Here is a 144,179-nt window from a genome sequence, read left to right as displayed (position 1 = left end):
TTATAGTCTCTGCTGGCGCGTTGAGTCCTTTTGCAGTTACCAGGGACTGCGAGGAGGATTCCGCTCCTGCAGCCGTGGAACTGGCAGGCCATGCTGGTGCGACGGGGTCTGTGTCCACAGGAGGTTGGAGTGCTTTCACTGCCCTGTCTTTCAGAATGGCAAAGTCCACGTCAGGGTGTTCCAGGGATCACAGCTTCATCTGCTTCCCATCCTCAGGAGAGCGCAGGCCCCGCAAGAATTGTTCCTTCATCATCCGGTTTCCTTCCTGATCACTGACAGGGTCCACCAGCTTGAGAGCCCGTAGTGCAGCCTGCAGCCTGAGGGCATAGTCTCTTATACTATCTTGGGGCTTCTGACGGCAGTTATAGAAGTCCGTCCTCAGCTCTCCCTCTGTGCGGTGTTCAAAAGCAGCTGCTAGTTTGGCAAAGATGGTCTCAACAGAGCCCCGGTCATCATTGGTCCAGGACTCAGCTTCCAATTCTGCTGCTCCAGTCAATTGTCCCAGCACCACAGCGGCCCTCTGCTTACCAGTCATCGCGTGCATGTCTAGCAGGGTGTTGATCTTCTTCTTAAACCCGGTCAGCGTGTCTATTTTACCGGCGTATTGGGGCAGCCATTGCGCTCCTGGGACATACAGTAAGGAAACTGGCATTATGGGGGAGACTTCGGCCGGCGCGGCTGCGACCGCGGCACCGGCACCGGGCGCTGCTGCGTCCAGCGCGACGGGGGCTGGCATCGCTTGGGCTGCGTCGCCCTGACCAGGGGCATTACCTCCTGCAGCGTCCATTTTTCTTCAAAAATCTGCGCGCTCCCTTTCCACTTCCTGGGTCAGTACGCTCTCCGAATTGTGAGGATTCTGGGGCGGCCACACCTCTTCGTGGGCGGTGCTCTTCTCCCTCGCGCGGGCTGCAGCGCGCGCTTTTGAAGATGGCAATATGGCGGCGGTTCAATTTTTGCGGTCGGACCTCTGAGGCACACGGTCACCTGTCTGAACAGGTCTAGTCCTAATCCTGTTCGTGACGCCAGATCTGTGAAGCCCTACAGGTGCGGTGCAGCAGTGTATTACCCTTAGGGACTCCACGGGATGGGACGGTCTGGTCACAGGTAGGGAACCTTCGTTTTGGGATTTGCCGTGACGCCACTCTCAGAATTGCGGTCAGTGGGGACCGCCACTGCAGGTTAAGGGATGCCTGGGGCTGATGGTGGGTGCAGTCAGTTGTAGTAGCCTCCTGAGAGTGAGGCAAGCCCCAGGGCCCTGTGTAGGTGTGTAGAACCACAAGGCGCAGAATAACTCCACACAATCAGGATGTCTTTCAGGGGTTTTACTCACAATTGATGGCAGGGTGAGTAACCCGGGCGTAGCTGGGATGAACCAGGCTGGAACCAGGTGTCCTTCAGGCTGACTGATGAGGGTGACTACCGACTCGCCTTCCTTAGCCCTTGGTGGTTTGGGGTAACCCCGACTTTTAGTCCCTATGGGGGTCGCCCAGGGAAGTAACTGCTCCCCTCGTTTGGTTGCCGTTTGCTTGTCGCCTGGACCAGATCACTCCAGCTGCTTGCCTCCTGTGAACTATGGGCTCTAACTGTGGCTACGTGGCTGCGGCTTTTGGGTGTTGTGGTGTGGGCTTTGAGGGCCCCACACCGGCAGGTTTAGCAAGGAAAGGTGGATCTATCCCCGCTCCGGGATCTGCCGCCCGTTTGGGCCTGGTACTCCCTAGCAGTCTCCTTACTTCCCACTCCGTGCTCTCTCTTTAGCTGAAGATGGATTTCGGGTAGCACTCCTAGGTGACCGTTCTCCCCCGTCGGTAGCCACTGCGCGGGCGCTGTTAGACTGCAACAGCCCCAGGGGTCTGCTCTTCTCTGAGCTCCCTGGACTCTGCACTAAACCGGCTCACTGCTCCTCCTCTCCTGTTCTTGCCTACGCCACCTAGCAACCAGGCTCTCCACCACACCCCTTGAGTGGAGATGGAGGCGTTTTACCCCCTCCACTATTCCAGTGGAGGTGAAGGCTTTGCCCCCTCCTGGGATCCCCAGGGGTCCTCTCAAAGGTACATGTGTGAGACCTGATCACTATGCGCCTGTGTAGTCACACCTCGGTCAGCCTTCTGGATTACCTGTATTGTACTGTCCCCAGCAGGGGTGCAGTACTCAGTGGTGCCTGACCAGGTCAGGGGCGCCACAGTAGATTTGATGTGTTCTTATGCCTGATGGTCCTGAGGAAGGGAGCTGAGACTCCAGAAACGCGTAGACCTGTGCAAAATAAAGATCCATTAATCTGAATACCTGAGAAGTGATCATTGGCGCGGCTCAAATAAACCCTATTTTCCTCTATTGTTCTCTGTTATGGACAAGCCCATGAACTTGCAGGGCAACCACAAACATTAGTGGCTTGTAAATAAAAATGTGTTGTTGCAGCTACCGTAACCGCCTCCGGAGAGGCAGGTTAGAGGGAGGGCCCGCAGTGGAGCAGGCTGGGGCCCAGCCACCACAGGAACCGGTGGCTACCCTCTGGAGGGGAAGGACAGATCCCGCTCGGGTAACTTGGTGCAGGACTGGGGTCAAGGGGTGCTGCCTGGGTTTTAGGGGCAGCATCAGGGCCAGGTTACTTGGGTGGGAGAGAGTGGCAGTAGCAACCGTTTTAATGTTACCGTTTTGCAACGTTTAAGTACTGTACCTCCCGCTGTGGGATGATGTTCTTTTGCTTGTATGTGTGTTACCGTTTTTTATTATCTTTTCAGAAAAATAAAACCGGTGTTGGACGGGCAGCCCGCGGACGGTCTGCATTTTGCTAAGGGGGAATGTGACGCCCTGGGCAAGCCAGGGGTCACAGGTCAAGACACCACCACACCCTACACCCCAGATAGGTACACCAAAGCTACACAAAAATCCTTGTTGCCTTCCTCCAGGGGCTGATGTCCACACCAGGAGGCGGACCAGGTGTTTGGCTCCACCCACCGAGGAGTTCACAGCCCTGGAGGCGGGAAAACCAGGCAGTTAAGCTAGGGAAGTGAAGGAGTGAAGAGATGAGTTAGGGAAGGAGAAGGAAGTGGTAGAGGAGCAAGTAAGAGAGTAGAAAGTGACAGAGAAAGTGACAGCTGAGAAAGCCTGAAGTCGGTCCGGGTGTGTGCCCCGGACTGAGACAGCAAGGTCAGTAGACGGCGGTGACTGTTTGCAGGAGCGGCTACTCGGAGGTTGCCGAAAGGACCGTGGACGGGTGGTGGCCCGGCGGTACCGGAGCGGTATATGAAGAGAAGCCAGCACTATTGGCAGGGGCCTTTCGGATCCCGGCAAGGCTAGGAGTCGCCGTGAATTTGCCAAATCCGTCAGTGAAGGGGACCTCCTGGGTCTCCCAACACATAAGTCCCAATTGAAGGCAACAGTCCAACCGTAGTGGAGAGACACCGCCACCGCCAAGGCACCAGTTTCTCAGGGCCAGCGCCTGCGGGCAGAGAGGGGCTCCTCCTGCCCATATCCAAGCCGGGGAGCGGGTTACCGGTGGGAACCCATCGCTACCAACATCATCTTAGGTGCAGGAAAAGGGACCGTCACCGTCAACTACTGGGGAAAAGCAACAGCAGCCGTCCATGGGAACCGTCTTTCCAGCCGTGTGTTTTACCGAGAACTGTGTCACCGTCTCAGGCTGAGTGAGTACCACAGTGCCGTGAGGCACAGCGCTGCCCCTGCGTCCCTGCACCCCACCAAGCCCTGCACCGGCCCTGCCATCCAGCATCCCCCACCTCATCACTGGGCCCCGGGACAACCACCCCCTACCCACGGAGGGGAGAACTAACAACTTTGCTGCTCCCTGTCACCGCTCCCGGGATCCCCATACAGAGCAGCGGTGGTGTCCACACAATCACCACAACCGTGGGTGGCGTCACGGACAATAAACTATCCCAAAAACCAATCCCCTTTCACTCACGGGCGAGGAGCGCCGCTCGAGTCCCCGAGATCCGGCCCATCGCTCGAGCCACCGAGCAGCAGCAGGCCGCAGCAGCATCGGCAGCCGGACCCGAGCAGTGGGAGAGCGCGGCGTCCCCTCCTCCGCCCGCCACATAAGGCTATGTGCGCACGTTGCGTAATTGCATGCAGTTACGCTGTGATCTGCACCGCATCGTAACTGCATGAGTCCTGCGTCCCCTGCACAATCTATGGAGATTGTGCAGGAGACGTGCGCACGTGGCGTATTAGAGCGCAGTGCTTCGGCTGCTGCCTGAAGCACGCGTTCTAAGAAGTGACATGTCACTTCTTTCGTGCACTCTGCATGATGTCCCTGCTCTGTCTATGGGAGGGGCTGGGAGGGGCTACATGCAGAGCGCATGGAATCGGCTTTTGTTTCTGCAGTGATTTGAAGCGCACGTGTGCTGTTCAAATTGCTGCAGACGTTTTTGCAGGGCCAGTACGCAACGTGCGCACATAGCCTTAAGATGGAGCAGGATGTTGTCCGCTCTCTCCTCCATCATTACCCCATGCATTTCTAAGAGGGTGCTGGGCCTGTGTTCCCTTACTCCAATGACACCAATTATCATTTTTTTTATAATTTACAAATTGTATTAATGTAGGCAACGTGTTTCTGCATAGAGTGTAAGTGTGGCCATTTAGTCGCCAGTTTGTAGTACTGGTGAAGAGGTCAGGTTCTGCCTAGCGACAGGGAGAGCATAGACAGTGAATAGTTAAACTCTGTGGGAAACCCACAGGAGGAGGAACCAGCTGCAGTGTACAGCCTGACTCCATCCCAGTTTAGTCAGTACTAGTGAGAGAGCTGAAAGCTGAACTTGTGGGCAGTATAGCAAGAAGGAGAAGTATACAAGACAAATAGCTTAAGCAGAAGAAAGAGGGTGTCTGTGGCATACTTAAATCGACCAGAACCTCAGTGTCACCCCATGGAACGGAGCATGCGGGAAGGACTCTAGCTGTGAGTACTAGGCCCCAACTCAAGAGGGGATTCCCGAGTATTTATTAACTCCTGTGGTACTAGTCCTAATTTGGGGTTTGGCATAAAACTGGGTGAGTAAGTGGACACAGAATCACCGGTAGATAAGCCTTGGGTGGGACAAAACTATGGCCTTGTAGGAGTTTATGACTTTACTAAATGAAACTGGGGTACCAGACAGTGAGAAGGAGGACATGCAAACAGCATCAGTAAACCAGGAACTATGAAGCAGTGTCAGCTTCCTTCTCCCCGCCTTCAGACGTTTGAGCAGCAAGTCAGCGCATCGCTCACATTCTGCTCAAATGTATGAAGGCGAGGAGACAGACACTTGGCGCTGATTGGTCGGTGGAGGTGAGTATAGGCTTATTTTTTTATGGGGAAGTAACATGGGGAATGAGAAGAAGTTGTCCATTTAGTGGGAAAACCCATTTAACTGCCCTAATCGAACTGAGGAAAAAAATCATAGCATTCTGCGATTGTCTGCGACTGTGAGTCTCGGATTACTCGCACCCATACAAGTCTATGGGTACAAGTGAAACATTGAACTGCACTCGGATGTCATCAGTGTGCAGTTCGATATACACACAGGCTGACAATGGAGGAGATGGAGAGATCAGTCTCCCCCTCTCTTCTACAGCTGTGATCCGATCATAAGATTGTATCACAGTCGCATGATACTCGGCTCACTCTCACAGCAGAGTGGGAGCCGAGGGTCATTAGCATATCGCATACAATGCTCTCACATTAGATGCCATACGCTAGTGTGACTCCAGCCTTAATTTGAGAGTATTCACATCATCTTTGGAGTAAGGATTTAAGAATTACAGCTCTTTACTAAGTAACTACCTCTTCTTCAAGAGACCAAAAAAATTTGGGCCATTTATCACAAAAAGCTTTTTAAAGGGCTGCATGAGCTAATGCTGCATGGGTTTGGGAACTCAAATAGGCCTGGACATCCACGGAATATAACAGGGGTGGATGATTTCAGATCCTTTCCATGGTGAAGAAAAACCACTTCACAACATCCACCTGTGGCGACTCAGCATCTGACCACTTGTGTGGGGGGTGAACTGTTCTTATTTAGGCCAGACGTATTGATCCTTTGTTTGGTAAATCAAGAGAAGTTAGCAATTGTTTCATGCCAGACTGAGTGGAGACCTATTGTCTGTTAAGTGTGGATTGCCTCAGCCCATTTGACTACAACAATCAGAGGAAAATTATACAGTCGGATTGTAGCAACCAATGAGAAAACAGTCATCTCCCACTAATTCTATAAGACACAATACCCTGAAATGAGATCTAAAGGGTATAATAAGAACCTTGCTCATGTCACCATAGTCATTCATTTATTCTACAACATTTCAGCCTAGGATTTACAGTTCCAGCTGAAGGATCACAGAACTGCTTCACTGCTTAATGGTGAGCCCACAAATTTGCTTGGAGAACCCAGTTTGTGACAATTTGGTCACCTCATTACATATCTTGTTGTGCTCGGTCAGCTTCCTAAACTTGCTGTTATTTCCTTTCAGTTGGTGCTCACAAAAAATTGGGTGCTGCTGGCTGGGATAGTTGTCCCTGGAAGCCCTGAGGTCACAAGATTCTAATCACTGGTGAGCCAGTTGAAGGGTGAGACTCCGCCACATGTACCATTTTGTGCTCTTGCTGAGAATGTACGTTATTTTTTGCCTCTGGGTGAACCAATAAAGTCTTACTTTCCTGTATTGTCTGTTTAGTCTTCTGAAGATGGGGAAGGAGTAGGGGTGTTCACTGGGATGAGCCCTTGTCCGTGCGGTCTTTTGGAAGACAGCTAGGCCAGTAGATGAAAGCACCCACTTATCCTTGTGTCTCCACAGCATCCAATTGAAGAACACTCTCCAGGAACTAAATATTTTAGTATCTAAAGCCTGCTTTACACGGGATGACTGATTGTGCGATTTCACAATCGATTGTACCCGCCCCCGTCGTTTGTGCATCACGGGCAATTGATTGCCCTGGCGCACATACTCGTTAACCCCGCGCCACACGTACTTACCTCTCGGGCGACGTCGCTGAGGGTGGTGAACATCCACTTCCTGAAGTGGGAGGGATGTTCGGCGTCACAGCGACGTCACGCGGCGGCCGGCCAATAGAAGCGGAGGGGCGGAGATGAGCGGGACGTAAACATCCCGCCCACCTCCTTCCTTCCACATAGCCGGCGGGAGCCACAGGACGCAGGTAACCGATGTTCATCGTTCCCGTGGTGTCACACGGAGCGACGTGTGCTGCCACGGGAACGATGAACAACCGGCGCCATGTTTCATAAACGATTTTATGAAACCTAGCGACGAGTACACGACTCACGATTTGTGAGCGATACTGCGTCGCTAGGAGGTGTCACACAGGCCGATGTCGCAAGCGACGCCGGATGTGCGTCACAAAAGCCGTGACCCCGACGATCTATCACACGATAGATCGTCTCGTGTAAAGCGCCCTTAAGTCTACCATAAAGAGACACTTTCATGAGAGCAATACAGAGGATTCACCACAAGATGCAAACCATTAATCTATCTTAAAATACAAAGGCCAGCTTAAACTTTGCCAAAAATCATCTAAAGAAACCAGCCCAGTTCTGGAAAAGCATTCTTTGGACATATAAGGGTGCCAAGGATCTCTGAAGATTAAATAAGTAAACATTGCAATCTGGTGGCCAGAAATTGTAAGAATAGCTGGAACTACAAAGTAAATTGTCAGTTTCCTAGAAGAAAGGGTTAAGAAGAGACACCAGGTCAGGTGACAGTTGTGCCGCAATTACTAAATATAAAATACCTGGCCAGAATCCTGTTCCAGGAGTGTCGTGTGACAGTGAAGTGTACCTACAGTCCCATTGCCAAAAAAGGGTCTAAGGGGTGCTTCACACACAGCAAGATCGCTGCCGAGATCGCTGCTGAGTCACGCTTTTTGTGACGCAGCAGTGACCTCATTAGCGATCTCGCTGTGTGTGACACTGAGCAGCGATCTGGCCCCTGCTGCGAGATCGCTGCTCGTTACACACAGCCCTGGTTCGTTTTCTTCAAAGGCGCTCTCCCGCTGTGACACACAGATCGCTGTGTGTGACAGCGAGAGAGCGACAAATGAAGCGAGCAGGGAGCAGGAGCCGGCGTCTGGCAGCTGCGGAGGCTGGTAACTAAGATAAACATCGGGTAACCAAGGTGGTTACCCGATATTTACCTTAGTTACCAGCCTCCGCAGCTCTCACGCTGCCTGTGCTGCCGGCTCCGGCTCTCTGCACATGTAGCTGCTGTACACATTGGGTTAATTAACCCGATGTGTACTGTAGCAAGTAGAGCAAGGAGCCAGCGCTCAGTGTGCGCGGCTCGCGGCTCCCTGCACACACAGCTAAGCGGTGTGCGCTGGTAACTAATGTAAACATCGGGTAACCATACCCGATGTTTACCTTAGTTACCAGTGTCCGCAGCTTCCAGACGCCGGCACCGTGCAAGCGCAGCGTCGCTTGCACGTCGCTGCTGGCTGGGGGCTGTTCACTGGTCGCTGGTGAGATCTGCCTGTTTGACAGCTCCCCAGCGACCATGTAGCGATGCAGCAGCGATCCTGACCAGGTCAGATCGCTGGTCGGATCGCTGCTGCATCGCTAAGTGTGAAGGTACCGTTAGAGCGGTCAGATCCTAGAGAAGGCCTGAGCTATTCCTAAGTTAAGAAGAAGATCATTGACCTGAGCCGAAAGGAAGGTTGGTGAACCAAGCTGAGAGATCTGTGAGCAGCTCTTGGATAAAGTTCTGATAGACCAACTTGTTGCAGGCTTGAGGGATCCTTACTTGTGACAGACCCTGAAAGAACGTTTATGCTACAATCCTATTTTGAGCTTCCTCAAAGTCAGAGCTGAAGCTAGGTAGTGAGAGAAAGAGGCTTTAATTACAGTGGTATGGTCTGAGGTCAGGAAGTAGCTATCTCAGCTGTCAGACCCCAAATAAGGCCTGAGCTATACCTGAGTTGAGAAGAAATTTGGTGACATGAGCTAAGAAGAAGATCTGTGACCTTAGGAGACAGAAAGATTGGTGACTCAAGCTGAAAGGAAGATCTGTGACGAGTGCCAGTAGACTGTGACCGACACCAGTGGAAGATCATGATCATCCCAGAAGAAGCCCATGACCCATGCCAGTAGAAGACTGGGATCACTGCCAGTAGAATACTGTGACCTGCACCAGTTGACCATGACCTGCGCCAATGGAAGACCCTTTATCAGCTCCAGTAGATGACTTTGAACCAATTCAAACTAGGCTCAAGAGATGCCTCGGCTGTAACAGAGGACTGTTTCCATAGGCTGTTGCTTCCTGCTCAGTAATACAATATTGAGTGGAGATTAGGCTGCGCTTCAGAGCATGAAGGTGGATAACTCACCCCAGGGCTATGGGATACTCGCTCCCGGACAGTATATTTAATGGGACAGTTCACTGGGTGGCAGTTGCCCGGTTCTGTGACCCTGGGGTCGCTTGAAAGGGGTTATGTACAGGGGAATAATAATACAGGTTTTGTCGTGACGCCACTTGCAGGTTGCAGCTGTGGAGATGGAGCCGCCATTCCACAGTCTCTCACTGCTGGGGCTGATATTAATGGCAGCCTTGATGTTGGGCCCTCCGCAAGTAGGGCCAGGATCCAGGGGGTAGGTGATAGAGTTAAGTGCGGAAAAAAGGTAGGCAACACAAGGGATTGCAGTGTAAGTGGTTTCTTTACTCACAGCGTTGTTATGGCTTGCAACCCGGAGGCTCGCATTTAAAGTGCTACTCATTGATTTGCATATAGTTAATAAATCATTGTTGGTTCAGTCACTACTGCCTTCTCATTGTATGCGTTGTTGTATTTGACCACCAGCTCACAGATAAGATCAACCTGTACCAGAAAGATGGCAAGGAAAAGGTATGGAGAAGGCATGATCCAAAACTTTTCAGCAGCTGTGCTGTTCTTATCCAGTCTATTTCACTATTGATGTGTGATAATACATTCATATTTTGTGATTTTGGCCACCTTGACACACGCTTTTTTCCTTTGTTTGCATGTCTTACTAGTGGAAGTTGCTGCACCTTAAGGCTGCTTTACACCTTACAATTTCTCGTGCGATCGCATTTGCGATCGCACCCGCCCCCATCGTTTGTGCGGCACGGGCAATTCCTTGCCCGTGTCGCACAATGTTGTAACCCCCCGTTACATGTACTTACCTTCCAAACGACCTCGCTGTGGGCAGCGAACACCCACTTTCTGAAGAGGGAGGGACGTTTGGCGTCACAGCGACGTCACACAGCGGCCGGCCAATAGAAGCGGATAGGCGGAGATGAGTGGGACGTAAACATCCCGCCCACCCCCTTCCTTCAGCATTGCCGGCGGCCGCAGGTAAGCTGCAGTTCATCGTTCCTGGGGTGTCACATGGAGCGATGTGTGCTGCCCCGGGTACAATGAACAACAGGACATGCGATTTTTAGAAAATGAATGACATGTCAGAGATGAACGAGAAGATGAGTATTTCTGCTCGTTCATAGCTGTCACACGCTATGATATCACTAACGAGGCCGGATGTGCCTCACTTACGACGTGACCCCGCCGAAATCTCATTAGTTATATCATAGCGTGTAAAGCCCGCTTAATGCAGTAGATAAATGCTTTTTCTTAGATGGTATTTGGTTCTTTGATCTTTCTTATGGATTATGTTTTCATATAAAGAATAAGGGAGATTGTTGTCACATTCAGGACACAACCAGTACTTAACCAGAAATTCCTGCAGCTCTTTTAAGGATGCAGTAGGCCTCTTATCAGTCTCAATTTTTTCAATTCTGACCAGATTAAAACTAGAGATGAGCAAACCTCCCATGGTTCGGTTCGCCAAACCAAACCGACATGAGGTGCGTTCACGAGCTCTTATCGAACCGATCCCAAACCGAACTTCGAACCTTTATCAAACCGCATTGGATTCAATGGGAGGCCAAACCTAAAGCCCGCTTTACACGCTGCAATGTATCTTACAATGTCTCGGCGGGGTCACATCGTAAGTGACGCACATAGTTACATAGTTACATAGTTACATAGTTACTTAGGTTGAAAAAAGACCTAGGTCCATCTAGTTCAACCTTCCTCCACCAGTTCTACATTTAGTCACTAAGTCATTTATAACCAACAATGTTTTGTGTACTGAGGAAATCATCCAGCCCTTTTTTAAAAGCTGTTATAGTATCTGCCATTACTACCTCTTGTGGTAGGGCATTCCACAGTCTGACCGCTCTAACTGTAAAGAACCCTTTCCTATTTAGGTTTCGGAATCGCTTTTCTTCCACTCGCAGTGAGTGCCCCCTAGTCCTTAGTACTGTCTTTGGAAGGAATAAGTCATGTGCCAGTCCTTTATATTGACCACACATGTATTTATACATATAAATGAGATCTCCTCTGAGACGTCTTTTTTCTAAGCTAAACATATCTAACTTTTTCAACCTGTCATCATATGGGAGGCCTTCCATTCCTTGTAATAGTCTAGTTGCCCGCCTTTGAACTGACTCTAACTTCTGAATGTCCTTTTTAAAATGTGGAGCCCAAAACTGGATCCCGTATTCCAGATGTGGCCTTACAAGTGATTTATAGAGGGGTAACAATACGTTGGGATCACGGGATCTAATCTCTCTTTTTATACACCCTAAAATCTTGTTTGCTTTAGCAGCTGCTGCTTGACATTGAGTGCTGCTGCTCAGCTTATTTGTAATGAGAATACCCAAGTCCTTCTCCTGTTCTGTAGTCCCGAGTTTACTTCCATTTAACGTATATGCAGCTATAGGATTACTCCGTCCTAGGTGCATTACTTTACATTTATCAACATTAAATCTCATTTGCCAAGTATCTGCCCATTCTGACATCTTATCCAGATCTTTTTGTAATATTGTACTATCCAGGTCAGTTTTTAATATCCTACATAGTTTGGTGTCATCGGCAAAGACTGACACTGTACTATCAATCCCATCCACAAGGTCATTAATAAAGAGAGTAAAAAGAATCGGTCCAAGCACAGATCCCTGCGGCACCCCACTGCTGACTACAGCCCATTTAGAGAATGTACCATTTATGACTACTCTTTGTTTCCTATCTTTTAGCCAATTCCTTACCCAGTTGCATATTGTGTCCCCTAGTCCTTGCTTCTGGAGCTTTAGTATAAGGCTATTGTGTGGTACAGTATCAAATGCCTTTGCAAAGTCCAAATAAATCACATCAGCTGCATTACCAATATCCAGGTTTGAACTTACCCCCTCATAGAACCCCAACAGGTTGGTTAGACACGACTTATCTTTCATGAATCCATGCTGTTTGTCAGTTATCATATTATTTTCTGCAATATATTTTTGCATGTCATCCCTTAAAATGCCCTCAAAAACTTTGCATACTACTGATGTCAGGCTTACTGGACGGTAGTTGCCTGGATCTACCCTCTTACCTTTCTTAAATATCGGTACCACATCAGCAATCCTCCAATCCTGAGGCACCAACCCTGTTACAAGTGAGTCTAAAAAGATGAGATACAGCGGTCTGTCGATTACGGAGCTCAATTCCCTCAATATTCGTGGATGAATGCCATCTGGCCCTGGGGATTTGTCAATGTTTAATTTACTCAGACGTAGGCGTACTTCATCTTGTGTTAAATTAATTATATCGGGTGGTGGACTTTGATTTTTCACTTGTTGAGTGATCCCTGGTACAGTCAGTTCCTTGGTGAATACAGATGAGAAATGCCTATTTAATATCTCAGTCTTTTGTTTGTCCTCTATAACTAACTTGTTATTATATTTTAAGGGGCCGATACTATCCTTTGTTTTCCTTTTGGCATTAATGTATTTATAAAAGATTTTGGGATTTATTTTAATGTCATTGGCGACTTTTGTTTCAGTAGCTAATTTTGCTCGTTTGATTTCTTTTTTACATTTCCTATTGATATCTTTATACTCCTGCAATGCTATTTCTGTATTCTCAGCCTTTAAGATTTTAAATGCCCTTTGTTTTTGTTTTATTATACTTTGTACAGTCTTATTTATCCATAGTGGTTTCTTTTTATTCCTGGACATTTTATTACCACTGGGTATACGTTTTTTACAGGACTCTAGTAGTATATCCTTAAACTTACCCCATTTATGTTCGGTATCCCCAGTTACCATGACTTTGTCCCAATCTACACATTTAAGCTCTTCCCTTAATTTGTTGAAATCAGCTTTCCTAAAATTCCAGGTTTTAGCATTCCCCCTTTGAAATGTTCTATTGAATATTATGTTGAAGCTTACCATATTATGATCGCTGGTGCCCAAGTGCTCCCGGACCTGTAGATCTGAAATTGTATCCGGTCTAGGAGGCCAAACCTAAAGCCCGCTTTACACGCTTTACACGCTTTACACGCTGCAATGTATCTTACAATGTCTCGGCGGGGTCACATCGTAAGTGACGCACATCTGACATCGTAAGGTACATTGCAGTGTGTAACAGCTACGTGCGATTGCGATTGAACGGTAAAACGTTCATCACACGCACGTCATTCATTTCTCTACAATTGAACGTCAGATTGTTCATCGTACCCGGGGTAGCGCACATCGCAGTGTGTGACACCCCGGGAACGATGAACAGACCTTACCTGCGTCCTGCGGCTCCCAGCCAGCAATGCAGAAGGAATAAGGTGGGCCGGGATGTTTACGTCTCGCTAAGCTCCGCCCCTCTGCTTCTATTGGCCAGCTGCCGCGTGACGTCGCTGTGACGACGAACGTCCCTCCCACTCCAGGAAGGAGGTCGTATGGACGGGTAAGTACGTGTGACGGGGGTTAATCATTTATGTGGCACATTCAACAAATTGAACGTGTCGTACATACGATGGGGGCGGTTACGATCGCATACGATATCGTATGCTGGATGATTGTAAGGTGTAAAGCAGGCCTTAGGCACAGAAAACACCTTTAGGGGGAGCCGAAAGGCTTCCAAAACAAAATACATTTTACAGTGCAGCACCACTGTTTTGGCCTAGTCATTAGCTTCGTAGGCTATAGACAAAAGTAATATAGAGGTGGATGGCTGGTGCGTAGGCCTCTGTTTCCATTAACACTGGCAGTAACCTCTTCACAACATTTGGAAAAACATTTTGAAGTATCTGCCTTTAAAAACAGCAGTCCAGTACCATCAAATGCACCAGCCCCATAGGGAATTGCCCCTAACCCAAAGGGCTATAATACATCAGGGAGTTAAAGTCCACCAAACACATAGGCTGTGGGCCATTTTTTTATTTTTTGTGTTGGCTTTTTTTGTTTTTTTGTTTTTCTTTTTAAAATCAAGACGTGCATTATTGGGCCTGTGGCAGGCCTGAACACTGGCAGCAACCTCTCTACAACATTTGGAGACACATCTTTTTAGTGTCTGCCTACCCAAACAAAAAATGTTGAATATCATGAACTGCCCCCTATCCATAGCGAATTGCCCCCTCCCCATAGGGCTTTAAAACAGCAGGGAGTTACAGTCCATATAACAAAGGCTGCGGGACGGGATTTTAATTTGAAAAAGTGATCCCATACCGAATGTGCCTTCTGCAGCAGTGCATCTAACACATAATCATGTTCTAGAAATTGCTGTATTACCAGGTTGATCCTTGCAGTGCATATGTAATGTTGCCCAGTTGCTGTGTCATTCGGCCCTAGTGCCGCCACTAGTTTTTCAACCTGATCACACTTGGCTTTCCCTAGCTCCAAGTTGAGTGGAGCCAGCCATTTATCAAACTTGGTTACCAAAGTACCGAGAGAGGAGCAGCTAGATATACCAGATGACATATTAACTTCCAAATAGATTTGGAAAGGGAGGAGAAGGAGATGGAAGAACAAGGGCTGCCACCTATGGGGCAGCAGATCACTGTGGGAGAAGTGGGAATGCCACAGCTGATGAATATTCTGTGTTTTTTGTCAAATTTCAGGCTCCGCCATCTTTTACTCTCTGCCTTCCCAAACATAAAGCTGTTTAATATCATCAACCTCCCCCTACCCATATGGCTTTAAAACACCAAGGACTTATGGTCCACCAAACACATAGCCTGTGTTTTCTTTGTTTTTGTTTTTTTTGTTTTTTTAGTTTTAAATCAAGTTATGGATTTGTGGGCCTGTGGCATCCTGAACACTGGCAGTAACCTCTCCACAACATTTGTAGACCCATTTTCTAGTGTCTGCCTTTATGAACAGTGAATACATGCATTACGCTATTGTCGACTTAAGCGGGCTTTACACGCTGTGACATCGCTAGCTGATGTTAGCGATGTCGAGCGTGATAGCACCCGCCCCATCGTATGGCCGTGGTGATCGCTGCCACAGCAAACATTATCGCTACGGCAGCGTCACACACACATACCTGCTCTGCGACGTCGCTGTGACCGGCGAACCGCCTCCTTTCTAAGAGGGCGGTTCGTTCAGCGTCACAGCGACGTCACAGCAGCGTCACTGAACCGCCGTCCAATAGAAAAGGAGGGGCGGAGATGAGCGGCCGGAACATGCTGCCCACCTCCTTCCTTCCTCCTTTTCCGGTGGACGCAGGTAAGGAGATGTTTGTCGTACCAGTGGCATCACACATAGCGATGTGTGCTGCCACAGGAACGACAAGCAACATCGTTACTGCAGTAGCAACGATAATTGGGAAAAGGGGGGCATGTCACCGATGAGCGATTTTGAATGTTTTTGCGACAATTCAAAATCGCTCATAGGTGTCACACACAACGACATCGCTAAAGCGGCCGGATGTGCGTTACAAATTCCGTGACCCCAACGAGATCGCTTTAGCGACTTTCTTTCTCTTTCTTTCTTGCTCTTTCTTTCTTTCTTTTCTCTTTCTTTCTTGCTCTTTCTTTCTTTCTTGCTCTTTTTTTCTTGCTCTTTCTTTCTTGCTCTTTCTTTCTTGCTCTTTCTTTCTTTCTTGCTCTTTCTTTCTTTCTTGCTCTTTCTTGCTCTTTCTTTCTTGCTCTTTCTTTCTTTCTTGCTCTTTCTTTCTAGCTCTTTCTTTCTTGCTCTTTCTTTCTTGCTCTTTCTTTCTTTCTTGCTCTTTCTTTCTTGCTCTTTCATTCTTGCTCTTTCTTTCTTCCTTGCTCTTTCTTTCTTGCTCTCTCTTTCCTACTTGCTCTCTCTTTCCTTCTTGCTCTCTCTTTCCTTCTTGCTCTTTCTTTCTTGCTCTCTCTTTCTTTCTTTCTCTTTCTTTCTTATTTCTTGAAATAATTAAAAAACAAATGACGTGGGCTTCGCCATGTTTTTGTATGCTAGTCAGGTACAGCAGGCAGGAACGGCTGCCCCCAACCCCCTGCTGCCTATTTGTACCCGGCTGGGAACCAAAAATATAGGGAAGCCCGTTTTTTTTAATTATTTCACTTATTTCATGAAATAATTAAAAAACAAGCGACGTGGGCTTTGCCCCATTTTTGTGTCCAGCCAGGTACAGTTAGGCAGCTGGGGATTGGAATCCGCAGCACAGGTTAGCCCGAGCTTTCTGGGCCCCTCTGCTGAGAATTGCAATCCACAGCCGCCCCAGAAAATGGCACTTTCATAGAAGCGCCATCATCTGGCGCTGTATTCAACTCTTCCAACGGCCCTGGAGCCAGGTGGCTTGATGGGTAATTATGAGTTAATACTAGCTTTGTTTTACTAGCTAGTATTAAGCCAGAGATTCTTAATGTCAGGCAAGATTGACCCAGCCATTAAGAATCTCCAATAAAGGGTTAAAAAAAAGACACCACACAGAGAAAAAATACTTTAATAGAAATAAATACACAGACACACTTAGAGACTCCATGTTTATTACTCCCTCTTATCTCTCCATGATCCTGCTCTTCTGTCTTCTTTCTCCTTCAACCCATGCAGCGCTGCTACATCAGCAGCGCTGCATGGGAGGAAGACGCTGCTGTTCCCATGCAGTCTTTTCACTGAGTTTGTGACCAGAAGCTGCTGCCTGTAAGCGGTGACGTCACCGCTGACAGGCGTGTTGCTATAGCAACGGTGATCTCCGATATTGACCAGCTGTGGCAGCCGGTGAATAACGGAACGGGGAAGCAGAACGGGGAGTCGACCGTGTGCCAGAGCATGTCGCCGGTACACGGAGATACACAAACGATCACCGCGTACTGGAGAGATGCACTGACAGGCCCTAGCATGACGTCAAAGCCATGTGACCAGTCTGTAGCCAATGAGATAATAGACACGTGACTGGTCACATGGCTATTTTGACGTCACGATAGGTCCTATGCTGGTGCTGGTTACCGGGAGGATGCAGCGATTATCGGAAGGAAAAGCGGCGGGAGACAGAGTGCAGGACGCATTGCGGAAACAGGTAAGTGTTACGGCAATGTTTATTAACTGTATGTGTACATTTATAATGTGTTTTTATGTGTTTGTGTTTGCCTCCCATTGGTTTCAATGGGGTTCGAGAGGTTCGTCGAACGGTTCGCCAAACCGAACTCAAACGCGGCCTCCATTCGACGAACCGATTCGAACTCGAGCCTCTAGAGGTTCGCTCATCTCTAACATTTATTCAATTTTTTACTCTACTGAGTAGTTTTTCACAATGTTAGCAGATAAGGAAGGTAATATTAAGGTGGATGACAGCAAGGCGTAAGGCTGGTTCTCCCATACCAATGACACTGCAGACAAGAACCAATTTGGACACCCATCTTGGAGCCTCGAGATTCAAAAACTTTTCAGGCACACAGCAGAGTAGTATAGTAGCATCAAATGCCCCCGCCTTTATGACCCAGAGGCATGAAGATGAGCATGTGCCCCACGTGACGTCTTCTCATTCGCTCACTGATATCACATGGCCCGATGACGAGGCTGGTGATGTGCTGAATCCTGACTGGCCGGGCCAGGATGTCACAAATCCTGATTGCGTCACGTCCGTCTCGCGCCCGCCCTTGGGTGGAGCTACGCCTCCTTAAAAGCTCCCCCTGCCTTCATGGCAGCGCGTGGCCATCCTTCTATATTTGGATGTCTGGCAGTGTGCTGCCACGCCACTGTACAGACGTCATTGTCTTTTGTGGGCTTTGCCCTTGCTGCTTAGGCAGCACCTGGTTTGCAGGTCTTGCCCCTGCCTTGCTGCTCTGGCAGTATTCTGTTTAGCAGGCTGTGTTCTTGTCCCAGGTGAGCTCCTAGAGTCTCTGTCGGACTCACCTATTACTGAAGCACACGTGCGTGGGCACCTCTGTGCTACCCTTGTGCCATATTCCTGTGACTCCCGCTGGCACACATGCGTAGGCACCTCTGTGCGTCTCCGTGCAACAAGTACACCGAACGAGGAGCCCCAAGCCATACAAATCTCACGGGTTAGGGCGGACCGGTGTACATAGATCGTCTGTGACATTCCAGACGATCACTAGTAGCAACCCGCTCACTCTTTCCTGACCATAGCATCGGTCCCTTACACTGCACAGTGGACCTTGACCGGCGAAAGCTGTCCATTTCCCATCTTGGCACGCTTCCCCGGGTCCCCCTCGTAACATTACGGTCGCGCCAAAGGTCTGGCTATGGCGGAAGAGCAGCAGCAGTTGCTGTGTTATGTGCAGCAGTTGGAGTCACGATTGGCAGCAGTGGAGCGGTCTTCCCCCGATAAGGCTGCTCTAGCGACAGTCACCACCCAGGCGGCTAGTCAGGCTGTGGAATTGTGTGGAAGGTCGCCTCGCCTTGCGTTCCCAGAGCGCTTCAGCGGGGACAGCTCCGAGTGCCGTGGTTTCATAAACCAGGTTACCACCTACTTGGAGTTGTCCGCGACTCATTATTCTACTGAGAAGGCGAAGGTAGCCTTCGTCCAGTCCCTGCTCACAGGGAAAGCGCTAAAATGGTCCACGCCGTTGTGGGAGCGTGGAGATCGGGTGGTGAATCACCTTCCAGCTTATCTTGAGGCCATGAGAAAGGTGTTCCTCGGGCCTCAAGTCACCCACGACTCCGCGCTGCGGCTCCTACGCCTTCGGCAAAGGTCCACTTCAGTCGGGGACTTTGCGGTGCAATTCAGGACACTCGCCGCAGAGCTGGACTGGCCAGATAAAGTGCTGGTCCCTGTGTTCTGGGATGGTCTGGCAGGGTTCGTCAAAGACGCGCTGGCCACGCGTGACGTGCCGAACACCTTAGACTCCTTGATTCGGCTTGCCTCTCGCATAGACATCCGCCACGCGGAGCGGAGGCTCGAGGCCTCTTCGGCACCCACGTCTACCTGGCCTACAGAGCCTCTGACTCCTCTCCCCCACCAGACAGGTCTCCCAGCCAGCCCTGTTGACAACCCCGTGGAGTCAATGGAAGTGTCCAAAGTGGTCTCCTCTACCACAGGTTCTCGGCCTTCGGTCGTTTGCTTTGCCTGTGGGCAGAGGGGACATATAGCTACCCGATGTTCGAAACCATTGGAAAAAAGACAGCGTCTAGTTTCCATCAGATAGGGATCCTAGATGCTGCCTCTCCTTCTAGGTTAACCATCAGCGCCCAGTTGCAGTTCGGCACCACTGTCTTCTCTGCCCAGGCTTGCTTGGACTCCGGCGCTGACGGCAATTTCATTTTGGCATCCCTGGCAACTAGGTACTCTGTCCCCCTGGTCCTGTTGCCTAAACCAATCAGTATCCGGGTAGTCAACGGGTCCCTACTTGTCGATCCCATTACCCAGATCACCATCCCTCTCAGGATGGATGTACCACCAGGCCACCATGAGCAGGTGTCCTTTCTGGTGCTTCCAGAAGGGACGGATGAAATCCTACTGGGACTCCCCTGGTTTAAACTGCATGCTCCGATACTCAACTGGGCAACAGGGGAGATCTCGTCCTCGGAAGGGTCATGTAGGGAGCACCTCGGGACCACCGGGCCACCCACTACCCTAGACCAGGTGCCACCTGGCCAGACCCTCGTTCCCCCTGGGCTACGGAACGATGTGCTGTCCTGGGACCATACCTCCAAGGTCGGGAGCCCCTTCTGGGCCAAAAGGACCAGAGTCCTAGAGGCCAGGCAGGATTGGTGGCCGACGGCCGACTCCTTGTCCGACGACCCTGAAGTAGCGAGGCTGGTAAAAACAAAAGTCGTACAGGGCAAGAGGTACTTCCTCGTGGAGTGGGTCGGTCGTGGACCGAAGCATAGGTCCTGGGAATTGGAGGGTCATGTCCATGCCCTGGGTTTGGTGGTGGCCTTCGAGCGCAGGCGGGAGGGGGGCCCTAGACAGGGTGGTATTGTTACACCTCGTGGCTCTCCGGTTGCAAGGAATGAGGTAGTCTCCCATGAGCCCTTCTGTTCAGCAGCGCCAAAGGTCTAGGAGACTGTGCAGTCTGCAGGAGATGCCTGCTCACAGACACAGCAGAAGAGTGACACCTAGTGGTTCTCCCTTTGCAAGGAATGAAGCGGTCTCCCATCCCTTGCCTGCCACATGCCCTCCTGCTCAGCATCACAGAGGGTCTGAGAGGTTGCGCAGTGTGCAAAGGATGGATGCTCAGGGAAGCAGCAGGACTTCCCTTATCTCTGCACATTGTGAAACCGAGGATCCCGCCTTTATGACCCAGAGGCAGGAAGATGAGCATGTGCCCCACGTGACGTCTTCTGATTCGCTCACTGATATCACACGGCCCGATGATGAGGCTGGTGATGTGCTGAATCCTGACTGGCCGGGCCAGGACGTCACAAATCCTGATTGCGTCACGTCCGTCTCGCGCCCGTCCTTGGGTGGAGCTACGCCTCCTTAAAAGCTCCCCCTACCTTCATGGTGGCGTGCGACCGTCCTTCTACGTCTGGATGTCTGGCAGCGTGCTGCCATGCCACTGTACAGACGTCATTGTCTTTTGTGGGCTTTGCCTTTGCTGCTTAGGCAGCACCTGGTTTGCAGGTCTTGCCCCTGCCTTGCTGCTCTGGCAGTATTCTGTTTAGCAGGCTGTGTTCCTGTCCCAGGTGAGCTCCTAGAGTCTCTGTCGGACTCACCTATTACTGAAGCACATGTGCGTGGGCACCTCTGTGCTACCCTCGTGCCATATTCCTGTGACTCCCGCTGGCACACGTGCTTAGGCACCTCTGTGCGTCTCCGTGCAACAAGTACACCGATCGAGGAGCCCCGAGCCATACAACCCTCATGGGTTAGGGCGGACCGGTGTACATAGATCGTCTGTGACATTCCAGACGATCACTAGTAGCAACCCGCTCACTCTTTCCTGACCATAGCAGCGGTCCCTTACACCGCACAGTGGACCTTGACTGGCGGAAGCTGTCCATTTCCCATCTTGTCACGCTTCCCCGGGTCCTCCTCGTAACGCCCCCCCCCCCCCACACCCTTAGAGCCTTAAAACACCAGGGATTTATGGTCCACCAAAGGCTGTGAGCCATTTTTTATTTTTATTTTTTTGTTAAAATCAAGATATGCATTAGTGGGGCTGTGGCAGGCCGGAACACTGGCAGTAACCTCTTCCCAATCTTTGGAGACTTATTTTGTAGTCTCTGCCTTTACAAACCTCAGTACACTACAATCAATTGCTCCATTTCCATATGGATCTGCCCCCTCCCCATACGGCTTTCAAACAACAGGGAGTTATGGTCCACCAAACACCTAGGTCATGGGCCAGTATTTTGTTTTTTAAATCTAGGTATGCATTAGTGGGTCAGTGGCATGCCAGAACACTACCAGACAGTAAACTCTAAACAACATTTGCATACCCATTTTGTCGTCTCTGTCTTTAAAAACAACAGTCCAGTACCATTAAATGCCCCATCACCGTATTGAACTGCCCCCTCCCCATAGGGCTTTCAAACAGTAGGGAGTTACGGTCCACCAAACACATAGGCCGTGGGCCAGTATTTTTTTTCACTATTCAAAACATGTGTTAGTGGGCCAGTGGAAGGCCAAAACACAGGCAGTAACCTCTACACAACATTTGGAGACCCATTTTTCATTCTCTGACTTTATAAACAGTAGTAAAATACCATCAATTGCCCCCTCTCCATATGACTTTGAAACACCAGCGAGTTACGGTCCACAAAACACATAGGCTGTGGGCCAGCATTTCAATTTAAAAAAAGAAGACATGCTTGAGTGCCATGTGTAGGCCTCTTGCTCACAAAAGCCTGCCAACAAATACCAAATCAAACTTGGAGACCCTATTTGGAGTCTCCTTATTTCCAAAAATTATGGTCAGACAACAGGAAATGTAGCAATAATTGGCACAGATACAAATAATCCAACGCCGCAAGATGGATGCATGCGTCCGGCCCCGGCACAAGGCCTGAAACAGCATTTTTTTTGTCACTAGAGCAAGCAAGATGAAAGACAGGAGTATGCCTGTTGCTCACAGAAGCATGGCACTACACCATCGCCTAATCTGTACAGTCTGGTACTGGGGTGGCAAAGTCAATGGAAATCTATGACTTGTTCATCTTTATGAACGTTGGGTGGTCTACACTTTTAGGGGACAGCCGGCTTCACTATTCTGTCAATACACCACCAGCAGCGCTGAAGACACATTCGGGGAGAACACTTGATGCTGGGCAGGCCAAATCTTCCAAAGTGTGGCTGGCGAGCTAAGGTCACTCGTTCATTTTTAAACAACAAAATGTAAAAGGGTCAAATCCCCCACTTATTGCATCGATGTTGATCTCTAGATAATCCTGCACCATCCTCTCTAGTCGTTGACTATGTCTCAGATGTCTACCTTGTTCTGCTGGTGCATGCGATGGTATAAAAAATGTGTTCCAACAAGCATATAAATGGTTCTGCCACTTGAACTGCTGCTAATGTTTCTGCATTGACGATGCAACGTTCCTGTGGTGGTAATTATAGAACTGCCATCCACGCTGTATGCTTCCCTGATGTCTTGTGGAAAAGTAGTGTTAAGATGGTCAACAAGCTTGTTTCGATACTCCAGCATCTGCGCGTCCCTTTCCAGGGGTGGAAGCAACTTGCTAAATTGACTCTTGCACTGTGGATCTAACAGAGTGGCAGCCCCGTAGTCAGGACTATTTCTAATATTAATGATACAGACATCATGTTGCAAATAGTGCAGCAAGAAAGTGCTCATGTGTCGGACACTTCCATGCGATTCAAGTCCATGTTGGGTTGGTGGCTGGTTAACCTTCAAGTTTTCCTCTTCCGGCGCCTCAGACCAACCACAGACAAAAGACACAGGTTCAATATCTTCTTCATCTCCAGAGTATTTTGCACCCATAACCTCCATTTGTTCCTCGGCTCCTGCATTGTTACGACCACTTTGTCTGTTACCTTCAGCCTGCCTCGGTCCATGGAATCTACCCTCCCGTGACACCCGCCTGGGTGATGACTGTACAGACCTTCCAGAAAAGTTTATCCTTTCCTCATCCTCCTCTGCTTCCTCTTCCTCCTCTGGGACCTTCTCAACCCCCTCCCACAGACTATTCAAAATGTGCTCCAACATGTACACTACAGTTCAAAAGGTTAGGGTCACTTAGATATTTCCTTATTTTTGAAAGGAAAGCACATATTTTTTTCAATGAAGCTAACATTAAGTTAAACAGAAATACACTCTATACATTGTTAATGTGGTAAATGACTATTCTAGCTTCAAACGTCTGATTTTTAATGCAATATCTGTTACATCTCGTGGCTCTCCTGAGGCAAGGACTGAGGCAGTCTCCCATTCCTTGCCTGCCACGAGCACTCCTGCTCAGCAGCGCCGAAGGTCTGCCAGACTGCGCAGTGTGCAGGAGATACCTTCTCAGAGAGGCAGCAGAAGGGTGACACCTAGTGGTTCTCCTGTTACAAGGAGTGAAGCGGTCTCCCATTCCTGGCCTGCCGCAGACTCTCCTGCTCAGCTGCCCCGAAGGTCTGCGAGGCTGCGCAATGTGCAGAGGTTTACTGCTCAGGGAAGCAGTGAGATTCCCGTTATCTCTCCACATTGTGAGACCGAGGATCCCGCCTCTATTTCCCAGAGGCAGGAGGGTGAGCATGTGCAATGCGTGGTGGGTCCTGATTCGCTCACTGACGTCACACGGCTTGATGACAAGGCTGGTGACGTGGTGAATCCTGACTGGCCAGGCTGGGACGTCGTGGACCCTGATTGGGTCAAGTCCGTCATCTCCGCCTCGCGCCCGCCCTCGGGTGGAGCTGCACCTCCTTAAAAGCTCCCCCTGCCATCATGGCGGTGCGCGACCGTCCTTCTATGTTTGGATGTCTGGCAGCGTGCTGCCACGCCACTGCTCAGGCATTACTGTCTCTTGTGGGCTTGGCCCTTGCTGCTCCGGCAGTACCTCGTTTGCAGGCCGTGTTCCTGCCTTGCTGCTCCGGCAGTACCCCCGTCAACAGGCCGTGTTCCTGTCCCAGGTGAGCTCCTCAAGTCTCCATTGGACTCACCTGGTTATTGAAAGCACACGTGCGTGGGCACCTCTGTGCTACCCTCGTGCCATATTCTCGTGACTTCCACTGGCACACGTGCGTGGGCACCTCTGTGCTTCCCCGTGCAACAGGTACACCGAGCCATGAGATCTGTGCCATACAACCCTCACGGGTTAGGGCAGATCGGTGTACATAGATCGTCTGTGACATTCCAGACGATCGCTAGCAGCAACCCGCTCACTCTTCACCCACCATAGCGGCGGTCCCTTACACCGCACAGTGGACCTTGACCGGCGGAAGCAGTCCATTTCCCATCTTGGCACGCTTCCCCGGGTCCCCCTCGTAACAAATATCTACATAGGTGTATAGAGGCCCATTTCCAACAACCATCACTCCAGCGTTCTAATGGTAGATTGTGTTTGATAACTGTGTTAGAAGGCTAATGGATGTTTAGAAATCCCTTGAAAACCCTTGTGCAAGTATGTTAGCACAGCTGAAAACAGTTTTGCTGATTAGAGAAGCTATAAAACTGACGTTCCTTTTAGCTAGTTGAGAATCTGGAGTATTACATTTGTTGGTTTCATTAAACTCTCAAAATGTCCAAAAAAAGAGAAATTCATGTGAAATACGACAGTCTATTCTTTTCTTAGAAATTAAGGATATTTCATTCGAGAAATTGCCAAGAAACTAAAGATTTCATACAACAGTTTGTACTACTCCTTTCAGAGGAGAGTACAAACAGGTTCTAACCAGTGTAGAAAGAGAAGTGGGAGACCCCACTGCACAACTGAGCCACAAGACAAGTACATTAGAGTCTATAGTTTGAGAAATTGACGCCTCACAGGTCCTCAGCTGGCAGCTTCATTAAATAGTACCCGCAAAACGCCAGTGTCAAGGTCTACAGTGAAGAGGCGACTTCAGGATGCTGGCCTTCAGGGCAGAGTGGCAAAGAAAAAGCCATATCTTAGACTGGCTAATAAAAGGAAAAGATTAATATGGGCAAAAGAACACAGACATTGGACAGAGGAAGAATGTAAAAAAAAGTGTTATGAACAGATGAATCTAAGTTTGAGGTGTTTGGATCACACAGAAGAACATTTGTGAGGCGTAGAACAACTGAAAAGATGCTGGAAGAGTGACTGACGCCATCTGTCAAGCATGGTGGAGGGAATGTCATGCTCTGGGGTTGTTTTGGTTCTGGTAAAGTGGGAGATTTGTACAAGGTAAAAGGGATTTTGAATAAGGAAGGCTATCACTACATTTTGCAACGCCATGCCATACCCTGTGGACAGCGCTTGATTGGAGCCAATTTCATCCTACAACAGGATAATGACCCAAAGCACACCTCCAAATTATGCATGAACTATTTTGGAAATCGCAGGCAGCTGGTATTCTATCTGTAATGGAGTAGCCAGACCAGTCACCAGACCTCAACCCTATTGAGCTGTTGTGGGAGCAGCTTTACCGTATGGTACGCAAAAAGTGCCCATCAAGCCAATCCAACTTGTGGGAGTGGCTTCTGGAAGTATGGGGTGAAATATCTCCAGATTACGTCAGCAAATTAACAGCTAGAATTCCAAAGGTCTGCGAAGTTGTAATTGCTGCAAAGGAGCATTCTATGACGAAAGCAAAGTTTGAAGGATAAAATTATTATTTCAAGTAAAAATCATTATTTCTAACTTAGTCAATGTCTGGACTATATTTTTTATTCATTATGCAACTTATTTAATAAATAAAAGTATGATTTTGGAAAAGACAAAATTGTCTGGGTGACCACAAACTTTTGAACTGTAGTGTAGATGAGCGGAATAGTGATGCTGATGACGGCATCATCAGTGGTAACCGTCTTTGTACCCATTTCAAAACTGTCAAGGAGAGTTCAGCGGGACTTGATCTGTGTCCACTCCGCAAATGTGATTTGCCTCACATCCGTACAGCGTTGGCTAAGGTTATGCCTCAAGGCGTAGTGCAGCATGTGCCGAGTAGAATTCCACCGTGTCGGCACATCACATATCAACCAGTTAACCAGTAGGCCAAAACTACATTGTATCATTACCAGTCAATTAGCCAAGGGCTGCAAACGGTGGAAATGAGCACACAGCGCCCATGCCTTGTGCAGCAGCGCATCCATCCTGGGATACTAGGCTAGAAAATTCTGGACAACTAGGTTCAGAATGTGAGCCATGCAAGGCACATGTTTGATGTTTCCTAGGCATAGGGCCGCTACCAGGTTTGCACCATTGTCCCACACGGCCTTCCCTGGCTCTAGGTTCGGTGGAGACAGCCATTGATCAAACTCTCCCCAGATAGCATTCCACAACCCTGCAGCTGTGTGACTGCGTTCTCCAATGCATATTAATTTGAGCACTTCCTGATTGCGTTGTGCCCTGGCCAAGCTGTACAAAGGTGGGGGGATTCTCTCTGCACTCTCTCAATTACTGTAACATTAAGGGAGAGGTTAAGGGTGTATTTGGAAGACCTAGAGGAAGTGGAGGACCTAGAGGAAGTAGAAGAGGAAGCAGTAGATACAGAAGTTGGTCCCAAAAGCCTTAGGGATTTCAACAATTGGGAAACAGCCCCTTCCCCGCCTGCCCCTGAAGACACCAGAGAAATCCAGTGCCCAGTCTGTGAGATGTAATGCCCCTGCCCATGCTTGCTTGTCAAGGTATCAGTGGTTAAAGGCACCCTGGGAAACAGAGCTTTTCAAGGACAAAGTAATCTTGCCTGCGACATGTTATTATAGCTCAGGCACAGCTTTCTTAAGGCCACTTCACACATAACGAGATCGTGAACGAGATCGTTACTACGTTACAGTTTCTGTGACGCAAGAACAACTTTAATAGCGATCTCGTCACGTTTGACACATACCAACGATTCACCCCCTGCGAAATCGCTGATCGATGCCGAACAGCTTGGGCCAATTTTTGGCTCATTGGAGTCCTGCTGGGCTGGATGGATCTGTATGTTTGACACCTAACTAACGATTTCGTTGACGACCTAGATGACATGCACGCAGGCATGTAGTTGCGTCCCCGTTTCCACGCCCCTTCTGCACCGATTGGTTGGCGCTGAGAACAATAGCGGGTAGTTGCGTCACCGTTTCCGCGCCCCTCTCTGCACCGATTGGTTGGCGCTGAGAACACTACTACGTTCTGATTGGGTATCGCTTCATGCTTTGTTCCCTTTTGAGTCTTGGGAACCTGTGACTACACCCAGATTAATTCATTCGTGCTTTGTTCCCGATTGCTTGCTTGGTTTTCGGATCGAACCTGTGACTACACCCAGATTCATTCGTGCTTTGTTCCCGATTGCTTGCTTGGTTTTCGGATCAAAGCTGCATCTGCACTTGGATTAATCCCTCCTTCGTTCCCGAGTGTGTCGCTGTGAGGATCGAATCTGCGATTAATAATAGATAGCATAAGAGATAATAGACGGCTGTATTCTCTGGACACGGTAAGTCATTTTTGAAAAGTCTTATTTGTTTCATGTTCTTGTTACAGTATTGATAGTATTTGTATTTATAGATAGTAATTATTATTGCAGATAATGAAAGTGGTTGGCTGTTATCTGTATACATATTACCTTTTGTGCATACATCCATAGTGCCGTTCTTTTATGTGTCCTTATTGCTGGCTATTTTGTCTCTCTGCTACAGCCGCCATTTTGTGTCTGACACAGCCACAAATAGAACAGGTGCACTTCTATGGGGGCGGCCATTTTAGTGTCTCTGCCACACCCCAAAAAAAATTGTGATTGCTTTATTGCAACTTCTCTCATCTTTACATATGTTTTTTGCAGTGTGGACATCATGAACGATACGCAGCGTGCTGTGCTGGGTGTTGCATTGATATTTGAGGCCGGTCGGCTACGTGAAGGGGAACAGAGGCATTCCAAATGAAAGCGTGGCATGTGGACCAGAGAGTGGCTGCAGAAGAGGTACAAATACTCCCACATGCAACTTGTAAGAGAGCTGCAGGAGAACGATCCTCAGAATTTCCACAACTTTCTGCGGATGTCAGACAAAATCATTCAAACTTTTACTCGAAAGAGTTATGCCTCTTATTCAGCGCAAGAATACAGCGATGCGTGCTGCCATCCCGGCAGATAAAAGATTGGCAGTCACGCTGCGATTCCTGGCCACCGGACGCTCCCTGCAAGACTTGCATTTTTCTTCTGCAATTTCAAGGTCCCTGCTCAGCGTTCTAATTCCGGAGACATGTAGAGCAATTTTCCACAGTCCAAGTAACTACATTGAGTTCCCCAAAACTGTGGAGGAATGGCAAAAGATTGCCTCCAATTTTGAGCACCTTTGGCAGTTCCCAAACTGTGGTGGGGCTTTGGACGGGAAACATGTGCGGATCACTCAACCACTGAACAGCGGATCCAATTTTTATAACTATAAGGGCTATTTCAGCATCATCCTAATGGCCCTTGTGAATGCCAATTATGAATTTATTGCTGTTGATGTTGGCATGAATGGCAGGGTTTCTGATGGTGGGGTTTTAGAGCACACAGGCTTTGGTGAACGTTTGCAAAATGGTAAACTGCACTTGCCCCCCAACACTGACACTACCGCAAACCACCTTAATTTTGTATTTGTGGGCGATGAAGCATTCCCACTTCATCCCAGTCTCATGAAACCATTCCCCCAGAAAAGTCTAATGGTGGAAAGACAAATGTTCAATTACAGATTATCAAGGGCACGCAGGGTTGTGGAAAATGCCTTAGGGATCATGGTAAATCGCTTCCGAGTTTTCCACACACTGATTAACCTGAGTCTACCATCGATAGACGCAGTTGTTTTGGCCTGTTGCGCCCTTTACAACTTTCTTCGCCGGCGAGATGCAATTGCGTACTGTCCAACAGACTTTGTAGACTCTGTTGACTTAAACGGGGAAGTGGTGCTTGGCGAATGGCATTCTGACGCTCCCGCAATCGCAGGACTTCAACCATTGGTGCCCGGCAGAAATACTGATGATGCGAAGGCCTGCCAATATTTTAATGGTCCTGGTGCAATTACGTGGCAGCATTAGATAGACTATTTTATTGATCACATTTATGCAGAGCTATAATTTCTTGTATTGATTTGTTTAATAAACTTTCCTTCTTAATTTTAAAATATTTGTTACATGTAGTGTTATATTCATCACATTTATACTAAAATGTCATTTTTTTTATTGATTACTTTAATAAACAGTTATTTTTACTTTTCACAAGATTTGTTTGTCATTCATTCACTATTAAGGGCTACTTTACATCAGTTCAATTTTTGACATTTTTTTGGTGTTTTTAGGACATTAGAAGGGTTCAAAGTTCATCATCAATTTTGCATTTTTATAAGAAAATGTAAAATGGAATCCATCCCTTTTGAAATGAGTTGGAGAGGCCTACAGGCCACTTTACAGCAATGTTGCTGGCGATCGTACCTGCCCATTAAAGGGGTTATCCGGCTTATTTTGACTTTTTTTTATTATTTCTCTATGGGACTACATTGGGGCAGGTAAGTAGATGGAGACCACTTACCTGCCCTGCTTTCAGCCCCTCTCCACCGGCTCTCAGCGGCCATGTGACCGCTCCTGCCGCAATTTATCTGCTTACTGTCATTTCATGTATACATGGGCAGGACCATGTTGACATGCAAATCTGGGAACAGCATGTTGCCGCACTGCTGAGCATGTACAGTGCATGAGTCCCCGCCCCCTTCCCTGCACCCTCCCACACATTCCCCCGTACTCTCCCCCGGCAGTGCTGAGGGACCAGTGAGCAGAGGGGAGGGGCCTTGCGGCGGCTGCCCATGGTGTCACCGCCAGCTTCGGGCCCCCTACTCCGGATCGCACATTGAGAGTGAGCGCAGCGCTTCTTCTCATCACTGTACCGCTGTCAGTTCAGGACAGCGGTGGGTGACGTCACTACTGTGCTATGTCTAGACCACACAGCGGACGAACATGATGAATAAGTGGTGTCAAGGGTCGTTTTCGCAACAACTGCGTTCCAATATATGTGCCCAACCACTTGATTTCCACCACATATAACATATCAGTGTACTAAGAAGAAATTGCACAATAAATTTTATGGTGCATTTTTTCATGATACCCTAGTAAAAATGCTCAATGGTATGACTAAAGTTAGATTTTTGTGTTAAAAAGAAAAATGTTCACTTTTAACTTCAACATTGCTTTACTTCGTGTGAAACCCTGAAAAGGTTAATTTACTTCTTCAATTTGGCGTTCAGCTGTGTGAGGGATGCATCATTTAGGGCTCTTCTACATTTATGATTTCCATGTGCAAGCGCGATTCAAAAAAAAAAAAAAAAAACAGATCGCACTCTCAATACTTGTTTTTTAACGGGGCCGTATGTGCGTCGCCGAAACCGTCATCGAACGACATCTCATTAGTGAATTTCTACAATTGTATGTGTGCACGCAGTTGGTGCTAAAACGACCCTTGCCGCACCGTATGCGTCATGGCGCGATTTCATTCCTGCAGCTACGATCATTATGATTTGTTGTTGAAAGTGAGTTTCACTTTCACCTTCAATCATAGCAATTGTAATATTTCACCAATCAACCTTGGAAAAGTATTACAATCCAGCCATTGCCGAAGATGCAATATCATCAGCCTTTGGCTGGAGCAGGGTCACCGCCCCACCCCCAATCTGATTGGAGCTAGCGTTCACGTGACGCTATCCATCGAATCAGATGTGGAGAGGCGTCACCAGCCGCAACTGCGACCGATCAGAAAAATGGCGGCACGCAGAAGAGCAACTGCTTGGGGAGAGGCGGAGGTCCGCTACTTAATAAGGGAAGTGGATGCTCGCGACTACGATTGTCGTGGGTCGCAAGAGCATCAACTTCTCCATAAAAAGGATGTCTTACGAAGGATCCAACATGGTCTTAGGAGGAGGTTCCGTTTGGAGAGGACCTGTGCCCAGATCCGCAAAAAGCTTGCAGATCTGCGGTATCGCTCCAGCGCCCGGATCTCTGCCATACAGGCAGAGAGGCAGCATAACCAAGGTGGGTGCAGATGATTGTGCCTAGGCAACTTATAATGTGTATATATATATATATATATACAGTGGCGTAACTACCGCGGTCGCAGCGGTCGCGATCGCGACCGGGAGGTTAGGGGCCCGGCGGCCGCCAGGCAGATCAGCAGCCAGCTCCTGTCAGTGTGAGAGGAGCTGCGCTGATCAGTCACAGACCTCGCGGCCGCTATTTGACCCGCTGCCGCCGCCGACACCGGGCCCCCCTGCCTGAAGTCAGCGGCGGCACCGGGGCCCCCTACCTGGTGTCAGCGGCTGCGGCGTCTCCCCCGTCACAGCGCACAGTAATGATGAAGCATAGCGCGGCCGGTGCCGCGCTATGCATCTCCATGCTCCCCCTGTGCAATGACGTCACTCCCGAGCGACTGCTGTGCTAAGTGCACAGAGTGCAGGACAGGAGGACGCCGACCGCAGCACCGGGAAAACGAGCAGCGGGGAGGACAGCAGCGGTGGAAGGAAGAGAGAAGGTGAGTACTTGGTTTTTTTTTTTAATATAAGTGAGTAAACGGTGGCCAGAGGCTTGGGAAGGCAGTTCTAGGGAAGCTGCATTATTGTACATGGAAGCCTGGAGAGGCTGCTTTATACATGGAGGTCTGAGGAGGCTGCATTATATGTGGAGGTCTGGGGTAGCTGCATTATTATACATGGAGGCCTGGAGAGGCTGCTTTATACATGGAGGTCTGAGGAGGCTGCATTATATATGGAGGCCTGGAGAGGCTGCTTTATACATGGAGGTCTGAGGAGGCTGCATTATATATGGAGGCCTGGAGAGGCTGCTTTATACATGGAGGCCTGTAGAGGCTGCTTTATACATGGAGGTCTGGGGAGGCTGCATTATATATGGAGGTCTGGGGTGGCTGCATTATTATACATGGAGGCCTGGAGATACTGCATTATAGATGGAGGCCTGGAGATACTGCATTATACATGGAGGCCTGAGGAGGCTGGGTGCATTGTTATACATGGAGGCCTGAAGAGGCTGGCTGCTATATTATATATGGAGGCCTGAGGAGGCTGGGTGCATTGTTATACATGGAGGTGGTCTGGAGACACTTGGTGCTATATTATACATGGAGGCCTGAGGAGGCTAGCTGCATTATTATATATGGAGGTCTGGGAGGGCTGCATAATACAAAATGAAGGACACCTTATACATGGAATATAGGGGTGCCTTATGCATGGAGGAGTATGGGGCTGCATAATGCAATATGACATTTTATGGGGTTGCGTTATAATACATATAGGACTATGGGGGCTATATTATAATATATGGAGGACTATGGAGGCTACCTTATACATGGACTATGGGGGTGCATTATAAAACATTGGGGACTATGTGGTGCAGTGTAATATATGGAGAACTATGGGGTGAATTATAATATATGGAGAACTATGAGAAATTCATTATAATAATTGGAGGGCTACTTTATACAAGGAGGACTATAGGGCTGCATTATCTATATATATAATTGCCTTATTCTGTCTGTCTGTCTGTCTGTCTGTCTGTCTGTCTGTCTGTCTGTCTGTCTGTCTGTCTATCTGTCTGTCTGTCATGCTCCGAAATTGTGTCCTTACGGTGACACAAAGCTGATTGGCCGCTGGGCTCGCCATGGCCCCGCCCCCCACATGGATTGGCCTCTCGCCCCGGCTCTCTGCAGGCCCCGCCCCCCTCACGCAATGCACGCTCGCTTTGGCCCAACTGACACGGAGCCCCGATTCCCAGGTGAGTACACACACACACACACACATCAGATCACACTCACTCTCACACTCACTCTCACACACACCTCACACATCACAACATGCTGGGATATCTCTTGCTTCTACACCGGCTCCGTCAGGATCCCAGCAGCGCCACACATAACCTTGCGATGCTGGGATCTTCACGGAGGCCGTGAAAGCTGGTAACCATTATACACATCGGGTAACTAAGGTCCCTTAGTTACCCGATGTGTATCATAGTTACCAGTGTACACCGGCTCACACTCACTCTCACACACACCTCACACACACATCACATCGCATCCACACATCAAGGTCCTGCAGCGGCGGAAAATACAGACACATAACAGCACACACATAACAGCACACACATAACAGCACACACATAACAGCACACACATAACAGCACACACATACACACACACAAATCAGATCACACTCACTCACACACACACATCACATCGCATCCACATACTCACAACATCCTGGGATATCGCTTGCTTCTCGGCGGCGATACTGTGCTGTTGTGATCTTCCAGGACCTGCCGGAGGATCACATGGCCAGAAGCATGTGATATCCCCGGATGTTGTGAGTATAAGCGCGTATGTGCGATATCGTCAGTGTCTGTGTGTGTGAGTGTATGCGATCGGGTGTGTGTGAGTGGATGCGATCGGGTGTGTGTGAGTGGATGCGATCGGGTGTGTGTGAGTGGATGCGATCGGGTGTGTGTGAGTGGATGCGATCGGGTGTGTGTGAGTGGATGCGATCGGGTGTGCGTGAGTGGATGCGATCGGGTGTGTGTGAGTGGATGCGATCGGGTGTGTGAGTGTCGGCAGAGGAGCACGGCGTGCTGGAGGAGGCTGGGAGCAGAGAGGCTGATCATGGGGAAGGCTGGGAGGAGAGAGGCTGATGCTGGGGGAGGCTGGGAGGGGGAGGCTGGGACGAGGGAGGCTGATGCTGGTGGAGGCTGATGCTTGGGGAGGCTGATGCTGGGGGAGGCTGGAAGGAGAGAGGCTAATGCTGGTGGAGGCTGATGCTTGGGGAGGCTGATGCTGGGGGAGACTGGGAGGGGAAGGCTGATGCTGAGGGAGGCTGGGAGGAAGGAGGCTGGGAGGAGAGAGGCTGATCCTGGGGAAGGCTGGGAACGGGAGGCTGATGCTGAGGGAGGCTGGAAGGAGAGAGGCTGATGCTGGGGGAGGCTGGAAGGAGAGAGGCTGATGCTGGTGGAGGCTGATGCTTGGGGAGGCTGATGCTGGGGGAGACTGGGAGCGGAAGGCTGATGCTGAGGGAGGCTGGGAGGAAGGAGGCTGGGAGGAGAGAGGCTGATCCTGGGGAAGGCTGGGAAGGGGAGGCTGATGCTGGGGGAGGCTGGAAGGAGAGAGGCTGGAAGGAGAGAGGCTGATGCTGGTGGAGGCTGATGCATGGGGAGGCTGATGCTGGGGGAGACTGGGAGCAGAAGGCTGATGCTGAGGGAGGCTGGGAGGAAGGAGGTTGGGAGGAAGGAGGCTGGGAGGAGAGAGGCTGATCCTGGGGAAGGCTGGGAAGGGGAGGCTGATGCTGAGGGAAGCTGGAAGGAGAGAGGCTGATGCTGGGGGAGGCTGGAAGGAGAGAGGCTGAGGCTGGGAGGAGAGAGGCTGATGCTGGGGAAGGCTGATGCTGAGGGAGGCTGGGAGGGGAAAGCTGATGCTGGGGAAGGCTGGGAGGACGGAGGCTGGGAGGAGAGAGGCTGATCCTGGGGAAGGCTGGGAGAGGGAGGCTGATGCTGGAGGAGGCTGGAAGGAGAGAGGCTGATGCTGGCGGAGGCTGATGCTGGGGAGGCTGGGAGAGGGAGGCTGATGCTGAAGGAGGCTGGGAGGAGGGAGGCTGGGAGAGGTAGGCTGAGAGAAGAGAGGCTGATGCACACACACACACACACACACACACGCTCGCGCACTGCACAACACACCACACACACACACACACACTGGGAACCACAAACAACTGCCCTACACAGACACCCACACACACAGACAACGCTGCACACACACAACACCCAACACACAAACACCGCGGCACACACAAATATACGCACATACCACACAACACACACATTGCACAAAACATACCTCCCCCCAAAACACACCACACACACACAAACCGCGCAACACACACACAACGCTACAGACACACAGCGCACCACAAACAACGCAACACACGCAACACACATACAACACCGTTCTCACCCCCCGTCACACCCAGACAACACCCAGAACATGTACAGCGCCTACACAAACACTTGGTAACTACAGACAACAACATCTCTCTATATATATATATATAACAAAAATCATACATGAACTACACAATACGTAAATTCTAGAATACCCGATGCGTAGAATCGGGCCACCTTCTAGTAATATATAAAGGCTTATGTGGTGCAGTATAATACATGGAGAACTATGGGGTGAAATATAATACATAGAGAACTATGAGAAATTCAAGATAATAATTGAAGGGCTACTTTATACATGGAGGATTATGGGGGTGCATTATAATATATGGAGGACTATGTGGTGCAGTATTATATATTGAGTACTATGGGGTGAATTATAATGCATGGAGAACTATGGGAAATGCATTATAATACATGGAGGACTATGGAAGTGTATTCTAATATATGAAGGGTTATGTGGGACCCTTTATACTATTTGGAAGGCTATGTGGGTGCCATTATTGTATTTGGAGAACTATATACAAGGGAAGACAAAGATACAAGCAGGGGATGGGAACGTTTTGTGCTGAGGGAAAAAGGCTCTTTTCCCTCAGCACCCAGCTTTCCCATGCTCTGCTATACATCTTCTCTCAGCACCCAGCTTTCCCATGCTCTGCTATACATCATGTCTCAGCACCCAGCTTTCCCATGCTCTGATATGGGAAAGCTGGGTGCTGAGGGAAAGATGTATAGCAGAGCATGGGGAAGCAGTGTGCCGAGGACAAGATGGATATCAGAAAATAGGAAAGCTGGGTGCTGATAGAGGGATTTCAGATCATGGGAAATCTGGGTGCTGTGGGTAAGAGCCAAGTGTCAGCATCATTATCCTGTACCCCGAGTGTCAGTGTCATTATCCTGTACCCTAAATGTCGATGTACGTGGAGGGGGGGCCCAGGTCTGAACTTTGCACCGGGGCCCATCAAACTCTAGTTACGCCCCTGTATATATATATATATATATATATATATATATATATATATATGTGTGTGTTTTTATATATAAATATATATATATATTTATATATACATATATATTTATATATATATATATATATATATAAAAATATATACATATATATATATATATTTACATATTTAAATATATATATAGTGAGAAAGAGAGAGAGAAACATCTATATACATCGATATATATATATATATATATATAGATAGATATTTATATGTATATATCTATATATATATATATCTATAGATAGATATTTTTATATATATATATATATTTATACAGTGCCTGCAAGTAGTATTCAACCCCCTGCAGATTTAGCAGGTTTACACATTCGGAATTAACTTGGCATTGTGACATTTGGACTGTAGATCAGCCTGGAAGTGAGTGTGAAATGCACTGCAGCAAAAAAGAATGTTATTTCTTTTTTTTTTTTAAATTGTGAAAAGTTTATTCAGAGGGTCATTTATTATTCAACCCCTCAATCCACCAGAATTCTGTTTGGTTCCCCTAAAGTATTAAGAAGTATTTCAGGCAAAAAGAACAATGAGCTTCACATGTTTGGATTAATTATCTCTTTTTCCAGCCTTTTCTGACTAATTAAGACGCTCCCCAAACTTGTGAACAGCACTCATACTTGGTCAACATGGGAAAGACAAAGGAGCATTCCAAGGCCATCAGAGACAAGATCGTGGAGGGTCACAAGGCTGGCAAGGGGTACAAAACCCTTTCCAAGGAGTTGGGCCTACCTGTCTCCACTGTTGGGAGCATCATCCGGAAGTGGAAGGCTTATGGAACTACTGTTAGCCTTCCACGGCCTGGACAGCCTTTGAAAGTTTCCACCCGTGCCGAGGCCAGGCTTGTCCGAAGAGTCAAGGCTAACCCAAGGACAACAAGGAAGGAGCTCTGGGAAGATCTCATGGCAGTGGGGACATTGGTTTCAGTCAATACCATAAGTAACGTACTCCACCGCAATGGTCTCCGTTCCAGACGAGCCCGTAAGGTACCTTTACTTTCAAAGCGTCATGTAAAGGCTCGTCTACAGTTTGCTCATGATCACTTGGAGGACTCTGAGACAGACTGGTTCAAGGTTCTCTGGTCTGATGAGACCAAGATCGAGATCTATGGTGCCAACCACACACGTGACGTTTGGAGACTGGATGGCACTGCATACGACCCCAAGAATACCATCCCTACAGTGAAGCATGGTGGTGGCAGCATCATGCTGTGGGGCTGTTTCTCAGCCAAGGGGCCTGGCCATCTGGTCCGCATCCATGGGAAGATGGATAGCACGGCCTACCTGGAGATTTTGGCCAAGAACCTCCGCTCCTCCATCAAGGATCTTAAGATGGGTCGTCATTTCATCTTCCAACAAGACAACGACCCAAAGCACACAGCCAAGAAAACCAAGGCATGGTTTAAGAGGGAAAAAATCAAGGTGTTGCAGTGGCCTAGTCAGTCTCCTGACTGTAACCCAATTGAAAACTTGTGGAAGGAGCTCAAGATTAAAGTCCACATGAGACACCCAAATAACCTAGATAACTTTGAGAAGATCTGCATGGAGGAGTGGGCCAGAGACTCCAGAGACCTGTGCCGGCCTGATCAGGTCTTATAAAAGACGATTATTAGCTGTAATTGCAAACAAGGGTTATTCTACAAAATATTAACCCCTTCACGACCGCGGGCAGTAAAATTACGTCCTATTTTAACGTGACTTAACAACCAGGGACGTAATTTTCTTTCCCTAAAGTTCATTTGATTGCCGTGGCCATAGCAACGGCTTTCAAATGATGTCCCCTGCTGTTTATTACAGCAGGGGACCTTTGCTTCACCATAGGGGGGGTGGCATCGCCACCCCCCATCGACGATCGATGTGATTGGCTGTTCAAATCTGAACCGCCAACCACATCTTTCGCACTGATTTCGGTAAAAATAATGCCGGAAATAGTGTGATACTGTGAGATCCGGCTATGAGATGCCGTAGCAGGTACAGTAGATCATAGGTGGATCTCAAACATGCCGCCCCCAGCCCCTGCAGCACTGATTGGAGCGATGACGCACAATCGCTCCAATCAGTGTGCAGTGGGGCGGTTTGATTTGCTGGTGGCCGCCCTCCCCAGGCCTGTGCTGGTCTGAGGACCTTCCCCCAACATGTCTGCAGCGTGCAGCACTGGCTGGTACTAGTGGTACCACGCCACCGCTGCTGCTGCCGCTGCTGTCACGTCACGGAGCAGGAGCAGGAGCGGTTAGTATTGTGCTCACCTTGCAGCCCCTGCTCGCTCATGTGATTGCTCCTGCGTGCTCCCGTAATGGCCCCTGCCCGTGCCCCCCTGCGATCTGCCCCCCGACATCCCGATCTGCCCCCCCGACATCCCGATCTGCCCCCCGCCATCCCGATCTGCCCTCCAACATCCCAATCTGCCCCCGGACATCCCAATCTGCCGGCCTCCCCCGTGATCTCTATTCTGCAGCATCTCCGGTATCTCCCTCCTCCTCTGCTCTCCCCCTCTGCTGTCCCCCTCCCCCTCTGCTGTCCCCCTCCCCCTCTGCTGTCCCCCCGACGTCCTCTTACCTGTCTTCACCGACCGATCACATCTGCCTCCATCGCTGGGTCCTTCTTCCTGGGTCTTCTGCTGAGCTGTACAACTTCCTGCCTGCTGCTCCTGTAAAGCTGTTCCTCCTGCTAATCCTCTGGGTACTGTGAGTATAACTTTTTTTTTTTTTTCTTCTTTTTTTTCCTTTATCCCCTGTCCATTTTTACACCTCATGCGTCCGTGCATCCCACCGAGCGCTGATCAGGGATGCAGATAACGTATCTGCATCCGTGGTCGGTTTTCGGCGGGACTTTTTTTCCCGTATCCCCGACGCTTTTTGTATCGCATCAGTCCGTGCGTCCCGCCGAGCGCTGATCAGGGATGCACATAACGGATCGGCATCCCTGCTCAATTTTTGGCGTGACAAAAAGCATCGGGGATACGGAAAAAAAAGTCACGCCAAAAATTGAGCAGGGATGCCGATCCGTTATGTGCATCCCTGATCAGCGCTCGGCGGGACGCACGTAAGGATGCGATACAAAAAGCGTCGGGGATACGGAGAAAAAAGTATCGCATCTGTCCATGCGTCCCACTGAGCGCGGATCAGCATCCCTGCTCAATTTTTGGTGTGACTTTTTTTTTCCCGTATCCCCAGCGCTTTTTGTATCTCATCCGACCGTGCCTCCTGCAGCGGTTGATCAGTGCACTGCGTCTGTGCGTTTGAAAAGTCAAATGGCGTTCCTTGTCTTCTGAGCCCCGCCATGCGCCCAAACAATTGATTTCCACCACATATGAGGTATCTGCATACTCGGGAAAAATTGCACAATACGTTTTATGGTGCATTTTTTCCTGATACCGTTGTAAAAAGAAAAAAAAAAAGCTACCTTGTTGCTGCAAAAATTAAAAAAATAAATAAATAAATAAATAATTTTCACGGTTATTATTTATTATTTATTTATTATTATTTATTTATAGAGCACCATTAATTCCATGGTGCTGTACATGAGAAGGGGGTTACATACAAAATACGTATACAAGTTACAGTAGACAGACTAGTACAGAGGGAAGAGGGCCCTACCCTTGCGGGCTTACATTCTATAGGATTATGGGGAGGAGACAATAGGTGGGGTGTAGGTCAGGCGGCGGCTCCGCACGGTGGTCGGGCGGCAGCTCCGCACGGTGGTCGGGCGGCAGCTCCGCACGGTGGTCGGGCGGCAGCTCCGCACGGTGGTCGGGCGGCAGCGAGTTCATTGTAGATTGTAGGCATTTCTGAACAGATGAGTTTTCAGGTTCCGTTTGAAGTTTGCAAGGGTAGGGGATAGTCTGACGTGTTGAGGCAGCGAGTTCCAGGAGACTGGGGATGCTCGGGAGAAGTCTTGGAGTCGGTTGCGTGAGGAGCGAATGAGAGAGGAGGAGAGGAGGAGATCTTGGGAGGACCGGAGGTGACGTGTTGGAGTGTAGTGGGAGAGTAGTTCGGAGATGTACGGAGGGGAAAGATTATGCACAGCTTTGTAGGTCAGTGTTAGAAGTTTGAATTGGATACGGTGGAAGATTGGAAGCCAGTGGAGGGACATGCAGAGGGGAGAAGCGGGGTGGTATTGAGGAGAGAGGTGGATAAGTCGGGCAGCAGAGTTAAGGATGGACTGGAGAGGGGCGAGCGTGTTGGCAGGGAGGCCACAGAGGAGGATGTTACAGTAGTCGAGGCGGGAGATTATGAGGGCATGCACTAGCATTTTAGTAGATTGCAAATTGAGGAAAGGGCGGTTCAACGTTATCAACTTTCAGTGGAGCCCCTGGGGGTACAAGGGGCTCACTAAACATCTAGATAAATTCCTTGAGGGGTCTAGTTCCAAAATGGGGTAATTTGTGGGGGAGCTCCACTGTTTAGGCACCATAGGGGGGGTCTAAAAACGTGACATGGCGTCCGCTAATGATTCCAACCAATTTTGCTGTCAAATGGTGCCCTTCTCTTCTGAGCCACGCCATGCGCCCAACAATTACTTTCCACCACATGTGAGGTATCTGCGTACTCAGGAGAAATTGCACAATACGTTTTATGGTGCATTTTTTCCTGATACCCTTGTGAAAAAAAAAGCTACCTGGTTCAAGTAACAGTTCTGTGGTAAAACAAAAGAAAATTGTATTCATGGCTCAACATTATCAACTTCTGTGGAGCCCCTTGGGGCTCACTAAACATCTAGATAAACTCCTTGAGGGGTCTAGTTTCCAAAATGGGGTCACTTGTGGGGGAGCTCCACTGTTTAGGCACCTCAGGGGGTCTCCAAACGTGACATGGTATCCGCTAATGATTCAAACAAATTTTGCTGTCAAATGGTGCTCCTTCTCTTCTGAGCGCCGCCATGAGCCCAAACAATTACTTTCCACCACATATGAGGTATCGTCGTACTCAGGAAAAAAATGCACTATAAATTTCATGGTGTATTTTTTCCTGATACCCTTGTGGAAAAAAAAAGCTACTTAGTTGAAGCAACAGTTTTGTGGTAAAAAAAAAAAACATTCTTTTCACAGCTCAACTTTATAAACTTCTGTGAAGCCCCCAGGTGTTCAAAGTGCTCACCAAACATCTAGAAAAATTATTTGAGGGCTCTAGTTTCCAAAATGGGGTCACTTGTGGGGGAGCTCCATTGTTTAGGCACCTCAGGGGGTTTTCAAACCTGACATGGCGTCCGCTAATGAGTGCAGCTAATTTTGCGTTCAAAAATTCAAATGGCGCTCCTTCCCTTTCGAGATCTGCCGTGTGCCCAAACATTTGATTTCTACCACATATGAGGTATCTGCGTACTCAGGAGAAAATGGACAATACATTTTATGTTGCATTTTTTCCCGATACCCTTGTGAAAATAAAGCTACCTAGTTGAAGCAACAGTTTTGTGGTAAAAAATGTTTTTTTTCTTTTCACAGCTCAACATTATAAACTTCTGTGAAGCCCCCAGGTGTTCAAAGTGCTCACCAAACATCTAGAAAAAATATTTGAGGGCTCTAGTTTCCAAAAGGGGGTCAATTGTGGGGGAGCTCCATTGTTTAGGCACCTCAGGGGGTCTTCAAACCCGACATGGCGTCCGCTAATGAGTGCAGCTAATTTTGCATTCAAAAATTCAAATGGCGCTCCTTCCCTTTCGAGATCTGCCGTGTGCCCAAACATTTGATTTACACCACATATGAGGTATCTGCGTACTCAGGAGAAAATGGACAATACATTTTATGTTGCATTTTTTCCCGATACCCTTGTGAAAAAAAGCTACCTAGTTGAAGCAACAGTTTTGTGGTAAAAAAGTTTTTTTTTCTTTTCACGGCTATACGTTATAAACTTTTGTGAAGCCCCCAGGTGTTCAAAGTGCTCACCAAACATCTAGAAAAATTATTTAAGGGCTCTAGTTTCCAAAATAGGGTCACTTGTGGAGGAGCACCATTGTTTGGGCACCTCAGGGGGTCTTCAAACCCGACATGGCGTCCGCTAATGAGTGCAGCTAATTTTGCATTCAAAAATTCAAATGGCGCTCCTTGCCTTTCGACCTCTGCCGTGCACCCAAACAATTGATTTTTACCCCATATGGGGTATCAGCGTACTCAGATGAAAATGCACAATAAATTGTAGGGTGCACTTTCTCTTTTCTCCCTTGTAAAAATGAAAATTTTATGGCTAAAGTAACATTTTTTTGTTAAAAAGTAAAATTTTCATTTTTTCCTTCCACATTGCTTTGGTTCCTGTGAAGCACCTAAAGGGTTAATAAACTTCTTGGATGTGGTTTTGAGCAGTGTGAGAGGTGCAGTTTTTAGAATGGGGTCACTTTTGGGTATTTTCTGTCACCTAGGCCTCTCAAAGTCACTTCAAATGTGATGTGGTCCCTAAAAAAAATTATTTTGTAAATTTTGTTGGAAAAATTAGAAATTGTTGATGAACTTTGACCCCTTCTAACTTCCTAATGAAAAAAAAATTTCTTCGAAAATTGCGCTATTGTAAATTAGACAAGTGGGAAATGTTATTTAGTAACTATTTTGTGTGACATATCTCTCAGATTTATGGGCATAAATTTTCAAAGTTTGAAAATTGCAAAATTTTCAAAATTTTCGCACACTTTCCTAAATTTTCACAAATAAACGCAAAAAGTATCGGCCTAAATTTACAACTGACATGAAGTACAATATGTCACGAAAAAACAATGTCAGAATCGCCAGGATCCGTTGAAGCGTTCCAGAGTTATAACCTGTCAAAGTGACACTGGTCAGAATTGCAAAAAATGGCCCGGTCATTAGGGTGTTTTAGTGGCCGGGGGTGAAGGGGTTAAACCTAGGGGTTGAATAATAATTGACCCACACTTTTATGTTGAAAATTTATTAAAATTTAACTGAGCAACATAACTTGTTGGTTTGTAAGATTTTTGCATCTGTTAATAAATCCTGCTCTTGTTTGAAGTTTGCAGGCTCTAACTTATTTGCATCTTATCAAACCTGCTAAATCTGCAGGGGGTTGAATACTACTTGTAGGCACTGTATATATATATATATATATATATATATATATATATATATATATATATATATATATATAGATAGATAGATAGATATGTTTATATATATATATATACATATATATACGGTGGTGTAACTAGAGTTTGATGGGCCCGGTGCAAAGTTCAGATCTGGGACCCCCTCCACATACACCGACACTTGTGGTACGGGATAATGACACTGACACTCGGGGCACAGGATAATGATTCTGACACTTGGCTCTTACCCACAGCACCCAGATTTCCCCTGATCTGAAATCCCTCTATCAGCACCCAGCTTTCCTATGTTCTGATATACGTCTTGTCCTCGGCACCCAGCTTCCCCATGCTTGGCTAAACATCATTCCCTCAGCATCCAACTTTCCCATATCAGAGCATGGGAAAGCTGGGTGCTGTGGGTAGGAGCCTTTTTCCCTCAGCATAAAACGTTTCCATCTCCTGCTTGTATCTTTGTCCCCCTCGTATATATAGTTCTCCAAATACAATAATGGCCCCCACATAGCCTTCCATATAGCATAAAGGGTCCCACATAACCCTTCATATATTGGAATGCACCCCATAGTCCTCCATGTACTATAATGCATTTCCTAGAGTTCTCCATGTATTATAATTCACCCCATAGTTCTCCATATATTATACTGCACCACATAGTCCTCCATATATTATACTGCACCACATAGTCCCCAATGTTTTATAATGCACCCACATAGTCCATGTATAAGGTAGGCTACATAGTCCGCCATATATTATAATGTAGTCCCCACAGTCCTATATGTATCATAACGCAACCCCATAATACTTCATATCTTATTATGAACACGCAGAGGAGCAAGGGGCCCCAGAGGAGCATAGGCCCCTGGAGGGTCCAGAGCTCCCAGTGCAGCTACAGCCCCCAGAGGAGGAGGAGCACCCGGAGGAGCAACAACATGAGGCATCGGCTGGATCGGCTCCCGGTAATTGTTTCATATAAAATAAACTCCATTTAAATTGCAAAACATAAAGCTCTTGAGTACTATAAAGTGTTTTTTGTTTTCATAGATGGTATTCCAACGGGCTCCATCAGTCCCTCTATATCGGACGAGGGGAAAAGTCGTAAGTCTTAAACATGAATCTCCTACCTCGTAATAATAAGCAGAAATAAAAATTTATGATTTTAAACTTTTACCATTCCCTCCATAGGCATCCCGACTTTGGCAGACCTCGTCTCCTCTCAAGCTACCATCATGGCATCACAGAGAAGAATCATCTCAGCCCAGAGGAGACTGATGGCCAAAGTGGAGCATCATGCAGCGATGCTGGCCTGTTATGTGGCTGGCCAAGCGGAGGGCAGCAGCCAATAATCCATCTGTAAAGTGAAACTGGAGGAACATACAGTCATATGGTAAATTTTTGGCACCCCTATTAATGTTAACCTTTTATTTCTTTCTAAACATTTTGGTTTCTGCCACAGCTAATTCAGATTCATATATGTAGTAACTGATGGACTGAGTAAGATTTTTGGATTGAAATGAGGTTTATTGTACAAATAGAAAATGTGCAATCCGCATTGAAAGAAAATTTGACCGATGCATAAGTATGGGCACCTCAACATAAAAGTGACCTTAATATATTGTAGATCCTCCTTTTGCATAAATAACAGCCTCTTCTTTCTTTTTGTAGCTTTTAATGGGGTACACCTGTCTATGAATTTCAAAGCTCAATGAGGTTGCCCAACCAATTTAGTGCTTTAGTAAAAAGTAGTTAGGAGGGTTCAATTCAAGAAATTGTTAAGGTTGCCCATATTATTGCACCGGTCAAATTTTTTGGAAATACGGGTTGCACATTTTATGTTACTACAATAAACCTCATTTCAATCCAGAAATATTACTCAGTCCATCAGTTATTACATATATGAAACTGAAATAGCTGTTGCAAAAACCCAATTTTTTATAAATGAAAATGTTAACATTAATAGGGGTGGCCACATTTTTCAATATAACTGTATATGTTTTTGTAATCCCTCATTGTATGCCATACTCATTTTTCAATGTCCCAAGTTTAGAATCGGTTATGTTACGCTTGGCTTTGTATGGCTGTCTTCAATGGCTTCTTTCGGGCCTTGAACCCTCTCAAGTACATGTTGTTTTATAAAGACTTTAAAATTGATATCTGCTGTTTGGTACGTGTCAATTCAAAAAGCAAGTTAACATCTATCACCACTCACAAACATTATATTACATGTATGCATCTGTATAGATGCACCAACCCCATTATTCCGCCTTTGGCAGAGCAGGATGTCGAGTCAGGGGACAACTGTGGTGCAGTGGGCAATATATAAGAGGCTGGGCCGGTAGCGAGAAGGTGGAGTTGATGCCAAGATTACCAAGGAAGAAGACGTGTGTGCAGTAGGTCAGGCTCATGTTGCCTGCAGTGGAATGTTCTGGAAGTGTGCTGATCCCCAGACGAACACAAAGACTGCATACGATTACCAGTGGAACCTGAAATCTGAATACCATCGTCGGAGAAACCCCAAGACCAAATACCATTGCCTGAGGAATCCAATGACCGAATACCATCGCCAGAGGAATTTGAAGACGGAACATTGAACATTAGTGAACCGCGAGCTTAAACTGATAGTGAAGGTATAAGGGTACCGTCACACTTTAGCGACGCAGCAGCGATCCCACCAGCGATCTGACATGGTCAGGATCGCTGGTGCGTCGCTACATGGTCGCTGGTGAGCTGTCAATCAGGCAGATCTCAACAGCGACCAGTCCCCAGCCAGCAGCGACTTGGAAGCGATGCTGCGCTTGAAGGGAGCCGGCGTCTGGAAGCTGCGGACACTGGTAACCACGGTAAACATCGGGTAGCCAAGCGCTTGTTACCCAATATTTACCTTGGTCACCAGCGCACACCACTTAGCGCTGGCTCCCTGTCCTCCTAGCCAGAGTACACATCGGGTTAATTACCACTCACAAACATTATATTACATGTATGAATCTGTATAGATGCACCAACCCCATTATCCCGCCTTTGGCCTGGTAGTAACAAGTGGTGGCCGGACCCGGGCTCGTGTGGCCGTCCGTCCAGTATACCGTAGAAAGGAATTATTTACTTGGGAGTGAGTTGTTGGTGAGGCCAACCGGGTGCTGCGGTGACTGATGGTAGGACGGTTAGGGGAGGTGTAGTCCCTGGGCACGGGTGTATGGGCTAAATGGCTGAGGAAGGTGACATGCAGGGTTGTACTGGTGTACTCACCCGTGCCCGGATCTACGTCGCCTGTGAGCCTGCTTGCCGTCTGCCACCTAGTCCAGTAGTCCATGGGCCCCAACCCCTGACTCCGCTATGCTTCAGACTACTCCACTTCAACTGTCAGTACTTGACTACAGTGGTCCCGCCCCTGACATCTCAGGACCCCTAGGTGGGCGCTCCCATCTGCCTGGTCCCGCCCACTGCTATGTCCTTATTGTCACGAGGGGGTGACTAGGCTTTACTGGTTGTTTGGTTTACATGGGTGTGGGTTGTGTGGTGGTATGCCAATGAGGGTGGAGTATGGTACAACCTCTGTAACTACCGTGTTTTGCCAGGGCATCACAACCATATGCTGAATTAAGTAAAGCAGGCTGCAAGATTGAACCATCATAAATTTATTATTACAATCAAAATGAAACAATCAATTAAAATTACACAAAATTACAAACTATAGTTGCCCTCTTCATATCGGGTGGCATATCCTGGCCAGGTGGGAGACGACAGTTGGGATAAAAATGATTGATTTGAATACATGGGATACTGTGAGGGGGGATACTGTGGGGGGAAGTCAAGGTGCAAGCTTGGTGGAGGCATCCTCTTCGGTGTACTTCGGAGGGGCTTTGGATGAATCCATGAAGTAGAATGATCGGGCTGGATCATCCTACATATAGTATCAGTTTCATCAAGTTCTCCTCATGCTGCCTTTCTTAGGACTTCGAACATTAGTCTCTCTGCTTGCTCCCTCTGTGTGGAATCCAGTTTGCTGAGTCTGTCTGCCGCAAATGTCGCAAAGGTATCAACTGGTGTGCTTTTTGGCTGGGATAGAAGGTTGTTCGCTAAAGAGTAAAAGTCGGCGGATGTCACTGGGGCGGCCTTCCTTTGGCGGAAATTTGTTCGCCGCATTTCACCAGAGGGCGCAGGTGCTTCATTATCCTCCACAATCGCCTCGGTAGACGTGGTGGGGTCCTCGACCAATTGGGGCTTCACCATATCTGTCTGAGGGTTCTGCGGGAACAGAAAAATAAATGTTAAGTAAAAGCCATACATTTTAATTGGTATTATATTTAATTTAAGTGTGACAAAATTGTATTGGAGTGTACTTATCTGAACTGGAAGGGATAACTTTTCAAAACTGCACAATAAATCATGGTAACAAGAAGTTACTATTTTGTATTCATCTATGGCATGTACATACAAAGTTTTAATGCTATGTACCGTGAAGCAAATAAGGTACTTACATCTACAACAGCGGAGGTGTTGTCATCGATCAGATGTCATCGATCGGGATGTCTGTTTGCAGATCCTGGTTTGGTATGTATGAGCTTTCCATCCTTCTGGGTAGCTCCTGGTCCCTCGTGAATTCTAGGAGATTATAGGACCACAAAGGTGAAAGATAGACCTGGTCGGTGCCGGCCCCAGACTTTTTGGATTTCTCCACCTTGTTAACTTCTTTCTTGTAAACAGTCCGCAATCCCTGTATTTTCTTTTTAACAAGTTTGGCATCCACCGCCTCGCCTGCACTGTGTTTTTTAAATAGTTCCACCAATTGGGCATAGCCCTCTTGTTTTTTTATTCTGTCCGAATAATCTGCTGATTTGATTTTCCACAGGCAGGGCAGTGATTGATACAACTCCAAAAGCTTGCGCACGAACTCTTGGTTGTTGTAATAAGACATCTGAAATAAAGAATGCAAAAATTATATGTAAACATAAGAGAAGTTACAATAAAACAATCACAATTTTTGGTTAGGGTGTGGCAGAGACTAAAATGGCCGCCCCCTGTTCTATGTGTGGCTGAGAGACAAAAGAGAGAAAGTAGAGAAAAAAAGTTATGTTTGATAAATCATGTTATCTGTATGAAGTGTAAAAGTACGAGTAATTCATAGCGGGATAAAATGCATTTTTTAATGTACTCGATTAGTAGGTATAAAGTTATGATAATCATCATGTACATGTTTTTGAGAGTGATTTATCGTATCATATTATGATCATTTCTGTTTCCAGTCTAAAGAATCTGTAAAAAATCCGTAAAAAATCCATAAAAAATTGGTAAAAAATCTGTATAAATCTGCAATAAATCTGTAAGAATTTGCAAAAAATCTGTATAAATCTGTAAAATCTGTAAAAATCTGTAAAACTCTGATGTATCCAAATATTGGTTTTAATTTCAGCAGGGATTGCTGACATCTGGTTTTTTAACTGTTTGTATGTGTTAACAAAAATCACTTTGACATTCCCTATTTTGTATGTGCGGCTTGGCACCTGGATACACTCCCCTATTTAACGAGAGCTATGCTGCACCCAGACGTGGACCCGTAGAAGCCTAATTACAGGCGAAACGGCCGTCGTCCTCAGTGAGGGGCCGGTATCCAGGTCTCCTCCCGCCGCTGTTTTTATCCTGCACTGAAGTTTGAATAAAGAACATCCGGCTTAGCAGCTGTTTTTGCGGTCATTTTCTTCTTATTCTGATGATCGGAATGTATCTCCATACCTGACCAGCACGCTGCGTCCGGAGCGATCCATATACTGGTGCTGCAGCTTCCAGAAAGTGGAATCTTTCATCTTGGTAACGGAGGTGTACGAGTGGTGTAGGACTCACCTTCTCATTTCACGTATGTACAGGACTTGTTCTATTTTGGGTCTTTATGTGCATACTCAGCTCTTAATAAGTTACCATTGAATGTACCTGCGGATCACACTGTCTGCAGTTTTCACACCATGGAATTAATGGACAGCACCAGCGCACCAGGCTTGACTGCTTCAGGAGTACAGGCGGGGAGAGCGGATGCCGATTCCTTTTTTGTGGAATGTAATCAGAGGAAAGAAACAGAGGTAATGAGTGTGAAAACACTCGAACAAAAAATGTACTCCCTCTCTGAAAGGGAGATACGGCTTTTTTGGACTGTCAGATCACTCCGCTCATATGTAGATTGTAACAGGGTCCCAAGAGAACTGCGGGTGATCAAGTCACTATCACATTTCCAGCATGATAATAATTTTACTAAAGAATGGGAGGCGATTAAATTAGACTGCTCCATGAAATTATTACAGTTAGGTTTAAAGAAAAACGAAGAGGACTATGCGTCAGTTCAAGTTGAACTGGAAACTTTGAAATCGGACACTCGGGCAAGGGTGGCAGAGGACTATTGGCTTGCTTTTTCACAAAAATTAGATAAAAATTAATTGATGCACAGGTTGATATAAAAAATAAAAAAGGGAAAAATTCCTGAGAGATAAATATGATTATGACACTGATCAAATCTTTTGCTGGACTAAAGATAAAACTAGGGTGTATAAAAAACCAATCTTATTTAAAAAATAAAAAATCTGGATTTCAGGGCAGAGGATACTGGACGACAGACTCAGAGTCAAGTGGCTCTGAGGACGTGGTTGCTGGTCCCTCCAATGCAGCCCCTACCCTAGCAACGATTCCTGCCCCTTTAGGAAACGTATCCATAGGGGGGCAGGAAAAATCGCAAGGGGAAGAAACCACAAGAGAAAAACAGTGTCTTGGAGAAATTAATAAATGAGCCATTTAGTACCACAGCTAAAAATACTATAGTGAACCTGTCTGAGCATGAACTCTCTAATGATATGTTATCTGTTCCTTCAAAAGGGCTTATTTTTTGTGTCCCAGAGGACTTTGATTTTGTGGAGTTTAAGGTTGATCTGTTTAAAGCTATAAGGAAAATCCATTTGTTCAAACACTTCCATCAGGTATCTGCACCTGAGAAGACCGTTCTTGAGGGTGAGCAACCATGTACTGTGGTAAATGGGAATTTTGATGTGACAGGTGCTTTTGACTTGGCGACAGTCCAGGATGCTGAGCTCTTGCTGAGTCTGAATGACCCTGTACAAGATTTTCACACTGATCTAAATGAATTGGGCAGTAAACCAGCAGTTTTCACAAAGGGGAATAAGTCTAATTTTTGCCCCCCCACAACTCATGGTAATCTCATTGATTTGTTCCAAGATACGGTTCTCAGGGACGTGGAAGCTCTTTTATATCCTAGTGAAGATTTGAATTTAAATAAGAATGAAATGGCTGCAGTTCAAACTATGCACTCCTGGAGCGATACCGTTTTCCGCAAAGCGGATAAAGGAGGTAACATAGTACTCCTGTCCCGCAAAATGTATTTGCAGGAATGTTTGAGACAACTACAGGATCGCTCCACATATACTCCATTATCTTATAACCCCATTAATGAGTATAAAAAACAACTCACTCGTTTATTGAACAGATACGTGGCTCTTGGTTTTCTTTCCCAGACACAGGCTGAAAAATTGATTACACCTTTTCCGACAAAACCCCACTGGTACTGTATACCCAAAATTCATAAAAATATCAATAATCCCCCAGGCCGTCCGATAGTGGCTGGGATTGGCTCACTTAAGGTACCGTCACACATAACGAGATCACTTTCGAGATCGCAGCTGAGTCACGGTTTCTGTGACTCAGTAGCGATCCCGTTAGCGATCTCGTTATGTGTGACACCTACCAGCGATCAGGCCCCTGCTGTGAGATCTCTAGTCGTTGCAGAATGGTCCAGGCCATTTTCTTCAAAGGCGATGTCCTGCTGGGCAGGACACATCGCTGTGTTTGACACTGTGTGACAGGGTCACAGTGACTGCTGAGATTGTTATACAGGTCGCTACTGCGACCTGTATCATTCCTGCATCGCTGGTAAGATCTGACTATGTGACATCTCACCTGCGACCTCCCAGCGACTTAGCTGCGATCCCTATCAGGTCGCATCGCTTTCGGGATCACTGGTAAGTCGTTGTGTGTGACTGGGCCTTTACTGAGCCACTCTCCCACTATCTGGATTGGCTGTTAAGACCTTTACTACAATTTATTCCCTCTTATGTTAAAGATAGTGGAGATTTTATATCTCTATTAAAAGGGATTACCTGGCAAGAAGGATTTAATTTGACATCAATTGATGTGGAAAATTTATATACTCGAATTCCACAGACTCTGGGTATAGAGGCAGTGAAGGTTATAGTGGCACGGAGTGGCAAAAATCCTTTATTTTGTGATTTTGTTGGGAAAGCTTTGGATTTTGTTCTGTCAAAGAATGCCTTTATGTTTTTGGAGCAGTGGTACGTACAATGCGGGGGTACCGCGATTGGTACCCCCGTGTCGTGCGTTATGGCTAATCTTTTTTTAGGCCACTTTGAGAGCCAATTTGTTTTTGATAGCTCCAATCCATATTTGAAACATATTAGGCATTATTTAAGGTATGTGGACGATGTGTTCATGGTGTGGGATGGAACTGAGGAGGTTTTTTCCGACTTTTTTTCATACCTGAATACCAACAACACCATGAACATGTCGTTCACGTCGGTCTTTGGAGGTAAATCCCTTAGCTTTTTAGATGTAGAAATGTGGGTGGAACAGGGTATAATTTCTACCAAAGTTCATAGAAAACCGACTGCCTCCAATGCCTTACTACATTTCCAGAGCGCGCATCAACACCATACAAAAACGGCCTTACCCTATGCCCAGTTTTTGAGGTTGAAAAGAACGAACAGTACCAGTGAGGGTTTGTCGGAACAGGCAAGGGATTTGAAACATAGACTGCAGGATCGGGGTTACCCGATGTGGTCATTGATTCAGCATGGAAAAAAGCCATAAGTGATGAGCCTAGTATCTGTTCACTGAATGATGTTAGGGATAAAAATAAAAATAAAAAAGAAAAGAGAGATGCTAACAAAAGATTTATGTTTAGCTTTAAATTTGGCCCAATGCATGACGTAATAAAGACAATTTTGAATAAAAATTGGCATATCTTAGAGAAGGATTCAGATCTAATAAGCATGACCGGCTCTAGACCCTTAGTCACATACAGGAGATGCCATAATCTGAGGGATTTGCTAGTTAGGAACAGGCTAATAAGTCCGAGATCCTGGTTGGATATACAATCCCCAGTAGGGAATTATCAATGTGGACAGTGTAGATTTTGTAGCCTGCACTTTACGGGCAAGTCCCTGCAGATTGGCTCACATACACATAAAGTCAAACAATTTATATCATGTAAAACGAAATACGTGGTTTATGTGGTGACATGCCCGTGTGGAAGGTTTTATATTGGAAAAAACATTAGGTGTTTATACATTCGCTTTAAAGAACACTATAATTCAATCCACACTGGCAAAGGTTCCCCCAGACTAATAGAACATGTACGTGAGACTCATGCTAGCTGTCCAGACGTTCTGCGGTTCGCTGGCTTAGTGAGAATGACCTTACCCCCACAGGGTGGGGATCTCCACAAAATTTTGCTACAAACAGCAGCCAAATTAATAATAAAATATGGAGCACAAGGTGGTTTGGGTCTTAATGACCGGAATGATCTGGCAATATTTCTGTGAGGCACAGATGATTATGTTTGATAAATCATGTTATCTGTATGAAGTGTAAAAGTACGAGTAATTCATAGCGGGATAAAATGCATTTTTTAATGTACTCGATTAGTAGGTTTAAAGTTATGATAATCATCATGTACATGTTTTTGAGAGTGATTTATCGTATCATATTATGATCATTTCTGTTTCCAGTCTAAAGAATCTGTAAAAAATCCGTAAAAAATCCATAAAAAATTGGTAAAAAATCTGTATAAATCTGCAATAAATCTGTAAGAATTTGCAAAAAATCTGTATAAATCTGTAAAATCTGTAAAAATCTGTAAAACTCTGATGTATTCAAATATTGGTTTTAATTTCAGCAGGGATTGCTGACATCTGGTTTTTTAACTGTTTGTATGTGTTAACAAAAATCACTTTGACATTCCCTATTTTGTATGTGCGGCTTGGCACCTGGATACACTCCCCTATTTAACGAGAGCTATGCTGCACCCAGACGTGGACCCGTAGAAGCCTAATTACAGGCGAAACGGCCGTCGTCCTCAGTGAGGGGCCGGTATCCAGGTCTCCTCCCGCCGCTGTTTTTATCCTGCACTGAAGTTTGAATAAAGAACATCCGGCTTAGCAGCTGTTTTTGCGGTCATTTTCTTCTTATTCTGATGATCAGAATGTATCTCCATACCTGACCAGCACGCTGCGTCCGGAGCGATCCATATACTGGTGCTGCAGCTTCCAGAAAGTGGAATCTTTTATCTTGGTAACGGAGGTGTACGAGTGGTGCAGGACTCACTTTCTCATTTCACGTATGCTCTTAACATAAGCCACAGACCAGGCACAGACCTTGTGGAGGTACAGCATCTGAACCTCGTGATCGCCATGACGCACTGGGTACATCGTGTCATTAAAGGGAACCTGTCAGGTGCAATATACACCTAGAACTACGAGCAGTTCTGCATGTATATTGCTAATCCTTGCCTAACTGTCCCTGTATACCTTAGCATAGATAAAGAGATCCTTAGAAAAATAATTTCTAAACATCTTTTTTGATATGCTAATGAGTGCAAGGACTTGTTGCAAGGGTTTTATATCCCACGAATAGTTGCCCTCTTAGCATGTTAGCACGCCCACAGGAGCATGCTAACATGCTATTCAATGCCCATTGCCCAGCGTCATCATCCTGTGTCCATTGTCACCACCTCAGACCCCAGGTTTAGGCTCAGTGTCCATAATCAGAAGTCCTGGTACTTCTGGTCATGTGCAGTAGACCTTTATGAAGCAGGGACGCATAAATCCGACTTCATAGTGTGCATGACCGGTGACTTCTGATCATGTGCACTGAGCCTAAACTTGGGGTCTGAGGCAGTGACAATGGACACAGGTACGCACGTCACTGCCAATGAAACTGGGCAATGGGCATTGAATAGCATGTTAGCACACCCAAAGTAGCGTGCTAATATGCTAAGAGGGCGGACTAGTCGGGTGACATAACACCTAGTCCCAGCGCTCATTAGCATATCATAAAGGGTCTTTAAAAATACTTTTTTTTAAAAGATCTCTTTATGTATCATACTAGATAAAAGAACAGTTAGGCAGGGATTAGTAATATGTACCCAGAACTGCTCGTGGTTCTAGGTGCATATTGCAGCTGAAAGGTTTTCTTTAAGGCACAAACAATCATGACTAGAGCCGATCGGACCCGGAGTGTAATAGTTCGGATCCAGTTTCAAATTTTCCCTGGGGCCGGGATTCCTGCTGTTTGGTTCAGCACTCGAAAAGTTATAAAAAAAAATACAGAAAATAAGAATAAAACGAGCGCTTTATAGTTACCTAGACTCCGTCGCAGCTGTAAACTGCTCCCACGCGGCTGGACGCTGCTTCTGCGACCTCTACTCAATACTGCTCATCAATATGCACTCAGCACTGCTTTCCCTGCCCACCAGCTGGCCTGGCCTCTGTGGTTGGTTGCAGTCAGATGTGCCCCCGGCCTGTGTGACCACGTCTGACTGCAATCAGTAATCGCTCATTCATTGTTTCGGTGGAGTACACAGCGAGCGGTCATGCTCTATGGTTGCTCACTGTGACAGAGATGTAGCAGAGCTGGAATCATCGTGGGATCTCGTGTGGACTACATCGGACCTGCAGGAGTCTGTTGGGGTTAATAAAGTGGTGAAAGAGGGCGGTTTTTGTATTTTATTCTAAATAAAGGATTTTTTCAGTGTCTGTGTTTATTTATTTTCACTTACAGATTAGTAATGGACGCTGCCATTACTAATCCAGGACTTAGTGGCTGCTGTTGGCTGCCATTAACTCCTTATAACCCCAATTACCACCACACCAGGGCAATCGGGAAAAGCAGGTAAAGCTCCAGGATTGTCACATCTAATGGATGCGACAATTCCGGGCAGCTGGAGGCTAATATGTTTAGTTGAACCTCCCCAGCCTAAAACTACAGCCCCAGCTGTCGGGCTTTACCTTGACTGGGTATCAAAATTTGGGGGACTACAAATCAGTTTTTTTAATTATTTAAATAAGAAAAAAAAAGCCACATGTGGTTCCTCTTAGGCCGAAGTCACACTTGCAAGGGACTTGCACGAGTCTCGCATCGCATCACCCAGCACGGCCGCACACATTTTCCCGACAGGAGTGGGTCGGCTGCATGTAGTTCTTTGCAGCTGCAGGCTCGTGTCTGGAGAGCATCGACCGTGCTGGGCAATATAAGGCGAGACTCGTGCAAGTAGGACTCCAGACTTACAGTGCGCTCACACAAGCGTTATGAGTCGCACATGTATCGGATTGCATCACCCGGCATGGCCGCACACTCTCCTGACAGGAGCAGGTCTGCTGCATGTAGTTCTATGCAGCTGCTCGCTCATGTCTGGAGAGCATCAGGCTGTATCGGGTGATGCAATGTGAGACTCATGCAAGTGTGACTCTGGCCTTACGGTGCGTTCACACGAGCTGTATGAATTGCACGAGTGTTGGATTGCATCGCGAGGCAGCCGCACACTCTCCGGACATGAGCGTGCAGCTGCATAGAAATACATGCAGCCGACTCACTCCTGTGCGGCCGCCGGGTGATGCGATGCGAGACTCTCGCAAGTCTGTGATTCCAGTCTTATCTTGCTACACAGCCAAGATAAAACACGACAGATGGGGGCTGCAGCCGTGGGCTTTATCTGTGCTAGTATCAGAATACGGGAAACCTACGCTGCTTGTTTTATTTACTAATTTATTTTTATACCACGATACTGACCTGCACACAGTTGCACTGCTTTCTCCGCCACCAGTTGTCATGGCACCTGTGATTGGTTGCAGTCAGCTGACACGCTGACACTCAAGGTGGGAGACCATCTAACTACAACCAAATACACATGCCGGTGGGTGGGGACAGCAGTGAATATTCAATGAGGGTTAATTGTGGGCTTCGGAAGGCAAAGTGTGACCTGGAAGCAGCTTGCTGCCATGACTTATCTTCAGTGAGTACACCGTGCGCGCTCCTACCCCCCTATCTCCTTCTACCAACATTTTTAATCTCCAGATTCTGGTTCCCATAGACTTACATGGGTATAGAGTTTTTTTTAAATTTAGATGGGACGCACCAGTGCCGGTTTTCTGCTAATCTGTCCAGCTCTAATCATGACGTGTCCAGTATGTCCAATGTCGGTACGGGGATAAAGGTGAAAAAAATTCTGAGATGATTCTTATTGGTATGGTTTTTTTTTTATTTATTTTACAAAAATCTGGCATTTTAATACGGGATTGTGGACTTTTTATATCCACTGTTTGCAAATGTGAAGCTGCAAAAAAAAAAAAAAAGGGAGGAGATGTAGAAAATGTAAGACAAGTCAAAGCTGTACCATTTTAACCTAAAAACAACCAGAATATGGAAAACAGTGATTAGAGAGGATGTTAAAGATTACTCTGTATGCTTGTCAACACTTCTTATTCTGCCAAGGCAATTCCATAAATTGGGTGACAAGGCTTAGGGGCACTTTGCACACTACGACATCGCAGGTGCAATGTTGGTGGGGTCAAATTGAAAGTGACACACATCCGGGGTCGCAGGCGATATCGTAGTGTGTAAAGCATTTTTGATACGATTAACGAGTGCACAAGGGTCGTAATTGTATCATCGGTGTAGCCTCCGTCATTTCCATGAATTGGGAATGACCAATGTTACGATGTTGTTCCTCGTTCCTGTGGCAGCACACATTGCTGTGTGTGAAGCCGCAGGAGCGAGGAACATCTCCTACCTGCATCCTGCGGCTCACGCTGGCTATGCGGAAGGACGGAGGTGGGCGGGATGTTTACATCCCTCTCATCTCAGCCCCTCCGCTTCTATTTTGTACAAAAAAGATCTGGCTCGACCACTAGTAGCAATAGGTGCTCTGGAGAAAAAATCAATACAACAGCAAATATACTCCGGCACACTGAGAGAAATATATGAGAGAAGTCCAAAATGGTGCTCAAAAATTGTTTTTATTAATCTATATTCTTATAATGTTCATTGTCCATGACGCCACATGACCCGCCCCCTTAATAAGGAGGCGGGTCGCCGGCCAGAGCGACGTCGCAGGGCAGGTGAGTGCATGTGAAGCTGGCGTAGCGATAATGTTCGCTACGCCAGCTATCACCATAATAACACAGCTGCGACGGGGGCGGGGACTATTGCGCTCGGCATCGCAGCATCGGCTTGCGATGTCGTAGTGTGCAAAGTGCCCCTTTAGGAGTACCACTTGAAAATGTGTGTTTGTGGGTGTGCATGGGTGTTTTTTGGGTATTCTTAGGGAAGGCTTCACCTGCTACTCAGTACAAGTGCACTAACACGCCCCACTGCCTTTTAGCCTGATTTGTATAGTATTTTTACCCTACACTTCGCATGATTGGCACATTGGTCAACACGAAAAGGGATCATCTTTATTTGAAAAAAACACTGTTTTATCAGCAGGAGATGATCACTAGAGGACTAGTAAACCTGTTGACATGTAGTCCTCCATATTCATGAGCTCTATATAACTGGTAGATTTGCAGCAGATAGAACAAATAAGTAAAAATAAAATAAAAAAATACAAGATGGAGAAAAATAAAGGACACTTCGCTGGCAAACCCCTATATTATACTGCTCTCAGATGGGAAGGCAAAAGCCTGTTGACAAATCCCCTGTAAAAAAAAACAAAACAAAAAAATCAAGCTAAAAAATAAACATCAGTTTAAACACACCAAGGCAGACTACAATGTTTGGAAATCTAGAATGAAATGCATGAATAGGAAAAATAAATATCAAAAGAGCTATTGTAATAAAGAAGGCACTGTGCATTGAGACCGCATTAATCCTATATGAGCAGTGAATATATGCTGCATAGACTATGGAGCAACAAGTCATATGACTAATGACAAAAGCTTCTTTTCTAACCTTGACCAAAGCAAAATAGAAAAAGTTATCTTAGCTATTAGCCAATGTATGACTTCAGAAGGAATAAGAGATGGTTACCTCCATTGGCAAGTCTTTCCAACACAAAGCAGAAAGATTCTTATAAAGGATGTACTCTCTGTTCCCAGCCTTCAAAGCAAAATCTTGTCAGTACAAAACAGGGAATGGAGTTACATTCAAAGATTATAAAAGAGATGATCGCATTCTTCTAGAAGGAAAAATCAAAATTGAACTCTACCGAGAGAAATGTATAGAAACTGTTTATAACGCCAAACAAGAACAAGAATTGTGTCTATATGTGACAAAGACATTTTAGACAAAGACACTACTGATGAGCGAATTTACTCGGCACTAGTCGTTACTCCCACAAATATTAAGGTATTCAAGATATCCGTTACTCGTTGAGTATTTTGCTACTTGCATCCTCAGTTTAGAGTCCCTTCACCACATGTTTGGTGCTTGATTTTCATCCACTAAAAATGCAGGGATTGCCTTGCAATCACAGTAATGCTGTCGCCATCTTTGCTACTAGCGCAGTGAAAAAAAAGAAACATGACGTGTGGTCCCCTGCCTATTTGTGACAACCAACACCGGTAAAGGAGCCAGTTAAGGACTAGTGTTCTCAGGTTGGAAAGGACCGTGGTTATTGGGCCCTCCCCATCCTAACAATAGCCACCTGCAGCCGCCGCACAATTCGTGCATTGATTAGATGCGCTAATTGTGTCACTTTACCCGGTTCATACAGCTTACCTTGGTGCGGTGGCAATTATGGTGATATATGCGGTTGATGTCAGCTGTGATTTATCAAAAATCACAGCTACCATGAAGCCCTGGATTGGTAATGGAGAGGTGTCTATGAGACTCCTTCCATTACGAACCCTGTTAGTAAAAAGAAAAAAAACAAAAACACTCAAAAATCCTTTATTTAAAAAATACCTTCTTTCACCTATTTACTAACCTCAAATACACCCCCGCAGGTCCTCCGTAATCCACACAACGTCCCACAATGATCCTGGCTCTGCTACATCCAGAAGCTGCTGTGATGGAAAATGCAACCAATCACAGCAGTTCCTGGGATACACTGAGAGCAGTGGAGGACCCGGTTGTGAGAAACGGTGATATTAGTCAGGTCACTGGAGTTCACATCCAGATTCCCATGGTACCAAGTGTGACCACTAGTGAACTCGCTGCAGGATTGTGGCACTGCATTCTTGCAATCCGGCAGTCAGGTCACCAGAGTTCACACTCGGGGGCTCTCCACTACCCTCAGTGAACTCAATTGGTTGCCGGACTGCTGTGCAATCATGTCCCGCAATACAGCAGTCCAGTTATCTGGCAGCAGGTTCAACGGAATTCACTGAGACAGCAGAGGAGCCCCCATGTGTGACTTCTGGATTGCTGGACTGCTGTGTGGCCCTGTTTTGCGAGACAGCAGTCCAACAGTCCAGTAACTGTGAGGCCCGGAAACCTTAAAGGAGCCTTTAAAGGAGCCTTTACGTTTCCTGTAGTTCCCAGCTGTTGGGACATCTGGAGGCTGTGAACTCTTACTAGAATTCATGTCTTCCAGATGTCACAGCAGCTAGGAACTCCAGGAACATTAAAGGCTTCCTTAAAGTTACTGGGTTGACAACTGCCGTGAAACCCGGTGGCTGTGAGCTCTGGTAAAAGGGTCTTCTTGCAGTCTTAATGCCAATAAACCTTAAAGGAGCCTTTCATACACATTCTATTAAAATTGCAAGGTAGTGGACTCCTTCACTCATAAAGCCTATGCAGTTAGTGTAAGGGCTGCCAAAAATTAGAAAGAGGAACTGCAATACCCCACAGAAGACACATAGAGGAGGGCCTCAGGCAAGATATTTTTAAGAAGTGAGACTCGTAGACTAGTAAAGCCTAAGGATGGATTGCAATACACACAACAAGAGACATAGAGGGCAACTTCTGACTACACTTTTGGACAATTTTTAAAAAGATTCATACTGCTACCCTGGTGCAGTGCAAGACCTAGAAAGTATTCTAAGGAGAGTGTCATGCCAAAGGGAAGGAATATCCAGCATGCAGTGCAGCACACAAGAGGAAAACCAGGGTGTCACAGCTACACCAGAGCCTGCTTCTGCGACATCTGCTTCTGTTATCAGGCATTGCTGTGTTCACTCCATAGAGGTGGTGCTGCTGAGCTGATAGAGGAGAAGTCATAGCCAGAAATTCTGGACATCATACCCTCTGCCCATCCACTAAGAATAGAGTGACTGGGACATATAGTACTTTCCAGTCTGACAGAGTGTGTGTGTGTGTGTGTGCTGTCCAGCTGAAATTGTCAGTTCCTGGCTACAGCCTATTACAAGCCACCACACCCTTCTTAAGCTTCCAGCTTTCTGCAGAAAGCAGCCAGATATAGCTTGTGCTTGACTGGTTAGGTTTGGTAGGTCTCCTGCTTTGTATTGGTGGTTTTCTGTTTGACCTTGGTCTGTTTTTCGGATGCTTCTCCTGCCTGTTGATATTGTATCTCGCTGTCATCTCGATTTTGACCTGGCTCCCTGACTTCTCTATTAGATCCTGGTTTTGTCCTTTTTGTGACCTCCCGGTTTTGACCCTGCTTGGCAACCATTCCTGCCTCTGGTTCATACCTCTGGACAGTAGCCCATCTAAAGGCGGAAATATTCTAGACCCCATTGGAAATGCAGATCCTATATAGGGATTAAAGGTTGTCATGTTTTCTCGGGATTCTGTAAAAATGAGTGGCTTGTGTTTAGTCTGTCCACCATAGCATTTTTGAGCCAGATGCTTATTGAAACAATTAAAAAATATAATAAATTGCACAGCAGTATAGAATGAAGAAGTTGAAAAATGGCGCATATGTGATGCCCTGGCATATCAGGTTGTCACAGGGTATTGTGCAATCTGCCCTTCTGCACAGTATCCGCATCCTCCTTGGTTAAGGATTCTTGTCCTTTGGTGTTGCTAAAATCAAAGCCAGTCAAAACCCTAGGAACACTTTACACCATACCCACCAGACACACCATTGGAGGCCTGAAGGGAATAGGGCCACCCACTTGGGGGGTTGGTAGGGGAAAGTGAAAAAGTGAAAGGAGAGTTGTCATGTGTTGTTGGAGAGAGAGGAAGTGAGGAGCAGGGCAGGTGGCAGGTGGCAGACATTGGTCTGGGCCTGGGAGGAGCTGGAACCCCGGTCGCAGGGGATCATGTCAAGGGGCACGGACTTGCCGAGGAGGGCAGCTGGCGGCCTTGAGCCATCTCCGGGCAGGGGCCAGGGTACGACGGGGTACGCGGACCCTAGGTCAGGAAGTAGCTTCAAGCGTCCCAGTAATTTACTCGACGGGAGTGAAGTCTTCAAGATTCATCCCTCATCTGCTCCAAAATCAGGGTACTAGCTCACCGATGTGATAGGACTTTTCCAAACACAGTCCAGAGAATCCCAAGCGTGAACCCTGAGAGCAAGCTCACTCCATTAGCCATACAGGTGAGCAGGACCCAATTAGTTCCAGACTATAGGGTCCAACAAGTGAGAAGGTGCCACGGAAAAGGCCACAGGCTAACAAGCAACACCAAGGGCACGGATCCAAGCATGCTCACTGCTCCCTCCTTGCTGCAGCGGTGCTCAGAACTCTGGTTTACAAGCTGTCGGTGTCAGTGTTCTTGGACTGAGTGAGTACACAGAGTCCCTTCCTTTTCCCAAAGGCACCCCCAGCACCACCATTGGACCCTGAGGCACAAACCCCCTACCCACGGAGGGGTTAAACACCTTGCTGCCATTCCACCGCCACCGTGCTCCCCCACTAACAGCAGCGGTGGTATTCCATCTTACCACGCACCATGGGTGGCGTCACGAACTTCTAACTCCCCTGTACATACCCCCCTTTTCAAACTCGAGTGACCGCGCGAACCCCCGGGTCCGGAGACCCCTCGAGCCACCGCGGTCCCGGATTCGAGTGGCTCGGCCGCTGACACAAAAGCAAAGAGTTTCTTCTTTTTGCCAGATATAAATTGGGCCACATACCAATGTATAGAGAAAAAATACAGCGGTCTCAAGACGCAGCACAAAAACAGGCACCTTGGGGAAAGCCACGGCAAAACACGTCAGGGTGTCCCCTTGGTAAGGCTGTGTTTATATGCAGCAATGTGGGATACTTTATTCATTGGCATTTAGTAGTTTATTTTTTAATTTCACAATCAGGTTAATATATTTTTTTCTCGTGATATATATATAATTATTATTTTCATTTACCATCTTACTTTCGTCTATCCCACATTGCTACTATATTATGCCTTTGTCATCCTTACATGAATTAAGTTTCTATCATATATTGGTATGTGGCACAATTTGTATCTGGCAAAAAGAAGAAATTATTTTTGCGTTTGTCTTCACAATGTATGATTATGAATTTAATGGTATTTTTTGTCAAATGTTGAATTGATGAATTTTTGTATCAATTTTCGTTTGATTCATTCCAGTGTAGTTTTATAGGTATTATATTTTCCACTGGGTAACTTACCTGGCTGTTCTTTTTGTGATTGAGTTCAGTTTTTTGAGTGGTGGCCAATATTGTAGGTTTTCTGTTAACTCGATTACAGTAAAGAATCAGTATCCTCTGCCACTCATCTCTGATCTCTATAACCAGCTTTTAGGATCCCATTGTTTCACCAATCTTGATTTCAGGGGAGCATATAACCTTATCCATATCAGCGAAGGAGAAGGTTGGAAAACAGCATTTAACACACCAGAGGGGCACTATGAGTATCTTGTGATGCCTTATGGGCTAAGTAATGCACCGAGTGTCTTTATAAATTTTGGTAATGATATATGCAGAGATATCAATGGTCAATATGTGGTTCTCAATGTAAATGACATCTTCATTTTTTTCACCTGATTTTAATCCGCTCTTTCTACATGTGCGTACTGCACTCCAAATACTCAGGAACAATTTATTTGCTAAACTTGAAAAATATGGGGTTTTTTTAGTTGAGGAAGTAAATTTCCTGGGGTATATTTTGTCTGGGAAATCTGTGGATACTTCTAAGGTTCAACCCAAGTCTCTGAAGCTCTGTAGTGTTTTCTTGGATTCCCAAACTCATATTATAAATTTATTAAAAATTTCTCCAAGATTGTCAAACCACTCACTGACTTGACTTAGAAGGGGGCAGATGTGATTAATTGGCGAGTCTAAAGAGACAAATGGCTCCACTTTTGGACAGTCTGAGGAGCTTTTTACTAGGGATGAGCAAACGTAAACTGTATAGTTCAGTGTCCGTACCGATCACCTTCTGTCCAGTGCTAAACATCGAACACAGACTCTTGCCTGTATGTCAACTTTCTGTTCAGGTTTTTCAATTGAATAAAGCTTGTTGAAAGGTTGCAGAGTAGCCAATCAGCAAGCTTTTAGGCTGTGGGCACTTCCAGAACCATCACAGCCAAACCAAGTAGTGGTATAGCTGTAAACGTAGTGGCAGCTGGGCATAAGGTTCCTGACATTCAAGCGCACATGTCCTACCACCACCTTGGATCCCTGGACATGTGTCGGTCAGTATTGCTTCCTCCTCCTTTTCTGTTTCCTCCACTTCCTTCTCATCTAGTCAGAGTAAGACCTGCACCACTATCTTCAGCACAACCAGGGGTAAATGACAGCAGGCCATTTTTAAACTCTTCCTTTTTGTGTGCAGGAGCAGTATGTGTACATTTTCATTGTTCTCACCCTAATACTACTCTGCTGTCTGTGCTGCAAAAAGTCACTTCCCGCTCATCGCCTCATATACCAACAAGTAGCGAGAAGAGCTCCACAATACAATAGGTATCTTGGTCTCTTCTAACTTCTATTCAGAGGCATTACCTTCCCATACTTGGTTATATGAGGAGTTTTAATAACTGTGGAACATGCAAACATGCATATGTTACAAAAACATATACTAACCATAATAATAGTAAAGAACATACCATTGCCCGTTAAATTAATTTGTGTACGAAATATGTGGTGTATTTATTGGAATGAACACATTGCAGGTTGAAATATGTGGGATGGACGATACGTCCTTTAAAATAACGTATGTCGGAACATATCACAGATATTATATCTGTAAATAATGTGAGTAATATCTCAGAAGAGGCCAAACACTTTTTTTCTTCCTATAATCGGTCAACATCTTTTTTGAGGATATGTGGCATTGAAAGAGTTAATTTACGAAAATGGGGGGGGGAAGACCGCAGGAAGATTCTACTCACAAGGGAAACTTATTGGATTTTGTACCTTGGCACATGTTCCCCTAATGGGTTAAATTCCAGGAGGGAGATTCTTTTTCATTACTAATGTAAATGTATAATTTGATAATATTAATAAAATGGCGGGTATGTCTGGATATTTTTCTTTAAAGTTATGGGATTTATATATAGAATTTTTCTATTTGAAAGTAATTTCATTATTTTTTTAAATTAATTTTTCATTATTTTTCTCCCCCTTTCTTGTTTGTTTTTTTTAGCACATTTTTTGTTTGTATTTATGTATTATAATTTTGTATGTATATTTTTTGGAAATAGTTTTGTGAAAGTTTTGATAATATCATATGTCGCGGGCAAGGGGGTGCCTGACCACGTCAGGGAAGGGCTGCCCAAGGCGCTCGGATCTGGGATCGTGGCTGGGGCTCGAGTGGCAGCCGGATCCGGGGCTCGTGCAGCTGTTCATCGCCCACAACAAATAAAAGGGGGTTATTTACAGGAGAAGAGTTTGTCAGTGACGCCACCCGTGAGTTGCGGTGAAGGTTGGTCACACCGCCGCTGCCTTGGTATGGGACGCCCGGGGCTGATGGAGCTGGGCAGCAAGGTGGAATCCACTCCTCGGGTAGGGGAGGTGTAGTCCCGGGGCCCGGAGGATGGTGCGGGATTGCAGGGAGCAGTCTTTAGAAATTGACTGGATGATACCGGTGTACTCACTGTGGTAATAAATCACACAAAGTCCATGTGGTACACAAAGGCCGGTTGCCAAGAGCCTCTGGAGGGGTGTGCTTGTCCCGCACATGGCTTGACACGGCAGGGGACCTTCCTCCTGCACTTGTAGTTTCTTGTGTGTTTACTTACCCGCATGAAACGGGAGAAATCTGCTCTCCAGTGTTTTGTGTACTGTAGGAGCCATTTCTCTCAAAATCTGACCCTTAGGATCTCTGAGGTTCTGGCAGACACTCTATTCCCCGCGTTGGGCTTCCGTTTTGCTCTCTGGGCTACTCGTGGGACAAAGTCTAGAACCTTGTCCCCTGCTAACTAATCGGTAAGGTGCTTGTAGCGGTTCTTGCCCTTGGGTCCAGGTACCCCGACTGTGCACAGCCTCCGGACCGCATTCCCGCTGTTGGCACCGGCGGGCAACAACCCTGCCCCGGTCCACTTTAGGTCTCCTGCGACCGGATCTCAGTCGCCTGTGGCCCTGCTCTGCCGTCTACCTCCTAGTTAGCTCAGCTAGTCCGGTAGTCCAAGGGCTCCAACCCCTGACCACCAATTCACACTCCTCTCAACTCCACTGTCAGCACTGAACTACTGTCTGCTCTGTTCTGTTGTGTTCACTCTCCTGACACCTCATGACCCCTAGGTGGGTGCTCCCATCCGCCTGGTACCGCCCACTGGTGTGTCCCTATTGTCCCGGGGGGTGACTAGGCTTTTGTGGCTGATGTTACCTATGTGTAGGGTGTTAGTGGAATCCCAAGGAGAAGGTGATTCCTGTACCCAGGAGTGGGTACAGTCATCTGTGACTACCTGGTTTTGCCAGGGCGTCACACATGTATTTAATCTATATGAGGATTTTTTGAAAAAATGTCTCTGCATACGTTCCTGTGAAATTTTGAAGATATTTTGCATTGAGGTGGTACATAAGCGGGGACATATAAAATACAAATTTTTTCATTGACAAATGTTTGCCAGTTTGTTCTGGGCTTGAATGTGAAATATATAGGATAATCCACATTTGGATCTATTGGAGATATATGGTCAATAGGAGGATTTTTGCTCCCACCTGTTTCTACTAATGGAAAGCCTATAAAAGACGCCCAGCGACTGGATGAATTTAGCTACAACAAAGGACCGTGTGTCTGAAACGCGTTGACATTTGCTTGTATGGTCTATGTTCAACCCCTTGGGGGTCATGTAATGTCATTTTATACCTTTTGCTACATGCCATTCTGGATTTTATGAGCAAGCTTTGTAATAAAGCCTTGAAAATTTGTATCCAAATATTTTGGAGCTGGATTTTTTCCTCTTGATGCTGCTTTATCTGTCACAAACCGTTAACTGCATGGCAGCAGGCACAATGCTGCGGAGTTGGAAAACCATCTATATTACAGCACTGATCAAAAGTGTTGGATCTCGAGCAATTTTGGCTGTGAGGGTCAACTGGGTAAAGAAGCTGTTTAGGGGCCGTTTTAAAACAGGTTTTATGGAGGGGAATTTGTAAATTTTAAACTGCATTACAGCTTCAACTGATGACAGCTTGTTGTAGACTTTGGGGAGAATGGCTAACGTGAGCTAATGCTTCCAGCAGTGACTGCCAAGTTGCCCTAACTATTGACAGTGCTGATTACTTTATGGTTGTCATGCTGGATGCTCCCTACTATGTCAAGGTGCCATGCGTACTTCCATCAGCGTGGCTGAGTCACCTCTTCTTTATGGCCACAGTACCACCAAACCAAAAAATGGAAACAGAGTGTTAGTGCATTATTCAAAGCTGTACTATTCAGACAGAGATGCCTGCTTTGACCAATATATTTTTAAAAACAAATGCTTCAGATTCATAGGATAGACACTGAGCAGCATGGGTGAGCTGCTTCAAGAGTAAATAGCTGGACTGGCAGTAGTAAGTCTAGCTGGCGTACCTCTGTCTCAATTCAAAATCCAACTATGAGCTTTTTAAATGTAGCAACTTGACTATCCATAACTGGAGCAAAAATCAGCTCCTGTGTGGGAACCATTAAAACAGGCAGTCAAAGAATCGGTGCATAGCCATCTTTTGTCAATGTCACCCCTTGAAAACGAGCAAAGCTGTGTGAACTTCAACAATTCAGGTACCTGGCACTTCAGGTTTTTAAGCACTCTGTTGGATTGGGTTCCGTGGCCCATCTCTGTTTTCATTGGGTGCTGTGTGGTGGATCTTGGGACTTATTTTTACAATTTGGTATTCTTTGAGGAAACTTTGTTAGTATTGGCTGTGAAGGTGAACTGGGAATTCATGCTATATAGGGAACATTCTTTGTTAATATTGTTGCTTTGTGGGTAAACTTTGTCGATGTTTTATGTATGCCTGCTTTGAACAATAATTTTTTTAAAATAAATATTTCGGATTCACAAGATAGACACTGGGCAGCATGCATGAGCAGCTTGAAGTGCAAATGGCTGGGACTGGCAGTAGCAAGTCTAGCTGGCATATCTCCGGTTCAATTCCAAAACCAACTACAAGTTTTCTTAAATGCAGCAACTTCTTCAGTCTGTACTATGAACTCCTTCCGGAAATCAGGGTGTACAAGAACGGGCTGTCCGCACAGGACCTCCTTCAGGGCCCGGAAGGAGTCCTCGGCCTGCGGAGTCCAGCGCACCATGACGGACTTCTTGCCTTTGAGAAGGTCCGTCAAGGGGGCTGATAGTCCCGCAAAATCCTTTACAAACCTCCTGTAGTACCCCACGATACCCAGGAAGGCCCTAACCTGCTTCGTGGTCAGGGGTCTAGGCCACTTCTGGATCGCCTCAACCTTGTTAATTTGGGGCTTAATCACTCCTTGGCCTATCACGTAGCCCAAGTAGCGGGCTTCCGTGAGTCCCAACGCACACTTCTTGGGATTGGCTGTCAAGCCGGCTGTTCGAAGCGCGTCCACCACCGCTTGTACCTGTTCCAAGTGGGTCTGCCAATCGGAGCTGTAAATAATGATGTCATCAAGGTACGCTGATGCATACGCCTGGTGGGGTTCCAGCACCAGGTCCATCAACCTCTGGAACGTGGCCGGAGCGCCATGTAACCCAAAAGGCAAGACAACATAGTGGAAGAGACCCTCCGGCGTAACAAAAGCGGTTTTCTCCTTGGCGGACTCCGTCAGTGGCACCTGCCAGTACCCCTTGGTCAGGTTGAGCGTGGTAAAATATCGCGCCTGTCCCAGCCTATCAATCAGCTCATCCACCTGGGGTAGAGATCGAACTTGGATATTTCATTCAATCTCCTAAAGTCATTGCAGAACCTTAAGGAGCCATCGGGTTTTGGTATTAGGACAATTGGACTAGCCCATTCACTTCGGGATTTTTCGATGACCCCCAGGCGTAACATTGTCTTTACTTCCTCCGATATGGCTTGTCGTCGAGCCTCCGGTACCCGGTATGACTTCAGGCGTACCTTCAGGTGGGGCTCGGTGACAATATCATGTCGTATCAGACTAGTCCTACCGGGCAGCTCGGAGAAGACATCGGGGTTCTGCTGAACCAACCGTCTGGCCTCTCGCCTCTGAGTCTTGGTGAGGGCTTCTCCAATCCTTACTTCTGGTTCGTCCTCTCCGGAGGTCGCTGGAGCCGGATGTGAACGACCCGAAGAGGAGGGAGGTGGGGAAAAAACAGCCATCAAGCTTTCCCGTTCCTGCCAAGGTTTTAATAAGTTGAGATGGTATATTTGTTCAGGTTTCCGCCTACCGGGCTGCAATACTTTATAGTTAACCACCCCGACTCTTTCCTTTATCTCGTAGGGGCCTTGCCACTGAGCCAGGAATTTACTCTCCGCCGTGGGGATTAATACCAACACCCGATCCCCGGGTTTAAAGGTCCGCACGGTGGCTTGTCTATTGTAGCGGCTGCTTTGCGCGGCCTGAGCCTCCTGTAAATGCTCCTTCACAATTGGCATGACCGCGCTTATGCGGTTCTGCATACCCAAAATGTGTTCAATCACACTTTTATGGGGGGTGGGCTCTTGCTCCCATGTTTCCTTTGCCAGGTCCAACAATCCCCGGGGATGTCGCCCGTATAACAATTCAAAAGGCGAAAACCCCGTGGATGCCTGTGGCACCTCTCGTATGGCAAACATCAAATAGGGAAGCATCATATCCCAGTCTTTCCCGTCTTTTGAAATCACCCTTTTGAGCATGGTTTTCAGGGTTTTATTGAAACGCTCGACTAAACCGTCAGTTTGAGGATGATACACAGACGTACGCAACTGCTTGATCTGGAGTAGCCGGCATAGCTCTTTGGTCACTTTAGACATGAACGGGGTCCCCTGATCCGTAAGGATCTCCTTGGGCAACCCCACTCGGCAGAACACAGCAAACAACTCCCGAGCTATAAGCTTTGCTGCAGTATGTCTGAGAGGTATCGCCTCGGGATACCGGGTGGCATAGTCAACGATCACTAGGATGTGTTGGTGCCCTCGAGCGGACTTTACGAGGGGCCCCACCAGATCCATCCCTATCCGTTCAAAAGGGACTTCTATAATGGGTAACGGTACCAACGGACTGCGAAAATGGGTCAGGGGTGCGGTAAGCTGACACTCCGGACAGGTTTCGCAGAACCGTTTTACCTCCCCAAAGACCCCGGGCCAATAGAACCTTTGCAATATTCGCTCCTGCGTTTTCTTGACCCCTAGGTGGCCACTCATCAGGTGTTTATGAGCCAAGTCGAGGACCCGCCGGCGATGCGGCTGGGGCACCACCAACTGTTCTACACCCACGCCCCGTATTTCATCTACCCGGTAGAGTAAATCCTGCTTAAGAGCGAAATGGGGGTACCTTACCTGGGCACCGGGCAGCTGTGCCACCCCGTCAACTACTGTCACCCGACTCCGGGCATGTATTAACGTAGGATCCTGGAGTTGGGCTGTCCCAAACGTATCCGGGGACGCCTCCAACTCCGGGATGGGCTCGACCATCTCAGCCTCTCCTGCCAATACCTCTAGGGGTGACCTATCGGGTTCACACTCTGTCCCTATCATGGTGACCCCTACGGCAGGCGTCCCAGATTCAGGATTGTAGGGCTCAGGTCCCGGACTGTCCAATATCTGAGGGGACTTAGGGGGTCCCCTCCATAAAGTCCAAAAATAGGGCAGATCCCTTCCTAGGATCACGTCATAAGGAAGAGTGTTAAGAAGTCCCACCTCATGTTGCACCTGACCGCAAGGTGCTGTGATGGTGACAATCCCCGTGGGATAGTCTCGGCGGTCCCCATGTATGCAAACCACCCCCACGGTACGTCCTGTGGCCTTTACTTTAGCCCTCAAGGTGGATCGCACAAGGGTCACTAAGCTTCCGGAATCCAACAATCCTGCAACCGGACATCCATTCACCTGTATTTGGCACAAGTGGGGCTCCGTCTCTGGGGAGACCAGGTCAGCGGTACACACCACCTGAGCATACATTGAACCCCGCCGGGTAACCCCACAATCCATGGGCTCCGTGGTGAGTGGACACTGGGCTTCCATATGTCCCACCCGCTGGCACCGCCAACATCTAATGGGGACGGAAACCCCCTTGACGGGTTGTCGTTTAGGGTACAGAACCTTCCGGACCTCAGGAATGGCGGCCGCGGCCTCAGACGGGACGGTAGGGGACTCCTGCACCGTTGTCAGCGGTGGGTCCTTGGCCCTAGGCTTGGAGGGGCCGGACCGACGGGCGGTACGCAAAGTCTCAGTGTCCCGTATCAAGTCCTGCGTAGCCACATGCCGCTCTACCAGGGACACTAATTGGTCCAGGGTACTCGAGTCACCCTGTCCTACCCACCGTTGAACGGTGATGGGTAAAGTGCGCACAAAACGATCCACTACTACCCTTTCCACCATTTGCGCCGGGCTCAGAGTGTCAGGCTGCAACCATTTTTTTACAAGATGCAACAAGTCATAGGCCTGGGAGCGTACGGGTTTGGCTTCCTCATAGAACCACTGATTTACCCGCTGAGCCCGCACATAGGTATTCACCCCCAACCGAGCCAGTATTTCAGCTTTCAAGGTCACATAGTCAATGGCGTCCTCGGTACAGAGGTCCAGGTACGCTTTTTGGGGTTCCCCCGTCAGATAGGGCGACAATACCTCAGCCCACTGGGGGGTCGGCAGCTTTTCCCGCTCGGCCACCCGCTCAAACACCGCAAGGAACGCTTCCACATCATCCCCCGGGGTCATCTTTTGCAACGCTTGTCTCACCGCTTTCCGGACGCTGCCGTCGTCACCCGGTCCCGGGGTTGTTGCTGCCGGTCCGGCACGGATCGAATTGGCCAGGAGAACCATCTGTTCTTGGTGCCTTTTTTCCTGCATTTGCAAGGCTTGCTGCTGACGTTCCAACGACCAGAGCAGGTGTGCATTGGTCTGTTGCTGCTGTGCATTAGCCTGTTGTTGCTGTGCATTAGCCTCTTGTAGCTGTGCATTAGTCTGTTGCTGCTGCCTTAGTATGTCCTCCATGGCGTCGCCGGGTTTGGGCTGTAGTATAGCCGCTCGAATCCAGGACATGTGCTACTGGGTCACCAGGAATGGATGCTACACCTCACCGGCTGTCATGCCCGCATTCTCCACCATATGTGAGGTAGCATGGTCGGCTGCGCAGCAGAAGACACGGGATCCAGGCATTAAGGTTCACAGCACACGGTTTAATGTCCAAAACAAAAGTCCACAACAAGATACATGTGCCTCTCCAGCAGAGAACTCAGGGAGTTGTGTTCACTCCCTCACACCCGGCACACCTGCCCTTGTTCCTGTTTCAATTTAACCCTTCCTTCAGCCTGTAAGGAAACAGCATTAACCCTAGAGTGGATTTACTTTCTATCATGGAGTGAGCACAACCGGGGCGAGACATACCGGCCGTCATAGATAACCCCGGTCACAGTCTCACACCATTCACGTTCATTTTGCAGCCCCCTAGCGTGTTTGTCACACCAGAACTGATAGACCTTGTAATGAGCTAAATTGTTGAAATATTTTTCCATTACCAGGAGCAAAACAGTAACAATGCAGTGACATGACAAGAATTTGCATAACTAGTTATATGCTACATATCTGCAAGTCACATTTATGTATAAGATAGCCAAGATGATTGTCTATACAATGAAGGTAGTCTCACGTTCGAAGCTGTTGTGGATGGTGAGATATTAAGCCTGAAAGTCAGAAGTTCAAAACATTGTTACCTTCTTTATAGTTAGTGTAAATACAGCGCCAGAACCATCAGAAGTAAATATATAGGTCACTAGAACCACCATCTGTACATGAATACAATATAACACCAGAATAACCACCAGTATATAAATGCATCACCAAATCCACCATCAGTACATTAATACATTAGCTGAACCACCATCAGTGCATGACTACATCACCAAGCTTAATACAGCAATCAACTGTAATGTCAGGTCAGGCCCATATACGTTTGTATCTCAAGAACCTACAGCTCCCAGTATGTCCTTAAAGAGGACCAACCACCAGGATTTTCATATATAAAATAAAGCCACTGCTATACTGGCGCTCTCTTGCTGATGCTAAACATGCCTTTAGTTGTGAGATAGGATATATAGTTTCTGAAATGTAGGTACATAAAGTTTGTTAAATGCACTCTTATTTGATAGGTGCTGCAGAATATCTAATAGGTGGGCTGGGTTTTGCTAGTATGTCCCGCTCCTATCTGTCTGTCTTTCCTTGTTAGGAATAGGTGGGAATAGGTGGAAACAGTACATTTCACAAGCTTTACTTGCCTATATTTCAGAAACTATACATCTGATTTCATAACTAAAGGTATGTTTAAAATGAGCATGATAGCGCCAGTATATCACTGGCTTTAGTTTACATATGATAATCCTGCTTGTTGGTCCTCTTTTAGGGGTGCTTCACACACAGCGAGATCGCTGCTGAGTCACGGTTTTTGTGACGCACCAGTGACCTCATTAGCGATCTCGCTGTGTGTGACACTGAGCAGCGATCTGGCCCCTGCTGTGAGATCGCTGCTTGTTACACACAGCCCTGGTTCGTTTTTTTATTATTGCTCTCCCGCTGTGACGCACAGATCGCTGTGTGTGACAGCGAGAGAGCGACGAAATGAAGTGAGCATGGAGCAGGAGCCGGCATCTGGCAGCTGCGGAAGCTGTAACCAGGGTAAACATCGGGTAACCAAGGTGGTTACTAGAGTTGAGCGCGGTTCGAGGTTCGAGGTTCTCCAGTTCTAGGCTCGAGTGATTTTGGGGCCTGTTCTAGATCGAACTAGAACTCGAGCTTTTTGCAAAAGCTCGATAGTTCTAGAAACGTTCGAGAACGGTTCTAGCAGCAAAAAAACAGCTAATTCCTAGCTGGCTTTCCGCTGTAATAGTGTAAGTCACTCTGTGACTCACACTATTATGACATTTCAGTGTATAGTGTGCGTGAACAGCGCCTTCAGATCACTCCTGTTTGTATAATGTTTGTATAAAATTTTTTTTTTTTCCTTGTCTTCCTTCCCTAAGCGCGCGCGTGTAGTGGGGAGGGCCATTATGTCAGCCAATCCCAGACACACACACAGCTAAGTGGACTTTTAGCCAGAGAAGCAACGGCATGTGTGATAGGATGTCCATGTCACATGTCCCTGCATTATAAAAACGGACATTTTCCTCCAGGACGCCATTATCTCTTCTGCGTCTTTGGTGTCAGACATCACTGGCGCACCGCCGTCCTGAGTCCTATCGCTGATACAGCTGTATGCGCTCCATACACAGCGCTGGACAGCATAGGGATAGCACTTTCCATCAGTCCTTTTAAGGGCTCGTACCGGCAGGGTCAGAGCCATAGGTGACAGGTCCTGAAAACAGAGACAGCGTCTGTGTAGCTAAGGTCAGGGATTTCGTCGCTGCATTTCCCCATTAGGAGGGAATAGAAAGGCAGGCTTCCATTCCTCTACCCAGAGCCCCACAATCCTGGCACTGTACCCTCCTGTCCTCTGCACACTCCAACTCATTATAACTAAGCCACTATACTAGCAAACACTCAGTGTACCTAGTGGCATCCTAAACGTGGCTATTGGACTTTGCTATAGTCCCACTAGTGCAAACATATTTGCAGCACCTCTGCCTGCATTGCACACTCCAACTCATTATAACTAAGCCATTATACTAGCAAACACTCAGTGTACCTAGTGGCATCCTAAACGTGGCTATTGGACTTTTGTCTAGTCACACTAGTGCAAAGACATTTGCAGCACCTCTACCTGCATTGCACACTCCAACTCATTATAACTAAGCCATTATACTAGCAAACACTCAGTGTACCTAGTGGCATCCTAAACGTGGCTATTGGACTTTGCTATAGTCCCACTAGTGCAAAGACATTTGCAGCACCTCTGCCTGCATTGCACACTCCAACTCATTATAACTAAGCCATTATACTAGCAAACACTCAGTGTACCTAGTGGCATCCTAAAAGTGGCTATTGGACTTTTGTCTAGTCACACTAGTGCAAAGACATTTGCAGCACCTCTACCTGCATTGCACACTCCAACTCATTATAACTAAGCCATTATACTAGCAAACACTCAGTGTACCTAGTGGCATCCTAAACGTGGCTATTGGACTTTTGTCTAGTCACACTAGTGCAAAGACATTTGCAGCACCTCTGCCTGCATTGCACACTCCAACTCATTATAACTAAGCCATTATACTAGCAAACACTCAGTGTACCTAGTGGCATCCTAAACGTGGCTATTGGACTTTTGTCTAGTCACACTAGTGCAAAGACATTTGCAGCACCTCTACCTGCATTGCACACTCCAACTCATTATAACTAAGCCATTATACTAGCAAACACTCAGTGTACCTAGTGGCATCCTAAACGTGGCTATTGGACTTTGCTATAGTCCCACTAGTGCAAACATATTTGCAGCACCTCTGCCTGCATTGCACACTCCAACTCATTATAACTAAGCCATTATACTAGCAAACACTCAGTGTACCTAGTGGCATCCTAAACGTGGCTATTGGACTTTTGTCTAGTCACACTAGTGCAAAGACATTTGCAGCACCTCTACCTGCATTGCACACTCCAACTCATTATAACTAAGCCATTATACTAGCAAACACTCAGTGTACCTAGTGGCATCCTAAACGTGGCTATTGGACTTTTGTCTAGTCACACTAGTGCAAAGACATTTGCAGCACCTCTACCTGCATTGCATACTCCAACTCATTATAACTAAGCCATTATACTAGCAAACACTCAGTGTACCTAGTGGCATCCTAAACGTGGCTATTGGACTTTTGTCTAGTCACACTAGTGCAAAGACATTTGCAGCACCTCTGCCTGCATTGCACACTCCAACTCATTATAACTAAGCCATTATACTAGCAATTGGTGCTGCCAGTTTAAGGGCCGTAGTTGCATTGTCAGGGATATTTATTCTTTATTATTCTGCTGTTAATAAAGCTAAACCACCGCTGCAATCTACACCACCTCTCAATTTTTACTACCACATTTTAAGTGCACAATCTTGTCGCAATAAACATGAGTGGCAAAATGACAGATGCTGGTGGAAAGGGGAAGAGGCGTGGTGGAAAAGGAAAAAAAGGGTTTGTCCGTGGGGAAGGTGGCAAAGCTCCATTATCATCTGCTGAAGAGAGACCATCTACCAGCAAAAGTAAGATGTCTACTACTTACCGTGGACAATCCGATGTGCTCACTTTTTTACGGACACGAACAACAGGAACAAAGGTAGATGATGGCCAAAAAAGGAAAATGCTTGAATGGATCTCAAGTGGTCCAACAAGTGCCCTCTCAGCCACTTCAAGTACCGCATCCAAAAGACACCAGTCCTCTGAGTTGTCATCCCAATCAAACTTGCTTTCTCCCAGCTCTGAAGTCTCCATCAGCCCTGCACAGTATGGTGGAACTGAGATGGCTGAGTCTGCAGAGCTGTTCAGTCACACTATAGCCTGGGAATCAGAGGTCTGCTCCCAAGCTACAGTGAGTACAGAACAGGAAATGGTCTGCAGTGATGCCCAGAACCTTTGTGACTCTGATTCAGGCCGTGAGGACCAAGTTTCTGAGCATAATGTTGACCCTTTGTCACAAACTGTAACACCTGTGTTTATAGACAATGAGGAACATACTGATGAAGATGAGACGCAGATACCCGATTGGGATGACAACTTAAATATTCGGTCAGGGCAAGAAGAGGCTTGGTCTGAGGGGGAGGGGAGTGCAAACACAACAATTGATGATGAAGTTCTAGATCCCACCTACTGTCAACCCACAGTCAGGCACTCGAGGAGGTCAACAGAGGTGGTGGAGGAGGATGCAACTGATGACGAAGTTACCTTGCGCCTTCCTGGACACAGTCGGAGTACTGGTAGCACGTCTACAACTGCATCCTCAGCCACCACTCTGCCTCTGAGCATTATTCGGGGTGGATCACCAGGTCGCATGGCCTCTAAGCCTTGCCTAGCCTGGTCCTTTTTTGACATAGAAAAAGATCGCCCAAATTATGTGATCTGTAAAATTTGTCATGGTTCTCTTAGTAGAGGTCAAAACCTCAGCAGTTTGACAACTTCTTCCATGAATCGTCACATGAATAAATATCATATGTCCCGGTGGGAAGCTCACCGTGCTGCAATGCGGCCTAGCGGAGCGAACCATCCACCGCCTGCCCCTTCCAGTGCATCCGCGCGCTCGTCATCTTCTAGGACTGTGGGGACAGCTGTCACACCTGGTTTTCCACCCACAACTTCCACCACTGTAACCGCAACAGGCAGTTTGCTTGGTAGGTCGTCAGTTGGTTTGGAAGGGGAAACAAGTGAGTGTGTACAGCTCTCTCAGACATCGATAGCACCAACGTTGGATGAAGGCAACATCATGTCTCTGCCTGCACTTTCCTCACAAACCTGCATTTTTCCAGGGACACCCTACTCAACACCGTCTACACACAGCAGTCAGATCTCTGTCCCTCAGATGTGGTCAAATAAAAGGCCACTTCCTGCGACCCATGACAAAGCTAAGAGGTTGACTCTATCCCTCTGTAAGCTGTTGGCTACCGAAATGCTGCCATTCCGCCTAGTGGACACACAGGATTTTAGAGACCTTATGTCTGTCGCTGTGCCCCAGTACCAGATGCCTAGTCGCCACTACTTCTCTAAGAAAGGTGTGCCCGCGCTACACCAGCATGTCGCACACAACATCACCGCTTCCTTGAGAAACTCTGTGTGTGAACGGGTGCATTTCACCACCGATACTTGGACCAGTAAGCATGGACAGGGACGTTACATGTCGCTGACTGGGCACTGGGTAACTATGGTGATAGATGGTGAAGGGTCTGCTGCACAAGTCTTGCCGTCCCCACGACTTGTGTGTCAATCCTCTGTCTGTCCAAGTTCCGCCACTGCTTCTGCATCCTCCACCTCATCTGGGTCCTCCACCTCCGCCCCAAGCCTGCCTGGTCAGGCCACCAGCGGTCTCACTGCGCAGAAGGAATCACGCACCCCTCATTACTATGCTGGCAGCAGAGCGCAACGGCATCAGGCGGTCTTTAGCTTGACATGTCTTGGGAATAAGAGTCACACAGCTGAGGAGTTGTGGTCAGCTCTGCGGTCCGAGTTTAATAAATGGTTGTCTCCACTCAACCTGCAGCCTGGTAAGGCCGTGTGCGACAATGCTGCAAACCTGGGTGCGGCCCTTCGCCTGGGCAAGGTGACACACGTTCCATTGTTTGGCTCACGTGTTGAACCTTGTCGTCCAGCAATTTTTAACACACTATCCCGGCCTAGAGGGCCTTCTGAACAGGGCACGAAAACTGTCTGCTCACTTCCGCCGTTCAAGCGCCGCAGCTGAGCGACTTGCATCGCTCCAGAAGTCTTTCGGCCTGCCGATTCATCGCCTGAAATGCGATGTGGCGACACGCTGGAATTCAACTCTCCACATGTTACAGCGACTGTGGCAGCACCGCCGAGCCCTGGTGCAATACGTCATGATGTATAGCCTGGGCCAACGAGATGCAGAGGTGGGGCAGATCACCCTGATGGAGTGGTCTCAGATCAAGGACCTATGCACCCTTCTGCACAGTTTCGACATGGCGACGAATATGTTTAGCGCTGACAATGCCATTATCAGCATGACGATTCCAGTCATTTACATGCTGGAGCACACGCTAAACACTATTCGGAGTCAGGGGGTGGGACAACAGGAAGGGGATGAACTACAGGAGGATTCATATGCGCAAGACACAACAACGTCACCAAGGTCCAGACGTTCATCATCACCAAGGCGCCAGGCATGGGACCATGGGGGACAGGGATCAACAAGGGCGCATAGTAGCAGGCTAAATGTTGAGGAAGGTGCAGGAGAACATGAAGAAATGGAGGACGAACTGTCCATGGACATGGAAGACTCAGCAGATGAGGGAGACCTTGGTCAAATTTCAGTTGAAAGAGGTTGGGGGAAGATGTCAGAGGAAGAAAGAACGGTTAGCACCTCTATGCCACAAACACAGCGTGGACTTGGTCCGCATGGCTGCGCAAGACACATGAGTGCCTTCTTGTTGCACTACCTTCAACATGACCCTCGTATTGTCAAAATTAGAAGTGATGATGACTACTGGCTTGCCACACTATTAGAGCCCCGGTACAAGTCCAAATTTTGTGACATAATTCCAGCCATAGAAAGGGACGAACGTATGCAGGAGTATTAGCAGAAGCTGTTACTCGATCTTAGCTCGGCTTTTCCACCAAACAACCGTGCAGGTGCAGGGAGTGATTCTCCCAGTTGTAACTTGCCAAACATGGGACGGTCTCGTCATCTTCAACAGTCTACCCGTACCAGTAGGACCGTATCTGGTGCTGGTAACAGCAATTTTATGGAATCTTTTCATAATTTTTTAGACCCACTTTTGCAAGGCTACCAGAGACAACAAGTCTGACACATAGTCAACGGCTGGAGAGGATGATACAGGAGTATCTCCAAATGAACATCGATGCCATGACTTTGCAAATGGAGCCTTGCTCCTTTTGGGCTTCAAATCTAGAAAAATGGCCAGAGCTCTCCAGTTACGCCTTGGAGATTTTGTCGTGTCCAGCTGCCAGCGTTGTCTCTGAACGTGTCTTCAGTGCTGCTGGGTGTGTGCTGACAGATAAGCGCACGCGTCTGTCCAGTGACAATGTGGACAGACTGACGTTCATCAAAATGAACAAGTCATGGATCCAGAAGGAATTTACTACCCCTGTGTCATCCTGGGGAGAGTAAATGCTTGTGGATTTGGAATGTGCTTGATTCAAATCAAAACATCCTGTTTGCAACTAGGGAACAACTGCTGCCACTGAAGGGGTGGGTGTGTGTGGGGCCCAATTTTTGGAAAAAAGGGAGACTCCGCTTGGAGTAACCCTTGCTTGCTGTGTTTTTTAAAAGGAGCCAAGATGAACAGAGCTGGGATCAGGAAAGACTTTGCTACCTACCCTGGTGTCATCCTGGGGACGGTTAATTATGGCGTATTTTTGAATGTGCTTGATGCAAATCTAGCTGTGAAGTGTACAACTGGGGCACAACTGCTGCCACTGAAGGGGTGGGTGTGTGTGGGGCCCAATTTTTGGAAAAAAGGGAGACTCCGCTTGGAGTAACCCTTGCTTGCTGTGTTTTTTAAAAGGAGCCAAGATGAACAGAGCTGGGATCAGGAAAGACTTTGCTACCTACCCTGGTGTCATCCTGGGGACGGTTAATTTTGGCGTATTTTTGAATGTGCTTGATGCAAATCTAGCTGTGAAGTGTACAACTGGGGCACAACTGCTGCCACTGAAGGGGTGGGTGTGTGTGGGGCCCAATTTTTGGAAAAAAGGGAGACTCCGCTTGGAGTAACCCTTGCTTGCTGTGTTTTTTAAAAGGAGCCAAGATGAACAGAGCTGGGATCAGGAAAGACTTTGCTACCTACCCTGGTGTCATCCTGGGGACGGTTAATTATGGCGTATTTTTGAATGTGCTTGATGCAAATCTAGCTGTGAAGTGTACAACTGGGGCACAACTGCTGCCACTGAAGGGGTGGGTGTGTGTGGGGCCCAATTTTTGGAAAAAAGGGAGACTCCGCTTGGAGTAACCCTTGCTTGCTGTGTTTTTTAAAAGGAGCCAAGATGAACAGAGCTGGGATCAGGAAAGACTTTGCTACCTACCCTGGTGTCATCCTGGGGACGGTTAATTATGGCGTATTTTTGAATGTGCTTGATGCAAACTTAGCTGTGAATTGTACAACTGGGGCACAACTGCTGCCACTGAATGGGTGGGTGTGTGTGTGGCCCAATTTTTGGAAAAAAGGAAGACTCCGCTTGGAGTCACCTTGCGGTGTTTTACATGATTTTAGAAGGGCGTGCCATGCCTATATCTGTGTCTCCTCCTCTTTTTGCTTGTCCTGCTCTTTTGTTTTCACATGAGTATATGTCCTTGTCACTTTCTCATGTGTTTGTGTTGTGTTGTGAGTTGTTTGTCACCTTTTGGACACCTTTGAGGGTGTTTTCTATGTGTTTTTATGTGTTTGTGAATGCCTGCCATTGTTTCCTATGCGGTTCGAGTTCGGTTCGTCGAAAGTTCGACGAACCGAACTCGAATGGGACCTCCGTTCGGCGAACCGACCTCGAGCCGAACCGGGACCGGTTCGCTCATCTCCAGTGGCTACCCGATATTTACCTTCGTTACCAGCCTCCGCCGCTCTCATGCTGCCAGTGCCGGCTCCCTGCTCTCTGCACATGTAGCTGCAGTACACATCGGGTAATTAACCCAATGTGTACTGTAGCTAGGAGAGCAGGATGCCAGGGCTAAGCAGTGTGCGTGGCTCCCTGTTCTCTGCACATGTAGCAACATTATGATCGCTGCTGTGTTTGACAGCTAAGCAGCGATCATAACAGCGACTTACAAGGTCGCTGTTACGTCACAGAAAATGGTGACGTAACAGCGACGTCGTTGTCGCTGTCGCTATGTGTGAACCCAGCCTTACAATGGTAAGGAAGTGCTGGGAGTTGTTATAAGTCATTATCAGACACATAGGATCCGCAGTACTGATGAGACGTAGTCAATATCAACAAATAAACATTTACAGTTGAAACCAGAAGTTTACATACACTATCTAAAAAGACAGAAATGCATGTTTTTCTCACTATCTGACATGAAATAAGATTAAACCTTTCCCATTTTAGGTTAAGATTAGCAAAATTATTTATATTTACCAAATTGCAGAATAATGAGAGAAAGAATGTTTTTATTACTTTCTGCAAAGTCAAAAGTTTATATACACTAGGAATACCATACCTTTAAACAATATGGGACAGGCCATATGATGATGTCATGTCTTTGGAAGCTTCTGATAAGTTTATTGGCAACATCTGAGTTAATTAGAGACACACCTGTGAATGTATTATAATGTGGACTTGTACAAGTCTGGTATATACGTGGGTGCAATTTCCAGATGCCTGAAGATGTCTCTTTCAGATGTACAAACAACTATAAGCAAATACAAACAAGATGGAAATTTCCAGCCATCCTTCCACTCAGGAAGGAGACGGGTTCTCTGCACCAGACATGAACGTGCTTTGGTCAAACATGAGCATATGAACCCAAGAACAAGTGCAAAAAACTTATGAAGACACTGGGGGAAGTTGGGAAGATTGTGTCATTATCCACAGTTATCCACAGTGAAACGAGTACTGTATCAACATGAGCTGAAAGGCCACTATGCCAGGAATAAGCCACTACTCCAAAATAAATATATAAAAGCCATATTAATGTTTGCAAATGCATACAGGAACAAATAATGTCCTTAATTTTGGGACACCTACTCTGGTCTGATGAAAGTGAAATTGAACGGTTTGGCAAAATGACCATTGTTACGTTTGGAGGAAAAGGGAGAAGCTTTGAAGCCTAAAGCCCGCTTTACACACAGCGACATCGCTAGCGATGTCGCTGGTGAAAGCACCCGCCCCCATCGGTTGTGTCACGGGCAAATCGCTGCCCGTGGCGCACAACATCGCTTACACCCGTCACACATACTTACCTGCTTAGCGACGTCGCTGTGGCTGGCAAACCGCCTCCTTTCTAAGGGGGCGGTTCGTTCGGCATCACAGCGGCATCACTAAGCGGCCGCCCAATAGAAGCAAAGGGGCGGAGATGAGTGGGCTGAACATCCCGCCCACCGCCTTCCTTCCTCATTGTGGGCGGCCGCAGGGACAGTGATGTTCCTGTCGCGGGCGGGGAGGTCGCCACTGCGCTGCGCTTGCTAACGCTTGGGTCCGGCGCTGCTGCGGCTGCTGCTGCAGCTGCTGCTGCTCGGTGCTCGAGCGGTGGGCCGGATCTGGGGACTCGAGCGGCGCTCCTCGCCCGTGAGTGAAAGGGGTGGTTGGTGTGGAGACACGGGTCTCAGTGGGTGCTATCGTCCACTAAAACCCACCGCCTTTAGAAAGACAGCGTAGCTCAGGGCTCATCCCAACTGAACGCCGGCCTCTTAACCGTGGGCGTAACACTACTCAGACAACACAGGGTGAGGGAACCACAATAATTAGACTTTATTGGATCCCCAAACAATTAACGGCACATAACACATAACCAGCAAAACACAAATGTAACAGGCAACAGAGTCTCACCCTTCCGCTGGCTCACCAGGGATTTAGAATGTCCATGCCTCAGAGCTTCCAGGGCCGCTTACTCCAATCCAGCAGCACCCCGCTTTCGGCGGGCACCCACCGAGAAAGGAATAGCGCCAGATTTAGGAAGCTGTGTGAGGTCTGTAAAGTCTTTAGCCAGGTGACTGGACTGTCCCAACCTGAGTGTCCTCCTTAGGTAGTCCTGATATGATGTTACAATCCTGGCAGCCGGAGTCGAAATCCCTAGGCTGTGGATATGGTCTCCAACCGGAACCGGAGTCCCTAGATTGAAGCCAAAAGATATCCTGATCCCCTAGTCAGCTCCAAAGAGCTTAGACTGGATCCATCAGCATCCATCAACAACCAGGTGGCTTAAAGAAGTCCCTTTTATAGCCACAGCCTTCCACTTAGATACACTGCGTCCTCATCGATTGGTTGGACAAGAGCGCCTCTCCCGTTGGATGAATCTCAAGCTGCATGGACAATGTTCATCCAAATGATGTCTACAGAAAGACTGAGGGTATACATGCAGTCTGGGAGTCACCGACTAGACAAACGCTACTAAGTTAATCACATTAGCAATACACAACTACAATACAATGATTACTGGAAAGGTCTGGAGAAACAATACGTCTGGCTTTCAGTGGCCAACACAATTACATGAGTCCAAAAGAGTCTTGTAGAAACAATGAGGGACTTATCCCCCGTCTATAAACAATCTATCATCCTGTCTGGCTGAATTTTAAGAAACTTTAACCCATGAGAGTCTATGTCGTCACATTCCTCCCCCTTCTTAATATTAGCCAGACATGATAGGCTTCCGATCATCCTTCTCCTCTTAACGGCATTGTCCTTTTTAATGGTGAGGTCAGCAACAGAGGCTTGCATCTATACACCTCAACCTGATTACCTCCCCCAAGTTGAGCAGCCATATTGCGGACAAGCACTAAGGTGGGGTCCATGAGTTGGGCTTGCATATATTTCTTACCATCAATCTTCCCCCAGTCAATAGCCACAGTGTGGTTAGGCTTACTCACAGTTCTTGGCTCAGAAGTGGATGCTGTAGACTGGGAATGTGAATTATCCTTGGAAAAGATGTTAGAAAGATCCACATCAGGGTCCTGCTTTGCTTGGAAGTGGGTGATGGCTGCTTCAGACTGACTGGATAGTGTTTGTCCTAGGTCATTCTCCAAAATGACTGGTGTGAGCAGGTAATTCACAAGCCCCACTTTCACTTCCCTTTGAGTAGTATCCGAAACAACAGGCTTGGTGGGGCCATCTATGAACCCCACTTCAACTTCCTCCTGGCTAGTCCCCGAAACAACAGGTGTGGGGAGGCTGTCCATAAACTCCATATGGACCTCTTCCTGGTCAGACCCCAAAGTAACTGGTGTGGGGACGGTGTCCATAAGCTCCACATAAGCCTTGCTCTGGTCAGTCTCCACAATGACAGGTATGGGGAGGCTGTTCACAATCCCCACATCGATCACTTCCTGGTTGGTCCCCAAAATATCAGGTGTGGGGAGGCTGTCCACAAGCTCCACCTCGACCTCTCCCTGGTCAGTCCTTAGGTCCAACTGCACACATGCCAGAGGAATGTCTGAGCGCTGGCCCTCAGCCAGGGAGATGGATAATTGGGAATCTGGTACAGGGTCTTCTGGGGAAACAATAACCGGGCTTACCAGGGTAATGGAGGAACCAGTGTCTCGTAGTCCCTGGCTCTTGACCGGCTGAGCTGGAAGATGGGCTCCAAGCATGTGGTCTCGGTTTTGGAGACAATCTTTATCTATATGTCCATGGCGCCCACATGTATAACAGCGCCATAGATTGGGCGAGTCACAGGCCCTGTTTGTAGTCCTTTGTTTTGGCGCAGCTTCTGCTGGGTAGCGGGACCATCCTTCTCGACCGGCTGGTGTTAGCAGTACTGCAGCTGGAATCCCATAAACATATTCCAGAACATAAGCCCTCTCTTCTCTTGAGGATCTAGGCCCCAATGCATCCAACAACGCTGTGGCTTGGGCCATTTTGGACAAAGTTGATTCGCGATTGTCACTAGATCCATGATGTGGCACATAGTTTAAATCCTCTGGGTCAATATCGGCGGGATCCTCATCGTCCTCTGCATCATTCTGGGCATCCCAACGGACAAATTTCTGGATCAAGTCTGACCGAGTCTCAGCGTTCCAGTAGATAATCTTTCGCCTCTGGCACAGATCCTGTAGCATCCATTTTCTGCAGCAGTCGTAACTCCTCTCTTGTTCTTGTCCCATGGCTGAGCTGGTGGGGTTGGACATGGCAGCGTCCGAAACCTGAATGCCTCCCCTATGGCCTGCTGGGTATGCTTATGTGCCTCCCTGGTTGTTGAGCCCTTGACGGTGTCCAAGAACACCAGTCCGCTGCAGCTCTCCTGGGTAAACCAGGCTGAGTAGTATCCCACTGCTGCCACCAATTGTGGAGACACGGGGCTCAGTGGGTGCTCTCGTCCACTAAAACCCACCGCCTTTAGAAAGACAGCGTGGCTCAGGTCTCATCCCAACTGAACGCCGGCCTCCTTAACCGTGGGCGTAACACTACTCAGACAACACAGGGTGAGGGAACCACAATAATTAGACTTTATTGGATCCCCAAACAATTAACGGCACATAACACATAACCAGCAAAAACACAAATGTAACAGGCAACAGAGTCTCACCCTTCCGCTGGCTCACCAGGGATTTAGAATGTCCATGCCTCAGAGCTTCCAGGGCCGCTTACTCCAATCCAGCAGCACCCCGCTTTCGGCGGGCACCCACCAAGAAAGGAATAGCGCCAGATTTAGGAAGCTGTGTGAGGTCTGTAAAGTCTGTAGCCAGGTGACCGGACTGTCCCAACCTGAGTGTCCTCCTTAGGTAGTCCTGATATGATGTTACAATCCTGGCAGCCGGAGTCGAAATCCCTAGGCTGTGGATATGGTCTCCAACCGGAACCGGAGTCCCTAGATTGAAGCCATAGGATATCCTGATCCCCTAGTCAGCTCCAAAGAGCTTAGACTGAATCCATCAGCATCCATCAACAACCAGGTGGCTTAAAGATCCCGGGAGCGATGGTAGGGAGCAGCTGGGATGGTGTTTTCCCCCTCCGTGGGTAGGGGTCGGTGGTCCCGGGACCCGATGATGTGACGGGAAAGCAGGGTCGGTGAGCTGCCGGGTTGCAGGGACAGCGCGGCGCGGTGCCGGATGGCACGGGTGTACTCACTCAGCAAGAAAGGTACAAAGTCCTCGGTAAACCAAATGGCTGGATGGACAGGTCCCGCAGCTGGCTGCAGTGTCTCTCCCCGGACAGGTGATGGCGGCTGTCTTTCCCTGCACCTGATGTTCTTCTTCTGACTACTATGGATTCCCAACGGTAGTCCGCTCCCCGGTGTATGGGTCCCGGAAAAGCCCGTTTGCCCGCAGGTGCTGGCCCTTGGGTCTCTAGCCTTAGGCGGTAGCTGTATACCCTCACGGTGTGGGCGGTTGCCTTCAATCGGGACTTTTGCTGTTGTGAAACCCCTGGGGTTCCAGTCACATTCGGATCTAACTATTGTCGGCGGCTCCAAGCCTGGTCGGGGTCCGATGGCCCTGCCTGTGTGTGCTGGCTTCACTTCGCTCCCCGGTCGGTACCGGCGGGCAGTCGCCCGACCCCGGTCCTACGGTTCCGCGTTGCTCCACCACTCCTGCAGACGGCCACCACCGTCTGACAACCTTGCTGTCAGTGCCTGGGCCACAAACCCAGACACCCAAGTGCTCACTCCTCTCACTTCCACCTCCTGGACTAAACTGTCACTTTTCCCGCCTCCAGGCCTGTGAACTCCTCGGTGGGTGAAGCCAACCGCTTAGCTCCGCCCCACCTGGTGTGGACATCAGTCACTGGAGGGAGGCAACAAGGGTTTTGTGTTTGGCTGGTGTCCCTGTCTAATGGGGGTGGGGTGTTTGTGTGTTATCTGTGACGACCTGGCTAGCCCAGGGCGCCACATTCCCCCTTGGTGAAATGCAGACCGTCCGTGGGCTGCCCATCCATCACCGGTTTTATTTTCCAACTGTAAAAATATAAATTAACATGTAAACATTTTAACATATAAGCATTTTTGTTAGGACACTTGAACGTTACACATATAAACATTTTTAATGCAAACGGACGGACGGACGGGTGTCTTCCACTCTCCCACCCAAGCAACCTAGCCCTGATGCTGCCCCTAAGAAGTGGGAACCCCCCTTTGATGCCAGTCCAGGATCAGGCTGCCCGAGCGGGAACGGGTATGGTTACTAGCACCCGGCTGTCACTTCAGGGGACCCCACGTCCTTGGGGGACCCCTGACCCCCGGAGGATGGTTACCGGTCCAGGTGGTGGCCGGGCCCCAGCCTGCTCTGCTGCGGGCCCTTCCTCCAATCTGCCTCTCCGGAGGCGACTCCGACGGAAATCACCCCTCAACTTATTTACAAGCCCACAAGTTCGTGGGTGACCTGCCAGTTCTCGGCCATGTCCATGAGTAGTCTCTCCTGCAGGTGGTAAACACAGAGTCCCTCCTGGGACAACTTGCCGGCAACGGCCAGAATAATCACATGGATAATCAGGTAAAGGTTCACGATTCATTAAAAGTCATTCAATCAAACTGCTGTGGGTCCCAACTAGAGTTGAGCGCGGTTCGCGGTTCGAGGTTCTCCAGTTCTAAACTTGAGTGATTTTTGGGGCTGTTCGAGATCAAACTAGAACTCGAGCTTTTTGCAAAAGCTCGATAGTTCTAGATACGTTCGAGAACGGTTCTAGCAGCAAAAAGCAGGGCTTTTTACAGCTACAGTGTGCAGGAGCCATCGCTGGCAGCCTGCCACAAGCTGGTAACCAAGATAAACATCGGGTATCCAAGCAAAGCGCTTTGGTTAGTAACCCGATGTTTATCTTAGTTACGTGCAGGAAGCCCACACTTTCCCGCTCAGCTCACTCCGCCCCCTCCTGCCCGCGGCATGTACACATACATACACACACACACACACACACACACACAACACACAAACCCCCCCCTTCCCGCTCGGCTTACCTGCGGTGATGAAGTCCCACCATCCCGACCTCAGCGCTGTCACTGTCCTCCATGGCCGCCGCCCGCTTGTCACATCACCTCTCGCTTCCGACCCGAGACTGACTAGCGGTGACGTCACGGACCTCTCGCGATACTTGAGGGGAAGGCGCCGGTCATTGAACTCAGTGACAGGGGCTGTCGGCAGTGCTGGAGATCAGCGCAGGTAATGTACCTCGCTGACAGCAGCACTTGTCACCCCCCTGCAGTGACCTGGGCTGACCCATTGATGTTAGCTCAGGTCACTGCATTGCTCTCCCAGCCAATGGGGAACATCCTGCTCTTCATTGACTGGGACAGTGTGGATCGTCATGGCAACCCCTTGGATTACAGCAGACCTGGATTTGTTTTCAATCTAATCAATTGGTTAAAGAGGGAATGTTTTGGGGAGTGTTTTTTCAAATAAAAATGTGTTTGTCGTCTATTTTTTTTTAGTACTGACTGGGTTGGTGATGTCAGGTATCTGATAGACGCCTGACCTCACCAACCCCAGGGCTTGATGCCAGGTGACATTACACATCTGGTATTAACCCCATATATTACTCCGTTTGCCACCGCACCAGGGCGCGGGATGAGCTGGGGCGAAGCACCAGGACTGGCGCATCTAATGGATGCGCCCCTTCTGGGGCGGCTGCGGCCTGCTATTTTTAGACTGGGGAGAGTCCAATAACCATGGACCTCCCTAGTCTGAGAATATCAGGCCCCAGCTGTCTGCTTTACCTTGGCTGGTGATCCAGTTTTGGGGGACCCCTACGTGTTTTTTTTTTTTAAATTATTTATTTAATTTAAAATAACAGCGTGGGGTGCCCTCAGTTTTGGATTACCAGCCAAGGTGAGGTTGCCAGCTGTGGTCTGCTGGCTGCAGCCGTCTGCTTTACCCTAGCTGGCTACAAAACTAGGGGGAACACTACGTCATTTTTTTTTTCATTTTTTTGGCTAAATACAAAGCTAAGCACCCCTTAGTGCCACATGAAAGGCACCAAAGGGTGCTCCACTTTTTCTCCACTTTTTCTCCACTTTTTCTCCACTTTTTCTCCACTTTTGCTCCACTTTTGCTCCACTTTTTCTCCATTTTTTCTCCACTTTTTCTCCACTTTTTCTCCACTTTTTTCCCATTTTTTTCTCCACTTTTTCTCCACTTTTTCTCCACTTTTTTTCCATTTTTTTCTCCACTTTTTCTCCACTTTTTCTCCACTTTTTTTCCATTTTTTTCTCCACTTTTTCTCCACTTTTTCTCCATTTTTTTTCTCCACTTTTTCTCCACTTTTTCTCCTCTTTTTCTCCACTTTTTCTCCACTTTTTTTCCATTTTTTTCTCCACTTTTTCTCTACTTTTTCTACATTTTTTTCTCCACTTTTTCTCCACTTTTTCTCCACTTTTTCTCCACTTTTTCTCCATTTTTTTCTCCACTTTTTCTCCACTTTTTCTCCACTTTTTCTCCACTTTTTTTCCATTTTTTTCTCCACTTTTTCTCCACTTTTTTTCCATTTTTTTCTCCACTTTTGCTCCACTTTTTCTCCATTTTTTCTCCACTTTTTCTCCACTTTTTCTCCACTTTTTCTCCACTTTTTCTCCACTTTTTTTCCATTTTTTTCTCCACTTTTTCTCCACTTTTGCTCCACTTTTTCTCCATTTTTTCTCCACTTTTTCTCCACTTTTTTTCCATTTTTTTCTCCACTTTTTCTCCACTTTTTCTCCACTTTTTCTCCACTTTTTTTCCATTTTTTTCTCCACTTTTTCTCCACTTTTGCTCCACTTTTTCTCCATTTTTTCTCCACTTTTTCTCCACTTTTTCTCCACTTTTTTTTCCATTTTTTTCTCCACTTTTTCTCTACTTTTTCTACATTTTTTTCTCCACTTTTTCTCCACTTTTTTTTCCATTTTTTTCTCCACTTTTTCTCCACTTTTTTTCCATTTTTTTCTCCACTTTTTCTCCACTTTTTCTCCACTTTTTTTCCATTTTTTTCTCCACTTTTTCTCCACTTTTGCTCCACTTTTTCTCCATTTTTTCTCCACTTTTTCTCCACTTTTTCTCCACTTTTGCTCCACTTTTTCTCCACTTTTTCTCTGTTCTTTTTCTATGGTCGGTCTACCCATTAGCTCTGCCATGCATACTGTAGCTCTACACCTACTGCACATGTTACTTTATGATTGACATCTCTTTCGTACCAGAGCTGTCTAAGTCTACTCTGACCCCATATTTGTCATTACTATATTGTCCTTGTACTGTATTATGACATTTGTATCATGTGTTTCATTTCTTGCTGTGTTGCAATTTTTTTGCTGCATCCCAATTGTACCTCTACATTGTTCTAGTTTATGTTATTGTTCTCTCACTCTTATGTGATACTGATTATTGTCATTTTTCATGATTACATGCAGATAAGTCCAATCTGACGAAGGCTCAGGCCGAAACGTCATTTGTAACTTGTTTTGGACAAAAACATATATGCTTATGAAAAAATTTTTTTTCTTAATACGGACCAATAAAGAGTGATTTTGCATTACTATCCGTTGTGACTTACTGACTTAGTCTGGGAGATTTAGAGTGCCGAGGTTACTCACTAATTTTATCTATTATTACCTCTGAGCACCTATATACCAGTGAGCAGAGCTTCCTCTACAGTAGTTCTCCTGATTAGGCATGCCCTTACCTCATGAGCAGGGCATTGCAGCTTTGGTAGCAACCATTACGACATGGACTCTGCTGCTGTGGACCCGGGGAGAGTGAGTGCAGATTCATTGCACCCCCACTCCTCACATGAAGGGTCCGCACTCCTAGAAAATGGGGGATACGTTCCCTGAGTGTCTCCCCCCCCATATTCTAGACGGTCCAGAGTCGTCGTGGGACCCCTTTATTTTTTTTCTTACAATAAATTGGTGAAAGAGGAAATGTTTTGGGGACTGTTTTTTCAAATAAATTTCTTTTGTCGATTTTTTGTTTTTGTTAGTACTGACAGTTTATGATGTTGGGTATCTAATAGACGCCATGACATCACAAACTGCTGGGCTTGATCTCAGGTGACTTTACAGCTAGTATCAACCCGATTTATTACCCCGTTTGCCACTGGACCAGGGCACGGGATGAGCTGGGGTGAAGCGCCAGGATTGGCGCATCTAGTGGATGCGCCACGTCTGGGGTGCCTGCGGCCTGCTATTTTTAGGCTGTGAAGGCCCAATAACTATGGACCTTTCCACCCTGAGAATACCAGACCACAGCTGTCCGCTTTACCTTGGCTGGTGATCCAATTTGGGGGGGACCCTACTTTTATTGTGTAATTATTAATATTTATAAAATAATTATAAAAAAAAACCTGAGGGGACCTCCACATTGGATCCCCAACCACAGTAAAGCTGCCAGCTGTGGTTTTCAGGCTACAGCCGTCTGCTTTACCCTAGCTGGCTATCAAAAATGGGGGGACCCAACGTCATTTTTTTTTTTAACTATTTTTTAAATAGAAAAAATTAATGGGCTTCCCTGTATTTTGATTGCCAACCAAGGTAACGGCAGGCAGATGGGGGTGGCAACCCATAGCTGTTTGCTTTATCTGCGCTGAGAATCAAAAATACCGCGGAGCGCTACGTCATTTTTTTAAAGATTTATTTTTACAGCACTGTGATGTCCAGCAATCAAAATACAGGGAAGCCCATTTTATTTTTAGTTATTTAAATAAATAATTAAAAAAAAAATATATGGGCTCCCGCTGCATTTTTTTTATTGCTAGCTAAGGGTAATCCAAGCAGCTACTGGCTGCTAATCCCCACTGCTTGGTGTTACCTTCACTGGCAATGGAAAATCCAGGGAAGCATTTTTTATTTTTTTTGCCAAAAAACTACAAAAAAAAGGACGTGAGCTTCGCCATATTTTTGTATGCTAGCCAGGTACAGCAGGCAGCCACGGGCTGCCTCCAACCCCCAGTTGCCTATTTGTACCCGGCTGGGAACCAAAAATATAGGGAAGGCTGTTTTTTTTAATTATTTCACTTATTTCATGAAATAATTAAAAAACAAATGACGTGGGCTTCGCCCCATTTTTGTGTCCGGCCGGGTACAACTAGGCAGCTGGGGATTGGAATCCGCAGCACAGGTTAGCCCGAGGTTTCTGGGCGCCTCTACTGCGGATTTCAGTCCGCAGCCGTCCCAGAAAATGGCGCTCTCATAGAAGCGCCATCATCTGGCGCTGTATCCAACTCTTCCAACAGCCCTGGAGCCGGGTGGCTTGTTGGGTAATCATGAGTTAATACTGGCTTTGTTTTACTAGCCAGTATTAAGCCAGAGATTCTTAATGTCAGGCACGTTTGACCCGGCCATTAAGAATCTCCAATAAAGGGTTAAAAAAAAACACCACACAGAGAAAAAATACTTTAATAGAAATAAATACACAGACACATTAGAGACTCCATCTTTATTACCCCCTGTCAGCCCTCCACGATCCTGCTCTTCTGTCTTCTTTCTTTCTAGTGTAGTAGTAGTGACGATTGTAGTGAGGATGAGATTCACCAGCTCATCACTTGGGGCTGGGGAACCTCCATCCTCACTACAATCCTCACTAGTGTAGTAGTAGTGACGATTGTAGTGAGGAAGGATGAGATTCACCAGCTCATCACTTGGGGCTGGGGAACCTCCATCCTCACTACAATCATCACTACAATCGGGAAGCAGCGTGCAGCCTTCACTCCGTGAGTGATCAGTGCTGGCTGTCAGCGATAACAGCGGTAACGCTGACAGACACGTTACCATAGCAACGGTGCTCTCGGAGCCGCTGTTAGCGGTGACATCACCGCTAACTGCGTTGCTATGGCAATGGTGATCTCCGTTAATGACCGGCTGTGTCAGCCGGTCCCTAACGGAACGGGGAGTCGACCGTGTGCTAAGGCATGTCGCCGGTACACGGCGATACACATATGTGCACCGTGTACCGGAGAGATGCACTCGCAGGTCCTACATGACGTGTCATAGTCATGTGACCAGTCTGTAGCCAATGAGATAATAGCCACGTGACTGGTCACATGGCTATTTTGACGTCACGATAGGTCCTGCATCTCTGCTGGCAGTGCCGTCACCGGGAGGATTCAGCGATCATCGGATGGAATAGCGGCAGGAGACAGAGTGCAGAAGGGATCGCGAGGACCGGTAAGTGTTATGGCAATGTTTATTAACTGTTTGTGTACATTTATCATGCATTTTTATGTGTTTGTGATTGCCTCCCATTCTAGCCTATACGTTCGAGTTCGGTTCGTCGAACGTTCGACGAACCGAACTCGAACGGGACCCCCGTTCGGCGAGCCGACCTCGAGCCGAACCGGGACCGGTTCGCTCATCTCTAGTCCCAACGGGGGACAACTTCTTGCAACGGCGGACTGCTGCCTATTCCACCTCTTCCTGCTCCACATCCGGATGGCTTGGGGGAGGAGGGGGCTGGGGCCACATCTGCTCACTGCGGCTCTTCCTCTGCTTTACATTCAGGGCGAACCAGCCCTCTCTCCGCAGTGGCGGGTATAAGTCACCAGATCGCCTGGCAGTAGATCACGACCTGGATGGCCCGTGGGAAGGTGTGAATTGACATCACGGCGGGCCACGAATACTTCGGCCTCCAGGCCCGGCTCATAAATGAAGCCGAACCCCCTCCGTTGGTCGAACTGCTGGACTTGACCCTCGTACACTGGGCCCCGCACCCGAAAGGTGGCATGACGGAGTGCATCCTTCTCTCTGATCACCCTCGCCATCACTTCAGCCCTCTGCTGCTCCCTGGCGGCAATCTCCCGGCCCAATGGGTTCGGTTCCCTGTCCCAGTATGGGGCGTTGGCAGACCCCTGCGCCCAGGTCGGGCCCCGCTGGACCACACCCACAGCGGCCACTACCGGTTCTCTCGTGGGGGTCCTGCGGTGTCGTGGCCTGTACTGCTGCTTGGCAGTGGCGGCCTGGCACAGCCTCAGCCGAGGCGGGGGATTCAGGGACAGCTGGCCTCACCGGTTGGGCCTTCGGGCCTGCAGCGGCCGGTTCCTCCACGGCCGGGCGGACTGCCGGAGCCGGGACGGTCTCAGGTGTGGCCACCTCCTGGGCCGATGGCTTCTCATCGTGGATGGCTACTTCCCGCGGGGCCTTCCACGGTAACGGGAGGGATGCAGGCCGTTCCCGAACAATGCCCCCAGGCCGGTCCTCTAGGGTGGACGGGCTGGCTTCCGCTACCGGTGTTGGGGGTAGCGAACCGAGCGAAGGGGCGACAGCAGCCGGTACGGATGGCGGGGGAAGCAGGAGGGTGAGCGGGCGCAGGCCGGGCCCCTCAGCCGCAGCGGCCGGTCCTTCTCGATCACAGGGGCGTGGGTCGCTTACCCGCTCCTCCAACTCTGCCTCCACCTCGCATCTCCGCATGGCCGCCGCCACTTCCTCCATCTCAGCCACCCAGCGCTCCATCAAGAACCGGACCTGGGCTTGAAGGCGGCAGCACATCTGTTCGGTCCGGGCTTCCACCCACGCCGCTGTTCCTGGTGTGGGCTCGGTGATTTCCGCGGTGCCAGACGGATGGGACATCATGCGTAGCCGTGTTCCAGGAACCAATTGTTTGCAGAGTCCTGGCGTCCCCGCTTTTATAGCCTCGGCTACATCAGGCAGACACACTCTCACGTCCCCTTGGTACTCTTCAGCACTTCCGTTTGTTGGGGGCGGGGCTTCGCTTTCGCGCCTTTCCTGCTCGGAGAAGACGCTCGAGCGGGAGATTTTCACGCCAAGATGGCGGCGCTTCAAAATTTTCGGCCGGACACCGCCGGCGGAGATCAGAAGGCGCACTTCTACTGGTAAGTAGATGGGTTCAATACTGTTCGTGATGCCAAGTTGTCGCGGGCAGGGAGGACGCCACTGCGCTGCGCTCGCTAACGCTTGGGTCCGGCGCTGCTGCGGCTGCTGCTGCTACTCAGTGGCTCGAGCGGTGGGCCGGATCCGGGGACTCGAGTGGCGCTCCTCGCCCGTGAGTGAAAAGGGTGGTTGGTTTGGGGGATTTAGTCCGTGACGCCACCCACGGGTCATATTGATTATGGGCACCACCGCTGCTGATGACGGGGATCCCGGGAGCGATGGTAGGGAGCAGCTGGGATGTTGTATTCCCCCTCCGTGGGTAGGGGTCGGTGGTCCCGGGGCCCGATGATGTGACGGGGAGGCAGGGTCGGTGAAGTGCAGGGCTCCAGGGACAGCGCGGCGCGGTGCTGGATGGCACGGGTGTACTCACTCAGCAAGAAAGGTACAAAGTCCTCGGTAAACCAAACGGCTGGATGGACGGGTCCTGCAGCCGGCTGCAGTGTCTCTCCCCGGACAGGTGATGGCGGCTGTCTTTCCCTGCACCTGAAGTTCTTCTTCTGACTACTATGGATTCCCAACGGTAGTCCGTTCCCCGGTGTATGGGTACCGGAGGAGCTCGTTTGCCCGCAGGCGCTGGCCCTTGGGTCTCTAGCCTTAGGCGGTAGCTGTATACCCTCACGGTGTGGGCGGTTGCCTTCAATCGGGACTTTTGCTGTTGTGAAACCCCTGGGGTTCCAGTCACATTCGGATCTGACTATTGTCGGCGGCTCCAAGCCTGGTCGGGGTCCGATGGCCCTGCCTGTGTGTGCTGGCTTCACTTCGCTCCCCGGTCGGTACCGGCGGGCAGTCGCCCGACCCCGGTCCTACGGTTCCGCATTGCTCCACCACTCCTGCAGACGGCCACCACCGTCTGACAACCTTGCTGTTAGCGCCTGGGCCACAAACCCAAACACCCAAGTGCTCACTCCTCTCACCTCCACCTCCTGGACTAAACTGTCACTTTTCCCGCCTCCAGGCCTGTGAACTCCTCGGTGGGTGGAGCCAACAGCCTAGCTCCGCCCCACCTGGTGTGGACATCAGTCACTGGAGGGAGGCAACAAGGGTTTTGTGTTTGGCTGGTGTCCCTGTCTAATGGGGGTGGGGTGTTTGTGTGTTATCTGTGACGACCTGGCTAGGCCAGGGCGCCACATTCCTCATTCCTGCGGTGTCACACATAGCGATGTGTGCTGCCGCAGGAACGACGAACAACCTGCGTCTTGCAACAGCAACGATAATCGGGATTGGAACGACCGGTCAACGATTAACGATTAGGTGAGTAATTTTGATTGTTTAATGGTCGTTCGTGCGTTTCACACGCAACAACGTCGCTAATGAGGCCGGATGTGCGTCACGAATTCCGTGACCCCAACGACATCTCATTAGCAATGTCGTTGCGTGTAAAGCCCGCTTTAGAGCACCATCCTTACTGTGAAACACAAGGATGGCAGCATCATTTTGTGGGGATGTTTTGCTGCAGAAAGGACTTCACAAAATAGATGATATTATGAGGAAAGAAGATTATGTAGCAATACTGAAGCAACATAAAAAGACATCAGTCAGGAACTTAAAGCTTGGGCAGGCGGAAATGGGTTTTCCAAATAGACAATGACCCAAAGCATACTGCCAAACTTGTTACAAAGTGGCTTAAGGATAGAGATGAGCGGTGTTCGAATCGAACCGTTCGCCAATATCATTTCGAGTTGTTTTGGGCGATGTTCGAGTCGTTCGACGAACTTGAACGATTTGCTTCACATTCGAAAGTTCGAGTTAACTTTCGATAATGGTTCGATCACCAAAAGCGTGGCTTTTCACAGTAAGGCTATATGCGCACATTGCGTATATGCATGCGTCTTCCGTCCCCAGCACAATTCCTCTCTCTTTCCTACTCACCAATCAGAGGCACAGCTGTCACACTGCTCCGTCGGCTTTTCCTCTTTTGAAAATGGCTGCCGCTCATTATTTAACCTGGCATTCCCTGCTTTCCCCGCCCACCGGCACCCATAATTAGTTGCAGTCAGACACGCCCCCACGCTGAGTGACAGCAGTCTCACTGCAACCAATCACAGACGCCGGCAGGCGGGTCTATATCGTGCAGTAAAATAAATATATAATTAAAAAAAAAAAAAAAAAAAAACCTGCATTCCCTCCCAATTTTGATACCAGCCAAGATAAAACCACACGGCTGGAGGCTGATATTGTCAGGATGGGGAGCGCCACGTTATGGGGAGCCCACCACCCTAACAATATCAGCCAGCAGCCGCCCGGAATTGCCGCATCCATTAGATGCGACAGTCCCAGGACTCTACCCGACTCATCCCGAATTGCCCTGGTGCAGTGGCAATCGGGGTAATAAGGAGTTAAATGGCAGCTTATAGCTGCCACTAAGTCCTAGGTTAATCATGGCAGGCGTCTCTCCGAGATACCTTCCATGATTAACCTGTAAGTGAACGTAAATAAACAAACACAACGAAAAATCCTTTATTTGGAATAAAAGACAAAAAAACCCCTCTTTTACCACTTTATTAATCCCCAAACACCCATCCAGGTTCTACATGAAGCTGACAGAGAGCGCCGTAGAACACGACCGCTCTGTGTCAGCTCCACACAGTAACTGAATTGAGCCGCGCTGTCACCAGAGACTTCACTCAGGTAGTGCCTGCGCGTGTGCGATGATGATTATGAGTGCAGTAGTGTTTACATGTGTGCGGGGATGATGATGAGTGCTGTAGTGCTTGCGTGTGTGCGGGGGATGATGATGTGGGCGGTAGTGTCAGGGTGTGTGCGGGGATGATGATGGGGGCGGTACTGCCAGGGTGTGTGTGGTGATGATGATGGGTGTGCTTGTGTCTACGTGTGTGCGGGGATGATGATGGGGCGGTAGTGCCATGGTGTGTGTGGTGATGATGATGGGTGCAGTAGTGCCTGCATGTGTGTGGGGCTTATGATGAGTGCGGTAGTGCCGGGGTGTGTGGTGAGGATGATGGGTGTGGTTGTGCCTGCGTGTGTGCGGGGATGATGATGGGGGCGGTAGTGCTGGGGTGTGTGCGGTGATGATAATGGGTCCAGTAGTGCCGGGGTGTGTTCGGGGATAATGATGGGTGCTGTAGTGCTTGCGTATGTGCGGTGATGATGATGGGTGCGGCAGTGCCTCTCTTTCTCACTCTCTCTCTCACTCTCTCTCTCTCAGGATTACTGCGGAGGGGGGTCTTTATTTCAATAAAGATGGAGTCACTAATTGTGTTGTGTTTTATTTCTAATAACAATATTTTTCTGTGTGTTGTGTTTTTTTTATCTGTACTAGAAATTCATGGTGGCCATGTGTAATATTGGCATGACACCATGAATTTTGGGCTTATGGCCAGTTGATAATATACAGCTAGCCCTAACCCCATTATTACCCAGCGAGCCACCCGTCACTTGTGCAGCTGGAAGAGTTGGACACAGCGTCAGAAGATGGAGCGTCTATAAAAGCGCCATTTTCTGGGGCGGCTGCGGACTGCAGAAAGCTTGGGCACCCTGCGCTGCGGATTCCAATCCCCAGCTGCCTAGTTGTACCTGGCTGGACACAAAAATTGGGCGAAGGCCACGTCATTTATTTTTTAAATTATTTCATGAAATTCGTGAAATAATTAAAAAAAAAGGGCTTCCCTATATATTTGGTTCCCAGTCGGGTACAAATAGGCAGCTGGGGGTTGGGGGCAGCCCGTAGCTGCCTGCTGTACCTGGCTAGCATACAAAAATATGGCGAAGCCCACGTCATTTTTTTGGGGGGGGGGCAAAAAACTCCTGAATACAGTCCTGGATGGAGTATCCTGAGCCTTGTAGTTCTGCAGCTGTTGTCTGCTCTCCTGCATACACTAGTGAATGGAGTATGCTGAGCCTTGCAGGTCTGCTCCCCGTCTCTCCCTCCAGCATACAGTCCTGGATGCAGCATGCTGAGCCTTATAGTTCTGCAGCTGCTGTCTGCTCTACTGCATACACTAGTGGATGAAAAAAGGAGGGGAGCCAGCACTGCTTATGAATGGCATGCAACAATGAAGAAATGAAAAGTGTAATACAAATTCATTCCTACTGTAACAATTCAATGAGATTTTTTGCAAATGATTGATCAATGATTTGAGCCCCCCTGCCCCGTCACAGCAAATTTCTATAGGGGGGTCCCTAACGCTATATTATAAATTATTATTGTACCATAAGGTCTCATATAATGAGCAGGACCATATGAAAACACCACTTACCCGAGACATGTCTGAATCGCTCCCATGCTGCTGCCAGGACTGACAACCGCGAATAAAGGCAGCCCAGGTGCCAGTGTGTGTGGCAGAACCACACAAACCAGCACAATGTCAGGACTGGCCCTCACAGTGCCAGACCAGCAAACATGGATGAGGGCGGAACAAGGTTCAGGCAGGTGGTGTTTAAATAGTGATGCCTGTGGAGCAGGAGGCGGTGGCTGTGTGTGAACAAGCACCAAACTGAATGGTGGATGAAGTATGCTGAGGCTTGCAGTTTTGCTCCCCCTGCCTCTCCCTCCAGCATACAGTCCTGGATGGAGCATGCTGAGCCTTGTAGTTCTGCAGCTGTCTGCTCTCCTGCATACACTAGTGGAGAATGAAGAACATATTGAAAAAGGAAAGGACATCAAACCATTTTTTTTTCAACAATCTTTAAAAACGTCTAAAAACGCAGTGAGCAAAAACGCGTCAAAACACAGCCAAAAATGCAAAAAAAAACGCATTTTTGATGCGTTTTTTATGATGCTGCATTTTTGTGCGTTTTTTGTGGGAAAAAATGCACAAAAACACAGCGTCAAAAAAACGCAGTTTGTGAACTTACCCTAAGCGTTTCTATGACTATAAACGCAGCTATAAGTGCAAGGGGTGGGTAGTACAATCACGTGTACAGGAAGAGGATTCCTTGTGTTGGTAAACACAGAAGAGTGGATCCTCTCGGTACCGCCACCCCTGCTTCCACCTTCCGTCCGGCGCCATGTCCAGACAGGAGGTTGAAGCAGCTGCAAAATCAAAAGTGAACAGTAGAAAAAAAAATATCATATTCACCTGTCTGCAGACTCCCTGGACACGTCCAATGGCTGCAGGACCTGGCGGTGATCAGCTGATGCGGTAATTTGACGGCATCAGCTGATCGTATAAGTCCAGCAGTGAGGCCGGATTTTTACCGCCCGGCCGGCTGAAACTATCAGCTGATGCTGTCAGGTGACCGCATCAGCTGATTACCGCTGGATCCTGCAGGGATCAGATGGGAGTGTGCACAGAAGTGTGTAATTTCATTTTTTTACACTGATGCATCAGCTGATTGTATAAACGGCTTTTATACAATCAGCTGATGTGTCATGTGATTCAGGTCCTTGAACACCTGACATATCATCTGATCGCTTTGCCTTTCAGCAAACCGATCAGATGATATTGGATCCGGATTGGACATCGTGGGACCCTCGACCCAGGACTACAGCGGAGGGGGGGGTGTTTAGTTCAATAAAGAAGGAGTCACTAATTGTGTTGTGTTTTATTTCTAGTAAAAATATTTTTCTGTGTGTTGTTTTTTTTATCTTTACTAGAAATTCATGGTGGCCATGTCTTTTTTGGCGTGACACCATGAATTTCGGGCTTAGTACCATCTGAGAATACAAAGCTGGTATTATCCCCTTTATTACCCAGCGAGCCACCGCCATCACGGCCGCTGGACAAGCCGGATAAAGTTGTCCCAAAATCAAGACAATGAAAAGCGATTCATGCTAAAAGATATATGCTTTATTATTGAATTTAAAAACATTTTTTTGTAAATTAAAAATATAAAAAACAGAGAATTGCTCCTGAGAGGGACCTGAAAAAATACCCAGAATATGGAAAATGTACAAAAATCTACAAAAATCTACAGGAAAGGTGAAATTGGCAACAATAAATGGATAATATGCAGTAAAAGTCCTACAACATATAGTATGTGATATAAATTAATTGTAAAATACCAATTTATATAAAAAAAGACTACGTGGAAATTGTAAGGTATTATGATCATTGCACAAACCCAATTAATCTACCATCCATTTATTGCTGTGAATTGCACATGCCCTGGTAAATGTAAACATTATACTCGTGCTGCTGTTAAACCATGAACCATACAGCCATAGAGAACTAAATGCAACAAAACTAGCTGCCAGGGAAGATATAAAGTGCACAGAAACTGCCAATTTACATTGAAGTAAAAACTCTCCTGTTATACAAATAACCCAAGGTTATATATTTACCTAAATAGGTGACCGTACAAAGCCTGGGTCTGGTTGAACAGGTCCCTCCACCCCAACACCGTTTCGCCCTTGCTTCTTCCGGGGGCATATGTTGTAGGACTTTTACTGCATATTATGCATTTATTGTTGCCAATTTCACCTTTCCTGTAGATTTTTGTAGATTTTTGTACATTTTCCATATTCTGGGTATTTTTTCAGGTCCCTCTCAGGAGCAATTCTCTGTTTTTTATATTTTTAATTTACAAAAAAATGTTTTTAAATTCAATAATAAAGCATATATCTTTTAGCATGAATCGCTTTTCATTGTCTTGATTTTGGGCCAATTTTCATTGTTGATGTAGAATTTTCTGAGTGTCATGCACACATTTGAGGTTTTCTTTGGTTGATTAAGCCGGATAAAGTGCCTGGAAATGGCGCTAAGAAACAACGCGTCATTTCCAGGGGTGGCTGTGGGCTGCCGAGAATCCCAGGCCCCAGCTGCCTGGCTTTACCTGACTGGCGATCAAAATACGGCGGGAGCCCATGCATTTTTTTTAACTATTTTTTTAAATAAAAAAAATTAATGGGCTTCCCTGTATTTTGATTGCCAGCCAAGGTAACGCCAGGCAGAAGGGGGTGGCAACCCGTAGCTGTCTGCTTTATCTGCCCTGAGAACCAAAAATACCGCGGAGCGCTACGTCATTTTTTTTAATTATTTATTTTTACAGTACTGTGATGTCAAGCAATCAAAATACATGGAAGTCCATTTTTTTTTGTTATTTAAATAAATAATTAAAAAAAAATACGTGGGCTTCCACTGCATTTTTTGTATTGGTAGCTAAGGGTAATCCAAGTAGCTACTGGTTCCTAACCCCCACTGCTTGGTATTACCTTCACTGGCAATGGAAAATCCAGGGAAGCATTTTTTATTTTATTTTTTTTAAGTTTTTTGCCAAAAAACGAAAAAAAAAAAGACGTGGGCTTTGCCATATTTTTGTATGCTAGCTAGGTACAGCAGGCAGGTACGGCTGCTCCCAACCCCCAGCTGCCTATTTGTACCCAGCTGGGAACTAAAAATATAGGGAAGCCCTTTTTTTAATTATTTCATGAATTTCATGAATTAATAAAAAAAAAAACAAAAAAAAAAAACGACATGGGATTCGCCCCATTTTTGTGTCCAGCCAGGTACAACTAGGCAGCTGTGGATTGGAATCCGCTGCACAGGTTGGGCCGAGCTTTCTGGGCCCCTCCGCTGCGAATTGCAGTCCGCAGCCGCGCCAGAAAATGGCGCTTTCATAGAAGCGCCATCTTCTGGCTCTGTATCCAACACTCCAGCAGCCCTGATGCCGGGTGGCTTGCTGGGTAATAAGGGGTTAATACTAGCTTTGTTTTACTAGCTAGTATTAAGCCAGAGATTCTTAATGTCAGGCAAGTTTGACCCGGCCATTAAGAATCTCCAATAAAGGATTAACAAAAAGACACCACACAGAGAAAAAATACTTTAATAGAAATAAATACACAGAGACACACTTAGAGACTCCATGTTTGTTACTCCCTCTCACCCCTCCACGATCCTGGTCTTCAGTCTTCTTTCTCCTTCAACCCATGCAGCTCTGCTACATCAGACAGCACAGGGGAGGAAGACGCTCCTCCTCCCCATGCAGTCTAATCACTCAATAAGGGAGCAAAAGCTGCGGGTTGGTAAGCGATCATGTCACCGCTGCCACCGTTGCAATAGTAATCTGACAGGCGGGTTACTATAGCAACGATGATCTCCGATCACCTGATTCCCGACGCCGCTATTCACCGACTGTGGCATCCAGTCCCTGCATATGGGCTGACTCTGTAAAGAGTGCCGACATACAGGAACGGAGAGCCAAGTATGTACCCGAGTATCTCGCCAGTACTCGCCGAGTATACTGAGTACAGAGATGCTCGGGCAAGCACCGCATACTGGCGACATGCACCGACAGGACCTAGCATGACGTCATAGGCATGTGACCAGTCTGTAGCCAATGAGATAATACACACGTGACTGGTCACATGCTATGACATCACGGAAAGTTCCTATCATCAGTGCTGGTTACCGGGAAGACACAGCGATGATCGGAAGGAAAAGCGGCGGGAGACAGAGTGGAGGATGCGTCGCGGGACCTGTAAGCATAATGGCAATGTTTATTATTCACTGTATGTGTATATGTATAATGTGTTTGTGTTTGCCTGCCATTGTTTTCAATGGGGTTCGAAGGTGTTCATCGAACGTTCATCGAATGTTCGACGAATACACCCGCCGGTCGACGAACCGAACCGAACTCGAACACTAGGGGGGTGGCTCATCTCTACTTAACACTAGAAGTCCCAGAGAGGGGTCATTTAACATTTCTACCTTTGGAACCCAGAGACGGGTCGAATGACCTGAAGGATTTTAGCTAGCATCCTATAATCACCGTCTTTTGTTCTGTAATTAAGGCCATTACTGTCGCACCACAGGAGGTTGTTGTTTTCCATTGAGTTTAGCCATTTAGTTTCTAGTTAGTTCTATTCAGTTTATTGTATAGTGCCATTTGACCCTCTTTCGGGACTTCAGGGGGGAGCTCGAAATTTCTGTGACTTCTAGTGTTAAGGATAACAAAGTCAATGTTTTGGAGTGGAGTAATCTCATTCTTATTGAAAATTATGGGCAAAGCTAAAAAGTCAGGTGCGAGCAAGGCGAACTACAAACATGGCTCATTTACACCAGTTCTCTCAGGAGGAATGAGCCTAAATTCCTACCAACTATTATGAGAAGCTTGTGGAAGGATATCCAAACGTTTGACCCAAGTCATACAGTTTAAGGGCAATGGTACCAAATACTAATGAAATGGATGGAAACTTTTGACTTTGCAAAAAGTAATAAAAATGCACTAAAACATTCTCTCTCTCATTATTCTGGTAATCTGGCAAAGATAAATAATTTAATAAGTATTTAAAACCAAACCTCAGGTTTGCTTATCTCTAATGGTCACCACACCATCCCTTATAGAGTATAATTTCCACCACAGCTCACTATCCAGTATGGTCACCACAGCCACGGACACAGTATAATGTCAGCCATAGCCCACTATACAGTATGATCATAACAGCCCTTAATATAAGGACCTCAGCAACCCCCTCTACAGTATAGTTACCAAAGGTTACCACAGTCCATTTTACAGTATGATGTCTCCATAGCCCCCAGTATAATGTTGCCCACAGCCCCCTATACATTATGATTCTCCACACAGCCCCATGTACAGTATGCTGTCTCCACAGCCTCTGGTATAATGCCCACCAAAGCCCCCTAAACAGTAGGATGCAAACCACGGCCTCCTATACAGTATGATATCTCCACAGGCTCAGATAGGATGTTTTCCACAGCCCCTTATAGAGTATGATGCCTCCCACATATAATATATAGTATGATGTAAATACAGCCCAGGCATAATAGCCCCCACAGCCCTCAATATAAAGCTCCCCACAGTCTCACATATAATATGATGTCGCTACAACCTCTATTGTGATAGGCACACAGCCCCAATTGTAATGTCCCCACAGCCAGCCCCTCTTGTAATGTGCCAATGGCCATCCCTTCATGTAATGTCCCAACAGCCAGTTCCTCTTGTGATAATCCCCTTTAATTGGCAAAATAGTTTAAGAAAATTAAAAACAGCACTATGGATTTAAGCCCTTATAGCTTACTAGATTATATTAATATAAATATATTTTTATCTCCCCGGAGTACCATTTTAATGGAGTTGTCCAGGCAAAATAAAATTTTATCCAGGAAATGGGATATGTAAAATATATCAAACTTGGTCATGCTCACCTACTTGTACCTACATGATTCACAGCAGATCCAGTTATGGGATGTAGCATGCAGGTGACTTTGAGCATCACGTCCTCATAAAACATCTAATGTAGTGGTTTGGTGAATAGTGGAACCACAGCATCACCACTTCTTGTCTCTGCGGAGCACGTTTGCTTTAGATCCAGTTGGGCAAAGGTAGGTGAATATAATTAAGTTTCTTACTTTAGTATGGGAATATGTTAAAAATATTATTTTGCCTGGACAACTACTATTTTATCTGCAACGCTATTTATTGTGTTTATTCACAAAGGATATCTTTATATCCAAATACAATGCATGAAGTTCTAATTCATTTGTGAGTGTTGTGTGCAGTATATAGCTGGCATGCATCTCTAGCACATGTCATGCTGTACAAATGACTGGTAAGACGTAGTACAGCCTATTTCCCCTATTCCCCACTAGGTGGCAGCAGAGTAGTGAAGAAGAGTGAAAGTAACATTGTAACAGAAAGGAGGCTGAAGTACAGCAGAGTATCCTCAGCAGGCAGTTCACAGGTGAACTACCGGGGGGTAGTAGAGTAGTCAAGCAGTGAGGGTCAAGCCAGGAAGACACTGAAGAGGGAAGATCAAGATCAAGTCAGAAAACAGAACCTAGGTCAGATGCTTGGAGATCAGGTATACAGAGGGAAACAGAAAGGGCACAGGGAACAGAAGACAAGACCGGCAGATAAGGAGAAACAAACACGGGAAGGAAAATGAACCGGGATGGGTAAACAACTGACAGGAGCGGGAAGCCATGGACTGGGACAGATGGATGAACGGGGTAGGGTACAGGTCAGAGCATGGTAACAAGGAGCCAGATCAAACAGGAATTCTCACCAGAGCAAGTCACAGGCTGCAGAGCAAAACTATAACCAGCATTGGAATGCAGGTGCAGTGACCAGATATAGTGTCTTCTGAAACTGGAACGAGCCTGACGGGAGTTAACCCCTGACATGACCAGGCTGGGTCTGGGAAACTCTGGAGCGGGGAATACTGGTCCTGGATCATGACTGCAGTATACCATTTAAACATTTGTAAATTTGTTTTTTTTATTTTGTAAAAATAAATTAACTATAATATATTAGGAGCAATCCTAATTTATTAACCTAATACAAACTTTTTTTTACAGTCAAATAAATTGCTATGTCAGGACAAAATTTGTTTTTTAAATTGTAGCACTCGCTGTACCCAACCCTGAAATTTCACTCTGCAGCCCGCTATGAACTTTAAATTTTAGCTTTCCATCTGTTCATTGAAATTGTGTTGGATCCTGTGAAAGGTTTAATCCAAGTAGGAAGCCACATACTTCCTGTGGATTAACACAATTTGATCCATAATTGTTTGAAATGTCACTCCCTTTTTCCCAATGGTACTTTGAAAATACCTTTCAGTAATAGAAATCATTCTTTTTCCATAGCATGTTCTGACAAAAGTATTGGCTTAATAGTTTTCTTGTGTACAAGAAATGCTATGTACCTGATTCACCAGAAAGAATAAAAAAAAACCTTAAAATAGGCTGCGCGGCTGGAAGAACGTCTCTTACTGCAAAACTAGTAGAAGGTTCTTTTATTGGACAACACAATTTCTACATTGTACTGGCATGTCTTTCAAGTTAAGAAAAGCAAATGATGAAACACAGTGACACATGGAGGTATTTAAAGCCCAAAATGAGTGCCAAGTAGCCCATGGACCACCCATTAGAAGTGAGGTGGAAAAGATTTTTTTGTTAAAGAGAAAAGGAGGAAATTTTGCTTGAGATGGGATGCTGTGAAGACTGTAGTTTCTCAAAAAGAGGAAAAATAAAAGTGAATAATAATAATAATAATAATTAAACAAAAAAAAGAGATACCACCTATGGTGAATTGTGGACCTGGCTAGCTCAATACATTCAATTAACAAATTTTACTTTGGTAGAGTATAGAAATCAATTGTTTTGGCTTTATTAAACTTCCATTTAAAGCCTAAAACACACTTCCGCAAAAAAAACGTCCGTGTGACACGGTCCATTTTTCGGGTCCGTGTTCCGGTTTTTTGGGGGGTTTCTCCGGTACGTATGGCATCCGTGTGATGGCGTATGCGAGCCGTGTGTACGTGTAAAATGTCCGTGTTTGTGTGTAAAATGCCCGTGTATGTGTACGTGGAATGTCCGTGTGGAATGTCCGTTTGTGTGTTGCACAATGTCGTTGATACATTTCGGCTGACAGCAGACAGAGTTGCGCGATGAGAATGAACTCGGGTGAACTTCACCCGACTTCATTGTCATGCCGCAGCTCTGTCTGTGTGCCGCATACTGATTAGCGGTCACCTGTGAAGGATTCACCAGTGACCGCTAATCCCCCAAGTGACAGAAGTGAGCGGCCCTCTCTCATACTCATCGCTCCCCGATCACCAGGGCGGCGAGGAACAGCTGTGCAGAGAATACGCGGCAACAATTTCTTTGAATATGCCAGCCGCTCATTAATCAATCTCGTATTCCCTGCTTTCCCCACCCACAGACACCTGTGATTGGTTGCAGTCAGACACGCCCCCCACGCTGAGTGACAGCTGTCTCACTGCACCCAATCACAGCAGCCGGTGGGCGTGTCTATAATGTGCAGGAAAATAAATAAATAAATAATTTAAAAAAACGGCATGCGGTCCCCCCCAATTTTAATACCAGCCAGATAAAGCCATACGGCTGAAGGCTGGTATTCTCAGGATGGGGAGCCCCACGTTATGGGGAGCCCCCCAGCCTAACAATATCAGTCAGCAGCCGCCCAGAATTGCCGCATATGTTATATGCGACAGTTCTGGCACTTGCATCGCAAGCACTGAAATAAATAGAATAGCAGTTAGTGCCGTTAGGGAATGGTCGGGAATTATTAATTCAAGCGTATTAGAAAATAGTATAGATTATGGCACTAAATGGATAGGGATTTAAGTGAAAATTACTTTGACATTCAGACCACCCCTTTAAGCTCTCCATAGATAGCTGACAACCAAATTACCTAGAAATGGTGGTCAACTTTTTGTCACATAGGCTGATACAGTTAACCATCCGGCAGCCGTTCTATATATATGTATATATATATATATATATATATATATATATATATATATATATATATACATATATATATATATATATATACACAGTATATACATATTGCTACACAGTATATATATATACATATATATATATTAACAGATTTGCTTTGGCAGTTAGTAAAAAATCAAAAAGCTAAGAGCTAAGAGAAATAATTGTATTTAGGCTATTTAGGAATCTTACTACCTTGGATGTTGGCCATATACTGTAAATTGGGTATCTGGTTCACATTTTTGTGCTAGACATATCATTTATCATATCCACACTGGCATATGTTACTATTACTGTAACACATACATGAGCTGTCTGAGCATGTTTAGTTTAGATGTTCTGAGGATCAAAGAATGAATAGCAAAGTGCATATCATAACTAATGTTTACACTAGCCAAATAATTTAATCAGCAGTGAATAGGGCCAGAACTATAAAGGTAATTAACAGGTAAATGCTTTGGCACACATGCAATACTGTATATATCAGTTTTTGGGGTTAATTGCACAAAACTAAATTACAGTGCAGTCACCAAATGTTACAAATGCAAAGAAAAGTGGTTTTCTTCAAGGATTCATGGTCTCCAGGTATTAGACAGTGGTGACTAGAGATGAGCGAACCGGTCGCGGTTCGGCTCGAGGTTGGTTCGCCGAACGGACCTCCCGTTCGAGTTCGGTTCGTCGAACGTTCGACGAACCGAACTCGAACTGCATAGGAAACAATGGCAGGCAATCACAAACACAGAAAAACACCTAGAAAACACCCTCAAAGGTGTCCTAAAGGTGACAAACAACTCAAACACATTGGAAAGTGACAAGGACATATACTCATGCGAAAACAAAACAGCTGGACAAGGAAAAAGAGGAGGACACACAGATATAGGCATGGCACGCCCTTCTAAAATCATGTAAAACACCGCAAGGTGACTCCAAGCGGAGTCTCCCTTTTTTCCAAAAATTGGGCCACACACACACCCACCCCTTCAGTGGTAGCACTTGTGCCCCAGTTGCACACTTCACAGCTAGATTTGCATCAAGCACATTCAAAAATACGCCATAATTAACCGTCCCCAGGATGACACCAGGGTAGGTAGCTAAGTCTTTCCTGATCCCAGCTCTGTGCAGCTTGGATCATTTATAAAAAACACAGCAATCAAGGGTTAAGGCCCCGTCACACTAAGCAACATCGCTAGCAACATCGCTGGTAACGAACAACTTTTGTGACGTTGCTAGCGATGTTGCTGTGTGTGACATCCAGCAACAACCTGGCCCCTGCTGTGAGGTCGTTGGTTGTTGCTGAATGTCCTGGGCCATTTTTTAGTTGTTGCTGTCCTGCTGTGAAGCACAGATCGCTGTGTGTGACAGCGAGACAGCAACAACTAAATGTGCAGGCAGCAGGAGCCGGCTTCTGCTGAGGCTGGTAACTAATGTAAACATCGGGTAACCAAGAAGCCCTGTCCTTGGTTACCCGATATTTACCTTTGATACCAGCCTCCGCCGCTCTCACTGCCTGTGCTGCCGGCTCCTGCTCTGTGCACAGATAGCTGCAGCACACATCAGGCAATTAACCCGATGTGTGCTGTAACTAGGAGAGCAAGGAGCCAGCGCTCAGTGTGCGCTGCTCCCTGCTCTGTGCACATTTAGCTGCAGCACACATCGGGTTAATTAACCTGATGTGTGCTGTAACTAGGAGACTGGGGGCTGGTCACTGGTTGCTGGTGAGCTCACCAGCAACTCGTGTAGCCACGCTCCAGCGATCCCTGCCAGGTCAGGTTGCTGGTGGGATCGCTGGAGCGTCGCAGTGTGACAGCTCACCAGCAACCTCCTAGCAACTTACCAGCGATCCCTATCGTTGTTGGGATCGCTGGTAAGTTGCTTAGTGTGACTGGACCTTTACTCCAAGCGGAGTCTCCCTTTTTTCCAAAAATTGGGCCCCACACACACCCACCCCTTCAGTGGCAGCAGTTGTGCCCTAGTTGTACACTTCACAGCTACATTTGCATCAAGCACATTCAAAAATACGCCATTCTTATCCGTCCCCAGGATGACACCGGGGTAGGTAGCAAAGTCTTTCCTGATCCCAGCTCTGTTCATCTTGGCTTCTTTTAAAAACAATGTAAGCAAGGGTTACTCCAAGCGGAGTCTCCCTTTTTTCCAAAAATTGGGCCCCACACACACCCACCCCTTCAGTGGCAGCAGTTGTGCCCTAGTTGTACACTTCACAGCTACATTTGCATCAAGCACATTCAAAAATACGCCATTCTTATCCGTCCCCAGGATGACACCGGGGTAGGTAGCAAAGTCTTTCCTGATCCCAGCTCTGTTCATCTTGGCTTCTTTTAAAAACACATCAAGCAAGGGTTACTCCAAGCGGAGTCTCCCTTTTTTTCCAAAAATTGGGCCCCACACACCCACCCATTCAGTGGCAGCAGTTGTGCCCCAGTTGTACACTTCACAGCTAGATTTGCATCAAGCACATTCAAAAATACGTCATTCTTATCCGTCCCCAGGATGACACCGGGGTAGGTAGCAAAGTCTTTCCTGATCCCAGCTCTGTTCATCTTGGCTTCTTTTAAAAACACATCAAGCAAGGGTTACTCCAAGCGGAGTCTCCCTTTTTTCCAAAAATTGGGCCCCACACACACCCACCCCTTCAGTGGCAGCAGTTGTGCCCTAGTTGTACACTTCACAGCTACATTTGCATCAAGCACATTCAAAAATACGCCATTCTTATCCATCCCCAGGATGACACCGGGGTAGGTAGCAAAGTCTTTGCTGACCCATGACTTGTTCATCTTGGCTTCTTTTAAAAACAATGTAAGCAAGGGTTACTCCAAGCGGAGTCTCCCTTTTTTCCAAAAATTGGGCCCCACACACACCCACCCCTTCAGTGGCAGCAGTTGTGCCCTAGTTGTACACTTCACAGCTACATTTGCATCAAGCACATTCAAAAATACGCCATTCTTATCCGTCCCCAGGATGACACCGGGGTAGGTAGCAAAGTCTTTCCTGATCCCAGCTCTGTTCATCTTGGCTTCTTTTAAAAACACAGCAAGCAAGGGTTACTCCAAGCGGAGTCTCCCTTTTTTTCCAAAAATTGGGCCCCACACACCCACCCATTCAGTGGCAGCAGTTGTGCCCCAGTTGTACACTTCACAGCTAGATTTGCATCAAGCACATTCAAAAATACGTCATTCTTATCCGTCCCCAGGATGACACCGGGGTAGGTAGCAAAGTCTTTCCTGATCCCAGCTCTGTTCATCTTGGCTTCTTTTAAAAACACAGCAAGCAAGGGTTACTCCAAGCGGAGTCTCCCTTTTTTTCCAAAAATTGGGCCCCACACACCCACCCATTCAGTGGCAGCAGTTGTGCCCCAGTTGTACACTTCACAGCTAGATTTGCATCAAGCACATTCAAAAATACGTCATTCTTATCCGTCCCCAGGATGACACCGGGGTAGGTAGCAAAGTCTTTCCTGATCCCAGCTCTGTTCATTTTGGCTTCTTTTAAAAACACAGCAAGCAAGGGTTACTCCAAGCGGAGTCTCCCTTTTTTTCCAAAAATTGGGCCCCACACACCCACCCATTCAGTGGCAGCAGTTGTGCCCCAGTTGTACACTTCACAGCTAGATTTGCATCAAGCACATTCAAAAATACGTCATTCTTATCCGTCCCCAGGATGACACCGGGGTAGGTAGCAAAGTCTTTCCTGATCCCAGCTCTGTTCATCTTGGCTTCTTTTAAAAACACATCAAGCAAGGGTTACTCCAAGCGGAGTCTCCCTTTTTTCCAAAAATTGGGCCCCACACACACCCACCCCTTCAGTGGCAGCAGTTGTGCCCTAGTTGTACACTTCACAGCTACATTTGCATCAAGCACATTCAAAAATACGCCATTCTTATCCGTCCCCAGGATGACACCGGGGTAGGTAGCAAAGTCTTTCCTGATCCCAGCTCTGTTCATCTTGGCTTCTTTTAAAAACACAGCAAGCAAGGGTTACTCCAAGCGGAGTCTCCCTTTTTTTCCAAAAATTGGGCCCCACACACCCACCCATTCAGTGGCAGCAGTTGTGCCCCAGTTGTACACTTCACAGCTAGATTTGCATCAAGCACATTCAAAAATACGTCATTCTTATCCGTCCCCAGGATGACACCGGGGTAGGTAGCAAAGTCTTTCCTGATCCCAGCTCTGTTCATCTTGGCTTCTTTTAAAAACACATCAAGCAAGGGTTACTCCAAGCGGAGTCTCCCTTTTTTCCAAAAATTGGGCCCCACACACACCCACCCCTTCAGTGGCAGCAGTTGTGCCCTAGTTGTACACTTCACAGCTAGATTTGCATCAAGCACATTCAAAAATACGCCATACTTAACCGTTCCCAGGATGACACCGGGAGAGGTAGCAAACTCTTTCCTGATCCCAGCTCTGTTCATCTTGGATCATTTTTAAAAAACACAGCAAGCAAGGGTTACTCCAAGCGGAGTCTCCCTTTTTTTCCAAAAATTGTGCCCCACACACACCCACCCATTCAGTGGCAGCACTTGTGCCCTAGTTGTACACTTCACAGCTAGATTGGCATCAAGCACATTCAAAAATACACCATTCTTATCCGTCCCCAGGATGACACCGGGGTAGGTAGCAAAGTCTTTCCTGATCCCAGCTCTGTTCATCTTGGCTTCTTTTAAAAACACAGCAAGCAAGGGTTACTCCAAGCGGAGTCTCCCTTTTTTTCCAAAAATTGGGCCCCACACACCCACCCATTCAGTGGCAGCAGTTGTGCCCCAGTTGTACACTTCACAGCTAGATTTGCATCAAGCACATTCAAAAATACGTCATTCTTATCCGTCCCCAGGATGACACCGGGGTAGGTAGCAAAGTCTTTCCTGATCCCAGCTCTGTTCATCTTGGCTTCTTTTAAAAACACATCAAGCAAGGGTTACTCCAAGCGGAGTCTCCCTTTTTTCCAAAAATTGGGCCCCACACACACCCACCCCTTCAGTGGCAGCAGTTGTGCCCTAGTTGTACACTTCACAGCTACATTTGCATCAAGCACATTCAAAAATACGCCATTCTTATCCGTCCCCAGGATGACACCGGGGTAGGTAGCAAAGTCTTTCCTGATCCCAGCTCTGTTCATCTTGGCTTCTTTTAAAAACACAGCAAGCAAGGGTTACTCCAAGCGGAGTCTCCCTTTTTTTCCAAAAATTGGGCCCCACACACCCACCCATTCAGTGGCAGCAGTTGTGCCCCAGTTGTACACTTCACAGCTAGATTTGCATCAAGCACATTCAAAAATACGTCATTCTTATCCGTCCCCAGGATGACACCGGGGTAGGTAGCAAAGTCTTTCCTGATCCCAGCTCTGTTCATCTTGGCTTCTTTTAAAAACACATCAAGCAAGGGTTACTCCAAGCGGAGTCTCCCTTTTTTCCAAAAATTGGGCCCCACACACACCCACCCCTTCAGTGGCAGCACTTGTGCCCTAGTTGTACACTTCACAGCTAGATTTGCATCAAGCACATTCAAAAATACGCCATACTTAACCGTTCCCAGGATGACACCGGGAGAGGTAGCAAACTCTTTCCTGATCCCAGCTCTGTTCATCTTGGATCATTTTTAAAAAACACAGCAAGCAAGGGTTACTCCAAGCGGAGTCTCCCTTTTTTTCCAAAAATTGTGCCCCACACACACCCACCCATTCAGTGGCAGCACTTATGGCCTAGTTGTACACTTCACAGCTAGATTTGCATCAAGCACATTCAAAAATACGTCATTCTTATCCGTCCCCAGGATGACACCGGGGTAGGTAGCAAAGTCTTTCCTGATCCCAGCTCTGTTCATCTTGGCTTCTTTTAAAAACACAGCAAGCAAGGGTTACTCCAAGCGGAGTCTCCCTTTTTTTCCAAAAATTGGGCCCCACACACCCACCCATTCAGTGGTAGCAGTTGTGCCCCAGTTGTACACTTCACAGCTAGATTTGCATCAAGCACATTCAAAAATACGTCATTCTTATCCGTCCCCAGGATGACACCGGGGTAGGTAGCAAAGTCTTTCCTGATCCCAGCTCTGTTCATCTTGGCTTCTTTTAAAAACACAGCAAGCAAGGGTTACTCCAAGCGGAGTCTCCCTTTTTTTCCAAAAATTGGGCCCCACACACCCACCCATTCAGTGGCAGCAGTTGTGCCCCAGTTGTACACTTCACAGCTAGATTTGCATCAAGCACATTCAAAAATACGTCATTCTTATCCGTCCCCAGGATGACACCGGGGTAGGTAGCAAAGTCTTTCCTGATCCCAGCTCTGTTCATCTTGGCTTCTTTTAAAAACACAGCAAGCAAGGGTTACTCCAAGCGGAGTCTCCCTTTTTTTCCAAAAATTGGGCCCCACACACCCACCCATTCAGTGGCAGCAGTTGTGCCCCAGTTGTACACTTCACAGCTAGATTTGCATCAAGCACATTCAAAAATACGCCATACTTAACCGTTCCCAGGATGACACCGGGAGAGGTAGCAAACTCTTTCCTGATCCCAGCTCTGTTCATCTTGGATCATTTTTAAAAAACACAGCAAGCAAGGGTTACTCCAAGCGGAGTCTCCCTTTTTTTCCAAAAATTGGGCCCCACACACACCCACCCCTTCAGTGGCAGCAGTTGTGCCCTAGTTGTACACTTCACAGCTACATTTGCATCAAGCACATTCAAAAATACGCCATTCTTATCCATCCCCAGGATGACACCGGGGTAGGTAGCAAAGTCTTTGCTGACCCATGACTTGTTCATCTTGGCTTCTTTTAAAAACAATGTAAGCAAGGGTTACTCCAAGCGGAGTCTCCCTTTTTTCCAAAAATTGGGCCCCACACACACCCACCCCTTCAGTGGCAGCAGTTGTGCCCTAGTTGTACACTTCACAGCTACATTTGCATCAAGCACATTCAAAAATACGCCATTCTTATCCGTCCCCAGGATGACACCGGGGTAGGTAGCAAAGTCTTTCCTGATCCCAGCTCTGTTCATCTTGGCTTCTTTTAAAAACACATCAAGCAAGGGTTACTCCAAGCGGAGTCTCCCTTTTTTTCCAAAAATTGGGCCCCACACACCCACCCATTCAGTGGCAGCAGTTGTGCCCCAGTTGTACACTTCACAGCTAGATTTGCATCAAGCACATTCAAAAATACGTCATTCTTATCCGTCCCCAGGATGACACCGGGGTAGGTAGCAAAGTCTTTCCTGATCCCAGCTCTGTTCATCTTGGCTTCTTTTAAAAACACAGCAAGCAAGGGTTACTCCAAGCGGAGTCTCCCTTTTTTTCCAAAAATTGGGCCCCACACACCCACCCATTCAGTGGCAGCAGTTGTGCCCCAGTTGTACACTTCACAGCTAGATTTGCATCAAGCACATTCAAAAATACGCCATAATTAACCGTCCCCAGGATGACACCAGGGTAGGTAGCAAAGTCTTTCCTGATCCCAGCTCTGTTCATCTTGGCTTCTTTTAAAAACAATGTAAGCAAGGGTTACTCCAAGCGGAGTCTCCCTTTTTTTCCAAAAATTGGGCCCCACACACCCACCCATTCAGTGGCAGCACTTGTGCCCTAGTTGCAAACAGGATGTTTTGATTTGCATCAAGCACATTCCAAATCAACAAGCATTTACTCTCCCCAGGATGACACAGGGGTAGTAAATTCCTTCTGGATCCATGACTTGTTCATTTTGATGAACGTCAGTCTGTCCACATTGTCACTGGACAGACGCGTGCGCTTATCTGTCAGCACACACCCAGCAGCACTGAATACACGTTCAGAGACAACGCTGGCAGCTGGACACGACAAAATCTCCAAGGCGTAAGTTGCGAGCTCTGGCCATTTTTCTAGGTTTGAAGCCCAAAAGGAGCAAGGCTCCAGTTGCACAGTCATGGCATCGATGTTCATTTGGAGATACTCCTGTATCATCCTCTCCAGCCGTTGACTATGTGTCAGACTTGTTGTCTCTGGTGGCCTTGCAAAAGAGGGTCTAAAAAAATTATGAAAAGATTCCATAAAATTGCTGTTACCGGCACCAGATACGGTCCTACTGGTACGGGTAGACTGTTGAAGATGACGAGACCGTCCCATGTTTGTCAAGTTACAACTGGGAGATTCACTCCCTGCACCTGCACGGTTGTTTGGTGGAAAAGCCGAGCTAAGATCTAGTAACAGCTTCTGCTGATACTCCTGCATACGTGCGTCCCTTTCTATGGCTGGAATTATGTCACAAAATTTGGACTTGTACCGGGGATCTAATAGTGTGGCAATCCAGTAGTCATCATCACTTCTAATTTTGACAATACGACTGTCATGTTGGAGGTAGTGCAACAAAAAGGCACTCATGTGTCTTGCGCAGCCATGCGGACCAAGTCCACGCTGTGTTTGTGGCATAGAGGTGCTACCCGTTCTTTCTTCCTCTGATATCTGACCCCAACCTCTTTCAACTGAAATTTGACCAAGGTCTCCCTCATCCGCTGAGTCTTCCATGTCCATGGACAGTTCGTCCTCCATTTCTTCATGTTCTCCTGCACCTTGCTCAACATTTCGCCTGCTACTATGCGCCCTTGTCGATCCCTGTCCCCCTTGGTCCCATGCCTGCTGCGATGGTGATGATGAACGTCTGGACCTTGGTGATGTTGTTGTCCCTTGCGCAAATGAATCCTCCTGTAGTTCCTCCCCTTCATGTTGTCCCACCCCCTGACTCCGAATAGTGTTTAGCGTGTGCTCCAGCATGTAAATGACTGGAATCGTCATGCTGATAATGGCATTGTCAGCGCTAAACATATTCGTCGCCATGTCGAAACTGTGCAGAAGGGTGCATAGGTCCTTGATCTGAGACCACTCCATCAGGGTGATCTGCCCCACCTCTGCATCTCGTTGGCCCAGGCTATACGTCATGACGTATTGCACCAGGGCTCTGCGGTGCTGCCACAGTCGCTGTAACATGTGGAGAGTTGAATTCCAGCGTGTCGCCACATCGCATTTCAGGCGATGAACCGGCAGGCCGAAAGACTTCTGGAGCGATGCAAGTCGCTCAGCTGCGGCGCTTGAACGGCGGAAGTGAGCAGACAGTTTTCGTGCCCTGTTCAGAAGGCCATCTAGGCCGGGATAGTGTGTTAAAAATTGCTGCACGACAAGGTTCAACACGTGAGCCATACAAGGTACGTGTGTCACCTTGCCCAGGCGAAGGGCCGCACCCAGGTTTGCAGCATTGTCGCACACGGCCTTACCAGGCTGCAGGTTGAGTGGAGACAACCATTTATTAAACTCGGACCGCAGAGCTGACCACAACTACTCAGCTGTGTGACTCTTATTACCAAGACATGTCAAGCTAAAGACCGCCTGATGCCGTTGCGCTCTGCTGCCAGCATAGTAATGAGGGGTGCGTGATTCCTTCTGCGCAGTGAGAACGCTGGTGGCCTGACCAGGCAGGCTTGGGGCGGAGGTGGAGGACCCAGATGAGGTGGAGGATGCAGAAGCAGTGGCGGAACTTGGACAGACAGAGGATTGACACACAAGTCGTGGGGACGGCAAGACTTGTGCAGCAGACCCTTCACCATCTATCACCATAGTTACCCAGTGCCCAGTCAGCGACATGTAACGTCCCTGTCCATGCTTACTGGTCCAAGTATCGGTGGTGAAATGCACCCGTTCACACACAGAGTTTCTCAAGGAAGCGGTGATGTTGTGTGCGACATGCTGGTGTAGCGCGGGCACACCTTTCTTAGAGAAGTAGTGGCGACTAGGCATCTGGTACTGGGGCACAGCGACAGACATAAGGTCTCTAAAATCCTGTGTGTCCACTAGGCGGAAAGGCAGCATTTCGGTAGCCAACAGCTTACAGAGGGATAGAGTCAACCTTTTAGCTTTGTCATGGGTCGGAGGAAGTGGCCTTTTGTTTGACCACATCTGAGGGACAGAGATCTGGCTGCTGTGTGTAGACGGTGTTGAGTAGGGTGTCCCTGGAAAAATGCAGGTTTGTGAGGAAAGTGCAGGCGGAGACATGATGTTGCCTTCATCCAACGTTGGTGCTATCGATGTCTGAGAGAGCTGTACACACTCACTTGTTTCCCCTTCCAAACCAACTGACGACCTTACAAGCAAACTGCCTGTTGCGGTTACAGTGGTGGAAGTTTTGCGTGGAAAAACAGGTGTGACAGCTGTCCCCACAGTCCTAGAAGATGAAGAGCGCGCGGATGCACTGGAAGGGGCGGGCGGTGGATGGTTCGCTCCGCTAGGCCGCATTGCAGCACGGTGAGCTTCCCACCGGGACTTATGATATTTAGTCATGTGACGATTCATGGAAGAAGTTGTCAAACTGCTGAGGTTTTGACCTCTACTAACAGAATCATGACAAATGTTACATATCACATGAGTTGGGCGATCTTTTTCGATGTGAAAAAAGGACCAGGCTAGGCAAGGCTTAGAGGCCATGCGACCTGTTGATCCACCCCGAATAATGCTCATAGGCAGAGTGGTGGCTGAGGATGCAGTTGTAGACGTGCTACCAGTGCTCCGACTCTGTCCAGGAAGGCGCAAGGTAACTTCGTCGTCGGTTGCATCCTCCTCCACCGCCTCTGTTGACCTCCTCGAGTGCCTGACTGGGGGTTGACAGTAGGTGGGATCTAGAACGTCATCATCAATTGTTGTGTTTGCACTCCCCTCCCCCTCAGACCGAGCCTCTTCTTGCCCTGACCGAATATTTAAGTTGTCATCCCAATCGGGTATCTGCGTCTCATCTTCATCAGTATGTTCCTCATTGTCTATAACCACAGGTGTTACAGTTTGTGACAAAGGGTCAACATTATGCTCAGAAACTTGGTCCTCACGGCCTGAATCAGAGTCACAAAGGTTCTGGGCATCACTGCAGACCATTTCCTGTTCTGTACTCACTGTAGCTTGGGAGCAGACCTCTGATTCCCAGGCTATAGTGTGACTGAACAGCTCTGCAGACTCAGCCATCTCAGTTCCACCATACTGTGCAGGGCTGATGGAGACTTCAGAGCTGGGAGAAATCAAGTGTGATTGGGATGACAACTCAGAGGACTGGTGTTTTTTGGATGCGGTACTTGAAGTGGCTGAGAGGGCACTTGTTGGACCACTTGAGATCCATTCAAGCATTTTCCTTTTTTGCCCATCATCTACCTTTGTTCCTCTTGTTCGTGTCCGTAAAAAAGGGAGCACATCGGATTGTCCACAATAAGTAGTAGACATCTTACTTTTGCTAGTAGATGGTCTATCTGCAGCAGATGATAATGGAGCTTTGCCACCTTCCCCACTGACAAAACCTTTTTTGCCTTTTCCACCACGCCTCTTCCCCTTTCCACCAGCATCTGTCATTTTGCCACTCATGTTGATTGCGACAAGATTGTGGACTGAAAATGTGGTAGTAAAAATTGAGAGGTGGTGAAGATTGCAGTGGTGGTCTAGCTTTATTAACAGCAGAATAATAAAGAATAAATATCCCTGACAATGTAACTTAGTTATAATTAGTTGGAGTGTGCAACGCAGGCAGACGTGCTGCAAATGTCTTGGCACTAGTGGGACTAAAGCAAAGTCCAATAGCCATGTATAGGATGCCACTAGGTACACTAAGTGTTTGCTAGTATAATGGCTTAGTTATAATTAGTTGGAGTGTGCAACGCAGGCAGATGCGCTCTGCAAATGTCTTGGCACTAGTGGGACTATAGCAAAGTCCAATAGCCACGTATAGGATGCCACTAGGTACACTGAGTGTTTGCTAGTATAATGGCTTAGTTATAATTAGTTGGAGTGTGCAACGCAGGCAGATGCGCTCTGCAAATGTCTTGGCACTAGTGGGACTATAGCAAAGTCCAATAGCCACGTATAGGATGCCACTAGGTACACTAAGTGTTTGCTAGTATAATGGCTTAGTTATAATTAGTTGGAGTGTGCAACGCAGGCAGATGCGCTCTGCAAATGTCTTGGCACTAGTGGGACTATAGCAAAGTCCAATAGCCACGTATAGGATGCCACTAGGTACACTGAGTGTGTGCTAGTATAATGGCTTAGTTATAATTAGTTGGAGTGTGCAACGCAGGCAGATGCGCTCTGCAAATGTCTTGGCACTAGTGGGACTATAGCAAAGTCCAATAGCCACGTATAGGATGCCACTAGGTACACTGAGTGTGTGCTAGTATAATGGCTTAGTTATAATTAGTTGGAGTGTGCAACGCAGGCAGATGCGCTCTGCAAATGTCTTGGCACTAGTGGGACTATAGCAAAGTCCAATAGCCACGTATAGGATGCCACTAGGTACACTAAGTGTTTGCTAGTATAATGGCTTAGTTATAATTAGTTGGAGTGTGCAACGCAGGCAGATGCGCTCTGCAAATGTCTTGGCACTAGTGGGACTATAGCAAAGTCCAATAGCCACGTATAGGATGCCACTAGGTACACTGAGTGTGTGCTAGTATAATGGCTTAGTTATAATTAGTTGGAGTGTGCAACGCAGGCAGATGCGCTCTGCAAATGTCTAGGCACTAGTGGGACTATAGCAAAGTCCAATAGCCACGTATAGGATGCCACTAGGTACACTGAGTGTGTGCTAGTATAATGGCTTAGTTATAATTAGTTGGAGTGTGCAACGCAGGCAGATGCGCTCTGCAAATGTCTTGGCACTAGTGGGACTATAGCAAAGTCCAATAGCCACGTATAGGATGCCACTAGGTACACTGAGTGTGTGCTAGTATAATGGCTTAGTTATAATTAGTTGGAGTGTGCAACGCAGGCAGATGCGTTCTGCAAATGTCTTGGCACTAGTGGGACTAAAGCAAAGTCCAATAGCCACGTATAGGATGCCACTAGGTACACTAAGTGTTTGCTAGTATAATGGCTTAGTTATAATTAGTTGGAGTGTGCAACGCAGGCAGATGCGCTCTGCAAATGTCTTGGCACTAGTGGGACTATAGCAAAGTCCAATAGCCACGTATAGGATGCCACTAGGTACACTGAGTGTTTGCTAGTATAATGGCTTAGTTATAATTAGTTGGAGTGTGCAACGCAGGCAGATGCGCTCTGCAAATGTCTTGGCACTAGTGGGACTATAGCAAAGTCCAATAGCCACGTATAGGATGCCACTAGGTACACTGAGTGTTTGCTAGTATAATGGCTTAGTTATAATTAGTTGGAGTGTGCAACGCAGGCAGATGCGCTCTGCCTCACGAACCGCGCTCAACTCTAGTGGTGACTGCTGCGGCTGCACAGAGTGCCAACTAGAGTTGAGCGCGGTTCGTGGTTCGTGGTTCTCCAGTTCTAGGCTCGAGTGATTTTGGGGCATGTTCTAGATCGAACTAGAACTCGAGCTTTTTGCAAAAGCTCGATAGTTCTAGAAACGTTCGAGAACGGTTCTAGCAGCCAAAAAACAGCTAAATCATAGCTTGGTTTCTGCTGTAATAGTGTAAGTCACTCTGTGAATCAAACTATTATCACATTTCAGTGTATAGTGTGCGTGAACAGCGCCTTCAGATCACTGCTGTTTCTATAATGGCGATCGCCATTTTTTTTTTTTTTTTTCTTGTCTTCCTTCCCTAAGCGCGCGCGTCTTGTGGGGCGGGCCAGCATGTCAGCCAATCACAGACACACACACAGCTAAGTGGACTTTGAGCCAGAGAAGCAACGGCATGTGTGATAGGATCTGCATGTCACATGTCCCTGCATTATAAAACCGGACATTTTCTTCACGGACGCCATTATCTGCCTTCTGCGTCTTTGGTGTCAGACATCACTGTCGCAGCTCCGTCTTGAGTCCTATCGCTGATACAGCTGTATGCGCTGCATACACAGCGTTAGACAGCATAGGGAGAGCACTTTATAGCAGTCCTTTTAAGGGCTCAAACCGGCAGGGTCAGAGTTAAGGTGACAGGTCCTGAAAACAGCGCCAGCGTCTGTGCAGCCAAGGTCAGGGATTTCCTCCCTGCATTTCACCATTAGGAGGGAATAGAAAGGCAGGCTTCCATTCCTCTACCCAGAGCACCACAATCCTGCCACTGTACCCTCTTGTACTCTGCACACTCCAACTCATAACTAAGCCATTATACTAGCAAACACTCAGTGTACCTAGTGGCATCCTATACGTGGCTATTGGACTTTGCTATAGTCCCACTAGTGCCAAGACATTTGCAGAGCACCTCTGCCTGCGTTGCACACTCCAACTAATTATAACTAAGCCATTATACTAGCAAACACTCAGTGTACCTAGTGGCATCCTATACGTGGCTATTGGACTTTGCTATAGTCCCACTAGTGCCAAGACATTTGCAGAGCGCATCTGCCTGCGTTGCACACTCCAACTAATTATAACTAAGCCATTATACTAGCAAACACTCAGTGTACCTAGTGGCATCCTATACGTGGCTATTGGACTTTGCTATAGTCCCACTAGTGCCAAGACATTTGCAGAGCGCATCTGCCTGCGTTGCACACTCCAACTAATTATAACTAAGCCATTATACTAGCAAACACTCAGTGTACCTAGTGGCATCCTATACGTGGCTATTGGACTTTGCTATAGTCCCACTAGTGCCAAGACATTTGCAGAGCGCATCTGCCTGCGTTGCACACTCCAACTAATTATAACTAAGCCATTATACTAGCAAACACTCAGTGTACCTAGTGGCATCCTATACGTGGCTATTGGACTTTGCTATAGTCCCACTAGTGCCAAGACATTTGCAGAGCGCATCTGCCTGCGTTGCACACTCCAACTAATTATAACTAAGCCATTATACTAGCAAACACTTAGTGTACCTAGTGGCATCCTATACGTGGCTATTGGACTTTGCTTTAGTCCCACTAGTGCCAAGACATTTGCAGAACGCATCTGCCTGCGTTGCACACTCCAACTAATTATAACTAAGCCATTATACTAGCACACACTCAGTGTACCTAGTGGCATCCTATACGTGGCTATTGGACTTTGCTATAGTCCCACTAGTGCCAAGACATTTGCAGAGCGCATCTGCCTGCGTTGCACACTCCAACTAATTATAACTAAGCCATTATACTAGCACACACTCAGTGTACCTAGTGGCATCCTATACGTGGCTATTGGACTTTGCTATAGTCCCACTAGTGCCTAGACATTTGCAGAGCGCATCTGCCTGCGTTGCACACTCCAACTAATTATAACTAAGCCATTATACTAGCACACACTCAGTGTACCTAGTGGCATCCTATACGTGGCTATTGGACTTTGCTATAGTCCCACTAGTGCCAAGACATTTGCAGAGCGCATCTGCCTGCGTTGCACACTCCAACTAATTATAACTAAGCCATTATACTAGCAAACACTTAGTGTACCTAGTGGCATCCTATACGTGGCTATTGGACTTTGCTTTAGTCCCACTAGTGCCAAGACATTTGCAGAACGCATCTGCCTGCGTTGCACACTCCAACTAATTATAACTAAGCCATTATACTAGCACACACTCAGTGTACCTAGTGGCATCCTATACGTGGCTATTGGACTTTGCTATAGTCCCACTAGTGCCAAGACATTTGCAGAGCGCATCTGCCTGCGTTGCACACTCCAACTAATTATAACTAAGCCATTATACTAGCACACACTCAGTGTACCTAGTGGCATCCTATACGTGGCTATTGGACTTTGCTATAGTCCCACTAGTGCCAAGACATTTGCAGAGCGCATCTGCCTGCGTTGCACACTCCAACTAATTATAACTAAGCCATTATACTAGCACACACTCAGTGTACCTAGTGGCATCCTATACGTGGCTATTGGACTTTGCTATAGTCCCACTAGTGCCAAGACATTTGCAGAGCGCATCTGCCTGCGTTGCACACTCCAACTAATTATAACTAAGCCATTATACTAGCAAACACTTAGTGTACCTAGTGGCATCCTATACGTGGCTATTGGACTTTGCTTTAGTCCCACTAGTGCCAAGACATTTGCAGAACGCATCTGCCTGCGTTGCACACTCCAACTAATTATAACTAAGCCATTATACTAGCACACACTCAGTGTACCTAGTGGCATCCTATACGTGGCTATTGGACTTTGCTATAGTCCCACTAGTGCCAAGACATTTGCAGAGCGCATCTGACTGCGTTGCACACTCCAACTAATTATAACTAAGCCATTATACTAGCACACACTCAGTGTACCTAGTGGCATCCTATACGTGGCTATTGGACTTTGCTATAGTCCCACTAGTGCCTAGACATTTGCAGAGCGCATCTGCCTGCGTTGCACACTCCAACTAATTATAACTAAGCCATTATACTAGCACACACTCAGTGTACCTAGTGGCATCCTATACGTGGCTATTGGACTTTGCTATAGTCCCACTAGTGCCAAGACATTTGCAGAGCGCATCTGCCTGCGTTGCACAATCCAACTAATTATAACTAAGCCATTATACTAGCAAACACTTAGTGTACCTAGTGGCATCCTATACGTGGCTATTGGACTTTGCTTTAGTCCCACTAGTGCCAAGACATTTGCAGAACGCATCTGCCTGCGTTGCACACTCCAACTAATTATAACTAAGCCATTATACTAGCAAACACTTAGTGTACCTAGTGGCATCCTATACGTGGCTATTGGACTTTGCTATAGTCCCACTAGTGCCAAGACATTTGCAGAGCGCATCTGCCTGCGTTGCACACTCCAACTAATTATAACTAAGCCATTATACTAGCAAACACTCAGTGTACCTAGTGGCATCCTATACGTGGCTATTGGACTTTGCTATAGTCCCACTAGTGCCAAGACATTTGCAGAGCGCATCTGCCTGCGTTGCACACTCCAACTAATTATAACTAAGCCATTATACTAGCACACACTCAGTGTACCTAGTGGCATCCTATACGTGGCTATTGGACTTTGCTATAGTCCCACTAGTGCCAAGACATTTGCAGAGCGCATCTGCCTGCGTTGCACACTCCAACTAATTATAACTAAGCCATTATACTAGCACACACTCAGTGTACCTAGTGGCATCCTATACGTGGCTATTGGACTTTGCTATAGTCCCACTAGTGCCAAGACATTTGCAGAGCGCATCTGCCTGCGTTGCACACTCCAACTAATTATAACTAAGCCATTATACTAGCACACACTCAGTGTACCTAGTGGCATCCTATACGTGGCTATTGGACTTTGCTATAGTCCCACTAGTGCCAAGACATTTGCAGAGCGCATCTGCCTGCGTTGCACACTCCAACTAATTATAACTAAGCCATTATACTAGCAAACACTCAGTGTACCTAGTGGCATCCTATACGTGGCTATTGGACTTTGCTATAGTCCCACTAGTGCCAAGACATTTGCAGAGCGCATCTGCCTGCGTTGCACACTCCAACTAATTATAACTAAGCCATTATACTAGCAAACACTCAGTGTACCTAGTGGCATCCTATACGTGGCTATTGGACTTTGCTATAGTCCCACTAGTGCCAAGACATTTGCAGAGCGCATCTGCCTGCGTTGCACACTCCAACTAATTATAACTAAGCCATTATACTAGCAAACACTTAGTGTACCTAGTGGCATCCTATACGTGGCTATTGGACTTTGCTTTAGTCCCACTAGTGCCAAGACATTTGCAGAACGCATCTGCCTGCGTTGCACACTCCAACTAATTATAACTAAGCCATTATACTAGCACACACTCAGTGTACCTAGTGGCATCCTATACGTGGCTATTGGACTTTGCTATAGTCCCACTAGTGCCAAGACATTTGCAGAGCGCATCTGCCTGCGTTGCACACTCCAACTAATTATAACTAAGCCATTATACTAGCACACACTCAGTGTACCTAGTGGCATCCTATACGTGGCTATTGGACTTTGCTATAGTCCCACTAGTGCCAAGACATTTGCAGAGCGCATCTGCCTGCGTTGCACACTCCAACTAATTATAACTAAGCCATTATACTAGCACACACTCAGTGTACCTAGTGGCATCCTATACGTGGCTATTGGACTTTGCTATAGTCCCACTAGTGCCTAGACATTTGCAGAGCGCATCTGCCTGCGTTGCACACTCCAACTAATTATAACTAAGCCATTATACTAGCACACACTCAGTGTACCTAGTGGCATCCTATACGTGGCTATTGGACTTTGCTATAGTCCCACTAGTGCCAAGACATTTGCAGAGCGCATCTGCCTGCGTTGCACACTCCAACTAATTATAACTAAGCCATTATACTAGCAAACACTTAGTGTACCTAGTGGCATCCTATACGTGGCTATTGGACTTTGCTTTAGTCCCACTAGTGCCAAGACATTTGCAGAACGCATCTGCCTGCGTTGCACACTCCAACTAATTATAACTAAGCCATTATACTAGCACACACTCAGTGTACCTAGTGGCATCCTATACGTGGCTATTGGACTTTGCTATAGTCCCACTAGTGCCAAGACATTTGCAGAGCGCATCTGCCTGCGTTGCACACTCCAACTAATTATAACTAAGCCATTATACTAGCACACACTCAGTGTACCTAGTGGCATCCTATACGTGGCTATTGGACTTTGCTATAGTCCCACTAGTGCCAAGACATTTGCAGAGCGCATCTGCCTGCGTTGCACACTCCAACTAATTATAACTAAGCCATTATACTAGCACACACTCAGTGTACCTAGTGGCATCCTATACGTGGCTATTGGACTTTGCTATAGTCCCACTAGTGCCAAGACATTTGCAGAGCGCATCTGCCTGCGTTGCACACTCCAACTAATTATAACTAAGCCATTATACTAGCAAACACTCAGTGTACCTAGTGGCATCCTATACGTGGCTATTGGACTTTGCTATAGTCCCACTAGTGCCAAGACATTTGCAGAGCGCATCTGCCTGCGTTGCACACTCCAACTAATTATAACTAAGCCATTATACTAGCACACACTCAGTGTACCTAGTGGCATCCTATACGTGGCTATTGGACTTTGCTATAGTCCCACTAGTGCCAAGACATTTGCAGAGCGCATCTGCCTGCGTTGCACACTCCAACTAATTATAACTAAGCCATTATACTAGCACACACTCAGTGTACCTAGTGGCATCCTATACGTGGCTATTGGACTTTGCTATAGTCCCACTAGTGCCAAGACATTTGCAGAGCGCATCTGCCTGCGTTGCACACTCCAACTAATTATAACTAAGCCATTATACTAGCAAACACTTAGTGTACCTAGTGGCATCCTATACGTGGCTATTGGACTTTGCTATAGTCCCACTAGTGCCAAGACATTTGCAGAGCGCATCTGCCTGCGTTGCACACTCCAACTAATTATAACTAAGCCATTATACTAGCAAACACTCAGTGTACCTAGTGGCATCCTATACGTGGCTATTGGACTTTGCTATAGTCCCACTAGTGCCAAGACATTTGCAGAGCGCATCTGCCTGCGTTGCACACTCCAACTAATTATAACTAAGCCATTATACTAGCACACACTCAGTGTACCTAGTGGCATCCTATACGTGGCTATTGGACTTTGCTATAGTCCCACTAGTGCCAAGACATTTGCAGAGCGCATCTGCCTGCGTTGCACACTCCAACTAATTATAACTAAGCCATTATACTAGCACACACTCAGTGTACCTAGTGGCATCCTATACGTGGCTATTGGACTTTGCTATAGTCCCACTAGTGCCAAGACATTTGCAGAGCGCATCTGCCTGCGTTGCACACTCCAACTAATTATAACTAAGCCATTATACTAGCACACACTCAGTGTACCTAGTGGCATCCTATACGTGGCTATTGGACTTTGCTATAGTCCCACTAGTGCCAAGACATTTGCAGAGCGCATCTGCCTGCGTTGCACACTCCAACTAATTATAACTAAGCCATTATACTAGCAAACACTTAGTGTACCTAGTGGCATCCTATACGTGGCTATTGGACTTTGCTATAGTCCCACTAGTGCCAAGACATTTGCAGAGCGCATCTGCCTGCGTTGCACACTCCAACTAATTATAACTAAGCCATTATACTAGCAAACACTCAGTGTACCTAGTGGCATCCTATACGTGGCTATTGGACTTTGCTTTAGTCCCACTAGTGCCAAGACATTTGCAGCACGTCTGCCTGCGTTGCACACTCCAACTAATTATAACTAAGTTACATTGTCAGGGATATTTATTCTTTATTATTCTGCTGTTAATAAAGCTAGACCACCACTGCAATCTTCACCACCTCTCAATTTTTACTACCACATTTTCAGTCCACAATCTTGTCGCAATCAACATGAGTGGCAAAATGACAGATGCTGGTGGAAAGGGGAAGAGGCGTGGTGGAAAAGGCAAAAAAGGTTTTGTCAGTGGGGAAGGTGGCAAAGCTCCATTATCATCTGCTGCAGATAGACCATCTACTAGCAAAAGTAAGATGTCTACTACTTATTGTGGACAATCCGATGTGCTCCCTTTTTTACGGACACGAACAAGAGGAACAAAGGTAGATGATGGGCAAAAAAGGAAAATGCTTGAATGGATCTCAAGTGGTCCAACAAGTGCCCTCTCAGCCACTTCAAGTACCGCATCCAAAAAACACCAGTCCTCTGAGTTGTCATCCCAATCACACTTGATTTCTCCCAGCTCTGAAGTCTCCATCAGCCCTGCACAGTATGGTGGAACTGAGATGGCTGAGTCTGCAGAGCTGTTCAGTCACACTATAGCCTGGGAATCAGAGGTCTGCTCCCAAGCTACAGTGAGTACAGAACAGGAAATGGTCTGCAGTGATGCCCAGAACCTTTGTGACTCTGATTCAGGCCGTGAGGACCAAGTTTCTGAGCATAATGTTGACCCTTTGTCACAAACTGTAACACCTGTGGTTATAGACAATGAGGAACATACTGATGAAGATGAGACGCAGATACCCGATTGGGATGACAACTTAAATATTCGGTCAGGGCAAGAAGAGGCTCGGTCTGAGGGGGAGGGGAGTGCAAACACAACAATTGATGATGACGTTCTAGATCCCACCTACTGTCAACCCCCAGTCAGGCACTCGAGGAGGTCAACAGAGGCGGTGGAGGAGGATGCAACCGACGACGAAGTTACCTTGCGCCTTCCTGGACAGAGTCGGAGCACTGGTAGCACGTCTACAACTGCATCCTCAGCCACCACTCTGCCTATGAGCATTATTCGGGGTGGATCAACAGGTCGCATGGCCTCTAAGCCTTGCCTAGCCTGGTCCTTTTTTCACATCGAAAAAGATCGCCCAACTCATGTGATATGTAACATTTGTCATGATTCTGTTAGTAGAGGTCAAAACCTCAGCAGTTTGACAACTTCTTCCATGAATCGTCACATGACTAAATATCATAAGTCCCGGTGGGAAGCTCACCGTGCTGCAATGCGGCCTAGCGGAGCGAACCATCCACCGCCCGCCCCTTCCAGTGCATCCGCGCGCTCTTCATCTTCTAGGACTGTGGGGACAGCTGTCACACCTGTTTTTCCACGCAAAACTTCCACCACTGTAACCGCAACAGGCAGTTTGCTTGTAAGGTCGTCAGTTGGTTTGGAAGGGGAAACAAGTGAGTGTGTACAGCTCTCTCAGACATCGATAGCACCAACGTTGGATGAAGGCAACATCATGTCTCCGCCTGCACTTTCCTCACAAACCTGCATTTTTCCAGGGACACCCTACTCAACACCGTCTACACACAGCAGCCAGATCTCTGTCCCTCAGATGTGGTCAAATAAAAGGCCACTTCCTCCGACCCATGACAAAGCTAAGAGGTTGACTCTATCCCTCTGTAAGCTGTTGGCTACCGAAATGCTGCCTTTCCGCCTAGTGGACACACAGGATTTTAGAGACCTTATGTCTGTCGCTGTGCCCCAGTACCAGATGCCTAGTCGCCACTACTTCTCTAAGAAAGGTGTGCCCGCGCTACACCAGCATGTCGCACACAACATCACCGCTTCCTTGAGAAACTCTGTGTGTGAACGGGTGCATTTCACCACCGATACTTGGACCAGTAAGCATGGACAGGGACGTTACATGTCGCTGACTGGGCACTGGGTAACTATGGTGATAGATGGTAAAGGGTCTGCTGCACAAGTCTTGCCGTCCCCACGACTTGTGTGTCAATCCTCTGTCTGTCCAAGTTCCGCCACTGCTTCTGCATCCTCCACCTCATCTGGGTCCTCCACCTCCGCCCCAAGCCTGCCTGGTCAGGCCACCAGCGTTCTCACTGCGCAGAAGGAATCACGCACCCCTCATTACTATGCTGGCAGCAGAGCGCAACGGCATCAGGCGGTCTTTAGCTTGACATGTCTTGGTAATAAGAGTCACACAGCTGAGGAGTTGTGGTCAGCTCTGCGGTCCGAGTTTAATAAATGGTTGTCTCCACTCAACCTGCAGCCTGGTAAGGCCGTGTGCGACAATGCTGCAAACCTGGGTGCGGCCCTTCGCCTGGGCAAGGTGACACACGTACCTTGTATGGCTCACGTGTTGAACCTTGTCGTGCAGCAATTTTTAACACACTATCCCGGCCTAGATGGCCTTCTGAACAGGGCACGAAAACTGTCTGCTCACTTCCGCCGTTCAAGCGCCGCAGCTGAGCGACTTGCATCGCTCCAGAAGTCTTTCGGCCTGCCGGTTCATCGCCTGAAATGCGATGTGGCGACACGCTGGAATTCAACTCTCCACATGTTACAGCGACTGTGGCAGCACCGCAGAGCCCTGGTGCAATACGTCATGACGTATAGCCTGGGCCAACGAGATGCAGAGGTGGGGCAGATCACCCTGATGGAGTGGTCTCAGATCAAGGACCTATGCACCCTTCTGCACAGTTTCGACATGGCGACGAATATGTTTAGCGCTGACAATGCCATTATCAGCATGACGATTCCAGTCATTTACATGCTGGAGCACACGCTAAACACTATTCGGAGTCAGGGGGTGGGACAACATGAAGGGGAGGAACTACAGGAGGATTCATATGCGCAAGGGACAACAACATCACCAAGGTCCAGACGTTCATCATCACCAACGCAGCAGGCATGGGACCAAGGGGGACAGGGATCGACAAGGGCGCATAGTAGCAGGCGAAATGTTGAGCAAGGTGCAGGAGAACATGAAGAAATGGAGGACGAACTGTCCATGGACATGGAAGACTCAGCGGATGAGGGAGACCTTGGTCAAATTTCAGTTGAAAGAGGTTGGGGTCAGATGTCAGAGGAAGAAAGAACGGGTAGCACCTCTATCCCACAAACACAGTGTGGACTTGGTCCGCATGGCTGCGCAAGACACATGAGTGCCTTTTTGTTGCACTACCTCCAACATGACAGTCGTATTGTCAAAATTAGAAGTGATGATGACTACTGGATTGCCACACTATTAGATCCCCGGTACAAGTCCAAATTTTGTGACATAATTCCAGCCATAGAAAGGGACGCACGTATGCAGGAGTATCAGCAGAAGCTGTTACTAGATCTTAGCTCGGCTTTTCCACAAACAACCGTGCAGGTGCAGGGAGTGAATCTCCCAGTTGTAACTTGACAAACATGGGACGGTCTCGTCATCTTCAACAGTCTACCCGTACCAGTAGGACCGTATCTGGTGCCGGTAACAGCAATTTTATGGAATCTTTTCATAATTTTTTTAGACCCTCTTTTGCAAGGCCACCAGAGACAACAAGTCTGACACATAGTCAACGGCTGGAGAGGATGATACAGGAGTATCTCCAAATGAACATCGATGCCATGACTGTGCAACTGGAGCCTTGCTCCTTTTGGGCTTCAAACCTAGAAAAATGGCCAGAGCTCGCAACTTACGCCTTGGAGATTTTGTCGTGTCCAGCTGCCAGCGTTGTCTCTGAACGTGTATTCAGTGCTGCTGGGTGTGTGCTGACAGATAAGCGCACGCGTCTGTCCAGTGACAATGTGGACAGACTGACGTTCATCAAAATGAACAAGTCATGGATCCAGAAGGAATTTACTACCCCTGTGTCATCCTGGGGAGAGTAAATGCTTGTTGATTTGGAATGTGCTTGATGCAAATCAAAACATCCTGTTTGCAACTAGGGCACAAGTGCTGCCACTGAATGGGTGGGTGTGTGGGGCCCAATTTTTGGAAAAAAAGGGAGACTCCGCTTGGAGTAACCCTTGCTTACATTGTTTTTAAAAGAAGCCAAGATGAACAGAGCTGGGATCAGGAAAGACTTTGCTACCTACCCTGGTGTCATCCTGGGGACGGTTAATTATGGCGTATTTTTGAATGTGCTTGATGCAAATCTAGCTGTGAAGTGTACAACTGGGGCACAACTGCTGCCACTGAATGGGTGGGTGTGTGGGGCCCAATTTTTGGAAAAAAAGGGAGACTCCGCTTGGAGTAACCCTTGCTTGCTGTGTTTTTAAAAGAAGCCAAGATGAACAGAGCTGGGATCAGGAAAGACTTTGCTACCTACCCCGGTGTCATCCTGGGGACGGATAAGAATGACGTATTTTTGAATGTGCTTGATGCAAATCTAGCTGTGAAGTGTACAACTGGGGCACAACTGCTGCCACTGAATGGGTGGGTGTGTGGGGCCCAATTTTTGGAAAAAAAGGGAGACTCCGCTTGGAGTAACCCTTGCTTGCTGTGTTTTTAAAAGAAGCCAAGATGAACAGAGCTGGGATCAGGAAAGACTTTGCTACCTACCCCGGTGTCATCCTGGGGACGGATAAGAATGGCGTATTTTTGAATGTGCTTGATGCAAATGTAGCTGTGAAGTGTACAACTAGGGCACAACTGCTGCCACTGAAGGGGTGGGTGTGTGTGGGGCCCAATTTTTGGAAAAAAGGGAGACTCCGCTTGGAGTAACCCTTGCTTACATTGTTTTTAAAAGAAGCCAAGATGAACAAGTCATGGGTCAGCAAAGACTTTGCTACCTACCCCGGTGTCATCCTGGGGATGGATAAGAATGGCGTATTTTTGAATGTGCTTGATGCAAATCTAGCTGTGAAGTGTACAACTGGGGCACAACTGCTGCCACTGAATGGGTGGGTTTGTGGGGCCCAATTTTTGGAAAAAAAAGGGAGACTCCGCTTGGAGTAACCCTTGCTTGATGTGTTTTTAAAAGAAGCCAAGATGAACAGAGCTGGGATCAGGAAAGACTTTGCTACCTACCCCGGTGTCATCCTGGGGACGGATAAGAATGGCGTATTTTTGAATGTGCTTGATGCAAATCTAGCTGTGAAGTGTACAACTGGGGCACAACTGCTGCCACTGAATGGGTGGGTGTGTGGGGCCCAATTTTTGGAAAAAAAGGGAGACTCCGCTTGGAGTAACCCTTGCTTGCTGTGTTTTTAAAAGAAGCCAAGATGAACAGAGCTGGGATCAGGAAAGACTTTGCTACCTACCCCGGTGTCATCCTGGGGACGGATAAGAATGACGTATTTTTGAATGTGCTTGATGCAAATCTAGCTGTGAAGTGTACAACTGGGGCACAACTGCTGCCACTGAATGGGTGGGTGTGTGGGGCCCAATTTTTGGAAAAAAAGGGAGACTCCGCTTGGAGTAACCCTTGCTTGCTGTGTTTTTAAAAGAAGCCAAGATGAACAGAGCTGGGATCAGGAAAGACTTTGCTACCTACCCCGGTGTCATCCTGGGGACGGATAAGAATGGCGTATTTTTGAATGTGCTTGATGCAAATGTAGCTGTGAAGTGTACAACTAGGGCACAACTGCTGCCACTGAAGGGGTGGGTGTGTGTGGGGCCCAATTTTTGGAAAAAAGGGAGACTCCGCTTGGAGTAACCCTTGCTTACATTGTTTTTAAAAGAAGCCAAGATGAACAAGTCATGGGTCAGCAAAGACTTTGCTACCTACCCCGGTGTCATCCTGGGGATGGATAAGAATGGCGTATTTTTGAATGTGCTTGATGCAAATGTAGCTGTGAAGTGTACAACTAGGGCACAACTGCTGCCACTGAAGGGGTGGGTGTGTGTGGGGCCCAATTTTTGGAAAAAAGGGAGACTCCGCTTGGAGTAACCCTTGCTTGATGTGTTTTTAAAAGAAGCCAAGATGAACAGAGCTGGGATCAGGAAAGACTTTGCTACCTACCCCGGTGTCATCCTGGGGACGGATAAGAATGACGTATTTTTGAATGTGCTTGATGCAAATCTAGCTGTGAAGTGTACAACTGGGGCACAACTGCTGCCACTGAATGGGTGGGTGTGTGGGGCCCAATTTTTGGAAAAAAAGGGAGACTCCGCTTGGAGTAACCCTTGCTTGCTGTGTTTTTAAAAGAAGCCAAGATGAACAGAGCTGGGATCAGGAAAGACTTTGCTACCTACCCCGGTGTCATCCTGGGGACGGATAAGAATGACGTATTTTTGAATGTGCTTGATGCAAATCTAGCTGTGAAGTGTACAACTAGGCCATAAGTGCTGCCACTGAATGGGTGGGTGTGTGTGGGGCACAATTTTTGGAAAAAAAGGGAGACTCCGCTTGGAGTAACCCTTGCTTGCTGTGTTTTTTAAAAATGATCCAAGATGAACAGAGCTGGGATCAGGAAAGAGTTTGCTACCTACCCCGGTGTCATCCTGGGGACGGTTAAGTATGGTGTATTTTTGAATGTGCTTGATGCCAATCTAGCTGTGAAGTGTACAACTAGGGCACAAGTGCTGCCACTGAATGGGTGGGTGTGTGTGGGGCACAATTTTTGGAAAAAAAGGGAGACTCCGCTTGGAGTAACCCTTGCTTGCTGTGTTTTTTAAAAATGATCCAAGATGAACAGAGCTGGGATCAGGAAAGAGTTTGCTACCTCTCCCGGTGTCATCCTGGGAACGGTTAAGTATGGCGTATTTTTGAATGTGCTTGATGCAAATCTAGCTGTGAAGTGTACAACTAGGGCACAAGTGCTGCCACTGAAGGGGTGGGTGTGTGTGGGGCCCAATTTTTGGAAAAAAGGGAGACTCCGCTTGGAGTAACCCTTGCTTGATGTGTTTTTAAAAGAAGCCAAGATGAACAGAGCTGGGATCAGGAAAGACTTTGCTACCTACCCCGGTGTCATCCTGGGGACGGATAAGAATGACGTATTTTTGAATGTGCTTGATGCAAATCTGGCTGTGAAGTGTACAACTGGGGCACAACTGCTGCCACTGAATGGGTGGGTGTGTGGGGCCCAATTTTTGGAAAAAAAGGGAGACTCCGCTTGGAGTAACCCTTGCTTGCTGTGTTTTTAAAAGAAGCCAAGATGAACAGAGCTGGGATCAGGAAAGACTTTGCTACCTACCCCGGTGTCATCCTGGGGACGGATAAGAATGGCGTATTTTTGAATGTGCTTGATGCAAATGTAGCTGTGAAGTGTACAACTAGGGCACAACTGCTGCCACTGAAGGGGTGGGTGTGTGTGGGGCCCAATTTTTGGAAAAAAGGGAGACTCCGCTTGGAGTAACCCTTGCTTGATGTGTTTTTAAAAGAAGCCAAGATGAACAGAGCTGGGATCAGGAAAGACTTTGCTACCTACCCCGGTGTCATCCTGGGGACGGATAAGAATGACGTATTTTTGAATGTGCTTGATGCAAATCTAGCTGTGAAGTGTACAACTGGGGCACAACTGCTGCCACTGAATGGGTGGGTGTGTGGGGCCCAATTTTTGGAAAAAAAGGGAGACTCCGCTTGGAGTAACCCTTGCTTGCTGTGTTTTTAAAAGAAGCCAAGATGAACAGAGCTGGGATCAGGAAAGACTTTGCTACCTACCCCGGTGTCATCCTGGGGACGGATAAGAATGACGTATTTTTGAATGTGCTTGATGCAAATCTAGCTGTGAAGTGTACAACTGGGGCACAACTGCTGCCACTGAATGGGTGGGTGTGTGGGGCCCAATTTTTGGAAAAAAAGGGAGACTCCGCTTGGAGTAACCCTTGCTTGCTGTGTTTTTAAAAGAAGCCAAGATGAACAGAGCTGGGATCAGGAAAGACTTTGCTACCTACCCCGGTGTCATCCTGGGGACGGATAAGAATGACGTATTTTTGAATGTGCTTGATGCAAATCTAGCTGTGAAGTGTACAACTGGGGCACAACTGCTGCCACTGAATGGGTGGGTGTGTGCGGCCCAATTTTTGGAAAAAAAGGGAGACTCCGCTTGGAGTAACCCTTGCTTGCTGTGTTTTTAAAAGAAGCCAAGATGAACAGAGCTGGGATCAGGAAAGACTTTGCTACCTACCCCGGTGTCATCCTGGGGACGGATAAGAATGGCGTATTTTTGAATGTGCTTGATGCAAATGTAGCTGTGAAGTGTACAACTAGGGCACAACTGCTGCCACTGAAGGGGTGGGTGTGTGTGGGGCCCAATTTTTGGAAAAAAGGGAGACTCCGCTTGGAGTAACCCTTGCTTACATTGTTTTTAAAAGAAGCCAAGATGAACAAGTCATGGGTCAGCAAAGACTTTGCTACCTACCCCGGTGTCATCCTGGGGATGGATAAGAATGGCGTATTTTTGAATGTGCTTGATGCAAATGTAGCTGTGAAGTGTACAACTAGGGCACAACTGCTGCCACTGAAGGGGTGGGTGTGTGTGGGGCCCAATTTTTGGAAAAAAGGGAGACTCCGCTTGGAGTAACCCTTGCTTGATGTGTTTTTAAAAGAAGCCAAGATGAACAGAGCTGGGATCAGGAAAGACTTTGCTACCTACCCCGGTGTCATCCTGGGGACGGATAAGAATGACGTATTTTTGAATGTGCTTGATGCAAATCTAGCTGTGAAGTGTACAACTGGGGCACAACTGCTGCCACTGAATGGGTGGGTGTGTGGGGCCCAATTTTTGGAAAAAAAGGGAGACTCCGCTTGGAGTAACCCTTGCTTACATTGTTTTTAAAAGAAGCCAAGATGAACAAGTCATGGGTCAGCAAAGACTTTGCTACCTACCCCGGTGTCATCCTGGGGATGGATAAGAATGGCGTATTTTTGAATGTGCTTGATGCAAATGTAGCTGTGAAGTGTACAACTAGGGCACAACTGCTGCCACTGAAGGGGTGGGTGTGTGTGGGGCCCAATTTTTGGAAAAAAGGGAGACTCCGCTTGGAGTAACCCTTGCTTGATGTGTTTTTAAAAGAAGCCAAGATGAACAGAGCTGGGATCAGGAAAGACTTTGCTACCTACCCCGGTGTCATCCTGGGGACGGATAAGAATGACGTATTTTTGAATGTGCTTGATGCAAATCTAGCTGTGAAGTGTACAACTGGGGCACAACTGCTGCCACTGAATGGGTGGGTTTGTGGGGCCCAATTTTTGGAAAAAAAAGGGAGACTCCGCTTGGAGTAACCCTTGCTTGATGTGTTTTTAAAAGAAGCCAAGATGAACAGAGCTGGGATCAGGAAAGACTTTGCTACCTACCCCGGTGTCATCCTGGGGACGGATAAGAATGGCGTATTTTTGAATGTGCTTGATGCAAATGTAGCTGTGAAGTGTACAACTAGGGCACAACTGCTGCCACTGAAGGGGTGGGTGTGTGTGGGGCCCAATTTTTGGAAAAAAGGGAGACTCCGCTTGGAGTAACCCTTGCTTACATTGTTTTTAAAAGAAGCCAAGATGAACAGAGCTGGGATCAGGAAAGACTTTGCTACCTACCCCGGTGTCATCCTGGGGACGGATAAGAATGGCGTATTTTTGAATGTGCTTGATGCAAATGTAGCTGTGAAGTGTACAACTAGGGCACAACTGCTGCCACTGAAGGGGTGGGTGTGTGTGGGGCCCAATTTTTGGAAAAAAGGGAGACTCCGCTTGGAGTAACCCTTGATTGCTGTGTTTTTTATAAATGATCCAAGCTGCACAGAGCTGGGATCAGGAAAGACTTAGCTACCTACCCTGGTGTCATCCTGGGGACGGTTAATTATGGCGTATTTTTGAATGTGCTTGATGCAAATCTAGCTGTGAAGTGTGCAACTGGGGCACAAGTGCTACCACTGAAGGGGTGGGTGTGTGTGTGGCCCAATTTTTGGAAAAAAGGGAGACTCCGCTTGGAGTCACCTTGCGGTGTTTTACATGATTTTAGAAGGGCGTGCCATGCCTATATCTGTGTGTCCTCCTCTTTTTCCTTGTCCAGCTGTTTTGTTTTCGCATGAGTATATGTCCTTGTCACTTTCCAATGTGTTTGAGTTGTTTGTCACCTTTAGGACACCTTTGAGGGTGTTTTCTAGGTGTTTTTCTGTGTTTGTGATTGCCTGCCATTGTTTCCTATGCAGTTCGAGTTCGGTTCGTCGAACGTTCGACGAACCGAACTCGAACGGGAGGTCCGTTCGGCGAACCAACCTCGAGCCGAACCGCGACCGGTTCGCTCATCTCTAGTGCCAACTGCAAGATATCATAGAGGAGTGCCGCAGAGAGACAGTGACTCAATTTAATTTGCTTTGCCTTTGGCTAGGTAGGCAGCCTGCAGAGGGGCAACTTCACGTCTCTCTCTGTTCTCAGACCTCTGTTCTGGTAAAATAGGCCCAATCTATTAGAAACAATACTTAATCATAATTTTGAAATGAAAAAAAACTAAAGGCCCCGTTGCGCACTACGATTTATCTGACGATATGTCGTCGGGGTCACGGTTTCCGTGACGCACTTCCATCATCGTTAGCGACGTCTTTGCATGTGACACCTACGTGCAACTCCGAACCATCGCAAAAAGGTTGAAAATCGTTGATCGTTGACACGTCGTTCAGTTTCAAAATATTGTTCGTCGTTTGGAATACAGCAGACATTGCTACGTTTGACACCACCCAACGACGAACAACATCCACACGACCGCCTTGGTCAAACAATATATCGCTGAACGATGTTGCATCATTTGTAAGATGTGTACGTGTGACCGCTACTAAATGACCTATGTGCAATCTTGGCAAATCGTAACTAAGATCTGGGCGTGTCACATCACTACTGTGATCGTCAGATAAATCGTAGCGTGTAACGGGGCCTTAACACTCCATCTGATCCCAGTTCAGGTACAACCCCTTGGTGTGAACGGGTAATTGAACTGGTACATCTGCTTGAAAGCAAGCATAATGTCCTGATTCGGTGTGTACAACATGCTGAGAAGTGACACATTTAGCGGTTGCAAAACTGAGGGAAAGAGCGTGCAAATAGGGTCTTACCAGATTAAAACTGTGGTGTACAAAATATTACACTCACCTATCAGGGTTGTGAGAGTCACAACCCCTATGAAGGTTTGTAACATAATGTCGGCTGCTGCAGCCCCACGTGACTTAATATTTGGTGCTGGAGAGGAGAAGTGGGGTTTATGCCACGCTGCCACCGAATGAAGAAATTTTTGCTTATTAATAAATTCTTTTATTTCATAGGTCTACGTGTTTCAGAGATTCAGTCCCCTTCTTCAGGACAAAAAAAGTCAACAATATTGATATTGATAAACCCCACTTAATGTCAGGACTCTGGTTTTTCTGTTTATCCTTTTGGGCTTTAGCCCTTTTCCAAGATGGTGTCCCCTGCTTTATTCTTCTCCATGTGTTCTGTGTCCTCTTGCCTTTTTAATCCCAGTCCAGCCTCCAGTGCCCTGCTTGAGTATTCTGCCTGGTTTCTTACTCCTAGTGGCATCTCAAGTTACTTCAGCAAATCCTGTGTGAAACTCCTGTTGCTACTCTTCAGAGGTTCAGTAAAGGGGGCTTTACACGCTGCGACATCGCTAATGCGGAGTCGTTGGGGTCACGGAATTTGTGACGCACATCCGGCCGCATTAGCGATGCCGTTGCGTGTGACACCGATGAGCGATTTTACATCGTTGCAAAAACGTGCAAAATCGCTCATCGGTGACATGGGGGTCCATTCTCGATTATCGTTACTGCAGCAGTAACGAAGTTGTTCCTCGTTCCTGCGGCAGCACACATCGCTCCGTGTGACACCGCAGGAACGAGGAAGCTCTCCTTACCTGCCTCCCGGCCGCTATGAGGAAGGAAGGAGGTGGGCGGGATGTTCCGGCCACTCATCTCCGCCCCTCCGCTTCTATTGGGCGGCCGCTGAGTGACGTCGCTGTGACGCCGCACGGACCGCCCCCTTAGAAAGGAGGCGGTTCGCCGGTCACAGCGACGTCGCCGGGCAGGTAAGCATGTGTGACGGGTCTGCGCGATGTTGTGCGGCACGGGCAGCGATTTGCCCGTGTCGCACAACAGTTGGGGGCGGGTACCCACGCTAGCGATATCGGGACCGATATCGCAGCGTGTAAAGTAGCCTAAAGCCATGGATCCCCCCTTGGGGAGGAGGGGCGACATGACCAAGGGGGAGTTAGGGAGTGATGGGGTTAATAGGGACAGTTTGGTAGGCAGGCCTAATATGGCACTAAGGGGTGGTTTCAGCTTGGGAGGAAGAGGAGGAGTAGGGAAAGGGTTAGTCTGGGAGAGGAGGGGGTTACCTCCTCTTCTTCTTCCGGACGCCAAGAGATCTGCAGCACGAGGACCACCATGGCAGATCTGCAGGAGCTCCAGCGCCTGATTCAAGCAGCAGTTGCAGCGCATGGGCCCCTGGCAGTGCAGACCCACATCAGGGCTGCCGGGGTTAACCCGTTGGCGCTTGCCCCTCGCTCCCCCAGCCGCGGTGGGTGCCAGTCGCGGCCCCCCCGCAGGTATTCCCCGGGTGCAGGGGGGCGAGGAGGAGATGCCAGAGCCCCTCCAGGGACTCTCCGCAGCGGGCCGAGCAGCAGCGGAGTCTCGCTGCTGCTCCCATCAGCAGCGGGAGGAATCTGCGTTCCAGCCGCGGTGGTCGGGAGGTGGGAGTGGCCAGCGCGGGGCCTACTTCCGGTCCCGGCCTCCGGGCTGGATTTACAGTGACAGCAGTGGCTCCAGGTCGGGAGCGCGCTCGGCGAGGGAAGGAGGCCAGCAGTTCCTCCTGCAGTCGGCTGGGGGACCGAGGGGATGCACGCAGCGGTAGGTCCAGCGCCAGGGGGAGGTCTGTGGTGCCTGACCCTGGCGCGGCAGTGAGTAGGAGTGACGGCGTGAGCCCTGCGGCGACCGCCCGGTCACTCAGGACCGCTGTGCAGCCCCCGGATGTGGCGGTCTCCCGTGGGAGCCAGAGGACCCGGCGGCAGGAGGCCTGCAGCGGCCAAGGAGGGCCAGAGGCAGCGACGGCTGGGATCCAGAGCCGGGTATCTGTCCGTCCGCGTCCAGAGTCCCCTGGCAGTCGGCGAGGGGGTGGGCGCGGGCGCAAGAGGTCGAGGCCCGGGGTGCCGGCACGGGGGACAGGACGGTCTCCTGGGTTGTCGCCCCGGGGCAAGAGACGGAGCGGGGACGGCTCTGCCCACGCGGCGGCCCGGTCTGGTGGCCGTGGGTGGGGGGGGGTGCTGCGGCGGCGCCCCCCAGATGTCGGATGGAAGAAGAGGTCAGCAGCGAGGAAGAGGAGGTCGTGCTATCGGATGAGTCGGATGGACGGCAGATGGAGGACAGCGAGGCGGTGGTCTCGGGAAGCCGAGCCGCAGTTGGGTGAGACGGCCGTGGAGTCGGCAGGGGCTGCGCTGTCGGGGTGTTTTGGGGGAGGGGGGGCGGCTGTGGACACGGCAGCACCCGGCGGATCAGCAGTGTGGAGCCAGTTGTTGGAGCTGTTGCAGGGGTTGGCGGCGGTTGCCGGGGCTGCGGGGGGGGCGCAGGCGCCGGCGGCGTCGTGGGTGGGGACGACCGGTCGGGGGGCTACGTCTGTGGGAGGGGGGGACGGAGCGGGCACGGCGAAAGGGGGGGGTGAAGGGGTGAGTGCGGCAGAGGGGGCGAAGGAAAAAGAAAAGGAGAAGGAGGATGAGGTGGTGCGTTTTGAGGGCCCGCTGAGGGCTCATTTAAAGAAGGAGGTGCGGGAAAAAATTTGGAAAGGGGAATATATGGAGATTTTTTCTCTTTTTCCCCTGGAGAAATTTAATCTGGATAGGGTTAAGCCGAGCGACTCCAAAAAGGAGAAGGACGAGGAGGAAAAGCACCGTTATAGGCTTATTCCTCGGACTTTTGCAAACTGGTTGCAGGCGTTTGCAATTTTGGCGAGCATGGTCGGGGAAAAGGAGCCGGAGCATTGTTCGGCTTTGTTTGGTTACATGGATGCGATAGGGGAGGCTTATCGGGTTTATGGCGGGCTGGCGTGGCTGCATTACGATGAGCAATTCCGGCAGCGGAAGTGTGGCGCCCTGGACCAGCCAGGTCGTCACAGGTACTGCAACATACACCCCCACCCCGAGACAGGCACATCAGCCAGACACAAAATCCTTGTTGCCTCCCTCCAAGGGCTGATGTCCACACCAGGTGGGTGGAGCCAGGCGGTTGGCCCCACCCACTGAGGAGTTCACAGTCCTGGAGGCGGGAAAGGAAAGAGTTCAGTTAGGGAAGTAAAGGAGTGAGGAGCAAACTGACCGTGTCCGGGTGTGTGGCCCGGGCACTAAGAGCAAGATTGGCAGATGGTGGTGGCCATCTGCAGGAGAGGCAGATCAATGCGGAACCGTAGGACCGGGGTCGGGCGGTGGCCCGCTGGTACCGAACCAGGGAGCGAAGTGAAGCCAGCACACACAGGCAGGGCCTACGGACCCCGACCAGGCTTGGAGTCACTAGTAGAGGTCAAGTCCGTCAGTGACCGGAACCCCAGGGGTTTCCTAACAGCAAGACCTGATTGAAGGCAACCGTCCAACCAGCAGAAAGAAATACAGCTACCGCCACAGCTAGAGTTCCAAGGGCCAGAGCCTGCAGGCAAAAGGGCTCCTCCGGCACATATATACGCTGGGGAGCGGGTTACCGGTGGGAATCCATCAGGACCGAACATACACAAAGGTGCAGGGAAAGGCAGCCATCACCAACCGTCCGGGAGAAGTCACAGCAGCCGGCTGCGGGACCCGTCCATCCAGCCGTTTGGTTTACCAGAGATTTTGCGTACATTTGTGGCTGAGTGAGTACAACCGTGCCATCCGGCACCGCACTGCACAGTCCAGGCGACCCTGCACCTCGCCAACCCTGCCTCCCCGTCACCTCACCGGGCCCCAGGACCACCAACAACTACCCACGGAGGGGGAAAACAACATCCCAGCTGCTCCCTGCTATCGCTCCCGGGATCCCCGTCACCTGCAGCGGTGGTGCTCCAACCTCAACACAACCCGTGGGTGGCGTCACAGTCTAAATCCCCTAACCAAACCACCCCTTAAACTCACGGGCGAGGAGCACCGCTCGAGTCCCCGGATCCGGCCCACCACTCGAGCCACCAAGCAGCCATCGCAGCAGCGCCGGACCCGAGCGTTAGCGAGCGCAGCGACGTCCTTCCCCGCCCGCGACAACTTGGCATCACGAACAGGATCTTACCGTTCTGCCGGCTGGTAGAAGTGCGCCTTGTGTCCCGCCGGCGGTGTCCGGACGAAAAATTTCAGAATCCGCCATCTTGGGCACGAAGATTTTCCCACTTGAGTGTCTTCCCGAGCAGTGGAGGCGCGAAAGCCGAAACCCCGCCCCTGAAGAGGTGCTGAGAGAAGACCAAGGGGTGGGCGGGTAACAAGATGTCTGCGCCCGACGGAACTGCTGGAGGAGCGGCGGTCGAAGCCGCAGCGGCACCTGTGGATGGAAATGGGCCAGCCCATGCTCCGGTCGCACGAGCAGGGGAAGCCGTGGCCCCCGCCATTGCTCAGGTGATGCTGTTCTCTTTGCCCTATGTGCCCGGAGCTACCTGGCTGCGCAGTACGACGGAAAACCTGATGCTTTACAGGTCTTCCGGAAGAAGCTTAACCCGGTCCTTGAACTTTATCCCTGACCAATAAGCAACGTGCAGCGGTAGTGCTGGGGCAGCTAACCGGTGCGGCTGAGCAGGAGACGGAGACCTGGACCGAGGGGGACCGGTCCTCCGTGGCAACTATCTTTGAAAAGCTTCAGATTGCCTTCGAGACCCGCACTGAAGCCGAGCTGCGGATGCAGTTTTATCAATGTCGCCAGCGGCCTGCAGATAGTATTAGAGACTATGCCTTACGCCTGCAAACTTTCCTCTGTACACTGAAGCGGGTGGATACCATTAATGATGCGGACAGCAACAAAATGTTAGTCGAGCAGTTCGTGCAGGGGCTGGGATCCCCAGAGTACCGCAAGCAGCTCCGGCTGTGGGCCCTAGAACACCCTAACGTGGACTTTGCTATGCTGAAAGAACGGGCCATCAAAGCTCTGCAGCCCCCAGCGTCCGACGTCCCTGAAGCGGCCCCATGGCCAGCTGAGACGGCTCCCATCTTGGTAGCCCCTCCTCTCCCAGCTCCCTTGGCCGCTGCAGCCCCTGGCGGAATGATG

The sequence above is a fragment of the Anomaloglossus baeobatrachus genome, chromosome 7 (assembly GCF_048569485.1).
Source record: "Anomaloglossus baeobatrachus isolate aAnoBae1 chromosome 7, aAnoBae1.hap1, whole genome shotgun sequence".
Lineage (NCBI taxonomy): Eukaryota > Metazoa > Chordata > Amphibia > Anura > Aromobatidae > Anomaloglossus > Anomaloglossus baeobatrachus.
The sequence above is the reverse complement of the archived record's forward strand: the minus strand, read 5'-3'. Positions refer to the sequence as shown.